This window comes from Erithacus rubecula, assembly GCF_903797595.1.
Source record: "Erithacus rubecula genome assembly, chromosome: 3".
Classification (NCBI taxonomy): domain Eukaryota; kingdom Metazoa; phylum Chordata; class Aves; order Passeriformes; family Muscicapidae; genus Erithacus; species Erithacus rubecula.
The window spans coordinates 144,470,963-144,615,141 of NC_136689.1; the positions used below are offsets into that span (position 1 = coordinate 144,470,963).

A 144,179-nucleotide genomic window follows, 5' to 3' on the forward strand; every position below is an offset into this window, starting at 1 on the left:
TAGATTTAATTGAACGACATTTTGACTCATAAAGATCACACAGATGGAGAAGCCTGATTGAAAGGAAAGCTAAAGGTCATGCACTACTTAGGCAGGAGTGGAATTTGTCCATCCTGCTAACTCTAAAAGTAAACTTTTACGAATGTAATAAAATTGGACTTAGGACTAGAGGCATTTTGTATATTTTGAAATGCTTATGTATGAGCTGGGAACTTGCATAGTGATTAAAAACATGGGCATGAACAGTGTAAGTCTGCAAGATGGAAACCACATTGCTGTCCAAGTTCACCTCTAAACTAAGACAATGATTTCACTGCCCCTGATTTGAGACCTTTCAGCAGCAATGTCTGTAACATTTGAGTAGTGGGTGCATATATGGTCCAATCACTGAGACTGGGAAGGGTTAGAGGATCTCATCCATTGACTACAGAGGGCCTAGGAAAACCCTTTTCAGCTTGAGTATAATATTTTTTCCTAATTAAATTCCATGATAAGTAAGTTTTGGGACAAGAAAAAAACTCAGTCATCCACCTCCAAAGGACAATATATGACCCCACATGTACATTAGTTTTAATTAGTGTTAGCAGGAAAGGCAAGCCCCTCTGAAAAACTGGCTCAGGAGTACTGATTTCTCTCTAATGGGTAATGACCATGACAGAACTCAGAGCTCACAACATAAAACCAGCTTTTTTTCTAAGAGAAATATTTACAAAATTTCTGCAGATTTTAAGCCATGGATTCATTGAGTGATAGCATGGATATCTATTTCTCATGCCTACTAATCTTGCTTGCCTCCTTCTGAGCCCCAAGATTATTACCAAAGGCACCAATGACACAAGATTTGGTGGGAGAGTTGCCTGAACCACCAGCGCAGGTGACACATAAGTGTCACCTACCTCCTTTTAGGTCCTATGGGTGATGAAAAAGAAACTTACAACAATTCTCACTGTCATGATAAAATACGAAGCAGTCATCACAAGCAGTACAATCCTTCCTTGAAGGTTATCAATCCAATGTGATATTTTGAGAAGACCAGCTGCTTCAGAGAAACATTAGATATATTATATCATCAGAACAGACTTCCACCCTAAGGGAGGCATATTGTCACCAGTTGTTTGAGGAAAGAATAGCTTAATGCAAAAATAAATACTCTAAGGCCTTTTAATATGCAAGCATGAAATGAGGCTTCATCCTACAACCCTCCAAGTAAACACCAAACCATTTTCATGCCCTGTGCCCTGCAGTGAGAGCTCAGGGCCTCAATTTCCTCGAGGAGCTTGGTGTGTATACAGAGGAAGGTTGCCAGCATGAGGATGGACGTGTTCGAAACTGAATGTTGTTTCTCAGAAGCAGAAGAACTTTTCCCACACAAGCAGGATTTACCCTGATCATGATTTGAAACCCAGAAAGCAAATGTCAGTGAGATAAACTGGGAAGTGCTGCCTTTCAGTGGCACTTGCACACATCACTGTAGGAAGAAGGGTGATATTTTGAGTGGCATAAAACTGCCTACAGACCTCAAATATACTTCTTTTTCATTGCATTATAATTTGTCTAGAACTGTTCAATTCACTTCACCATGCATGAGAACAGAGTGGTGTAAATCAGGCTGCTCTTGGAGCAGGTCTGATGTGGAGCTATGCTTGAGATCTGGGCAACAGAAAAGATGGCTTCTTAAAGCAAATGCAAATACTTAAAACTATCCAAAGAACAAAATTTACACTGGTGAGTGTGGGTTTGCTGAACAACAACCTTACTGCAGGTCTCTCTGTGCAGAGCCCAGGCATTCAGTGAAATGCAGATGTCCATAAAAACATCTGGCACCTGAGAAGAAACCTGCAATAATCCAAGGCTGGGGGCTCAGCTCAGGGGTATTCTCTATGCCCAAAGCTCCCTTTCACTGCATCTGATCTTTGCTGTGAACCTCACAAGGACATCAGTTTGGTGGTAAGCAAGAGATTGGAAAGCTTCCAGATTCAGAAATCATGGTTTAATCCTGGCAGGAGCCAAACACAGTAAAAGCAAGCCCAAAGAAATTATAGCTAACAGGAAATTCCAATCATCCGTCGGCTATATCTATCAGTTACTCAGGGTCATAACCCAGACCCTTGTGTGTATGCAACAACTCTAGTTAACATCTTCCAAATAATTAGCACAGACAGGATTTATGTGTTTTGCTGGTTTATGGGGACTTGCATTACATGATAAGCATTTTGTAAGCTCTTAGACTTGTAACTAGCAAATTCAGAATTTAAATTAATTCATGACTGAAGGTTTCTTACATGATCAAATTGTTTTAGGGTCTGTATCTGTCTGATTTTAATAGGAATGATTCTTATTGGATTTTGCTCTCAGTGAGACTTTTAGAGCCAGAATCACAAAAGAGTCTAAGGAATTCAGAGGGTGAACTCCTCAGTCTGTTGTTCTGTTAACAGTGCCCTTACAAACACACGAAAGGAATGTAGAATGGAAAAGTAAGATGCATTCCTGTCTTCACTGCTCATTATTGTGCTTTGGGGTGAGAATAGCACCTCACTTGGGCTATGCCAGAGCAAGGTGTGAAGTAATTACCAAAAGAAAGATGGTCTTGTAAAACAGGGCCATCCTATCTCCTTGTTAACAGCTCTCCAAAGATCTATTCCCCTGGTCTCATTGCTCCAGAGCATGCCCTGCATAAAAGCACACCAACTGGCAGCCTATTTACTTGGGGCTGGCCACTCAACCCCCTTTCCCCTCTATTTTCCTACTTTTGTTCCTCTCTAAACCAGTTATATCCTTCCCTTTCCCTCTGGTTTCTTCTCCAGCCTATCCCATACAAGGCTTGTGGAATCCACAGCTGCTCTTCCTGCACATCCTATCCTGTGGCCCATACCCAGGCAGGGATGCCTCTCCCAGCTCTCAGGTGAGCTGGGGAGCTGTTTCCCCTGGGAAGGATGTTGCTTCTCACCCATGAAACTGATGCTCTCCTGGAACAGCCCCAGCCCAGTTTAGAGTCTTGTGTCTCCAACTGGGACTTTCTGGTTCCATGGCTTGTCCTTCTGCCTCTGCATGTGTGCAGATGAGCCTTTAATCACACAACCTAATACATTCTTCCAAAATACATCACATCAGATGAAAGAAGATCCTGAGGACAGCCCTCTGGCTCTGCATCTGTGTCTTGTAGCTTTTCTATTTGGCTTTGAATAAAACACTTTCTCAGTCTGTTCCATGGGACATAACACACTGGGTGAAGTGGAGGAGGGTGATGATGTTGGGCACTTTTTTAATGGTTTTGAGATACTGCCAAAGACTTGGTTGGGAAAAGGTTTAAAAAAGGGAACACAGAGGGCTGTTCTTCATCTATGTTAGAAAGAAAAAGAGAAGAGAGGAACATGATTGTTCTGAGAGAAGGATCCTTTGTGGGCACTTGAGACATCTGTATTCATTTAAAGAGCACTGGAAAATCCTGGCTGTATGGAAGTGATCTGCACTCTGCATCATGGAATAAGCCTCCATGGGAACATGGGACAGGAGAAAACCAGAACTCTGGACCTGTGCTACCTTGTGCTGCCACACATCCCTTATCCCACACTGCACAATTCCAATACCAGCCTTGCTGCCCTAGAGGGTTACAGCCTGTCCATCTTCCTCATTTGGAGCATTAAATGCAGGTGTTGATGCTTGTTTCATCTTCTCCCTTGAGGCCAAGGTAAAGCACTACTAGACTTGCTGAATTTATCACTTTGTGCAAACTACATTTATATGACAGCAAATCTATAAAACTTTCCCATGTCCATTCACTCTGTTGTTCAGCTGTCAAGGAAAGGCAGCCCATCAGGTCCTTGCCTCTTTCTCCTGGCTCAGTAGGATCCTTGGCCCTACATGAAGCCAGACACCAGAGCACAAGTCTCCTTGGGATTTTTCCTCAAAGATGCAAAAAAAAAAAAACCAAAACCAAAAAACCCCACATCTCTATTCTAATAAATGACTGTGTTTTTTCCTCTCAGTAGTTCATCTTTAACTTTTGACAATCAGTCTGATTTCCCTATATATTTCCTGTTTTCCATAAGCCATAAACATGCATAAACCAGGAAAATCAAAGGAATGGAAGAGGAAGATTAAGTCCCAAGAGCAGGCACCAATGTGAGGGAGGAAAAATCTTGGTCTATCTGTGCCTTGTTATCAGTCGTGAGATGATGACAAAACATCACTGTGAAAACAGGTGTCGGTCTAATGTAGTCTTTATAGGGCAATTGAGATAAAAGTTGCCCCAGAATAGAAATCTAAGACTGCCTGATAGGTCTAGATTGAAAAGAAGTCTGGTAGATCTTATACTGGGCACTGAAGACACTTCTGTTCTTAGGGGATTCACAATACCCTAGAAGATTTTCTAATCTCTGTAGTTGTTGGTCACTTTGGTCTTTCCATACCATAACAGAGACTGCAGAAGGATATAGCTTAGTGTTTTAAATTAAGTACAATCAGAAGATAATAAAGATTATTCAGTTTGTAGAACTGAGTTTTGTTAGAAAATACTGATTTGAAATATCTGTGGGAATGTATTCATTGAGCAATCTTCCATTACACTCTAAACTTGCATGGTTCCTTTGAGTTTGGAAGCCATAGAAGGTCCCAAGGCTCTCCACTCTACTGTTAAGTACTAGGGTCTGTAACCAAAGTATCAGTTCCCAAGTAGTCCCAAATCCTTATAAACTTTATCTTGGATTTTGGTATCACTTCCAGTACTATCATGGGCACCCCAGGCTAACAGGGGATTTTCAGACCTTCTGTGTTATCTGAGGTGGAAGAGGAATCTGGAAACTAAGAGACAATATTCCAATGGGAAAGATCAGCAGCAAAATCCAATCAGGTTGAAGTTGATTAACCTGAGGATTACCCTAATATTTACATTTTTTATGAGGTATAACATCGCTGTACCCTGCATTGCTAAATCCATTCTATGCTCAGATTGGAGGCATTTGAAAGAGTTAATTTTAATTAGAATTCAGTAAGCACATCTTCACAGTTTTTCTTCCACTTTAGGGGAGAAGATGTTGGCAGGGCAGTAGATGTTTGGTTGTGGAGTGAAAACCAACAGATGTGACCCAGCAGGCTGCTGATCCCTTTTTCTGCTCCTTTTTATCTTGCCATGTCTCACAGCTCAGCAAAGAAATCCCACATGGATGGAATAAGGCAGAATTTTACTTGTGGCCAAATCTCTTCTTATGCAGTGAAGAAGACTCAGAGACAGCTCTTTAAAGCAAATTTTTCAGTGCAAGTTTAATATCTAAAAATCCTGAAAATTTGTCCTAAGCTAGTGTGAAAAATGAGCCTTAGTCAACCCAAGTGTTAACTTTGGCTTGCTGAAGCATACAAGGGAATGGTTGTAGGCTCCAGTTTTAAATGAAACAATACAGGAGTCCCCAAACCTCAGCTCTGCTCACAGTATCCTCTTTATTCCTGGATTTCCCATTCTGCCCATCTTCATGATTAATTTTCTCCACTCACCTGACAGCAGTAACAGGAAGCACATTTGCACAAAAGCTACACAGCACTGAAGGATGACAGTCCTTGTCACCTGAGACCAAACAGGAGTGTGGAGACTGAATGGGTTGGGATAGTCAGACCCTTCCCTAAAGCCCTTATGATTGATAAAATATTTAGAAGCATGGGTTTTGTTGTTGTTGCTGGTTTTGTTTGGTTGGTTTTTTCTGGTTTTGGTTCTTTGTACTTCATCTTGGATTTGCCATTGTGGTGACCCATGAATAGTACAGAGCCACCATGCTGGGACACTCCATTCTTGCCTTCTTCCATCCCTCCTTGTAACTGCTACACCACAAAAAGCTCGTCTCCACACCCACAGGAGGCACATGGGATGTGGGGGAGTCCTGGTACCCCTTCAAGAAATGTCCAAAAGGAGTTTTGGCTCCACAGAGTGGCACTCCTGGTGTGGGCAGCAGCTCTCTGGGTCTCCTGATTGAGGAGGGTCTCTGCATGGGAACACCTTTGTATTGTGCAAGGCTTGCTAAGAGGTGGTGAGGGGGATAACCAAGGCAGGGAAAGCAAAGCACTAGCAAGCATTAGGGAGGAACAAGCATTGGAAAATAGAGGGATAAGGGGATCAAGTATAAACAAGTTGCTGGACACTATGCTTGCCTGGCCATGCTCTGTGCCTCATGAATGCTATCTGTCCTGTCTTCTCAATAAACACCATTTCAAAGCTCACTCAAACCCCTTTTCCTGTGTGGTACTCTGCTTGTGTAGGGGGACAGCTGCAAGTGCAGCAACAGGAACAGGAGCAGGAGCTGTGGGATCCTGTGTTGGAGGTGCAGTGATCAGTCTGTGGTCACCACTGAGGCTGCAGCTGCACCAGCCAGGGCCAAGTGACACGGCCTGGGAGCAAGGGGGTCAGCAAGCCTCTGGAATAGAGACCAAGGAAGGCTGGAGAGACCAGGGGAGTGCCAGAGAGCTTTGTGTGTGAGTGAGCTGCTCTGTAATAACTGAGCTGGGGCTGTGGTCCCAGGGACTGGCCCCTCCAAGCTGCTGCTTACAGTGTTTGTGTGAGCTCTCTATGTGTCTGAGTACCCAGGATTTATTGCCACATATGTGGTGTGTAGGTGTGCCCTTGGTGTGTGTGTGTGCCTGCAGGGAGTGTGTGCTCAGCCTGGATGCTGCTGGAACCTGGGCATGGAGCTGTACCCGACTGCTGGATCCAGGCTCCCCAACACCACCCATTGCCACTGCCATGACACCTCTAGGTACAGATGGGAAATGTTTACCATCTCTGTCAGCCCAGCATCACTGCCTCAGTGGAAAGGGACAAGGAGAGAAGGGAAGGGAGAGCACAGCTATACACCCTAGGGTGTGGTAGCAGCTGTATCCATCAGTCCCAAGTCCATAGCCCCTCCTCCCTTCCTATCTCCTCCATTTGTATCCCACCAATCTCCTCTCTTCTAAAGGGAAAATGTGTAATTACTCCTCAAATTTAGCCAACATTTTTCTGCCTCCCTCCTTCCTGCCTTCTCAAACCTAATCTGTGATCAAATCCACCCACCAAAGTCAAATGTCTTTCCAGGGATGAACTTTCACACAATCTTGGGAGCAGTTTTCTAGTTTTGTGGTTGGTGAGAATTAAAAATTAATGTGTTTTTTTTTCCGTGTAGAAGCATCAGTCACGCGTTGTGTGTACACTAAATTCACAGGGTCATAGAAATTAGAGACTGGAGAGCCCAGGGGAGAGAACTGCTCCAGCTAAGGAGCTGTGCAAAATTGTTCTCTGCATTGCATTAAGGCAAGGAAGGTCTCTGAGCATTCCTGAACTGTCATGTTGTCCTTGTTTTCTTGTCACCTTCTTCCTGAAACACAGGTGTGGGCATTGTCTTTCCCAGAGAAAGTAGCTTATTAACTTTAATGAGCAAGGAAGATGTGTGCTGTTGAGGAACAAGCTCAAATTAAAATATTATTATTATGTAATCAAATATGGGCCTTTCACAGTGACATTTAAAGAGCCATATCCTTATTTTTAGTGAAAACCTGCACTGAGCTGGCTTATGATCCATTAACATCCCTGTCTGAGGATCTGACCCAGATTAGATTTATTTGATTCTATTCTCAGGCTATTATACACTTTCCCATTATGGATCAAGCCTTAATGCCAATTAAATGGCATTGGAAAACCTCCAAATGGTTTCAGCTGAGTGGGAATGGCCCTGTTCAGACCAAGTGCTTAAGGTCAGTGTCTGCTCCCAGGTATAAATCCAGCAGAATGTCACTGAAATCAATTGAGATGTAGAGGATTTATAGAGATGACGTTGGCAGTAGCAATTGAGTGCCTCCAAGAACCTGCCTGTGGCCTCACTGAGCCCTGAGCTCTCAGGATGTTCACACAGGTGTGAAGTCAGTGCACTGGAGAACCTGCTGTCCAGTTATCTTCTGACTCTCCTTTGAGCTCTTTTGGTTTAATTTTCTGAAAAAGCAGACATTGAGTGCACAGACATTGGGTGGAACATCATGATGGGATCTAAAAATGTCAAGTTTGCTGTAAATTCACTGTCACATGTTCACCTATCCCTGTGCAAATGGGAGAATGAGGAATAAAGTGTCATCCTTTCCTCTGCCACCTTAGCTGAGAGGCAGCTGGAACATCCCCGAATTTCTGTGTAGAAACCAGGATTGCCCTGTGCAGTTGTGCTCCCACCATCCCACATCCTCATTTAGCCCCTGCAGAGGTCCTGGAGATGCCCTCAGAAGTTCCCTCTCTTGCATGATGCCTCCTCCAGACTTCCCAGCCTGGGTGTGACTTTGCTGCTCACCTTGTTCACGCCCTGAATTCACTCCCTGCTTCGTGGATTTAAAAGTTCAGCAAAAGGGCAGCCCCATGCAAAGATTTAGAGGGTTCCTAAGATACTGCTGCAACAAATCTTTAACTCCCAAGCAGTGGAGGTCTGGACATGAGAAGAAATTCACAAGGAGGAAGAAAAAAAACCATTTTCATTAGCAGTGACTTGCTGACGATGTGGTTTCTCTGTCAAAACCTGTGACCTGAATTATCACTGCCTGTGCTGCTGGAGGGTTTATTGGAAAATGGATAGCATTGCAGGGAAAAGAAACCAGGCTGGTGGACATGGCATTTTTAAAATAAAAGGAAACAAACCCACTTCCTTATATTGCATATAAGCAAAGAGGGCATGATTAGAATATTCTTGATGATGAATCAGGCTGCAGAGTTCATCTGGTCCATGTGAATCACAGGTCAGGGATGTTCCAAACTGCCTTTGTGCTCCTGCAGCTAAAACCTCCCAAAATGCATTCTACAACCTGTAGTTATTTAGATGCTGCTTGAGTTTCCAGTAAGCTGAAAAAAACTCCCAACCAACACTCCAAGGAATGTCATGACTGAGGGTTGCCCTCTCCCCATCTCCCACTTTGTATGAACATCATCCCAGTGGAGTTCTGCAGCCAGCAGGGCTTCTGGCAGCCTGGAGCCCTCATTCAGATGATGTTTCCAAGTCACTGACAAAATATCAGGGGTGGAGGAACTTCCTGGGCAGCTGTGAGCATGAAAGGTGTATCCTGTCCCCCTTCTGGATGAATGCAGTGCCAGGAGGACAGCAAACAGGCTCAGGTACACAATCCCTGGGTGCTCTGAAGGACAGACTTATGTAAGCTCTTGGACAAACTCAAACACAAAAACAAGACAGCACAGGGTGGCCAACAGGGCCAAGTGCAAGGTCCTGCATGTGAGTCAAGGCAATCCCAACCACAAACACAGGCTGGGAGAATCGTGGATTGAGAGCAGCCCTGAGGAGAAGGGCTTGGCTGTGTTGATTGTTGGAAAGCTTGATGTGACCTGGCAATGTGCTCCAGCAGCCCAGGAACCCAGCTGTGCCCTGGGCTGCATCCCAAGCACTGTGGGCAGCAGGTCAAGGGAGGGGATTTTCTCCTTCTGCTCTGCTCTGGTGTGACCCCACCTGCAGTGCTGCATCCAGATCTGGGGTCCCCAACAGAAGAAGGGTTTGAACTTCTTGGAGTGAGTCCTGAGGGTGAAGATCAGGGGCTGGAGCACCTCTGCTATGGATAAAGGCTGATATAGTTGGGGTTTTCAGCCTGGATATGAGAAGGCTCTCTCACTTACCAATAACTAAAGGAGGCCTACAAGACAGCTGGAGAGGGACTTTTTCCATGGGTAGATGGAGACAGGACAAGTAGCAATGCCTTTAAACTAAAGAAGAGTAGGTTAAATTAGACATTATGAAGAAATTCCTCCCTGTGGGAGTGGTAAGGCACTGGAACCCAGAGGAGTTGTGTATGCCCCATCTCTGGAACTTCTTCTATCTTCACAATATTTATTATTGATGCCAGTACTTCTGTTCATCTTTATTCTTTTCAATGTTGTGGTGGGATGACCTTGGCTGAACACCAGGTGCCCATCAAGCCACTCAAACACTCACTCTTCTAGGCAGATGGAAAATAAGATGGAAAAGAACTTATAGGTTGAGATAAGGCAATTTAGTAAAGCAAAAAAAGAAGTTTACATTCACTGAAGCAAAGAGAAAAGAAATAATTGCATTCTCTACTTCCCACCAGCAAGTGATATTCAGCCACTTCCCAGGAAGCCGGACTTCAGCATGTGTGGCAGCTTTTCCAGACAGCAAATATTTTAAATAAAAGCACCCTGTTTTCCCTCCTTTTCTTAGTTTTTCTATCAGCACTGATACTGTACAGTATGGAATATCCCTTTGGTTAATTTGGGTGAGCTGGTCTGATTGTGTCCCCTCCCAGGATTTCCCACTCCTAGCCCTTTGATGGGGGAATTCTGGGGGGACAGTGCTGATGCTGTGCCAGCTCTGCTCTGCAGGAATCAAACACTGCTGTGATACCAGCACCTTTCCAGCTACGTGCCCAGCACTGTGAGAGCTGCCATGGGAAAACAAACTCCATCTCAGACAGATCCAATAAAAATGCTTTTCTTCCTTCTGACTCCAGAGTTCCTGGATTAGAAAGATTCTTCTTTTTCATAACACTTCCTCAAACGTGTGACTAAAGGGGAAGTCACCATCCTGCATACACAAACGAGTTTAGGCAGAGTGTTTGACCACTCACCTCCCAGCCAGGCTGTCTTTAAGTCATCTTGGATGAAGCAGAATTTTGTACCTGTGTTTGCCACTGGTGAGTATTTTTTGTTTCAATTTTTAAAGAATAGTGGGTGGGCTTTTGGCAACAAAATGAGGATCCCAGCCTGCCTTAGGTATGTTCTTGCTTTCCTCATAAAGAGCAATTCATCCCATCTTTATCAATATGTAAAAGCTCCTAAACAAACATCAGAAGGGGAATACTCAAACCTGCTACATTTTCCTATAGCAACCTCAGTTTTTGAAAATGTGCACATTACTGTAGAAGCTTTTTCATACTTCTGGTTGTCCCACATGGCTCAGTGTTGTGCTGTGCAGATACACCCAAGTCATGTCTGAAAACCTCATGTCAAACACAGAAAGCAGGCTAATCATAATAATAATCTTCCCACCAATCAGTCCTCCTGAAGAGCAGGATAAAGAAGCCAGGCTGCCTCACCCAGGACTGTTGCAGCCTCTTTGTGTGCTCTTGCACTGCTCTGCACAAATACCCCTTGACTTACAAGCTTTGTTTATTTGCTGAAATTAATGCAACAGCATGCAGTTACTATGGTGATGTGGGCTCCCTGACTGTGTTAAGCTAAATCCATACCCATGTGTGAGCTGGTTCTTGCAGTGCCTGAAGTTTGCTGGCTCTGGAGTACAACCAGACTGGAAGCCAATGTGTAGGAGCAGCTGGGTGATCAGGGAATGTGGGTACCACTTGCACTGAGACATTGGCTCTACAATAGCTAGGAACTCTCTTTGGGTGTCTCAATGTCCCTAAATACTCATGCATGGAGGGGACAAGCACAGATGACCTTTAATCTTTATGAAGAAATTACACAATTCGTGTCTCCCAGCCTTGTTGCTCGTGTACTTTGCATGATGTTTTCCTTTTGCCAGGCTCCTGCCTTCAGAGACTGGAGATAAGGATAGTTCTACCTTATTCTCTTTACTGCAAAAGGCCAGACTTCAAAAGTAGGTGGAATTCATGCAGTGACAAGGTCCTCAAAGTGTCTGAAACACCTTGGATGCTGTGACATTCTCTGTTTCCAGGGCTTCGGGGCATTTCACAGATGCACAGTTCTTTCACTGGTCTTCTGCATAAAGGGCTCCATCTGTAATTACTACAAGACAGTAGGGAACTTCCAAGAGCTTTAACAATTTCTCTGCAGCTGGGAAAAGGGTGCAGTTAATCAAAGCTGTGGTTTGCTGTGAATTACCCACTCAGATGTTGATGGTGACTGGCTTTACCCTGCAGCATGTTCCTATTCCCTGGAGCCTCAGTTACCTCTGTGCTGCCATGATGATTTTATCTTGTTCAGCCTTTTCTTCAGGGATAAATCTGTGTCCAGTGGTGTCTCAGCCAGCAGGTTTGTCTGCCTGGTGCAGCTCCCCATGGCACACAAAGCTGTTCTGTAGCATATTCTGGAAAAGAACAAAGTTGCTCAGATGTGCTGTAACAAAGATGGTTTCCTTGCTAGGGTGGCACAGAAATGTTTGCTCTGTTGAGAGATTAAAGAGCATCTGAGAGTTTTCTGCTGACAGGAGTGTGTCACTTCACAGTTGGTTGTTTGCAGAAATACCCTGTCATTACCCAAGCACCCAGTCTGCATCTGTGTGGCACCCAGGGAAGGAAAGAGGAGTGGGCTCATTGCAGCCTTCCTGGCAGATGATTTACCTGCTGCTTGGAGCACTAATCAGTGTCAAAACAATAGGGACTACCAGGCTGGAAATGTAATTCTGGGTAGATTTTACAGAGTGTCCATAGATACATTAATTTTGGCAAATTAAGGGGAAAAAAGAAAAAATAAAAAAGAAAAGAGGCTTAAAAAAGGAAAGCTCAATGATAAAGGGAATTTATTTACCTAAGAAATTTGGGATCTTAGAGCTCCCATTTTTTTAAGTAACTGTAAAAACCATAACTGAGATCCATAGATGTATGTGGATCCATGGATTGAACTCTTTATCTGTGGAGAATTATATCTTTGGATGCTCTTTCAGCTCCCACTGAGACTGAAGCTCTTCAGGTGGTCTCCAGCACCTGATGCACAGAGAGGAGTTGGCTGTGAGCTGCAGAGATAGTTCTTCATGGAGACCTGTGACACTGACAAAATGCTCATCCATGGGTATTGTGAAGAAGAAGAAGAATGTCTCAAGCGTTTTTGATGCCTTGAGAGGTTACCTAGAAGAGGGGCTAGATGGTGTTAAAGCAATAAAGTAGGTATTTATTAAAAAGGCCTTAAAGGATACACCTTGGGCAATACATGAGCTGACTACACCCAGGTGGATAACAGGTCAGGAATTTTCACACTTTTATAAATTTTGGTCCATTTGCATATTGGGGTTCATTGTCCAATTACAGCTCCAGGTTATGCAGTCCCATCCTCCCAGATTGCTCTCCTCAATTCACTGTTGTTCACAGTTTTTGGGCCTGAAGCTGCAACAGTGTCCTTGGTTCTCAGGCTGGAAAAGGATTGTTTTGTTTAACTAAACTGTGAAGAGAACTTGCTAACTCCCTTTACATGAAGTTCAGAGTTATATACTAATGCAGTACACAATCTGGAAAATATGAAAGCTAAAACTTAAGGTATCAGTTTCAAAGGTCTTTCCTGGAGATGGGAGAACCATGAGAAAGTGGAAAGACTGCAAAAAGATAGGTTTCAGCATATCAAGTTCTCTAGCAACATTGAGACAACAACTTCTGAATAAATTTGCAGATTGTTTTAACCAGTCTAAAGCAGCACAGCTATCATGCAACAACAATCCCACTGGGACAGGCACTGGTGCATCTGAGCTTTCAGCTCTGTCACACCTCTGTATTTCTGAGAGAACTGTCTCCCATGAAACTTCCCTTTGCAGAGGACAGCACAGACCCAGCTGGTTATCATGCCATGCTCCCTCACACAGACTTTCCTCTTATCCTTCCTCGTTTTGTTTCTCTTGCAAGGAAAGAATTTATTTTAATGCCATTTAAGCTGAAGGAATGTGGCTGCTGTTACTGTACACTGTAATTCTGCTGCCCTTCCAGCACAGCACAGCCCTTCCCTCTCCATGGCAGCTAAATGAAAAGGAGAGGGGAATGAGATCTGGGCTACACTGAGGTGATTATTTTAAAAGTTCATTGCGCAGATCATTTGGCAGTACAGATGTCACCTGTCATTAAAATGGGAAAGGAATTTGCTCTTTTCTCTAACACGCAGCAGTGGGTTTTGTCTCATTAAAATGTAATCCAGGTAACTGCCCTGTTCAGGATGTCCTGCAGTTTGGGAGTTACAGCTCTGTCTGACTCCTTAGGTAAACAAAGACAATAAACTGTTCCCCAAAATAAATAGGAAGCAGAAGACTAAACTTCAAAGCTGAAAAGCAAAACACATCCTGTGTAAGCACGCAAGGCCTCTCCCTTATCTCTGTGTGTCTACTGTTTCCGTGAGATCTCACAATCACCAGAGCACATCACCAGCACTGGGAGCTGTGGCTTTTTCTGTGCACTGGCCACTTCAGCCCACCCATGTCAGAGAGGAAAACAAAGAGAGGATTTGGTTATTCAAAACACTTCATAGCCATGGCAGTCTGAAATTAAATGGAAAGGCTCTCCTAAGGTACAGGAGCTAGACTACAGCTAGCTAGCAAAGTAGTTCAAACCCAGACCCAGGCAGCGGTATGGCTTTTCAGGGGTGGGGTGCTTGAGAAACTAAGAGGAACCCTGGGCCAGTGAAGGCTTAGATGCTAGCAGGCATTGTGTGGGCCAGAAGAGGGTAAATAGTGTCTGTAAGGCCAGCAGGAGCCTTTGTGCTCATCCCTGCTGAACTCCTGATAATGTACAGCAGTGTTTCCTCAGTGCTTCCCACATCAAGCACATGGCTCCTGGATGAGCATGAGTCCTCTAGAAGGGAGCCTAAACTCCCTTGGGTAAAGATATCAAGGGATGGAAAACACCCCACTGTCCTCAAGAAGATGTTAGAAGAGTGGCTTGAATTTGATTGGAAAGGTTGGAAAGGTTGGAAAACCTCTCACCCCACTGCTCTCATGTCCTAGCTAGGATTAACACCCTCTAGCCCAAAACCTGGCCTGGCTGCTGCTTCAGAGGGCCTTGGGCTTGTTCAGAAGTTAAGCTGATGCCTCTTGAAGGAGCAGTTCCAGAGGTGGTTCCCAGCCCTAGCAGAGACCCCCTCTCACAGCTGCAAGGAGCTGAGTGCTTGTGTGGGTCCCTGTCAGCATCAAAGAACCTCCTTGGTGTTTAATCTGACCTGCTTTGTTCTCCTTTTCCTGAAGAGCTTCCAGGTGTCACTGGGGTGAGACAGGGTGTTAAAACCAGCACTCAAAGATGTTTAAGCACGGAGTAAAATCTGCATCAGGAGCCACCCTCTGTCCCAAAGGCAGGTTTAGGTGGCAGCACAGCTCCCTTGCTCATGCTGCTTATTCACTGGCCTTACTGTGGTGAACTTTCACCTCATAAATATATTCAAATTTACTTTTCAGACACTGTGTCTCATTGGATACAGTGAACCTGGAGTTGTACATGGGAAGTATAAGGCAAGTTCTAACTCAAAAATACTCCATACCTGCATAAGGAGTAATGCAAAAAGCTTGGCTAAAGGTGAATTCAAGAGCTCCAAGGCAAATCTGTTTGGGCTGCAGATGTGTGAGCATCTGTGCTTTGTCTGGTTTCTGCTTCTTGACTTCTAACTGAGCACCTGAAGCCTTTCCTTAGACATTCAGTGTGCTGTGATCTGCAAGCAGAGCCCTGTCTGTTCCATGGGAGCTCCCTGCAGTGACTCCTATGTGCACTCACTGAATTTCACAACAGTGCAAAATTCAAAACTGGTGCCAAAATCTCCAAATCCATATCAAAATAGCATTCAATGTTGAAATAAATTTTGTAAAGTTTTGGGTTGCATTCAGATTTCTGAACCTACAGGGCACATTCAGTTGCCTAGCAAAATTAGAAATAGCATATATATATAAATTAAAATACAATTAATATGCATTTACATTATATATAAGTATTACTATATAAACATTTAAGTATATAAATGTTAATATAATTCATCAAAGCTAGAAATACTATATAGAAATGTTATTTTTCTAAATAATAAAATATTCCCATGTATATATTTTTTTCCTGTGATAATCTAAATTTTCTTTATAGCAGCTCATATGGTGCTGCTGTGTTTAGGATTTGTGCTGAAAGCCAGTGTTCTCATTCCTGCTGAGCAGAGCTTACAGAGTCAAGGGCTTTTCTGCTCCTCACCCCACCCAGCAGGGAGGAGGCTGGGGGGACAAGGGGCTGGGAGGGGGCACAGCAGGGACAGCTGACCCCAGCTGGCCCAGGGATATTCCAGACCCCGGGGGTCACACTCAGTGTATAAAGCTGGGGGAGAAGGAGGAGGAAGGTACATTCAGAGTGATGCTGGTTGCCTTCCCAGGTAGGGAAATGGATCCTGGTTTTCCAGGGGTGGCTGAACACTTGCCTGCCTATGGGAAGTGGGGAATGAATTCCTTTGCTTGAGCATGCAGTTTTTACCTGTTAAACTGTTTTTAACTCAACCCACTTTTACCCTTCTCCTTCTCTCCCCTATCCCACATGAGGGGATGAGCTGACTATCAGGGTTAAACCACAACACCCTCAAACAAGCTATTTCCAGCAATGGGGGATTTCAGTGAAACAGCAACACTTCTGTGCACTGTGTTTGCTCAAATAGTGGCAGTGATTTTTCTCCCCTTCAGATTCTGTTAGGGATGGAGCCTTAGCACAGAACAGTTCTAAAATTGCCACACAAATATTGCTTGTTACATCCATAATTTGAATGCTGGGTATTCAGAAATGACAATTCAGCTTTCTAAAACTGAGCACTAAAAAGTAAAAGCTATTTCCAAAAGTCCATGAATAACTGGCTTATGCAATAACATCCATAAATCCAGTGTCAGAGTTAAACTTTGAATTCCACAGACTTTAACTTGCAGAAACACACTCAGCCTCTGCATGTGCTACCTTGGGAGATGAATATCCATCTGAAAAAGTCTATAAATTTGAAAAATAACTCTCATAAAAACTAATGTGATTTATGTAAGCACATTAAGGGGAAAATACCCTGAACAGTTGGTTTAAGTGCTTAGACTTCTTTAACTTAATATTTCCATATGGTTACATTGTAATTTAAAATTTTTTTGTTGCTTCGTACTCTTCTTTGTTAAATTTGGAAAACAAATCAAGGTACTGGCACAAAGAAATTAAGCAACAAAGATGCCTGCAATGAGTGCTTTATTGTTCCCACATGAAGCAATGATTCTTTCTACAAATTCCCCTAATCCTCAAGGAAACATTATTCCAATTGTCATAGGGTTGTTAGCATGATTGTGAACAGACAATCATAAAAAAAAATCTGATATAAAAAGCAGAAAAATAAGTGAAGAAATAAACAAACTACATTTATTTTTTAAAAAAAGCAGGATTACATTAGCTACGTAAAGATCAGTTTCAAAATGCCAGACATGATTTGAATTCTTAGTGAATTGTTTCATGTTTTTAACACTTTTACATTTATCCCACAAGATTTTCACTTTTGCCTAGACTTTACTACCCCTGCAAAGATCCACCACTAAAAATACTCAGTTTATCTGGAGCTCTTAGACTGGCTTATGTGCTGTTTTTTACTACAGCTTCCAAAGATATTGAAAATAATTATTTTAACCTGCACATTGTGTGAACCTTCTCAAACCAAGGCAAGCCCACATTATGTTGATTTAACTGAAGTTGATTCCTACCAACTAAAACTAAATGGATACAAATCACTTTTAGAGCAATGTGGAGCTGCAGGGGAGTGGTGTGATCTCACCTGCACATCTCAGCTCACTGACTGCAGTTGTGTACAGCAAAATTCAACAAGAAAAATATATTTTTTTTTTTAGGAATTTCTTCTCCACTGTAATTCATTCTTCCTGTCCCAAAAGAACATGGTAAGAGCAAATGAGAAGACAAAGTAATAAATGCTGTAATGAATTTGCTTTCATTATCTGCATTTTATGCAGGACCAGTTTATGGGTGAGGAGGAGGTTGATGTTTAGAAGACAGAGTAAGTGTTGGTTTAAACTTGGTTCTCTAGCATGGCCTGAACATCTGTGGGGGCACAGACAGGGCCAAAAATGCTGTTCATTTCCCTGAAAGTATTTCCAATCAGAGCCAGTAAGCATGATGGGGGGAAGAGGATGGTGGAGAGAGAATGGAGAAAACAGAGACAGAGGGGATAGGACTCACCTGAGATGCTCCTGGAAATGGTGGTGGAAGACCTGCATAAGGAACAGCAGGATTCTCTTGGGAAAACTCATTACTCCTCCCAGCCAGAAAGACTGGAAGTTCCCCTTCAGCCCCATTTGTCACTCATCCAAGTAGGCAATATATAAATATATCAATCATATTTATCACATGAAAATGTTCCAACTAGCCATTCTTAAACAGGGGCAAGATGCTGGGCAGGAGAAAGGACTTTTATTGCACTTCTTTCCTTTAATCCTAATAAACCATGATGGATTGAAGGTCAACACCCCAACACTTAACACACTTTGTATCAATTAAAGGGAACCTGCTGAGCGGCACAACTTTTGGCATTTGTTGCAGAAAGTATGTAATTCTAACGTGTCTTCTTCAAGTGACAGAGGGAACAAAAGCCATCAAGAATGGATTCATTGTTCTCTTCTTTATAACTTGGCAGATGTAAGTATTTATTTAGCAATAAAACACCTGGCAGATGTCTGGCAGGGCTAGTGGCTGAGCCTGGTACAAGCAGATACAGCTAATGTAGAAATGGCTAATGTTGGAAACCAAACTGGATGGAAGGAGCTTAAAACTCTGATGCACCTTTTAGTATCACAAAAAAGGGAAACAGTTATGGAAGAAAAAAAATATCAAGATCAATAGTTACATAATCTGCTCTTTTTCCAGGGGACCACAATTATTAAGGCATTTTCTCATCTAAGCCACATGCAAGTCATTAGAAAGGTACAATCAATAGCAAGCGCAGACTGTGGACTGCATAAGTATTGAAATCCAGCTCTATCTCCCTAACCAGATTTTCAGTGAACTGCCCCTGTGTGCACCCCCAGCACTTGAGAGTGAATCCTCTCATGTGTAGGCAACAACACCATGCATCTGCTGGAGATCTGCAAAGCCTCATCAGTGTGATATGCAGAGGAGGATGCCAAGGAAATGATTCAAACCTGGGAAAATGCCTTAGTCCAAAAGTCAGATCCATCTTGCCTAAATACAGAAGTCTGTGATAAATACTCAGGCTGCAATATGAGAGGTAGCCAGCACAGAGTTCCTTGATTGTTGCTAGAGAGAAATAGGAATGCTGTGAGGGACATTTATCCAGTCTGGTTTAAAGATTCACTTTGGGATGAGGCAAGCTCCACTGAAAAGGGCTCATTGCTCTGAGGGGATGGTGACCAGTGCTGCACAGACACTGTTGGGTACAAGTGCACAGCTGGCCAGATATGTCCATGTGAGAGACTGAAAAACTTCCATCCACTTAATCCATCAGAAGCAGATCACTGTGCTAACATATCAAGGAGACCTTCATGAAAGACAGTTTTGTTTCCAATGGGCATTGTTAACAGCAGACAGAAATGAGAATTAACAGGTGTAGTCTGAAGCCAGATTCGTGCAAAGAAAATACAAAATGAATGGTTCTGTACAATGAATAAACAAGCCACTGCTCAGCAGTAGAAGAGGTGGCTTTTTGATCTCTGTGTGCCTCCAATGTCTTTATGAAATATCAGTGCTCCAGTTCCACCTAAAGTGGATTAAACAAATAAACCTATTAACCTGAATAGGACTGTGTTGCTCCATAAATCAGACCAGAACTGATTACTTCAGAATGTCTGGCTGGTCCCTGTCTTAAATTTGTTTTAAAACTTGCATATTTTTCTATACTTAACAGTCTTCTCATGTGTTCTGCAGGAGAAATAAATAAACACATAAATAAATAAATACAGTAAGTTCTTTTGTCTTTAAAACAGAGATAATATTTTTCAAAAATAACTGCATTCTACATAGTGAGCACAAAGATTTCGTCTGCACAGACAGGAACAATTTTGCAAGCCAAAGAGGCCAAGTCACCTGAGCTGCTGCTCCTGGAATCAATGGTTCTTCAGTCTTGTGTATGCTCCAAGTGACAAATGTAGGTTAGAAGGGTTGAGTTTGCTCAGTCTCCTCCAGGTAGTACTGGTGTCCATAACCACCTGGTTTCTGAGATAACGAGACATATTTGCCCTGAGCTCTGCATTGCTGGCTCAGTTTAGATCTTAGAGAATTCAGCAGAACATGTTCTATTGCCTCACATGAACTGCTGCCAGCTCCTCTGACTGCTTTGTGAAGCAGAGCATCTCAGGGGCAGCTGGGAGGTGATGCATGCACTGTGCTATGCCCTCATGTCTTTACATGCAATGTTCCTTGCTTTGCACATTTTCCCTGCTGTAAAACAAGAAATAGTTTTGTGGAAACATGAAGCTACCATTCTTTATATAAGGAAGTGTACATCTAATGCGTTAATGCAGGTTATTTTCTCAAACAGGAGAAAAATATGATAAATTTGTCAGGAATGCAAGCCCTATATGCAAACTTCAAAGAATTTGTTCTTCCTGGAGACTTTCCTGCATCTTTTTGACTTTTGATACGATGGTTACCAACATAATTTTAATTTGCATTCTGAATACATTCATCTGCACATGAAAGTCTCTTCTTCTTCATCTGCTATACATCCCCCTTCCTTGACATTTACTTCCCTATCAATTGACAGTAATGGGATCCCACTCCAGCTCTCCTTTACAAGGCTGAGCAAATCTCAATCACCCATTTCAGGGCTTCATCCTGCCAGAAGCTTAAAGCCATCATGTACATCACAATTCTTCCCTTCGTACACTGGTAGTGAGTAAGGAGCCCTTATCCCAAGCCAGACTGTTTTATAAACTTCTAAGGGTGAGGTTCTCTCAGTTACCTTGCCCTGAAGGACATTGACAGCTCTCTCAAATGTGTTGACTGCTTTCCAGCAGTTAGTCTCTCAGTCCAGGTAACTCCTCCTACATGAATCTTGGAGATAGTTTCCAATCTTAATGGTTCTATTTTCCATATTTTATTTGGATACCTTCTCCTCCTGAGTGGTGGACTTACCTATTATCTTGGGTGACATCACACCCTGCCTCATGGAGATGTGCTATGCAGCATTTGGAATTTCACTGGGCATGAACCTTGCTCCAGGTGAAGGTGAGCACCTCAACATCAGGAAAAACACAGTGCATCCAATGAGATTGTAGGAGATTTGGAAATGTTCCCATGTGTCCTTAGGAAGCTATTTTGAATCCACTTTCACTAAAAGAATCAAAGGCTCTGAACCTCCAGAGAGCCATAATTTGGTTTGGGCTAGGAGTGACGATAAAGATCATTTAATTCCAACCCACCTGCCAAGAGCAGGGACACCTCTCACTAGTTCAGGTTGCTCAGATCCCCATCCAACCTGGACTTGAACACTTCCAGCAATGTGGCATCCACAACTTCTCTGGACAACCTATTCCAGTGCCTCACCACCCTCACAGGGAACAATTAATTTATAATGCACAATCTAGATCTACACTGTCTCATTTCATAGGAAAGGTGCTCCAATCCTCTGATCACCTTCAAAGTCTCATTTGGAATTCCACATCCTTTTCATGTTGGAGACCCCAGAGTGGATGCAGCACCCCAGGTGGGATTCACCAGAGCAGAGCAGAGTGCCAAAATCCCCTCCCTCACCTGCTGCCCACAGGGCTTTGGATGCAGCCCAGGACCCCTTTGGTTTCTGGGCTTCCAGAGTGCATTGCTGGGTCATGTCCAGCTCCATGAGCAGCCTCAAGTCCTTCTCAGGGCTGCTTCCCATCTGTTCATCTCCCAGTCTGTGTTTGTTCTCAGCACTGCCTCAACCCAGGTGCAGGATAGACCATGCTTAGCACACATGGACTCTGCACTACCAGTCTGCTTCTACCCTTTGCCCTCAAGAAGACAGCCAATTATCTGGGTATCTTTTTTCTGCTTAACTAAAGGCCAGGTAAGCACAATTTATTATATTAATCTTTTCCTGAGAATCATTTATTGCCTCAACAAACTGACAAGGTAATCTTGTTTGCTGTCTCTCTGATGAACACAGATTTGCATTTTATCCCACTTAGTATTTAGTTCTGATTGGTAAATAGGTCTTTTCCTTCTGGATTTACTCTAAGAAATCACACTGTATTGAGCTTAGATCAATTGTTTTCTGATTTTATAAATATTTTTTTCCCAATTTCTTGGATGTAGGTTATGCTCTGAATGCAGTACCTGCCTGGTTTACTCTAAGACCATTTTCAAGTCTTTGAAATGTTTTGTCGAGATCTCATATCTGGTCAGCAATTCTTGTATCATTACAGCAATTTCTCAGCTTACATAACTTGGCTCTTCTGCCATCAGGGAAGTGTACCCCTAAGCAAGCTGCAGAGGCAAGATTTTCTCTAAATGTTAATTTGTTAATATCAGATCTAAAACAGCATGACTTATTACGGCCTTAGTGAAGAATTCTGCTAGCTTTTGCACAGTGAAGTAATGTGACACAAGTATTTTCTAGGCAACATCTAGGGAATTGATTTCTAAACTTTTTATTTTCTTTAGGAGCATCTCAACCCACTTGTCCTGTATAGAGGTCCAAGCTGTGGGTTAACAGCAGATCTTCAGAATTATCCCTGCACAAGCACTCACCATCCCTCCTTGGAGGGATTCTGCTCATACTATTTATCCCTTCTCAGCTTATCTCAATAGCTGGAATGAACTGAAAAGTTATTTAAACTATATATCTGTCAAGAAAGCAAAAACACATTAACTTTTTTATCCTACCTGGGTTACTATATTGCTTTTCTACCATTCAAAATAAATGCTTATCCATATTAAGTTAAGCTGTGTGAGAAACATCTGCCAGGTGTGATTCAGTGTTTTATTCCCAGTTTTCTCTGGGGATGAATTTAACCTGCAATTACAATGTTGTGTTATTTGTGTTAAAGTTCATGCAGAATGTACAGCCCCTGGTATGTGTGTGATGTCCTTTGAGGAAAAGAATTTTTTTGAGAACTGCATGGTGGCACAGCTCGTGTGCTTCTGTGACATTCAGGAGAGATGAAACTGTTAGCTGGTGCTGATCAGACAAGCACATAAGCCTGACTTTTAGAAGGTTCTTCTGCGTTACTATATTTATTTTGTTGGAGCCACTGAAAAATGCATTCTTGTCAAAATGTGTCTTTAACAGGCTTTGCTTGCCATTCTTCTTGTGGGCTGGAAACTCAAACAGAAGCCTAATAGACACTTCAACCTAATCAACAACATTTATTTTGTAGGTCTAATTTCACCTTCTGGTTTATTCCTGACTGTCCTGGGGGACAAGTGAAATAAAATAAAATTACATGATGGTAATAACTTCACAATCACTTAATGCACATATTTTCAAGTCTGTGCTTGGGAATAGATGGTACTCAAGGCACTGTGAGGTCCAGATGGCCAAAGGTAAATTAAGTTTATTTTATTTTTGTGATGTTCTGTAGGTGACATCTGAACTGAAAAGAAGGGTCATTTGTATTGGAGAGATTGCAAATGCTGCATGTTGAGTCTGTGAGACACGCCAAGTACACGCGGCTGTCTCTCCTTGCCACGTCGTTACTTACCTTTATCCTCACTTTAGGTGCTTATGCCGTTTCTTCCTTCTGCAGTAAAATATTTATGGCCAATAATTTTTATATTCTTTTAATCTTCCTGTATGCTGACAGAGATAGAATCATAGAATCATTAAAGGCTGGAAAAGAGCCCTGAGATCAAGTCCAACCTTTGACCCAGCCCACTAATCCATATGGCGAAGTTCTGCGTTCGCTGGTTTCTTGAACACTTTCTAGAATGAACATCTCTATGTTATGTTTTTTTCTTCTATTTTCATGTCCCATCATTGCCTTTTAATTTTTTTTTTAAGTGTTTATTATTCCTCTCAGGTTTTACACTGTCCTTATACCAAAACTTGCATTTATCTAAGATTGCAAAAGTGAAGAAGTATTTCATAGTACAGAGAGGTTTTTATGTGAGTTTGTGGAAGCTCCAGATTTGCTGAGTATTTCTGCAGATCCAGCTTTTGGTGTTTACTGTGTGTTTTTATGTGCTGCAATACTGAAAGGTTTCTCTGACTTTCACAGACATTTATTGAGAGCAGATTGTACCAAATCACAACCTTTACCTATAGCCAACGCTCCTGTATTCAGCACTAATGAGTCCTAGCTGGTGTAAACACGTCTCTGTGTAATACTTTGGTCTCACAAGAAATCTTTCTCTGATGTCACAGCTGTCTCTGATATGGGCCTGCACCCAGGTCCTGTGAAGCAGATGCTGAGACCACTGACTGTGTGTCAGACCACTGAGCCCTTGCAACTCCTCACCATTTGAATTCCACGACCAAGCAGGGAAGGATGTTGTTTATTGTTTCTCTTCTCTCTGCTCCTAATGCACCCTGGTGCCAGATTCTGGTGTGTGAAGTGTGGAGGCTGAGGATGTGATCTAAAAGCCTGCTTTAAGCCTGTACTCTTACTACTGGCTTTTAGAAGAATCTGGATCAGGGAAGCTGTTACAGTCCTGTGACATTTGTCAGAAGTATAGGGTGTTTTTGTGAAAAAAAAAAAAACATTAAGAAGACCAAGCCAGACATAATAAAACTGTGCATTAGTTATGGCAAAGTCTATGGCCACCATATAGCCTTATCATGTTTGTTAGCACAGTGTATAAAGTGCTGCTTTTCAAATTATACAAAAATATAATAAGATATGATAAGGGCAGTGACTCTTACATGTTTGAATACAGAGCACAATGTACCTCTTCAGTGGAAGTAAGGTAAATATGCAATCTGTCATGTGTAGGGATACACATATACCATCTGTCTCTTCTGCCAGTTAGAATAAATAAATCGTGTACAGTCCATCTGAGGTCAATCTTCTTAGTTTCCTATCTATAAAGTCTGGAATTATTTAATACCTTTCACATCTAGTCATACTGATCAATAGGTGTGTTTCTGTATGGTATAAAATAAACACACATAGTTACCTAATGTAAATATATAGATTACCAGTAAATCACTGTGAAGGAAACCACCTTGGTCCTGACCTGGGGCCAAAAGCAGCAAGGTCAGTAATCACTCCTGCTCTGTTCACTGAGACAGGAGCCACCCAAAGGCACTTGGGCCTGTGCAAGAACAGTCCCATTCCACAGAATGAGTGGAACAAGCTGGGGATGGGGCACTGTTTGGCCACACTCCTGGATCCTCTTCCCTCCCACTGGGAGCACAGTGCACTGGTAGCACTTAGCACATCTTTTAGAGCAAGCCAACCATTTTTGAACGACAATTTATTTACACAGGCGAGGAGAAATAGCTTCTTGGCAACTGTGTACATGCCAAATGCTGATTTTCTATTTTAACTTCTAGACACAATGGCAATTGGCTTGTTTGAAAGATGACAGATTATGAACTGAAGGCAAAGCTGATGAAGGGGGAGCAAACATGAGCCCAAATCTGCACTTTCCCAGGGCACTGCCTCAATTTACAGCTTGGTGAAACACTTGAAATTGGGTTTGGGCCCAAGGAGCTTTTGAAATACCCAATCAGTTTTTTCTTAGCTGCAAATTTGGAGTAACTTTAAAATAGAAAAGTTGGACAATGCAGAAAAACAAGGAAGAGTGTGGGAACCAGTTGATGGGGTTGAAGCCCAGGCTGCTTTTGAGCATCTGCAGGATCTGCAGGGTAGATGCCTCCTCCCTTTCTTGCAAGCAGTCAGGAAGGGACAAGAAATTAAATCCATGAAAGGTGAATCGTTGTTATTCACCAGCAATTAGCTTTGCCTATTAAAACTGTCCAGAATTACTCAAATGACATTCCAGCACGATATTTAGGGACTTAACAGGAGGTTGGCAAAAAAAAATACCCCATCTATCCTTCAAAAAATAACCCAAAGACAGCAGGTTTCATGGCTCCTCTAGCACCCCCTGGGTCCATCCCTTTTGCAGCCTTAGAGCAAACAAAATGCAGCTCCTCTTTCTCTACCTTGGGACAAAGTTCTTAAGATGGGAGAACCACAGTTCTGCCCACATCTGGTTTAGCAATATGTGTAAGAGGAAAAAAGTGCTGCAATTGCTTCATTTCTCCTCTTTTCTGATCAGTGCTGGTGATAATGGTTTCCTTGTTATGGCTTGTAGGCTCCAGCATGCTGCTGTGTTGAAGCATAGGAGGGCTCAAATCTAACTCTTAAATAAAAAAGGTTTTGGTTCCAGCACAGCATGTTTGTAAAATATCTACTGACAAGTCAAAAATTGTTCCACATGGCCTGTAAAACATATGTTAAAAATTATGCATCATAGACCAGCTTTAAATTATTCATTTTTAATTCTGTCAGCCTTGAAGGGCCTTTAAACATTGACTACTGAGAAATAATCCTGCCACCGAGGGAACAGCTATAAAATAAAAACCTGGCTACTTAAAAATATAGAGAAAAATGCTGTACCTAGGTGCAGTTTCTGAATTTTAAAATATGAATAAAGGTCTGGATCCCCACTTGGTAAAAGCTGCTACAGCTCCTTTGAAGTCTGCATAACTATCCCCACTCAGCAGTTGAAAGCCCTGGCCCAGACTTTAGAATAGATATAGTTTCTCTGCATAAGACAACAAGCAAGATTTGCATGGTTAGTTCAAACTATTCCATATTCACTGAGCTGTTGAGGAAATACTGTCTGTGAAAAAAATCCTGGATTCTTTCCCAAAACCATCTAAATGACACTTGCTAGTGAAATGCTGCAGCATGAGGGAGATCAGATCCAGCACACTGGGTTGGACCCTGCTGTAATTCCTGTGGTGTTATCAGAGAACACTTGTTACCCCCACCTCACTGGGATGCATCAGGGAAGTTGGAGCATCTGAAGGAATTAGATAACACTGATAGAAAAAGGATAAATAGGCTCCACACTTACTGTTTCAGGTGGATTTGGTTTTGTTCTCTGCTCTTGGCTCAGGCAGATGCTGGCAGAGACCTGTGGATCTTCTCCATGCTCTGCACTTCTCCATGCTCACTGTATCATGCTCCTCTGAGGCACCTCTGGGGCAAACACACTCCTCCTCTGCCTTGCCTTACAGAAAGGAGGCTTTCTGAGCAAGCCCAACCACTGCAGAGCTCACCTCCATATCTGCTCCTTGCAATGTGTGACCCAGGCTGGTGTGGCTCTGGGCTGCACCATATCTTATCTCTTGTGTGCTCCAGAGAAATGGTGCAGAGACAGGACTGAAAACAAAGATTAAAAAAAAAAAAAAAAAAATAATCTCACTGCCTTTTTTCAGATACAGGATCACAGAATAGTTTGGTTTGGAAGGAATCTTAAAGATCATCTCATCTCAACTTCTCTGCCAAGGTCAGGGACACCTTCAACTAGACCAGGCTGCTCAAAGCCCCATCCAGCCCAGCCTGGAACACTGACAAGGATGGGACATCCACAGCTTCCCTGGGCAACCTGTGCCAGTGTCAGCTTGATTTACTGTTAATAATTAGGACATTCTTGGCTGCTGGGTTAAGCTTTCCTTGATACAACCTAGTGAAGCTTTACATGTTGTATGACGATAAATCATCCATTTCACTAGATACATTTTTTTTCTGTTTAACTCATGAACAGACCAGGTGTTGTACAACAGGTAGTGAAATGCAGAGTGCTCAGACTCTTTCTCATCACTCTCTCACTCCCTCCCTCCCCCCAGAAATGCTTGGGAGAAATCTCCAAACCTGATGCACACCCCTATTACTGGTGAGCTGTTTCCCCAGAGATTCTTTTTTGTAAACAGTCCCACTCACCCACTATTATTGTGAAGCAAATGAAGCACCAAATTCAACCAATTTGCCTGAAAGTATGAGAGTGTCAAGGCAAAAAGGTAACAGAGACACTAACAGACAATCAAATTGGAGATCCTCATCCCACCTCCAGCAAAGTGTCAAGCAGCTCCTGGGAAAAAGTAGTGAACAGCTATTTAATAGACTGTTTCCACCACACAGTAATTCCTTGTATTGATAAACTCCTCGTAAAACAAGACTAATGTGCTTTTACTTTTTTTTTTCTTTAATGCTCATTACTGTAGATTAAATCCCTTCCAAACTCTGTTTTTGAAGCATATGATACTCTGCTGCTCTTCAGTATCCAGAGGCAGGATTTAGTGATGGGATGAGTCCCTCGAAGGGCTTGTGTGAGTTTCTGCTCCCTAAGCAGAAAGCTCAGGCTGTCACAGGTGCTCTCACCTGCATGCAAATGTCTGCACAGCACAGTACATGATGTGACACCAGGCTAAATCCACACTCAGGCTTCTACTAATATAACTCTATGGAAACAAGCTCGGTGGTGATTGATGAATTACAGCTCCTACACAGCACGTTACACTTTCCAGTGGAAGTACCTTGTGCTGGGTTTAATAAACCAGCAACGTGGGCAGTTTCAGTAACTAGATTAATCACCTGTAAACTCATCTGCTTCACAAAGGGAGTTGTGCACCGGCTCTCCAGTGTTATGGAACATGTTTTTCAGAGCTCAGGAATGTACTCTCCCCTCTGATATGTGCTGTGCATGTTCACTGTGCATATTTGTCTGCCTACAGAGGGTGGAGGAGAGAAGACCAGAGATCATTTGCTTCTTTGGAGGTGCTATAATCCCCCCACTTCTAGTCATGGTCCCAGTCTTTACACATCTCATGGCTCCAGTCTTTACACATTGACACTAAAAAAGACAGCATTATGTTGTTAAATAGTTTTAGCAGACACTTTATCACTTGAATGTATCTGTCTGGGGGATTCTTTAATGATACTGCTTTCTTTTTAATTCTACAGTTTTTTATAGTCACCTAAAAAAATGTCTGATGCTGGACAGAAAGAAGAGGGCTGAAGTACCTCTCCAGTGAAAACAGGCTAAGGGTGGGGATTGTTCAGCCCAGAGAAGAGAAGTCACTGGGGAGACCTTATAGCACCTTTCAGTACCTACAAGGGCTGCAAGAAAGCTGGAAATGTTTGGGATTTTTTGTTTTCATTTTTTTAACCCCAAGGAAATGTAGTGATAGGACAAGAGGGAATGGCTTTAACATGAAAGGTTAATTTAGGTATTTGGAAGACACTCTTTCCTGTGAGGGTGGTGACAACAAGACCAGGTTGCCCAGACAGGTTGCAGATGACCCCTCCATCAATGTGTTTGAGCCCAGGCTGGATGGAGCTCTGGGCAACCTGGTCTAATACAAGGTGTCCCTGTACACGGCAGGGGGTCAAAACTAGATTATCTTTAAGGTCCCTTCCAACCTAAACCATTCTGTTACTCTGTGAATATTGACTATGTGCTGGTTTTATTAGTGATGCCACATAGATTTTCTGCCCTGATGAGCGCCAAACCCCTTTCCACTTTCCCTGCTGTGATCACCTTTGGGATCCATGCAGCCCAGTGTCAGACACAGCAGTCTGGGGGTTGTGGGGAGCACAGCCATCCCTGGGAGGTGACCCTCTAGGGAGGACCAAGCAGAACTGGATTTTAACCAGTTTTAGCGGCATCACAGCTCTCCAGGGGAGTGTGATGGGAGGGGAATGGGGCTGAGATGGGGCAGTGCTGGGGGCAGTGCTGGGGGGCTGCTTAGAGAGTGGTATGGGGGTGATGAGGGGGGTGAGATGGGGTTGATGGGGAGTGATGATGGGAGGGATGATGATGGGGATTGAGATGGGGATGATGGGGAGTGTGATGGGATGATGATGGGTTGATTGGGGGGCTGATGACAGGGGAATGATGATAGGGGTGAGATGGGGGTGATGGGGGGGATGACAGGAAGATGATGATGGGGGGTGAGATGGGGTGATGGGGGGCGTGATGACGGGGGGCAAGCTAATGATGGGGATGAGATGGGGGTGATGACGATAGGGGGGATGAGGGGAAGTGATGAGGCAGATGATGATGGGGGTGATGATGATGGGGGTGATGAGGGGTGTCGGTGGAGAGGATGATGATGGGGGTGATGAGGGGTGTCGGTGGGGGATGATGATGGGGATGATGATGATGGGGGGGATGATGATGGGGATGGTGATGATGGGGATGGTGATGGTGGGGATGGTGATGGTGGGGATGATGATGGGGGTGATGATGAAGGGGGTGATGAGGGGTGTCGGTGGGGGGATGATGATGGGGGTGATGATGATGGGGGTGATGAGGGGTGTCGGTGGAGAGGATGATGATGGGGGTGATGATGATGGGGGTGATGAGGGGTGTCGGTGGGGGCCCGCCCCTCCCGGCCCGGCCCCGAGGAGGAGCCCCGCTCCGTCCACGTGGCCGAGGGCGCGCTATATGAGCGGCAGGAAGCGCCGGGGAGGGAGCGAGGGGAGGGACGGGGCGCCCGGAGCGGCTCGGCGGGCAGGGCCGGCAGGCACAGACACCGTCAGACACACACACACAGACGGACACACAGACACCGTCAGACACACAGACAGCGCGGCAGCCACAGCAGCGTCCGTCCGTCCCATCCCGGCCATGGGGCTCGGCCGGCCCCCCGCACCCCGCCGTGAGTACCGCGGGTCCCCCTCTCCATCTCCTCCCTCCTTCCCTCTCCTTCTCCCCGCTTACCTGCAAGCCCCGCTGCCGCGGAGGGCGCGGTGGGAGCCTCCCAGGCTCCTCGCTGGGCTCTCGAGTTGTTGGTTTTTTAAATCGTCGCTGTTACTCGGCAGCAGGGCGGCCCCGCGCTGGCGGAGCGCGCAGCATCCTGCGGTGCGGGGCCGCTCCGGCTCCGGGCGCTCCCGGCGGGCCGGGGCTCCCGGCTGGAGGAGCGCACGGAGGGGCGGCTGCCGGGGACGGGGGGCACCGCCGGGGATGCTCGGGAACCGGGAACCCCCTGCCGCTGCCCGGGGACCCGGTGCTGCGGAGCCGAGCCTGCTGCTGTGAGACATTTCTGCCTGGGTGGGCTGTGTGCCCGAAGAGTAGAGCCGGTGCTGCTCCGTTAGAGGGCAAAGAGCAGCCTTGCCTGGCTTAGGTATCCGCTCGCACACTCCTCCTTGCAGAATTCGTCATTTATGCTCCTCTAGAAATTAATCTTCGAGGTCAGCGCTTTGCTTTTATTGTGCTTGGTATATTTATCGCGGTAGAGAACATCCGTCCCAGGTCCTCAGTGTGACTGTGTGTAGTCTTGGCACAAATGAAAACAAGCCAGTTAAAAAAAAAAAAAAAAAAAAGGCGCCTTAATGTAGATTTACTCATTTGAGGCACACAAGGGTTTTCAACTCTTTGTAACGGTTGGGCTTGTATGTACCCAATATACTGAAATAGCTCATTCACGTAATTATGAGTCTGAATTATATATTTCTCTGCTGGGCACATATGTTGAAGGAAAAACCTCCCTAATTATGGATCTTTCAGGGAGATTGGAAGGGTGACAAAGCCCTTGTAATCTTTTGGGTCAATTTTCATAAGCTCCAAAAGCTGCCTTTGAAAAGGAAATTAAATTTCAGTGTACAAAAGGGACAGGAGATTCAAGGGTATAAAAAAAGAGTCTCTTATTCTACTTTGATCTTGTCCTCAGGAGTTCATTTACTTTGGTGCTCTTCAGTGACACAAGTTAAAATAAGAGTTGCCTTTAACTGGAGCCTTCCTGCCTCTTGGCATTTCAGGAGTAGCAGCACACCCCTCCTGTATATTATTTGCACAGCTTCACCTGGGTGGCTGGCTCTGTGTGCAGCAACTGCCTGGAAACTCTTGGCTTGTTACATCCACAGCATCCTGTGCCACCCGTGCCAGTCAGTACCTTCCACAAGATGCTGTGTTCACCCCTCCTCAGTTTTTCTGTGCCAGTCCAGAGCCAGAGGTGCTCTGCCTGCTGTGCACTGCTCGACAGAGCTGCTCTGCTGTTGGAGAAGTTGGGGGTGGCCCTGAGTTCCCTTTTCTGCTTCCAGCAGAGGCAGGGTGTTATCTGCAGGGCATGGCTGTGCTTAAGGTCCTTTTTGGGCTTATCTGGGACTCTGACCATTTTTAATCTGCTTGAGCACACGTCTGGTTGGTGGCTGGGGGTGAAGGAGGGAATGCTTGGATGTGGGTAAAAAGAGTGTATGTTTATTAGTTAATAGCATGTGTTTTCTTGGTTATCCTGGAAACAAAAAAGCCCCAGCATAGGCCTGTGGTACATTTGGTGGTCTGTTCCTCTGCCCATTTCTCACTTCATTTACTGTTTTGGTGCTGCTGTAGGGTAACATTTCCATGTCAGGAGGTTTAAATCCTGTGCCTCAACAAAGTCCCAGTCTATGGTTCTGCCAAACCAGCTTTAAAGTTACCACTAAGTTTCTAAACTACAGTTTTGCTAATACACTTTGTTTTTAACTTTTTGCTTAGTTATGTGTAAAAACATTGTCTCTGAAAGTGCAGAAGAAGAAAGAAATTGTATTACTTCTTATTTTGGCTCACTCACTCAGTGCACAATCTAATTCTGCAGGGGAGACAGCGAGTTGCCCTGTTTGTATGAATTTGTCACACATCCCAGCCAGAAATGAACTTGAAACCTTCTTTGCAGTTTTTCTTCCAACTTGATTATAGTGCTACTGGTAATGGCCTCTCAATTGAGGAAGGCTGCTTTTCAAACCAAACATAATTTTATATATAAAAGACTTTGTATGTGCTTATCAATTTTTTTTTTTTTAATGTTTATGTAAAACTGGGAGCAACTTGAGAGGAAATTAGGGTCATGCAGATGGCACTTCCATCTTCTAGGTTATAAAAACATATTTTATGTCAAGTGAGTTGCAAATGCTGCCATTAAATAACAGTAGAAATAAAGTTTTACTCAGAACATCTTTAGCATTTATTTTCAAAACTGGAGTGAAGCAGAAACATGCTTTTAAAAAGCAAAGAAGAGAGAGCAAACACAGCTCCACAGCATATTCCAAGTGCTGTTAATCCCACCACCTGGTGGAGCTTTTCATGGCTCTGGCTGCAGAAACTCTGAAAAGGATGTGTTTTTTTTTTCTTGTTTCAACACTGTCACATGCCACATGTGGAGTTTCTTCAACTTTTTTAGTTTTCATACCAGACAATTAATTTTCTATGTCTTCTGTATCTTTTATACTTTGCAGAAGGCAGCATAGGACTATTGATGTTTCATCTGAAGCAGCAGATAGATGAACTGGTGAAGCAGGGGAAAAAGTTTTCACCTACAAGTACTTAAGTGGAGGAATTATTTTTAATAACCGTCCCCTCTGCCAACAAAGTCTGGTGGAACATTTCAGTGCAAGCCCATTTAGCTTTGTACTAGTAATTTTTATATTTTATAGAAGTATTACTATAGTATATTTTTATTTATGATAAAATATTTGTTGAACAGCCTGTGTTCAATCAAGCTTGCAAGCAGCAGAGAGGCAGATATATTTTGAACGGATCTGAGATTCCTGATGTAGGTTATTAAAACATGGGAATGAATTCCAGGAATTAAGGTGAAGTATGGCAGATGTACTTCACCCCCCCTCTGCCACAGTCTTGCCTGACTGCACCTAAGCCTGTCTGTTATGTTTATGGTGTGCTTCCTAAGTGATAAATGAAAACCTAACTCACAGGTGATGCCTTAGGTATGCAGGCTGAAAGTGAACTCTGGGGTTATCTGTCAGCTCACAGTTCAGAGGAATTGCTTACAACAACAAGAAAGTTCCTTGACCCACACACACATTTCCTGTGCACAACACGCAGCCTTGTGGGCAAAATGCTGCTGTAAATGTTTATATTGCTCTTTTTGCCACAGTGCCTGTGGCAGCAGCCAGCAGACCAGTGGAGGCTGTGGCAGCTCCCATTGTCCCCCAGTCCTGGCAGGGATGGTGTTCCTGTGCCTGGGGGATGGACAGCTGCCTTTGATCCCAGCAGAGCATGTCTGCATCCCTGCCTGGGCTGGCTCAGTGTCTCAGTCACTGCCAGTGCCATCTGCTCTGCATCACCCAGCATGTGCCTCAGGGAGCTGGGAAGCTCCTACCAGGGGATCTGGGGCTTCTCACCTGTGGTCTCAGTGCTGTTTGAGCTGCCCTGCACTATCTGTGCATATCTTCTGGTGCCAGTACAGAAAGGTGTGGCTGTCTGACACCTGCTGCTGTATTTGAGACCAAGGTATCTTCAGTGGCACCTAAAATGTATCTGTCAATTGACCCTATGGGAGATATATGTGTTTTCTGGTCACAAACCTCTATCTTATGGAATAGATAACCTTATCAACATAAGTGGCCTCTATTCATTGGGTATGTCTGTTAGTTGTTCAAAGTTGTCACTTCTTGTCCTGATAAGGGCTCTGGGCTGACCTGGCACTAATTAACAGCAGCCACACAGGAACTGCTGCCACCCTTTCACCTTTCCCACTCTTACCCCAACCTCCTCTTCCCACTGGTGCCAAGTGTCCCATGCTCTGGTTTGTAAGTAGCAAGCTCAAGTCACTTTGTGTAAAATGTCCTATAAAACTTTGAAAAGCTCTTTTAAATCAAGGCTGCACAATCCCCCTCAAGCTTTGAAATAGCTGTGGAATGTGGAAAATGGGGGGATCTTGAGAGACAGGGAGCCCTTTTCAAAAGAAACTCCCCATAGTATTTGTAGAAGGTTGCTCTGAAGCATGAGTTAAGATTAGGAATGTCATCAATTGTAAAGACTGTAGTAATTGTTAAAATACAATTCTGGGGAAAGGAGGATGGAAAGCAATTCTTTCCTGGCTCTGCTTCACTTTGAACTGCCTGTGATTAAGTTGCTTCATCTGGACTGACGTGCACATCCCTCCTCAGGGAGAGAAGATTTGTGCCCTGCCTACGAGATGACCAAACCTTTGAGCAGACAGGAGTTGTACTATTTCAGGAAACCTGTTAACCTCATCAAGCCACATCTGTTTCTCTGGGCCAGTCCCACAGCTATTTCTGCCAAGCAATGGAAATTATCCTAGAATGCAAAAGAGACACAACATAGTGGTTGAAACTTGCACCTGGTGACACAAGTTTGAAGTGTAGCTGTCTTTCTCTAAGGACATCATCTCAAAACTTTTTTGGTCTGTTTTTTGTAGTAACTTTTCCATCTCTTTTGAAGTCCTTTGTCCCAGCAGGTTTTCAGCACTCTAGCTTTGCCTCCCAAAAGATTTGAGGGGAGGACAAGGAGCAATGGGTGACAGGTTAGAGCCACAGGGTCCAAGCACATTTCCCACCTTGCTGGTGCCTGACAGAGAACTGCTGCTGGCATGGAGGGGATCACACATACTCTTGGTATCCCCAAAACTCCTGCAGTGGACTCCTTATCCATCCCTCTGGAGGATTGTTCTGGAGAATTAAAACTGGTACAGTGACACTGAGGCATTAAATCTGGTGCAATTTGAAAATGTCTTTGGACTAAATGATTGCTACTGACATTTTTCCAGGCTCAGTGGAGTTTTGGATTTTTTATTTTTAGAGCTTTGGTACACAAAACAAAGGTGTTTCCTTTGAAAGGACACTACATTATTTCTAGAGGCTGTATCTTCAATCAATGACTTAATCTTACTTATCTGGAATACTTTGTGTGCTGACACATCACAGTGCTGTACCAGCTCTAAAAAGAAATCTAATTCTATCAAATCTGCCAGCTCAGTTAACATGACCCTGCCAGGGAAGCATATGGCATCACCTCCAGTCCTTTTAGGAAGGTATCAGATTCCCACTGCCAGCTGAAATTCAAAGCAGCATACACGTGGCCAGGTTTGGATTTTAATAACATTTTCTAAGGTCCTTCTTGAATCCTGCCATGCAAAACCGCAGATCAAACTGGAAGATGTTGTCTGAATATTTGGGTTGAAACATAGCAGTTTTGAGTCCTACAGCCAGTCCTTTGGGATTAGTCTTGAAGCAGAGACCTGTGTTACTCCACCCTGAGACTTCTCCAAGCTCATGTGTCAAGAACATGATGTGGGACTACTGCAAGTTTAATCAGAGCTGACCTGGCACTTTCTGTCTCTTTTTTGACACTCTAGAGTGCATCCAAAGCTACTGGGGTGTTATAGGAACACCCAAGCCTGTATCTGAAATTCCTTTAGCCTGGTGGGAGATGGTGATGCCTTCTATGAACCTGCAGCCTGCATTGCTGCAAGACATTCCCTGCAAGTGCTGTTGCTCCATGCATCTAAAGCTCTCTTCCTAGAGCTTTCCTTAAATCAGTTTGTGCAAATTATCCAACATAGATGTTTTTGATGACAACACTGAGAAAAATACTAATTTACATTGAATTAAAGCAATTTTTAGCTAAGCAAAGGCAGGTCAAAATAATTATGGTTTTGAGAAAGTGATGCATTGTTGCTTTTAGATTTACTTCATCTTAATTCCAGGTCCATTTCAAACCTCTCAGGTAGTCAAAATTACTCATTTTGAAGGAACCAAGTCTTCAGAGATGTCAGAATGAATCCTCTGAATTTGATGTCACCTGTATTGTCACAGTTTGTCAGCCAATGGCAATACTAATGTTATAGCTGAATTTGGGGTTTTGTTTCTTTGAAACTATTTTTGTAGTGAAATTATTATTCTTTGGAAGGTTTACCTTTTTTGTCTGTTCAGGGAATATTCTAAATATTTTGAGTAAGGAAAGGATCTCTCCTGTTCCTCAGTCTAGTGCTTATTAGGAGAATTAGAACTCTTTATTCTTGATCTCCCTTTTCTTTTCAAGTCCTGTATCCTCTGCTTTTCCCCTTCAGTTAAAATCTGCCTTTATTGAGAAGCATTGACTTTATGATCAGATCTCCTGTGGCTTCACTCTGCCTGTTAAAACAGATCTGCTGCTCTTCTCAAGCAGCTGGCTTGATTCTAGCCTAAAAATTCAACCTGAGAAGTGAGAATGAACTGCTTGCCCCCCATCCCATTAACAAATATTCAGCTTCAAACCTCAGACTCTCACACTGGGGGCTACCTATATCTCCAGGGGATCAAGCAGTAGCACTGCTGGGAACACAAAGCAGGTAGGTACTGAATTTGCAGGAATTTGATGCAGCTGAAAATGCCACAGCCCTTGGAACTGTGCAAGTTGTCATGGAATCATAGCACATCCTTAGCTGGAAGGGACCCTCAAGGATCATTGAGCTGGCCCTGTGCAGGACATCCCAGGAATCCCCCCTGTGCCTGAGACTGTTGTCCAAATTATTCTTGAGCTCTGCCAGGTGCTGTGATCACTGCCCTGGGGAGCTGTTCAGCTCTCCTGGGCTGCCTGAAATGCCTCTGGTGTGGCTTGCTGGTGTAAGTGGGGACTCTGAGTGGATTTGTGGAGAAAATCTGGGCAGGGGACACAGCTGTGGGTCAGGATATGGCTTTGCTTCAAGATCACAGCTATAGGCAAAAAGATGTCAGCTCCACCAAGGTTATGTGATGTGAAGTGCCTGTGGAAGCACAAAGTGTGTGTGTGAGCTTCTTCAGAGCTTAGAGAGAGTTTTTTCTGCTTTCACCTCCATTTCTCTGCTTTCTGAGTAGGTACTGAAATGTCCATTAGTCCTGCTCTTCAGGGTTTTTTCTCTGTCATGGTTTAACCCCCCAGACAGCAGCTACACCCCACACAGCCACTCTTTCACATTCCCTTTCACTCTTTCACATTCACATGGGAGAGAACTGGGAGGGTAAAAGTGAAAAAACTCATGGGTTGAGATAAATGTAATGTGTAAAGCATAAGCTGCACATGGCCAGCAAAGCAAATGAAGAAATTAATTCATCAATTTCCGTGGGCAGGGACTTGCTTAACCACCCCAGGAAAGCAGAGCTCCATCCCATAAAATGGTAAATGGCAGATCTCTGAACATGCCTCCTTTTCTTTTGCTCCCATCTTTGCATGCTGATCATGATGCTGTGTGACCTTGGCTCAGCTGGGGTCAGCTCTCCTGGCTGTGTCCTCTTTCAGTTCCTTGTGTCCCCCAGCCTCCTTGGGGTGGGGTGAGGAGCAGAAAAGGCCTTGGCTTTGTGTAAGCAATAATGAAAACATGCCAGTGTTATCAACACTGTACCCAACACAAATCTAAAACGCAGCCTCATACCAGCTACTGTGAAGAAAATTCACTATCCTGGCCAAAACCACCAGAGTCCTTCTTTTGCACATTCTTCCTCTCATCCATTCTTTTCCCACAAATTCTCCTCGCTCAAAGAGAGCTGGTTATTCCTGCAGCTTCCACCAGCCCCTTTGCTCTCTGCCTGCCAGGATCAGAGTGAACCAAGGCAGCAGGAGAGCCAGGGACACCCAAACTTTCTATCTGGGGACAAGTGTGGTGGTGTGGTTGAGAATTTGAAGTGCCTTTCTCAGCTCCCTGCTCCAGACTTTCTGGCTGCAAAGGACAGTATTTCAGTTTCCTGGAGGTTTAGTTCAGCCTGTAAAGTGTTTGGAGATTCCTGTAAAGATGCAAACATTGCCCTTTTGACCAACAGCTGGATTTTTGAACTGTGAAAGTAAAGGGAAATCTACCACATGGAGAAAAGAGCTTTAGAGAAGGGATTCACTCTCTGCCCCTCCACTGAATGGTGCAGTCATCAAAGATGTACAAAAGCACAGATGATGCAATATAAATCATCTATATTTTCTGTTTTTTCTGTATATTTTTGTTTTGTTTACTTCAAGGTTATCACTATAGTGCCACAAGGATTGTGCAGTTTGGTGCTTTGTCCATGTGGCAGTTCATGAACTGTTTTTGCTTGCCTGGATCTTGACACCTTACAGAGAATCATAGTGTCATTGACTCCCTGTGGCTGTCAAAGCAGATTTTCTTTTAAAAAGTATGCAAAAATAGATATCCAAAAGTAAAAGCTGCTTCAGACCAGGAGTTATAGAGAAAAAGCCTGTATTGTGGTGGCTGGATGTGTGAAATAGCAGAAGCTTTGTGATAAAACTATGAGGATGCTGGAGCACAGGTGTCCTGCATCCTGCTGTTAAATCCATCTCTCCAGTCCAAAGACAAGGATGTTGTGTGGGACAGTGTGTCAAATGCTGTGTACAAGTTCATGTAGATGATGCCAGTGGCTCTTCCCTCACCTTGTAGCATTGTAAGACCTTTTTATGCCCATTGTAGAAGGCCACCAGATTTGTCAGGAGCAATTTCACATAATGGTCACATTTCAGACAGTTAATTGCACTGATAAAAGTTGGGTATTAATGCCCAGGTAAGGCACTGATCTGTGTTTCTCCAAAAGCTCTGTAACTATGTTGTGTAAAATGCCCAATGCTTCAAACAGAAATTACCCCAAGGAACTGCATAACTGGTTGTGAGGCCAAAGGGCAGAGGAGCAGGAGATGGATACTGGGTGTTGAAAAATACAAGGTTATTGAAAACCAGAAGGTGATACAGTAATTGCAGAAGTGGCTAAAACACTTGGAAGTAGCAAAGGAACAAAGCAGTTTAGGATAAGCTGCTTTTCTCCAAGGCCAAAGTCTCCTGCCTGTACTGAGTATTGGCAGAGGATGTTGCTAAGCATTTGCCGTTCATTTTGGAATGTTTTTAAAATGATGGAGGTATGGAAAAGAATCAGTAGGTTAGAATTGCCAATCAAACTCCTTTGGAGGGGGATGTCTCTGTTTCACAGAGCATTAGAACAGGCTGCTCATTTCTTCCTCTGTTGCCATCTGACCTGATGCTGCTGTAGGAGAGGGGCTCATTTGCTGAGCTTTGTGCTCTCTTAGGAGGATACACACTTTTCCTTTGCCTGTATAAGGTCTGGATGAAGAATTCTATCATAGAATCAATTAAGCTTGAAAAGATGTTTAAGATCATCCAGTCCAACCATCAACCTATCACCAACACCATGCTCACCATTAAACCATTTCCTCAAGTGCCATCCACAAGTTTTTTGAACAATTGCAGGGATGGTGATTCCACCACTCCCTTGGGTAGCCAGTTCCAATACCTTACAACCCATTTAATGGATAAAAAAAAGTCCCAATGCTAAATTTAAACTTACCCTTATGCTACTTGAGGGCATTTCCTCTCATCTTGTCACTTCTTACTTGGGAGAAGAGACTGTCCTCCACCTGGATATAACCTCTCAGGTGGCTGTAGAGAGAGGGAATGTCTCCCCCAGCCTCATTTCCTCCAGGTTAAACACCCCCCTCTCCCTCAACTGGTCCTCATAAGACTTGTATTTCACCCCCTTCTCCAGCTATGTAAATTCTAAAATTCTGCCAGATTAAGGCAGAAGTGCTCAGTGTGGCCACTGTCTGCTGTTCCCACACTCCAGTGACAGTAGCTCTTTGTCCCTTTGGTTTAAAATACCCAAGTCCTGTCTGTGGTGATTGTCATCACACTAATTGACAAACAATCCTAAGAAATTTGCCCCATTTTCAAGTTATTATTCTGGAAAAAGGGCAGTTATCTTATGGGAACAAGCTGGACCAAGAGTTATATCTTGGTGCAGCAGAAAGCAGTCCTTACATCCTTCTCAGGCAAACTATCAGAAACTCACTCACCCAACTTTTCTTCTTTTGTGTGTGTGTGTGAATTGTTAAAGAAGCACTGCTCAAAATTTCTTTTTTTCTGACTTATCTTACCCATGTAAACTTTTAGGTTCTATGTATTTTACAAAATAAACCCACCAGGCACAGTTCCACTTTGGAAAACAGCTTTTCATTAAGGTGTAACTCTCCCCTGCCTTGCTCTCAGAGCCACTAACCATGCTTTTGTTATGTCTCTGAATTTGGAAAATAGTATTATGAGTCTGGCAGTTGTCTGCCAGTGCAATTTTTACACCTTTACTGCCTTGCTTGGAGATTTAGTGGCTCTGATATGCAGAAGATGCCACCGTGAATCTTCAGTGAAGATGAGCTTCTCTGGGAACAGACTGCAGCTGGAACAAGACCCCAGGGCAACTTGCTGTGGGAGTTTCAGGCTGGGCAGAGGGGCACACAATACAATTATTGGTGGGATTACCAGGGTGGGATTAACCCTTCCCACTCCTGGAAGAGACCAGCTGGCTTTCCCAGGCAGCTTCTCCTCAGGGAAGTGGTGCTTTTGGGCAGGAGGCGCCTGCTGTGCTGCTGGCACTCCCCTCCCTAAACCCTGACATGTGGCACACTGCCACCCCTGCCCAAGGGTTAATTTAAGGGCAAAACCGGGACAGATTTGCTTGTTTTGAAAAGTATCTCTTTCACAGTCCCTCATTTCTACCAAGGGAACCCATCCAAATCTGCCTTTGTTACTTTTGTATCTGATCAGGCTTCAGTTGACAACTCCACCTCTTGGAGCTGGAAATTCTGTTATTAGGGCACTGACACTTTTCTGAATATTAAAAACCTCTTGCTTTTATAGCTGTCAGAATCAATCTTTCAGATTTCACCCACCAGCTGCTGTGCTCTCTTGTGAGCTGATTGCTGCTCCTGGACAGGTAAGTGTCAGCATTGTTTTACCTGCACCAACAATATTGACTTCCAAGGAAAGGAGGGTGTTTCTGCATCTGGGATCAAGTCCTGGGGTTTTTTTTATGATACTCTCCTCTGTCAGAAAAAATGCTGCATAACATTTTCCCCTTTCTCCAAGAGAGAACAAGGTCGTGCTCAGTAACCTTGAGTACAGACCTGTCGTATCTGGTGAGCTCATTAGAGCTTGATCTGCTCATTACCTGGAGAATTTTGAAGGCAAGACCAAAATATTTCAAAAGTCAGTGAGGGCAGCAGGCTTCCCTCTGAGTGAGCATGGGAATGTGGTTCAGCACATGTATTTGAATTGACTGCTGAAGCTGACATCTGCTTACTGCAGTTTACAAGCTTGTGGCTTCTCATAATCTGTAAAACACATGGCATTTGTATGAACAGGCTTGTCAGTTGTAGTTCCCATACCCAAAGCCAACAGGACTCTTCCATCTGTATAGCAGAGCCCTTTCCTTAGAACCATCAGTCATTGTAGTCTAAGAATCTAGCTGAAAGTGAGTAATAGTAAAATTTTCTTCTCTTCCCTTCCCCAAGGAAATTCTTTCATGGGTGTGGCAGCCCTTATCAGTCCACTTTTAGCTCCTATTGAATTTCAACTTCCTGTCCAAAATTGTTGGGATGTGAGATGGTTAACAAGGTGTTCTTCCTCAAAGGCCACAGGACAAGGGATCCTTGTCAACAGTACATGGTGAAAGATTTCAAACCTGATGAGTGACTTTAGGGCATGCAGCAGAGAGTGTCTTGGCTGTTGAGAGAGTTAAAACTGGTTTGGATTTTTTTCAGGGGGTGCAGAACAAAGCCACAGCACTGGCATTAGCATTAAAGATGCCCTTCAGCCTGCCTAGTTGGTTATTTTGGGAGACACAAGTGATGTAAACATCATGGCAGAGAGACTAAAACACTTGTGGTTTGACCCCAACCAGGAACTAAGCACCAGTTTCACTCCCCCACCAGAGGGACTGGGGGGAGAATTGGAAGGGTAGAAGCTGAAAGAGTCATGGTTGTGATAAGGACAGTTTAATAGGGAAAGCAAAAGCCACGCACACAAACAAAAGAAGGAAATAATTTCCTGCTTCCCATGGGCAGGCAAGTGTTCTGCCATCTCCAGGCAGAATATCTCCAGCAGGGCCCCATCACAGGTGATGGTGACTTAAGAAGACAATTACTCCAAATGTCCCCCCTTCCTCCTTGTTCCCCCCACTTTATTTACTGAGCATGATGCCACTGAGCATGGTCTGGAATATTCCTTGGGTCACCTGTCACCTGTCCTGGCTGTGTCTCCTCCCAGCTTCCCATGACTCCCAGTCTGCTTACCACCATGGCAGATGAAAACCACCCAAAACACAGCCCTGCACTGGCCCAAATCAGACACCACTCCACACTAAGTAGAGTGGTGTTTATGCAGGCTCATGCTCTCCTTCTCAGGGGGTAACTTCAGAGCTCCCTTGTGGGACTTGTATCATTGCCTAAACAGGATGGAGATTTATCACTTGGATTCTTCCATCAGGATTCTCTAGGTGTACACTGAAAACCAGTATGTGGGTGCACCACAGCATCATCAATGGCCAAAGTTACATCCTTTTGGTTTAGCTGAACAGAGGTTAACCTTTCATCAAGGTGGGGACTTGGTTTCTGAGCTTACCTAAAAATAAACAAGGTGCTGACTGGCATGGTTATATTTTCATTGCTTGACCTATCAAAGGAGACAGTGGCAGGGAAAGGACACATCTGAAAATGTTTGGATGACATTGCATTAATTTGTAGCAATGCTGGAATTTCCATTGAGATGCTTCCTAAGGATGTTGCAGGCATCCAGCAAAGGCTCTGCTTGTTCTTTCCTTTGATACATACCCAGAACCAGAGACAGATGCTGCAAAATTGAGTAATTAAATGTGTTGATTTCTTATAAAAAATGGTTGCTGTAGTTAATTTCATAGTTTAAGGGTAAGGGGGATCTTTAAACATATCTTCACTTTGCTTGTGTAATTTGAAGGTGGCTTTTTTTCTCTTATTTTTTTGGTGTTGGTTTGTGGAGGGTTTTTTGGGTTGGGTGTTTTTGTTGTTTTTTTTCTTTTTCTTTTTTCTTTAAGCACAAGGCTTATTTAAGAACTATATAGGCAAAAATATTTTGCAATGCCAAACATCTTCTGTTGTGTGTTCAGAGAAGGACTTTCTTTGCTCTTCAGCTCAGAGTGCCTTAGACAGAATGGGAGAAGGACATGAAGGAGAATTGTGTTGTACTTAGTAGAATTAGAATAAGCCCACAAGCACATGGTTTGTACTTTTTAATTCCAAGAGCCTGAATCTGATCTCACTCCTGCTAATCTCTAAAGGGATTATTCCTGATTTACACCATCCTGAATGAAATCAGAATCTGGCCCTGAAAGCCTGTTTGTACTTCAGACATTATCTCAAGGCAGCTGACCTGCAAATATGAAAAGGAGACCTGAGTTCCTGTGGGTTAACTGTTTAAATCTGTCAAGCTAAGTCAACTACAGCTTGTTTAGCTGGGAAATGGTACTGCAAAACCTCAGGCTAGAACCCATTTACCTCTCTTGGACTAATGGGAGGTAATCAGAGGATCCTCTTTGGTACAACAGTGCTCTGCATTTGCATAGCACCTTTCATCTGAGGATATTAAATAACTACTTCATTGCACTTCTGGAAGCTGTTCAGCCAGACAAATCTCTTTAATGACCTGCTGAGACTCTGGTTGCTAGCAGTGAAGCAAAAATAAGTTAGTACATGGAGTCTTTGGTCATGAGTGGCATCTGTAAGAAGAGGTCTGCAACCTAGAACAGTGTGAAGCTGTGAGCTGAAAATATTGGGGTTTCTGGAAAAAAAGACTATGTCATACTTAGCTGCTGAGAAGAAAATTGATTTTTATTAGCACAGGTTCAGTTAGTGTTCACTGAGACAGGTACCAAAAGCAAATGTACAGTTTTAGGGTAGGAAAGCCTTTAGGTTGCCTTTAAGTCATCATCCAACTCCTTTATGGCCCTAAATTAATATTCTTTTTGTTCATGTTTTGGTTATCTACATGCTCATTTTTAAGCCTGTGTTTATATTGCTATTAAGGGAAAGTTGAAAACACTTTTTCAAGAGGTTCCTCTAAAGGAAAATGGTATATTATTTTATACCTGTGCATATTCTCAAACGAGCATGTCATGTTTCTCATTCTGCAGAGCACAATTTTGGTGTGGTGACAAATTTGCACAGTGTTTGAACATATTAAATGTAGCCATACAGTGGGAACCAGATGAGTAGCCTCATGCAATGGCACACCTATTTCCTTTCAGATTTTGTTCTTGAATTTGGTTATCAGCTCAGATTTCTTTGTAACTGTCTCTCTGCCATCTCAATTTGAGATGCTCCAAGATTTAGACTACAGTAGTTAGATGATTGTGGATCCTGTCTTTTGGACTGTAGGATTACTACACCCCATGATTCACCCAGCACAACAGAAAAGAAAAACCACTGAACTCAAGGACACATCAAAAGGCCCAGTATTGGAAGATTTTGCTCACACTGGTTCAGTTATCCCATGCAAACTTGTGCTCCTGCTGTGGAGCTGAGACACTTTTTCCTTTCCAACCTGACAGCATGGTTATGACATTAGATGCATTGAACCAAATTTGACATGCACAGTCATTTGTCTGGAAAATACCTTTATTTTTCCTTACAATAAGTAAGAAAGTGTGCTACTTCCTCAAAAGTGTATTTAGTTTTATTGCTAGTCACTCCAAGTTGTTAGCCATGGCTGATATCAACCCTGTCTATCAGCAGAGATTGGAGGAGTTAATAACTGTATTCCTGGAGGTGAGACTTCATTGATTGAAATGAAACAGCTGGTGAGCAATGCTCTGAGGAGCTGCCATTAAAATAAAAAAACAGGAGGCTTTGTGTCAATAGTTTACATGAGTAACCCAGAAAACTCTGTAGTGAGATCTCTGCATTTTTCTGTTTTCCACAAAAGAATCCTCACCCCAGCTCCATATCTCTCTACTTTTCTACATTTGCCCAGTATAAAGCAGAGTAAGTGCCATGTGAGCCAATATGGGATTAACTGAGGGAATGAGAACTCCTGGTTAATCCCATACTCTTCAGCAAATCTCTTCCTTCCTTTGATTTCACCTCTACAGCAAAGTGTGCATCAACCTGGGTCCTCTTCAGTGAAAAAGAGTGATACTGGACCTGCCTTTGAACCTTTTGCTGTTTTATTGAATCAAATTCTCTCTGTATATCCACTATAGGGTAAGAGACATTTTTCCCTGTTTGTCTCTGCTGGTCCCATGAAGTCTGTTGCCACAGCAGATGTAAAGGTGGAGAAATTTTTAAATGCACCACATACCAGATATAAAATCTACTGCCTTGCTGAACTGGATAATGTTGCTTAGCTGACATTTCTGCAGTGTAGGAAAAGCTGTATATTACTGGCCAAGCACTTCTTAATTTTCTGTTATTTCTAAAATGGATGCCAGCAATTGGAAATATTGAGTAATTTTTAATTGAAGTGATATGATCAGTGGGTGATTAGTTTTTGGAGTGCCTTGGATATATGCTGTGTTGTAGAGACAAGCCATCTGGAGCAGGGCTGTGGTTTAGCTGCTGTAATGAGTGCCCATGGACTGCAGTGCCAAAATGACCAGGTTTATTACATCCATGAAGATCTTGAGTAATTCAATTCATTTTCACAGATCTAAATGAACTAAAATGAGAACAAAATTTGGCCTGAAGTTTTAGTTTGATGCTCTTAATTATTAAACCAAGGATCATCGATGCATTTTCCACTATGCTTAAAATAACCAGCCATAGCAAATCAAACTGTTGAGTTCCTTCCTCTGCCTGCAGCTTTTACCAAATTTACCATGGCCATGATTTTGCCTGGATGGCCAGTGTCACTTAATGCAGTGCTTCTTGTATTTGCTGCTCCTCTGACCTGCAGGCATCACAGTCTGCCTCTGGCCTTGGGGACAGGCTGGCAGGGGAGAGGAATAACAGAACCACAAAGGATTTGTTGGAAAGGACCTTTAGAAGTCACCTAGTCCCACTCCCCTGCAATGAGCATGGATGTTTTCACTAGACCAGGCTGCTCAGAGCCCTCTCTGACCTTGGGTGTTTTCAGGTGTGGAGCACCCACCACTGCAGGGCAGCCTGTGGCAGTAATACTCTCACTGATGGGGTTACTGGGCAGATGAGACCCACCATAAATCTGTGTTAGCCACAAGGTTTGCATTCCTGAAATTTTCATTGCACAGTCCTTTTGCTCAAGTCTGATCAGTCATGGTGATGTACATCCCTGAAACTTGAATCTGAAGTGCTGCCCTGTATTCAGTGTATCCTGGGGTGTTTGGAGCAGTGAGGGTTACTGGAGGAAGTGGCTGGAAGGAAAAAAAACAAACCAGCAAACAACCTTTGAGAATGCTTTGATCTGAAATCAAATATCTGCACCAAGGAGGCAGTGTATTTTTAGGAAGAGGGCACAGGCTGCATGTAAGTAGATGCATTCTATTTGATGTGCTGAGATCAAGGTGTTGGAGTCTTTAACTGCTCATCTGACCATCTTATCTTGTGTTTTCCCTCTTAATTTTTCCCTTGTGTTTTACAATAATTTTTCCCATTTATTCTGTGAAACATTCTTATGCAAAGCCAAGTCTCCTGCAACTCAAGCAAGCTTGTTTGCAGCACAAGAGCAAAGAAGTGTCAGAGTTTTGGTTTTGCATAAAAACACATCACATTTTCCCTTTTTTTTTTCTCCCCAAGCTTGTTATTAAATGAGCAGTACTCTAATGAAGCATTTAATGGAGAAAACAAAACAAAATAACTTCTGTATCCTCTAGATTGTTCCCAATCCCTGAATGAAAAATTATTTAGAGATTAAAGCCCTTGCTGTTTCCTGTGTCATTGCAAAGCAATAATGAGCAGAACTTGAAAAGCTCTGCTCTCCCCTGGTTTGGAGTACCAGCCTCTATCACAGCATCAAACAGCTATGCCAGCAGTTTTTCATGGTACCAGATGATGAAGTTTCATAGCAGATTCTCCCCAATTTAATGCTGCTAGTGACTATGTGAATGAGACTTGCAAGTTTCAAATCTCAGCTTCAGCATTGAAGCTTAAACAATCTGTACAGGGAGAGGCTGTTGAGAATGTAAGCATCAGTTTAAAATTGTCAAGTTTTCCAGTTTTTATTACAATTTCCCCAAAGCCACGCAATCCACAGCAGACCCAGGAATAAATTGCAGGAATCAGGTTCTTGCTGTAAGCAGGGACAAGTGGCATGCCCTGTGCACTGGCACATGATGAGCAAGCCTGTGGTTTCTCTCAGCAAGAGGTGAGTCACTTGGGTAATTCCTATTTTAAACAGCAGAACTGCATTCATGCTTTAAGCAGCCAAAGAAGAATAAACTTCAGGTTAAAACCTTGTGTTTTGTGTCATTACTTTCTTCTCCTTCCTTCTACCCCTACAGTGTGTCAGAGGGTAACAATGGGAAGGGGAGCTTTGATGAGTGTGGGAATAATAAAATCCAGCAAGGTCTACACTTGTGCAGTCCTAATGTGCAACAAGAGAAATAGAGCCTTCTTGCCTTCTGATGTACAGGAAAGAGAAACGGGCAGGTTTAGATGGAATTTTAACTGAATGGTTTAAGTTTTGTGAGCTACAACCCTGCAGCCTTTACTGTTTGGGAAGAATGAGTGTCTGATTTCCTGTGAGGGTGGTGGGACACTGGAACAGGCTGCCCAGAGAAGCTGTAGATGTCACATTCCTGGAGGAGTTCAAGGCCAGCTTGGATGGTGCTGTGACTTGCTCTAATGGAAGGTGTCCCTGCCCATGGCAGGGGTTTGGAACAAGATTTGAAAGGTCCCTTCCACCCCAAGCCATGCTGTGATTAATAGCCCTTGATATATATCAGATGTGGTTACAGATACCAGTGTGTGTTTGACAGTGTGCTGAGAGTAGATGTCCCTCAGCAGGATTTGCTATCAGCATGCCAAAGGTGTGGGACATTGAGGTGTTATCCAGGTGGGATGCTGCCATGCCTGCCATGGAAGCAGAGCTGAGATCCAGCCATGCTGACCCTTTTTCAGAGAAGGGTGCATTGTGCAGGAGAGGATCAGCCCAGGTGCACAGCAGTGCCCTGGGGGATGGAGTTTGGAGAGCTGCCAAAGCAGCTGCAAAGGTGACATCCTCTCAAGCAGAAAGCCTTGGTGGCCAGAGGAGTTTCTGCTGCCCAGGCAGCTCCATAACCTGAGGTGCTGTGCAGTCTGCAGTGACTCTGCTGACCACTCAGAGATGAGATTTCCTACTGTGCTTGGCATGCAGAGATGGAGAGTGGAGGGAGCTGCCACCATGGACCTGCTCTGGCAGGATGAAGCCTCTCACTGCTTCATCTCTGTCTCCTCTTGGTCCCAGTGCTGCAAATGAGGTTGAAATGTGGCAATTGCACCTGTGCCAGGGAAGGTGGTTTTAGGTTTTCAGGGCTTCCTGAACATTGCAGCTCCAGTACATTTTGTCCCCAGGCATGCCTTTATTCTTCATTTCTGTGGCTTTTCAGGCAAGGCACTGTCCTCCTGGGTGTCCTGGGCTGGTGGTGAGGACAAAAAGGGAAAAGAGAAAGATCTCAACTGGAGCCAGTGGTCAGAGCAGCCAAGAAAACAAACAGCTAGCAAAAACACCTGGCTTCTGGGACTTATTTCCCTCAGAAGAAAAGTGGAGAGCAAAAACATGTGGGATGACTAAGATATGAAGGAAAACCATGCTCATGCTTGGCGACAAGCCCTGCCTTTCAGCACTGAGGGTAGGGCTTGGTTTCTCCTTGCTTCAGGGTTAGCACGTGTGGCTGTCATGGACAAGGCTCCCACTCCATCTGCCCCTTCTTGCTGCTGGTGACAGAGCCACTGGCAGAATCAATACTGGGAGAAATACCCTGCTGTGACCCCATCATGTAAAAACAATCTTGCAGAAATGAGTCTCGGAGGGAATTGGATCTTCATTTTCTTTAAAGAATACTCCAGTTTCTCTCAATCAGGAGAAAACTGCACTCTTTATGAAATGAAAGGCAGTGAGTGCATGCAGGACAGGCATGTACAAGGTGAAAGCAGTTCATGTTTTGGAGCTAGGAGGGTTTTCCTGTGCTAGAACTTCCTTAGAGTGCAGATCAGTGTTGGGTACATCTGACAGAGGACAAACATCTGCAAACATGTGCTGCTGTCAGACCTGGCAAGTTGTCCTCCTTTTATGGGTCACAGTGAGAAACAGGCACTTTAATGTATAATTTGTCTCATTTAGAAGAAGCATTGGAAAAATGGGCTCTGGAGGTGGGACTTGCTCTGTGCTGACAGTAAAGAGCATTGAGAGCTTGCTCAGGCATTGAGATGGGATGGGTGCTGCCCCAGCAGAGCTGGGAGTGAGATCCTGTTGACCTCTTAGCTGGGCTGCAGGTGCCAGAGGTCAGAGGCTGAGGTGTCTAAATAGGGGGCTAATGCTGGGTCTGTGGTTACCTTCTTCTGTGGACAACTGAAGCACCAAGGTAGTGCCCATCCAGTAACCTGATGGAGACTTGCAGAGCCCAAACAGCTCTGACTGTCTGCACCTTAATGAAAGTCAGTGAGGGCCATGCTGCCTTGCTGCTTTTATGTCATTAGAAAACCCCAATCCAACAACAACAACAAAAAAATACAAAAATGTGTATACGTGTATGTTATCTTTTGAAAAATATCCAGCACATAGGTGTTCCTTTTAGATGAATGTGGAGGAGATGGAGAAACTTCCTTATGGTCCGAAATGACCAGGATCTGCTCTTCTTTCTGTAGGAAGAAAAAAAAAAAATTACTGGCCTGGTTGACTTGAGATGTGTCATGCAGAACTGAGGACCCAAACTCTTTTCCATAAAACCTTAATACATGAAACAGAGTCAAAGTCCAATTGTGCTCAGATCTATGGCTTAGCTGAAAACTGGTTGGTGCCTTCCTGCTGCCTCCACCCCCTGTACACTGCCATAGATAGGTGGTCCAGGCTGACCCCATCCCAAGTGCTCACACATGCAGTGAGTGAACCTTTTTCAAAGTGGGATTTTCCACAGAGGAAACAGCTTTTTCAAGCATTTATTACTTTGCCTCGTCCCCTGATGGAAAGGATTCTGTGAGCCTTCTGCACAGGGCAAAAGTTAGTGTTTTTATTTTCTCAAATGAAAGGATAGCAACATTCAAGTTCCAGTGGAGCAGTGATGCTTCATCAAAGTCTAGTTGTCCCTGTGGCTACAGTTCTGAGTGCACAGGAGAGCAGGGATTCTGGTACACCAGGTGCTGTGTCTCCTGTCTGGGCTGTACTGCTGCCTCCATAGGGTTAAGGAAGAAATGGCTCTCCTACCTGAAAGAGCCTTTCATAACATTCTGGTGGTCTTTTGGAACACCAGCTGCTGGTGATAACCTGAGGATGGAATTTCTCCTGTACAACCATCTGAACAGTTGCAATTTCAGCAGCAATTTCCCTTTGTTCACACTGCTCAAATGCACTTTTCTGATGATAGGTAGCAGAGGATTCATTGGATCCTTTTTCAGCAGGACAGCTCTGCTGTGCATGCAAGTCAGTGTTGATATTATAACACATTCATCTTTAATTTGATAGCCCATTGCTCTTACACATGTTCACTGTCATTGCAAAAGTGTGCTTTTTGTTGGCTTTTCTCAGGAAGGGATGAGAGGATGCAGAAGTGAAATTTGTTTAGTGAAGTACCATTTTTGTTCTCTGTTAACAGCTGAGTATGTAAAAGAATGAAGCCAGAAATACTGGTCAATTGTAGAGAAGTAAAAGGAGCAATGATTTGCAAATGCAGCTGAGGGATGTGAAAACATGATTCATTTTCAGAAGATTTTATGTAGTAATTCTGCATCACACCTCTGGCTCTCAACACTCTGCTCTCTGTCTCTCTCTGTGTTCAGCTCATAATATTCTGATTATTTGTCATTAGCTGGGCAGCTATAGCCTTAGTTGTAATGTGATCTGAAATCTCCTGAGACACAAAAATACTTGAAGGCAAAGACAGATGTTGCTAAATAGCACATGATATAGCAGGAAAATCTGACCACAGAAAGCCCAGATTTCTTCTAGAGACACTATTTTCTTAATTGCCTAATTTTGAATACTTAAGGAAGTATGCTAAAAAGAAACAAAGCTAAGTTGTGGGCAGCTTTTTGAGGTCTAACTGTTATTGATGATCCTTAGACTTTCAGACACTTCCAGAAAAAACAAGCAAAGAAATCTCTACTGTACGCCATTTATAACATATTAATTATTTGTTTATTTATTTATTTTTAACTCTGGAGCTTTTAAATCAAAAGTTGCATTTCAGGTTGGGGAATACTAAGTCTGTTTCACAATGATGCTTTCCTCATTTGCAGGTTTTCTGCTGAACCTTTCATGAATATCTGACTTTGCAGAAACCCCCAGATTACCCCCACCCACGTGCAGCTTTGCTCTGAGGTGTCTCTGGTGCTTGGCTGTCCTTCCTCAGTGCCAGGCCTCAGGGAGTCACAACTTCCAGCACAAAGCACTTGCCCTGCAGTTCTGCTTTTGCTTTGTTATATTCCAATTTTTATAAACCTTTCCCCCCCACTCTGACCTGCTGCTGATGACCTTGCTGAACCTCTGTCCTGATCTGTATCTTATGCTGCACTGAAATATCATGCACAGGAAGCATCTGGCTGTTCCCTGCTGTATGGGGCATTCTTTCAGAGGATTATCTCTGTTTCATTCTGCTTGGTTCTGGCACGAAGCCTGCAGAAGTCATTTGACAAAGCTAAGCTCTCTGCAGATCCAGATCATCCATCTCTGGCTCTCCTGAGAGCAGTGCCCACCTGCTCCGAGTGCCTGCCCTGGGGACATGGGCATTGCTCAGGTTTGCTGCTTTCCCTTTCTCATTGCTTTGCCAGTCATAGCCCCTAGAAAAGGAACTGCAAGTTGCTAGGAGAAGGTGAATCAAGGTGTGCTGAACTTTGGGAAGTGAAGTGTGTGATGGAAATGGGATTTTTTAAACATCCATGGTGGCAAGGAGGGGGTGTGTTTCTGACATGCTTCTGACTTCTGCACTTGCAGATTTCCTGTTGAGAAGGAAGTTAGCTTTGGTTTTGCAGGTGCAAGAGAGAACAAGTGTCTGTGCTTCCTTCCGATTTGACACTGGCTTTTCCTTTTTTTAAAAATAAATTTGGCTCAACTGCTTTGCACAGCCCTGGCAGGTACCCAGCCCCTGTCATGTTTCTTTGTTGAGTCAACAATAAATCCAGCCAGAGGAGAACAGCTTAATGGTCTGTAGTAATCATCCATCCAAAATCCTGGCTAAAGTCTTCATCTCTCCAACCTGTGTAGCTCCTTTCCTCCCAAAGGGGAGCCATTTGTGTGTGTGGTGGCTTGACAGAGGGTCCTTGTGCCTTGGTGTGTGTTCAAGGCCAGGCTGGATGAGGCTTACAACAACCTGCTCTAGTGGGAAGTGTTCCTGCTCACAGCAGGGGGCTGGAACTGAATGATCTTTAGGTGTCCTTCCACCTCTAACCACTCTGATTGTTTGAAATGAGTAGTGCAGGTGATGTTGGTGCAGCAGAAAATGGCTGGGACCCCTGGGACCCCCACATTCCTGGTGAAGTATGTGCCTAACATGTCCCCTTTTGGAAAATCAGGGGAACCTTCAATTGGAATGTAATGCCTTTTTCCAGGCTAAATATAATCTGCTCAGTTCCAGATAAATGGCTTTCACTTTGATGCTGCAGGTTTTAGTCTTGTGTGTTATTGCTGTGTTGATAAGATTAATGATGTTGTCATGGTCATCTTAATGGTGTTTCACTAAAATGCCTCCTTTTCAGGTTGGGTAGCAATGTGGGAATCTGTCCCTTCATGCTTAATTTTTTTTTTCTAACTTTCCTATTAGCAGGATAAGCACTGAGGTGTGATTGCCAGTGCTGAGACCAGAAGGTCTATTTGAAGAATTCAAAACCTCATGGCTCCTGAGGGCCTACTGAAGGGTGCTTAATATTTGGGGCTGCTCCAAACCCCTCAGAATACAGCTGCAAGGAACAAAAGCCTCCAAGAGATGTACTTATTCATTACTGTGTACAGTCATAGATTATAAAGTTTAATGCTTGCTTGCAGACTGGGTGTCAGGGACTCCATTTGGGCCGTGTTTGCCTCTTAATCATTATGATCATTTCTTATACATCATCTCTAAAAGGGAGATTAAGTCCAAGCATGACAAAACCTCCCATGATATTGCTGCTGAGATCTGCATAAAAGCAATGCTGGGTTTATTTAATTTTTTTTTTTTTTTTGAGGCAAGGTACTTATTTACCTTTTATCAATCAATGCGTTACTTAAAGATATTATTCTCCTGCTCAGTGATGAAATAAGCCCCAAAGTGACACCAGTGAGGCCACCCAGGTACCAGCTGCTCATCCCAGCTGCTGCAGTGCCCTGGCAGCAGTGTTCTCTACAGATGCAGTTTGGCTGGGACAGGTCCCTGCCAGGGTGCCTGGCATTGTGCAAATCCTGCAGGGAGTGATAACTGCAGTCAGCACACGAGCAGGAGCAGGGCAGGCATCCTGTCAGAGACCAGGCAGTGCTGCTTGGTTCTCAGCACAGTCCTCCTGAACTGCAAGAATTCATTTTCCCTTTCGGGGCCCCTGAGCTTGAGTTTCACAAGCAGAACCATATTTTGAGCTCTTTGTTCCGGCAGGGAATCAGCTCCTCTTTCCTGCTGGAACTCTCTCAGTGCTGCAGAGGTGTGTAAACCAGCCAGGCTCTGCCCCATGCCTTACCTTTAGTGTTTTGTGTTTGCCAGACTGGCTCTTTTGGTGGGGCCCCTGTGCCCCACGCTGGCTGTGGCTGAGCAGGGGACGTCCCACAGCCTGTCACACTGTGCTGAGTGTGGCTGCTCTCCTGCCTACAGCTCCTTCAGCTCCCTTTGTGTGAGATGTCTCTTTTCCAAGTGAGTAAACCAGAGATGCAACTTTTTGCAAAATTACCAACTTTTACAGAACACTTATGGCTCCCTGCAAGGTCTCCTCCCCCGCTCCCACTGTGCTGCTGCTTTTCTGAAGGCAAATTAAACAGATCTATTCCAATCTGACTGAAGCCATTGAGTTACTTAAACAGATTGACCTGACTTGGGCTTATCAATTTCTTTAATGAGGTGTCCTCTGCAACTTCTGCTTGGCTTTTCGCCATCCTTCTCATTAAAAAATTTATTTTGGAATCTCTTTGTTCCAGGCGGAGCCATTGCCAAATAGTTGGCTGGGTATATGCCTGACCTTTACTCCCTAATAATGCTTTAATTTTAATTTTTAAACCTAGCAGAGGCACTGAGAAATTACCTTGCTTATAGATGTATGATCTGGAAAGTGTTTTAACTCTAAGTGAGGAGCAGCAGTGAAGAGGGTGCTTCCTCCCTCTGGCTCCATGGAAATAACTCTGCATTACAAAAAGAGCAAAATGCTGGTTTTTGCAGCCTGGGTGAGATATCATTTTATGGCCAGTGACAGATCCCACCTAGGCTAGAAGGATAACAGCTTCCCATTGAAACTTCTTTATGAAATTGAACCTTCAGGATCAAATAGTGGATATCTCAAAGGTTTACCCAAAGTGTATGGAAAAAAATCATTGTTGATGTGTAGAAAAACTGGTGTGCTGCTTTGGGATGAGTATGCATCAAAAACAGTTAGATTAATCCAGATTTACTCTGATAAATATGTGCTTGAGCATCTCTCCCTGGGCACATCTTTCTTGATGCTGATGGTCCTTCTCCTAAAGCTGTTGTATTGGCTGATGTTAGGAGATTCTTTTGGTCTTTTTTCTTGAGCCATTAAGGTCATTTATGTATTTACATCAGTCAAGGCCAGATCCTCTACATGTGCATGCAGTGACACCTGTTTGAGGGCCTTGCTCGGGCTACAAGGGGAATTCCTGTTTTGTACTCCAGATCCTTCAACTCAAACCTTCACCCAAAACTACCTCTCAAGTTCTTTCTCCTCTCCAAAACAATAACAAGCAGTGCTGGCTATCTTCTTTCAGGTCAGATTATTAATCCTTCAGGTGTAAGCCTGAGCAGAGCTTTCAGTGGTGGGGTGGATGTCCTTCAGCCTTCCTCTCAATAAAACTGACTTTCTGCAAAAGCCCCTCTCATCCATGTGGATGCACAGGCAGAGAGAGAAATGAGTGATTTTTGGGTGCCTGTTGTATGCAGCCCAGAGTTATAGGGCAAATGCTCACTCCATCCAGGTGCAGTGTGCTGGAATATCACACCAGTACCTCTGGGAACATCACCACTACTAGTACTTTGTTGTTTTTCTTTTAAGACAAAGTCTCTGTAGAGTTTAGGTGCCAGTGTGGGAAGAGGGCCACTGACCTGAAGGGGTTTGATGCACAGGTTTGCACTCAGGCATCTCCTTGTTGTCTCTCTGTTTCCCAGAGCAGAGTCCAGAGTTCCATCTGAGCTGGCCAGGTTTAGCAGGAGCTGGTTTTGCCTTCCTATTCTGCATGTTCTGTCTATACTTACTGGGAGCAGGTTCCCAACTCCACTCAAGTGTTTCATTCTTTCATCCTGGTAGGAATAAATCAAATTTCATGCAAAGCTGCTGCAGAAGAAAAGCCTTCTGCTCTGGCAAATAAACCATGTCTGCTCCTGTCCCTCCTGCTTCAGACACCCAGCCTTGCTGCTGACAGTATTTTCATCTCAAATGCACAGTTAGAAGAGCAGGGCTGGGAAACCCAAGATATATCTTGCAAAATAGATACCTTCTATGCAGAAATACATCTCCTTCCCAGACAGAGAGAGGAGTGTGTGTGGCTGTGGGCCCTGGAACTGACTGGGATGCAGGGGAGTGGAGCCATCCCTGTGGCATTAGTGGGGATGCTGTGTTTCAGATCCCTGCAGTGTGCTCCAGCCTCCTGGCTGCAGAGCACAGCACAGTATTTATTACTGACTGCTCTTGGATTTTATAAAACTGATTCAGCAGAGCATTTGCATCTGCACTGTTTAAGGGAGTGGGGAATGGCCATGTGGTTACAAAGTTAGATTTTGTTTAAGTGTCTTGCTGAGCTGGTATTAATTTAGAGAAAATAAATATGTGCTTCCTGGCTTGAGTCTGGGGCCAGCGTGTGCAACCTGATTAGATTGAGGATGTTTCAGTTCTGAGGGCTGAACTTAAAACTTCTCAACATACAAGTTAATTAAAAAAAAAAAAAAAAAATAGGAGCAGCCACCAGAAAAGCAGAGCCTTAATGGCCCTGAACCACATACAGCAACATTTACAGAGGGTTTTCCAAGGTGTGCTGTCCAAGCAGTTGGATAATGAATGTAAAGCTGTCCAGAGAACCATGTATATTGGATTTGCAGACAGTATTGTTGAGCTGTGGTCAGACTGACCACAGATAGACCCATTCTGACTCAAATAATCAGGTAGCAGTCTGCATGGAAGCCACAGGAGTTGGGAGAAGGTATTTTTTGTGTCCTGTGTGTGCCCAGTGGGCCTGATCCTGCATTCTGTGCTGGTTCTGAGAAGTTAACTATTAAAATCAAAGAGATTTCTGACTGACTAAGGAGTTCAGACTGTATTGCTGTGGATTTAGTTCCTTTCATTCATATTCCTTTGATTATCAGTATAATGCTTTATTTTTGCACAGTGTAATATTTTATTAAAGGCACATTTGTAGCTAATAACATTTATGAAGAGGCAGCTTTGACTGAAACTGCATCTGAATGTCACTTGAATAATGAATGGGAATGCCATATATCCATTAAAATTTGAACAATGATAGCTGTATGTCTGTTAGAGTCCCCTTTTTGATGGATATGGCCAGCAGCCATTAAAATACAGTGAGAATTCTTGTTCAGAGTCCCACACTGGCTGATAATAACACTCTTGATAAGAATTTCCAGCTCAAGACACCAATTTTACAAAAGGGATTTATTGCAGCTAACAGCAGCTCTGAAGATTAAAATGTAACCATCATTCAGTTTTACTTTAGTATTTTTTTTAAGTCTCAGGTATGTAAAGAAAGGATTTTACTTCCCCATCACTCTCTGGAGTTGGTTTCCTGCTGGCTCTTATTAAAAGTTACTCACTTTTTGAATATAAAATGTTAGCCAATATCCCCACTGGTTTAAAAGAAAAAAGAAAAAACAACCCAAAACTTTTCATCCTATTTTTAACACAGAGGGTTTGTGGAATTTAGAAATAGATGTGGCCTGGTGGGTCATCTAGTCAATATTCAATACCCCTCCATTATTTCTTGCAAGCCTTCATGTTTCTGGGGTTTTTAATGCTTACAGATGCATTGCTGCTGCAGCTGCTCTCCAGCTCAGTGATGTGTGGATGTCACCAGGCTCTGACAGGGAGACTCACGTGGCACTTTGAAGTCAGAGGAAAATAGGGAAAAATCTTCTTAATAGAATCTGTCCCAGAAAGTGACTTTGCTCAACTTACAGTAAATATGGGGTGCTCCAAAACATGTATTAACTATAGAGTGTTGTAACTGTTTTCTTGGACCTACAAAGCTGATGCAAGAGGCAGTGTAGTGCACTGGCTGAGATGACTGACAGATTTGTATTCTGATTTTTGACCTTCAAAAAGTCCCTTAATCGAGCTTTTCCTTTCCCCCCATCCCTTCTGCAGAGCAGGCTTTATCTGAGCAGAAAGTGCTTGCTAAGCACCAGCTGAGCACCTACTGTGCCAGGACCCTGAGCTTTATCTCTCAAGCCTGGTCAAACCCAAAATAATAGGTTGGTCTTCTGAAGAAATAGGTTGTTGAAGAATCGTGTAGGCTCGGGTTTTCGACTGGCACAAAAAAATGGATTTCTTAAGGATTTGGCAAGCTGAGTCTAGCTTTTCTTCTATAATTATGGATATAGTTTGTTGACTTTGCTGATTATTTACCTCCATTCCTGCTTTTTCCGATCTGGCAGCAGGAGCTCACGTCCTTGTGCATTAAACAGGATGCAGTGCCTAATTATTATCTTGATTAAATTTGGTGATTAAGTGATCTGTAATTGTGTGTAAGCTCAGACATCCCAAGATACTGCTCAAAGCCATGGTGACTGATCATCTGGTCAGGGCTGGGGTGGCACTGCGTTGATTAAATCTTATTTTAAGGAGAAGTTGGTTCACATCTCTCCAAGCACTTAAAGCTCTTTGCTGAGCAATCTGCAAAAGTACATCGAGTGCAAGTCTAGATAAGTCATAAATGTCATGAAAGTATCTATAGAAGGATGTATTTGTGAAATATATTAATGGCTCCTTGTTTAATTTAAGAAGACAGAAAAATACCACATTCCTGATAAATTTCTGAAGTACAAAAAAAACCATGAGAAAATAAATATATGCCAGCATCATAACTTCCTCTTGATGACTAAAGCTATGGCATTTTTAAAGCCAGGGATGAAGCAATTTTAGGCGTGATTCAATTGAAATCTCTGCCTTTCTCTGTCCCCCTGCAATAAACCACCCATGCATTTTAAATTTTGCTCCTTTCATATGCTATGGGATATTGATAAAAAATGATAATAATAAAAAAAGCAATGCCCCTTATAGCAAAGAAAAGGCAGTCTGGTAGTCAAATGTTTTTCCAGCTTGGTGCAATTTGGACTGAAAAACTGGAATATCACCCAGTAATGAGTTTGTGGAGATGAAATCCACTTGGATAAAAAGTACAGAGCTATGCAACTTGACAGGCTGAGTCCTTAAGGGCAGCAGTCTTGGATCCAATAGTCTCTCTCATTTTGAATAATTGCTGTGCAACACAGAATCAAGCATTTATTGCTGAGTATAGGTGCATTTGCTCTCCCTGGTGACCCTCTATAAGCAAATGTGCAAGACGATTTTATTACCAGGAATGCAATTCACACAAACTGTTTGCTTTAGAGAATTAAATAAACCCAGACAAAGGACAGTCAATACTGTTGTTTTACCTTCTTGCATTTAAATGCTGCCTCCTGGATGGTTCAATAGCAAACTGGAAGACAGAGGGGTTCTATGTAATGATTCATGTGAAGAAATTTACCTTTGAGGAAAAGCCACAGGAGCTCCAAAATCAAGGAGTTAGTTTGCTGTAGACAAATTCAGAGTATCACCTGCATCTGAGCAGGCTGCTGTGATTGATGACTAGTGGGAACTTGGCTGACTGGAGAAATCTTGGCTAAAATATTTATTTCCAAACTGGAATGGCCAAGCAGTGGCAAAGCTTTGATTTTGCTGCCAATGCAGCATTTGAAGAGTGAAACCATATTTGTGGCTGTGGTTGAAAGAGCTTCTAGCAGACATTTGAACCCATGCCATGAATTTTTGAACTAGGAGCATTTTTCAGTGCAAGGGAAAATGACATCTCTGAGAAGCACTTTCCTGGGGAGGGGCTGTGATCAGTCTTGCCTTTGGGCAGAGACTTCCCTGAGATCAGAATCTCTTCAATGCAATTAAAAATAAAGGCATCAGGTGCCTGGCTTGTAGTGATGACAGCACATTGCATGGCTGTGGAGGGACATTAGGAGCAGTGCCTTACTTGTTATTCTACTGTATTCATGCAGTGTTGACTATCTCTTGCTGGACAAAGGTCAATGCCTTTGGTCTTCTCCTTTCTATCAGCTTTATGAGCACAAGAGTGCCAAGGCATCCCAAGTGTTTGTTGACTTCATAAAGCCCTGAGATGTCCATTCAGAGATACAGATCCAACACAACACCCTGGACTCTCAAACCTGGCAATTGCTTGCATTCAGATACAGGCTGGTGTTCTCTCCCCCAGCACTGTGTTTTGTACAGTGATAAGGCAAAGGAAAAGAGAAGAACTATAAAATATATATTGGATGTGATTGATAGCACCTCATGGAATCAAGTTTAAATACTGAAATGCTGATTTATCTTTCCAAGACCAACAGCTGGGCTTTTTATGAGACTTGAACTAAGGAATATAAACACTGGGTGACAGCCACAGCATGACTGACTATTCAGACTGTACCTCCAGTCTGTCCAGTTATTAAGAGCCAGCACAGAGCAGTGCAGAGAAGCCATCAGAGCATTGCAGGAAATCCTCAGCTGCTGCAGATCTGTTTGTGGGGCCAGGATGAGATCTCCTGGAGCTCAATCCCAGCCAGGGTATTCTGGGGTGTTCATCCTCTGCAGGGTTCAGGATCAGTCCTTCAGCCCCATGGAGCACAAACATCTCAGGCATGGGATGAAAGCCATCATGGACCATTTTCTGTGTGTCTAGCCCTGGGCTTGGAGCAATAGGTTTTGTCCTGAGCAAAGATAGGTGGAAAGACATGTGTTTCTCAGCACTCTTGAGAGTGTGTGATCTGGCAGAGGAGCCTCTCTGCCAAATTTGTCTTTGTGAGATAAATAAACTGCAGGTGTCATACACAGCCAAATGAAATGGAAGCTATGGCAAAGCTGGTCAAGGGGACTTTCTCCTTCAAAAACTCATGTAATGGGTGACCCAGACTTTCAAGACAAAATATTTAATAAGTGAGTTCAAACTGAAGAAATTCTTGTATTCACTCAGAAGCTCATGCTGCTTGCCAACTCAGTAATGTGCTGTTGGGACAGGTAGAAAGGGCTGCTTTCCAAAAATAAGCAGATATTATGCAACAAGCTTAGTTATATTAATAAGTGAAAAAAACGGATGTACTATGCATCATCTGCTTTCAAATCCAAGTAGACAGTCATACTGATGATCACTGATTTTTTTTTTATTCTTACAAAGAGAATTGTTAGAGGAAAGGCAGAACCCAGTCTTTAGCATTCTTTTGATTCCACATTGCAGCTTGGTAATTGATGAATGATGTTCCATGTGTTGAACACGTTACTTGGAACTTTGCTGTTGGCTTTGTGATCTGAATTAGGTCTGACAAGTTACATCAAGAGTCCTTCTCAGGACACTCCCTCTAGCAGGAGTAATACCCATCTTGCAGGACCTGCTTAAGGAGTTCTCATTGAAGTGAATGGACTTAATGTGGACAGACAGCATTTGTCCCTATTCTCTTATTTTGGGGGGTTCTGTCCTGGTTCTGTTGAATATAGAAGCTGTCCTGCATGTAATGTCCAGTTATAAATAGGAACAGTGCTAAAATTCACCCTTAATTGTTTTTAAAAAGGGATTTTGGATAAAACAGCTGGTGGAAATCATTTGAAAGACTCAGCTGGCTTTGCGTGAAGTTGGAGCAGGCTCAAAATACACTGATGAGTCCAGCAGTGAACAAAATCTCTGTTGTCAGCTGAGGTATCTCTTTCCCCTGCACTCTGGGTTATTCTCACTGTCTCTCCTTAGGTACTGAGTTTCAGTGTCTAAATTGGGAGCCCATTCACCTGCTCCATCATCATGAGCATACTTACATTACCCTGTGCAGGAGCACTGCTCTCTGCATAAGCAACCTGTGTTAATACCACACTAAGCACCCAGATTAATGTCTTTGCAACCTCAGTGGCCTAAAAGAAGTTGTGGAAATGTGAATAGCTGCATGTGGATTCTCTGACCCAGAGAAAAGCAGTATGTGAAATTTGGGCTTAAATGGACATACACAGCTAGAAGAAAACAAATGATAAACAAGTTGATAACATGTACCTGTGTCACACTCAGAAATGCTCTTGAACAGGGTGGGTGACAACAGCATGGTGTCTTCTAGATGCAGGTGGAGGCAGCAGATAACTGTGCAGACTGGTGCCAGGCAAGCCAGCTCCTGCTGCAGAGCCCAGCATGGAGCCCCATGGCTGCTTTGCAGGCATCACCATAGGTCACAGAACCAGCTGGTTGCTCTCCCTCTGCAGCTTTCTTTATCCCATAAAGACTTTCAAATGCTGCCCCCCACTCCTTGCTTTTTAACAGATGGCACTGAAGGACTTTCACTTTTTCCCCCCAGTTTTTTTTAAGGCTTTCCCTACCTCATCATGTCATGGGTGATGCCTCTGGCAGCTGACCACCGACTTCTGCACCAGCAAGATTTTCATGGAATCACAGAGACATCGAGGTTGGAAATGACCTCCAAGATTATCAGGGCCAGATGTCTTTTTTCTTGTCCAGAAACCATTCTGTGGCAGGACTGGCTAAAAGCCCCTCCTGCCCGTGCAGTCACTGAGCCCCCAGCCCACCCCAAGCTGGCTGCTCCATTCTGCTGCCATGGCACTGGGGATGGGGCACAGCAGAGCCTGGGAACAGCCACCCTGCCTCCTGCTCAGCTGCAATCTGGGCTCAGTTCCTGAAGCAAAAGCAGCTGAAGCAGCTCAGTGTTACCCTCTCCAGGGACTGCCTGCTCTCACCTGGCGCCTCGCAGCTAATCATAGTGACAGGAGCCATTGTTTATTTTCCTCCATCCTTGTCTTCCTTGTTTTATGGAAAATTAGAGCAGGCAGGCAAGCCATCCATCAGCCTATAAATGCTGCAGAGTCTTTTGGCTTTGTGCTAAATAATTGTGCATTTTATTGCTATTTACACATTTATTTTCTGAGGCAATAAAATACAAACTGCAGTCCTCAAGACTTTATATTTTGCATCTGTATCGCAGCAGCCACACAGGCTTCAGCAGCAGCATGCAGCCTGCTGCCATAAATTCACTTTCTTATTTTAGTAGCTCTAACATTTATTTATAATTAATGTCAGAGACCTTACACAGGAATGCCAATTATTGATTTTTTTTCTTTTTTTAAGAAAAAGAAATTACTTTTTTTCTTATTACTGCCATAGCAGCACAATCAAATTGCAGAGGCTAATCTGCCTCTTAAAAACTGAGTTGGTGGTAAAGTTATAAAAAGCACCATGCAACCCTTTAACTCTGGAGTTTGTATATATGGAGATTATTGTGTGGGGGGTAGGGGAACAGTAATTCAAATTAGCAGCTCTGCTGGTGTCAGTGAAGGCGTGTAGGAATGGGGAAGATCTACAGCAGGAGCCACTGGAACCACTGCAAAACGAGAGCCTTTGGAGGTGGCAAGAGGGCTCAGTGTCCCAGTGCAGCTGGGAGTGGGGCACCCAGGATCTTGGATGGATCCCCAAATTCCATTGCTGTGATTGTGGAGTGACTGCTGTGCCTGCAGGTTTGCACTGCCAGCAGTGCCCATGGGGTGCAGCACTTCCCATACAATCATTGTACTTGTAACTCTGCTCCACTTGCCACAATCACACACACAAGGATGTGAATTGAACCAAAGAAGCCTTGAAAAATATTTTTATGGTTTGAATCTCCCATTACCTGCTTAGTGCTAAGCATGCTAGCCATGCATTTGTTAACTAAATGGCCCTTACCAGTAGCCCTTGCACAGTGTGTGCTTCTCCTTCAGTCCAGCTGTGCCAGGAAATCTGCTGAGGGAGGCATCAGACTTGGCAAAGAGGGATGGGAACAGCAGCCAACTCCATCTTAAACTAATTTTTACCCCTGGCAGGGATGGTTGCCTAACAAGTGTTCAGCCCTGAAAAAGCTGCAGGTTGGAGGCATGAAGGGGCTGCAGAGAGCAAAGTGTCTGCTGCTGCACCAGCTTCCCATTCCTGCTGATTACCACCAGAATGCTGAGCAGCTGTGGGAAAGGGAAAAAGTGGAGTTAGGAGCAGAGTTGGGAGCCAGGGATGGATTTTACATTTCTACCTCAAGCTCTGTAATGGCGAGAATAATGTCTGCAGGCTCACTCACCCCTTCCACATCTGCAAAGCAGAGCTGGCAACAGCTTGTCTTGTGTATGGTGGTGTTTGGAGGAATTGCCAAAAAGACAGGGCTTGTTGTGATCAGTTGTTGTGGGGGTTGGATAACCCTCTTGTTTTGTGCCACCTTCCCTTCCAAGGGGCTCTCCTCCCACAGCAAGTGAGCCTCAGTGGGTCAGGAAATAAAAACAGATGTGATCAGTTCATCTCTGTGACATCTTCCCAAAGAGCTTCAGAAACAGTAAGGGAGCCAGCCCTGGGTCAGCTGGGAGGGGTGTGATGTCTGTGCAGGAATGGGGAAGAGATGCTGTCACAGCAAAGCTGGATGGTGCTGAAAACAGGGGAGAGCTGTGTAATTCAGTCTGGGGAACAGCAAACCAATCCTGAAGGATTCTCCTCTGCCTTCCTGGGGGCACTTAGTGGCAAAAGTTGTGGAAAACAGTGAGGGGTGGATTCTCAGCATCTCTGGAAAGTCATACCCCAAAAATGTCATGTGGAGTACCATAAATGGAAGCAGTGAGTGCTTTGGCTGTTACTTTTTTGTCAATGCCACCTGAATTTTGTCACTTATAGTCTGGCTATTTTTTTTTTTTTGCTTTTTTTTTTGCTTTTTTTTTGTCTAGCACTATTAGGGTTTTTCTTTCTTTGCTTACTCGTCAGGAAGACGGCTCCATTTTCATTTCTTAATTAGCTGGAAATTTCTACACTCATTCAAAGATGTCTGGCCAGCTTGAAATAAGGTGCAATACCTGCCAAGCCAAAGGCTTTGCACACCAGGACTGGATAGCCTGGGGGCAGGAGAAGATGTGCTCTCACAGAGCTGTGCTGTCTGGGCTTGGGGCTGGTACCACCCACAGGAACCTGACCTGCACGAGGTGGGATGTTGCTGACAGGCATCTGGACATGAAGGAGCTTTATCCTTGAAGTGGGGCTGCAAAAACTTCTTCATTTTCTCTGTCTGCTATGACAGTGCTGGGGAGCTGGGCCACCAAATGTGCAGCTCACCTCCATGGACTTTGTAAAGTTGTTTCTGAAAGCAAATCCTGGTTTTATTCTGCTTGTGTTGAGCAAGTTGTGCTGTAAATCATGTTTAATCTCATGGATGTTATTGCAAACCCAGCCCTACTTTTTTGAGTTGGAGAAGGCACCAAAAACATCCAAGGGCCTGTAGGAATGGGACAAGAGGTAATGGTTTTAAACTAAAAGTGTTTAGATTCAGACTAGACATAAGGAAGAAATTTTTATGAGGAGGGTGATGAAACCCTGTCACAGGTTGTTGAGAGAACTTGTAGATGCCCCATCCCTAGATGCATTCAAGGTTAGGTTGGATGGGGCTCTAGGGAAGCTGATCTTGTTGAAGATGTCCCTGCTCATTGCAGTGCAGCTGGACCAGGTGATCTTTAAAGGTCCTTTCAAACCCAAACCATCCCATGATTCTAATGAAAGCTGTGGGGAGAAAGAAGGGCGAGGTCTCTCTCATTTTTTATCCTTTGCTCCAGAAGAGAGGTTTTGTCTCAGAGGGAGGTTGGTTTGGCTCAGACCAGCAGAAGTTTGGACATCCCTGTGTGCCTCCCACACAGAGCAGCATGACCCATATAGGGGTTAATTCCAACAGTAAGCCCTGCCAGCAGGTCAGTGAACCTGCACCCAGACCCTTCCTGCTCCTGCTAATCCAGGCAAATCCTCTTTCCCTGTACCTTCTCCTGTGTCTTCCATTACCTTGGAGTAAAAAGGTGAGGGTGAAGGTAAGTTCTGGAAGCACTCTTTAGCCATTTTGGAAGGTGCATGAGAGCAGGATCAGTGTCCCTGGAGTGCAGCCCTGCTCTCTCTGTGGGCTCTGTGCAGATTTCTGTGTGCAGTGGCCCACCCTGCCTGCTCCTCCCCCCAGGACTGCCTGGACAATGGCATCCCAGAACTTTCCCTGTCTTTCCCAGCACAGTCATGTCCTGTAAATAGGGCTGAGCTTATTTCCCAGGCTGCCTGTATCTAAAATCAGGGAGGCATTTCCTTCTGGGTTCATTTAGTCAGGAGAAAAGGAGGCTGAGGGGAGACTTTATCTACAAATCCATGAAAGGAGATGATATCCTGGTGGGGTTTAGTCTCTTTGCCCAAGTTATAGGGGATAGAATGAGAAGGAACAGCCTCACATTGTGCCAGGGCATGTTTATAGGCTTGTTTAGATTGGCTATTAAGAAAAATTTCTTCACCACAAAGGCTGTTGAGCATTGGGATAGGCTGCCCAGAGAATTAAGGAAATCACTATCCCTGAAAATGTTCAAACAACATATGGATGTGGCACCTGAGAACATGGTTTAATGATGACTTGACAGTGTTGGGTTAACTGCTGGACTCTGTGATCTCAGAGGTCTTTTGCAGCCTGAGTGAGTCTATGATTCTTTCCCCCTGTACTGCTGTGCAAGCCAGGGTGCAGCTTCAGCTCACAGACTCTGCAGGGGGATGCTCTGAGGGGATCCCAAAGAGTTTAATTTTTATCCAGGACTGAGAGGATTGCAGCAGTGAAGGCTGGTCTTCTTTCAGTTTCTTCTTTCAGTCCTTTAAGACTGTTAAATAAGAGTTTGGGGAAGCACATTTTTTGCTGCTGTCTTATGATTTGGTACTGATAACTAATCACTTAAGAGAGGCAAGAGAACTTCCTGTACTGGCTGTTTGTGGGGGAGGAGTTAAAAGGTCATCTATTAGTATGTGTGACTAGTTAGTACTGCCTTTGCATGGGAGGAGACCTCTCAGCACCTCACCCAGCTGAGCCTCCCACGAGTCTATGAACAAACGTCCAGGACGAAAGCCAAACCATCTCAGTTTGGGGTGCCAGCCAGGAGCTGCACCTCTCTGAGTGCCTCGGAGGGGTGAGCAGTCTTGTCCTTGGCTGCTGTTCTGGCTGGTAGCTCCATGAACAGAAATGAGTGCAGATATTTGTAAAACTCAGAAAAGATCACTTTGTGCTGTCACTGTGAGCCTCCCTGCCGAGCATCTCGCACTTCCCTCACTGAGGAAATGAGGGATGCACCAAATCTGCCATGCACATAAACCAGGGCAGGGGCAATGAAATTCAGAAGCAAGAAATACACCAGGCTGAAAATGAGAATAATTTCCATCAGCTGCAAGTTTGCAAACAACTCAGCAGCAGTGCTGCTGGGAACTGGGAACTTGGAAACTTCATCTTTCAAACAAAGATCCAGCAATCACTGAGGGACAGGAACCCCTGGTATCCATTCTCTTTTCCTAAGGATGGAAACTCCCCAGCAACAGCAATTACCAAGTCCTGGAACATCCCTCTGTAGCTGAGTGTGACAACACTTTGGGGCTGGGAAATCACATCTCATTTTGGAGGAAATGAAAAACAATGGTGCCCTTCAGCTGATGCATCTCCTCCATACGAAGTCATAGGTCAGTTCTCCTCTGGGAACGTTTAAGTTTCTGTTTGTAATGACTTCCCTTTGGATGCAGTCATTATTTTTTACCACTTTTTATTTTTGAACAAGAGAGGCGTGGTGTAAAAAGATTAAAAACTCATATTACCCTGTTTAAAACCAAGCCAAGCAGAACAGTGCATTTCTCAGAGTTTCTTGGTATACACTTCCTTCATATCTTAGAGAGATTTTAATTAAAAGTTTCTTTTCCCTTTCCTTAATAAAGGCAAAACACAAATAAAAATCTTGTAGCTGCCACTTTTCAAGCAAACTTTTGGACACAAATTGGTGTCTCATTTAAGAGAAAACCCAAAACCCCAGGGCTCTGCTGCCTGTGGTAACTGGGGACTGTTAGTTTTTAACAGTGTGCCCATTAAAACTTGCCAGAAGCTTTATTTCTAGAGTGAGTGGTGACATTTTCATAAACTCCATTTTAAAAGTTATCATGAGATTTTTCATTGGAGTGAGAGCAGGATCCCACACTCATTGCAATAGCCACATGCACAAAGCCTTGCAATCCCAAAGAAAAGCTTCCCTATCCCACTGAAAATGGAGGGATGATTTAGGTGGGGAAAGGATATTGCAGTGAGTGTGGGATCCTGTTCTCAGTGTGTGAATGGGAGGTGGGATCTTGAACCCAAGGACAGAATTCAGCTTTAGATGTTGCCCTGCTGTGAGTTTTGTATTGACAAAGGGCTCTTACAGTTATGATCACTTGAGGACAGTGACACTGAGGCTGAAGCTGAGGTTTCTGACAAGCACCAAACCAGCCCATGTAGGACTGGTGTTTGTTGATGCACAAGAAGAAGTTCTTGGTTTTCTAATGTGTCACTAACTGGGAAGATGTTGGAAAGTATTACTGGGAAAAAGTCAGCAGCCAGGGCTTCCCCATCCTGATTCAATAACCAGGAGCCCAAAGGACAGAGATCTCCCCTCTGCCCCTCTTGGTCACAGGCAAAAGGGTCAATTTAGCATCTGCCCTGCTACAGCTTGATTTCTGTCTAGAATGCTGGCAGCACTGCAGAGGGCAAGACCAGAACAGTATTGAATTGGTCACCACTTTCCTGTGTGAAAATTTCTCCTTTTATAAAATCAATGATACCATTTTAGAATTGAAAATTTAAGTACTAAAGTAATTGAATCTTCCTCTGCTAATTATTTCTGTATGGCTAAGTGATACTTTGAATTTCTCTTTGAACAAGGAAGCCCTTAAATATTCAAGGATTTCTGGCTACCTTAGCAGACTCCCTGTTTATGTTTTAGCCATCTAAGTAAGACAGGTGGAAAAGATGCCATAGTTGTGTGCTTGTCTGTGTGTGCTTCTCCAACATTCAATTATCAGCATCCAAAACCTCAGTATTACCATTTTTAATGCAGTTCAGGATGCCCAGCTGAGTGCTGTATGTTCAGCTCTGATGTATGCAAATCCATTTTGCATGCAGCTCTTGACAGATTTTCATATTCAGGATTATGGGGAGCTTTTTGTGTGCCACTTTGATGTATGCTAATCTTTGTTTTCTAAAAACACTTTTAAAAGTCCACACAAGTAGACAATATTTCTTCTGTACTGAAACCTTGGGGTTTTTTTCTGTACCCAGGCCCACATAGTTCAGAGCAAAGCTTCCACCAGTGGTGTGCTGAGAGCCATATTCATGTGCCCTGCTCTGGGCAGCTGCCTGTATCCATCAGCTATCAGAGACAACCTGAGATCTAGCAGTCCTCTGGACAAAAGGCAGCCTGAGTAATTAATTTCTTTCTTGACTGTCACCTCTGTAGATGCAGGGCAAAAACTGGAATAGGAATCTCACACAAGGATGATGCCTGGGCTGGCAGCAAAAGCACCCAGTGCAGTTGGATCCACTCAGGTCAAGTACACCTATAAGTGATCAATCAATTAAAGTGGTTGCCTAATGGCTTTGCAATTCTGGATTTTAACACAGTATATTAATTATCAAATGTGTTACTTATATCTTTAATATAATTTATTGTATTATTTATAGACTTCTTGTAAACTTTCTGTGGCTGCCAAACTTATCATAGTGTGCACAGCAGATGAAAAACTTGAAGTATTATTCTGTTCTTACAAGGTTTGTAGTGGGTGCCAGGTCCAGACTATGCACAGATACTAAAACACCTCTGAATTTAATTGTGGGTAGTTTGACACCTTTGTAGCACCATAAAGGCTAAATGTAAATCCCAGGTTAATGAATGAGAAAATCCCTGTGGTGTCATTAAATCTTACCCAGAGTGAACTCAGTGTGCCCAATGAATAAATGTTTAATGCAGTGCTGTGTCAGATGGAGCCATCGATTGTGAGAGAAACACTCTTGGTTTAACAAGGATCCATCATCTGAGCTCCAGTTAACAGCCCACAGTGCCAGCAGCTGCCTGGTATTGCTTCAGGGCAGGAATCCCAGCAAAGAGACTCAGAGCTGCTCACATGGGCACAGAAACATTTTTCCTAGGTTTGATTAGGGTTTTAGGATTATTGACAATATCATCAATATCATCATTGCCATCTAATCTGCCTTGGCATTCAGAACTGTAATGCCATGAGATCCCCTGCAGTGCATTAATCACTTTCTTAGTATCAGAAATTAATGTTCCTCTCAACACATTCTCTGAAGCCATAAACAACTGTATTTATAGCCACATACATTTCCCTACAGCTTTAACCAAGGAATAGCTTGGTGAATATTTTTGAGCTGGATATTCACAGATGGTGTAGCAAAGCACCTGTGGTTGGGTTCCACTTTGTGTTGGGATTGTGTGGCCAGGTTTTGGTGGTGAGATTGGGGGTTGGCTTCTGTGAGAAGCTGCCAGAAGCTGCCCTCATGTCCAGCCTGGGCACCTGGCATCCAGACAGGGCCAACCCACTGCACACCTTTAGTTCTGAGTATTCTACAGGCTGAAATAATCCTATATCCTCACCTGTAATGCTATAAAATTAAAACAAATGCAGCTACAGGATTCAGTACTGAAAACTATTTTTCAGTAATTTTATTTTGCATCTGTTTCTACTAATGCTACTATCATTAATTAGTCACTCTGTTCTTGAATTGCATGAAAGTAGTTTTCTTACTGTCTTTGGTGAATTAGCAGGACTTAAATAAAAAATAATCCATAGTCATCCCAACATGAAGCTAAAATCAAAAGGAATGGGTGGGTTTTTTAATTTCTCTTACAATGAATAAAAGGAGTGTTTTTTATTTGGAAGGTGGTGATGGTGGCAGTGGTGTTTTTGTTCTATTTTGAATTTCTAAATGTTTTGCTTTCCTTTAATTACCAAAAGTTACACATTTTCCAGAAAAAGCTTTTGCAAAATGAAAGTAGATGTCTTCATTTAAAATGTGAAAGATTTTTTTTTTGAAAATTTCTTTAATAGAGCAAATCAAGATAAAAAATAGATTTAATTTTGACAAACTGATTTGAAACGAGACAGAAATAAAAATAAATTGTGCTTGAGAAACTCCTTACCAGCTCCAATTCTAGACTTGTCCTATCATGAACCACTTAAAAATTCTTCTAGGTGCAAACACATATAGGTGTCCTGGAAATCTCTTTGATAACTCTTCTTTCCCAAGCAAAGGGTACCAGAGCTTTGATCACAGCCTACAAATCTTGCAATGGCCTGGGAAGGATGGGGAAGTACAAGGGCAGTCTGTCCACCATGGACTTTGCTATCAAAGTTTGTCAACAGAATCAAACAGCAATTTTTATGTGTCCAGTTGTCTGCTTGGATGTTTTTAAGGAACTCTTGGAAGTACAGCAATTCACAGAGATAGAGTGAATGAATTCTAGTGAGCAAGTGAATTTTAGTTTAGGATTTTCACCACAAAATTTTTCTTCTCATTGTCCCAGCTTTGTACTCTTGGCAGCCCAAAAAAATCCCATCCTAACCCATGGCAAATATTGGCCCACCACAGAAAAGCTCTCACCCAGCAGACTAAACCTATGTGTCTGCCCAGCATTGCAAACTAAAGGATAAGAAAGGAAAAGAGTATTTTTTAAGAACTTGTGACAATGTATTTGCTATTTAAAACATCAGTGTGTCTGTGGGAAAGGGGATTTGGAATCTATAAAAGAAAATGAAGTTTCACCAGGGAAGCAGAGGTGCTGTTTGCTGATTAATGGAGTGTGTGCAAAGAGGTAGAGCTCCTCCAAAATCACTTTCTAGCAAGACAGGGGCTGTGGAAGACATTCTGACCAGCAGCTTATTTTTCCACTGTTGTTTTTCAACACATCCCTGGGTAAGCTGGCAGACTCCAGCCTCTTGGCCGTAAATGCTGCTGTTCACAACTTGGCTGGGCAGTTCTGTCATTCCAGTGCTCCTATTTTGTCCTGAAAATATTTGAACTGAGGATTGAGCCAGAGGAATGGACCATAAACAGGTCAGCAGTAGAGCTGCATGTTAAATTTGAATTCATCAACAAGTTCAGGCCTTTTGGCCGCTCCCAGTTTATCTCATGGTTGTTTCCTGGTATGAAGATGAAGCTGAGTGCTCCCTTGGCACTGTAATGACCTGGAAAACTTAAAACAAAACTCCCACTGGCAAGCTGTGGTGCATTACCAGTGCTCTTTTCTTCACTGAACCTGGCTTGGTACCAAGCCTGGCTGCAGTAACAAAAGGCCATTCTATGAACGGTGACTTACTCACATTATAGTTCCCAGTGGAAGTAAATTGATCATGAGTTTATCTCCTCAGCCCCAGACATTCATGTGTTTCTAAATGATAAGTGGTACCCAGGTGAATGGCATCCTTGCAGAGCTGGTGCCTCAGTGGAGGGAGCTGGGCTCTCCCCAGCCTTTCCCTGCACCCCAAACCCAATTTCACTCCTCTCTCAAGGCTGTGTGAAGAGATGGTGGTAGGGGAGATGACATTTATCAAATAGGAGGAAGTTTTCTTGGGATAGTAGAATGGATCATAAGCATTTTTAATTCTTAGAATCACAGAATCATAGAATTGGGGTTTGGGTTAGAAAAGACTCTTAAAGATCATCTAGTCCAATGGGGCACCTCTGCCATGGGATCAGCTGGATCATTTTGTTCAGAGTCCCATCCAACCTGGTCTCCAAGACTTTCAGGGATCACCCTTCTGGGAAACCTCTTCCAGTGTTCCACCACTTGCTGTAAAAAAACAAACAAAAAAAAATCTACCTTTTATCTAGTATAAATCTTCCATCTTTTAGTTTAAAATAATTCTGCCTTATCTTGTCACTACAGCCTCTACTGAAGAGTCTCTCCCTACCTTTCTTAAGCCCTTTTTAGGCACTGAGGAACTGCTCTGAGGTTTCCCCAGAGGCTTCTCTTTTCCAGGCTGAACAAACCCAGCTTTCTCAGTCTGTTCTTCACAGGAGAGGTCCTTCTCCTCAGATCTGATCTCAATCTTTTTATCCCCTTGCCTGTATTGATACCTGGGGTTGCCCTTGTTGAACCTCATGAAGATTTTGGAGCCAGATAATCTTTCATGGCATTTGCAGCCCCATTCAAAGCAAAGTTTCCCACTTGGCCTGAAGTCATGAGTACAGAGTGTAGCCCATAGAGGACAGCACAATTAATCCTGGGTATTAACACTGTGTTTTTTCCAGCCTTTGCAGGAGTGAACTCTTGGAATGAAGGGAGGAGGATGTGGTGGAGGAAGAAATGTCTTCACCATGATGGAAGGTGGCAGGGATGACAGTTCTCTGTTTATCTCTGTTATCTTGGGATAAGGGCAGACTTGTGACCTTTTCCAAGCCAGATCCTCCAGCCCTTTCTTCAAACACTGCAAGGGAGTTCTCATTTCCAGACCACTCAGCAATGAGCCTGATAAAGTCTGCTAAGATAAATACTTATTTTGAGGCAACAGGATGAAAATTCCCCACCCAGGTTTCTGTTGATCCCATGCACATCTTGCATGCTTACCCTGACCACGCAGAGCATGTAGGCAGGGCAGGCTGTGTCAGAGTACCAGGGAGATTCCCTACTGACCTGGCCAGCCCCAGCCTGCTGCCAAGCTGCTCACTGATAAGGCACAAGAGTGTAATGATTTTTTTTTTTTTTAATCACTGGCACCTAAAATGCTGTGCAGGTTATGCTCTATAAACCATCTCCAGTTTTTCTTCTATTCACTGTGATGGATGAAACACTGCCCAATAGCTGGCTTCACATTCAGGAAGCACGGAGGAGCTGCTGCATTCAAATTTTCCTGAAACCACTTTCTCTCATAGCTTATATGTTCCTGAATGCTTTTGTTTTCCAGGCAATGCTGATATGATTAGTTTGAGTTGCTTGGAGTGAACATTTTATTAAATGTAAGAGCAATATACCAACACTTTGCCTGATTTCAATGCTGTGATTCCATTTGACAGTGACTATCAACCAGATTTATGCCTCTCAGCATGGTCAGTGATGGGGCAGAAGAGTTACAGATCATTTTCTCCCTGATTAAATGGCAGGTGAAACTTGGGTGTGCCTTTCTGTCTGTGAGCACACAGGACAGCAGCACACATGCCATCTCTGTGAGGGTGTAATGATGGACAGGAGAAAGGAGCCAGTGAGCTCTGAGAGACAAAACACAAGCAGGAGAAAGGAGCCAGTGAGCTCTGAGAGACGAAACACAAGCTGATTTGAATTAATCAAAGAATGGTTTGTGTTGGGGGGGACTTTAGAGATCATCTAGTTCCAAGCCTCCTCTGCTGTGGGCAGGGACACCTTCCACAGACCAGGCTGCTCAGGACCCCAGACAGACTGGCCTTGAGCACTTCCAGGGAGGAGGAATTACATGGAATCCATAATGTAATTAAGAGATGGGTGGGTGGATGGATGGATGGATGGATGGATGGATGGATGGATGGATGGATGATGGATAGATGAATAGATGGATGAATAGATGGATGAATGGATGGAAGATGGGAAAGGGATATGGCAGCTTGTGCTTTTCCAAAATTGTGTCGTGTGGTGTCTTTTGGTGCCCTAAAAGGGCAGGGCTCACCTTTTCCTGCTAGAGCATCGAAGAGGCTGGAGTGGCAGGGGCTGTGCTGGGCAGGGGCAGCACCCTGCAGTGTCCCCATGAGACTTCCAGGGATCCACACTCACTCCTTGTGCTCAACTCTGCTTGATTCTCCTGTAATTCACATGCTGTCTCACCCAACAAAAGCTCAGAGGTCCCTGGTGAGGTGTCAGGCCAATGAAGTGTTTCTTTCTAAATGTCAGCCAGCTCTGGTCAGGGGGAGGCAGGGGGTGATGAGCCAGCCTAGGGCAGACAAGCCTGTGGTTTGGAGTGAAACAGTTCCCTCCATTGTTTCTCTCCAGGCCTAGCACAGACCTGAGGGATGAATTTATGTGTGTTTTTCCAGGGACCAGCTTTTTGTTGCCCTAGAACAGAGTCTTTCATGGCTGCTCTGGGCCCTTGTGGGTACAGTAAGGCAAGATTTAACCTCCCATCCTCTCCCAGGCCAGGACTTTGAGACCAAGGGCTGCTCAAGCAGTTACTCACAAGAAGTGTGGACAGGAAAAAAGTCCTCAAATGACAGAAAAGATGCTTAGGGACATACTGTCTGTGCTGCCAAATTTATAACAATGTAGCTGTCAGTGGTTTAGCTGAGAAACTGCTTAATCTCTGTAGGTTTTACAGGGTAGGAATCTGAGCTGTGCTTCTGAAAATGGGCACTTGCAGTTCTGCTGCTGAGGCCTTTCTACCACAGCACATTCTCTTGAAGTCAAAATTGCAGCAAATCTTGAACTTACTCTTCAAGTGTAGAGTTTCCAGCTGTAAAATACTGTGGGATGTCCAAGGGGTGTGTGATGGCCACCATCAGTCATGAGAGCTGCAGCAGGTCCCACTGTCCTTTCCCAGGTTCTGACAGGGCAGGTGGATATGTGAGTTTTAAAAAATTTTGGGACCTTTGAGCTGCTCAAGCCCTGCATGGAGCACTGGCAATGTCTCTGTGCCAGGATGCTGCTGTTCCCTGTTGCCTTTGTGCTCTTTTGGCTGACATGCTGGGTCTGGAAAATGCTGGCAACTTCAGCTAGAGAGTGTGTTTCACACCAGGGTTTCAATGTGAGTTACAGACCAGAAGAGCTGCATCTGAACCATCAGCATCTGACACGAGCTAACAAAGATCTCCTCAACATGATACAAAGCACTTCTTTGCTAGGAAAGTAGGCATTAAAAAAGGGCCAAACAGCAATGTACTGGGACATTTACAGTGTGAGGGGATGAGTAGTAGAAGTATGGTGATTTTTTTCTCAATTCTTTTTCATTGCTGTTTTCTTCATGCATTTTGTCTAAGGCCCATCCATTAGAAGAAATTGTAAAGAAATAACCATTGTGCTAATATTGTGTGGCTGACCAGCAGAACTTGTGTAATGCCCAAATGCCCTTCCCTGCAGCCCATATCCAAGGCAGCAACAGATCTCAGTCCCAGAGGCAGAGTCGACTCAGCTGGGTGAGGTTGATGCCTGAGGCTGAGGCTGTGCAGGGCCAGCCCTGGGAGGGATGCAGGCAGGGTGCCCCTCTTGGAGTTCCTGTTCCAGCTGCCCTCGTGCCCTTTGGGCTGCTCCTGGCTCCTGGGATGGGCCTGGGGGCAGCTGCAGCAGGGCATTATTTAGGTTCCCCTTTGCTTTCTGTGCTCCTTTGTGGGAGATGTGTGCAGATTTGCTTTGTATGCAGATGAGTTTTTGTCAGAGAGCCTGACAAGTGCAGTGAGAATACATTGCATTTGTACATGGATTTGTAAAAAAAAAATAGTTCCTTAAGGTGTTAATAATTGCTTTGTATTAGTCCATTGAACCGATGTGTTTTTATCTTTGTTAATTACCAGATTGGCAAGGGACCAGGGACATTCTTTACATTGTGAGTTTACAATGCAAATAAAATCTACCTCGGAGGAGGAAAAATAAAAAAGGGGGGGGGAAATGCTCTTTCTGTTCCTTTTTTCTAAAACATGAGAAAATAATAGCGACAATCACAATTGACTGGTATCTTTTACAGCATCAAATGTAGGCAGAAGATTAAACTCAACTCTCACTTTTGATCATTTAACCACCCTGGACCCACTTTACACTCAGAACAGAGTTTGGAGGAATTTGTCTCTTCTTCTGACCCTGCCTCTCTGGTCTTCCTGGGACATGACCCTCTGCATTTTCCCTGTACTGCACATCTCTGGGTATTACCAGCATAAATGAACTGTCCCAGGGTGCTCAAGGTGCCTTACAGGGGGACAATGACATTGGCTAAAAGAGGGGGAGTGGGAAGGGAGCAGGCAAAATCCAGACCAGAAATAAGACCTTAAGCACCCAATCTCTTAAGGTAGCTTAACCTGCTGCTGGCATGGGCTGAGCTGGGATCTCTGGGCACAGACACAGCTGCAGGCATGCAGAATTAAGCTCTGCTTATCTCTCAGGGGGCTGTGTGTGGGAGAGGGCTGGGCACTAAATCTCCCTACCTTAAGTCCCCAGAAATTGTTTCTAGGTCTGAGGGCAAAACAGTCTGTTCACAGATGAGCTAATGCTGAGATCATGGCAGGGATGGTGATAAGGACTGGCTGGCATCATGATATTTACTTGTAATGGCTTAATTTAACTATCACAGGTAGTATCCAGAAGTGAAACATTCCTGACAGCTGGGGCTGCCATCCCTGCATGGTTTCCCACACCAGCCTTCCACTTCCCAGCACCTTGCACAGATTTATGCATCATCTTGTGTGAGCAGAGGATGGGAGGCAGACACAGGGATAGTCTGAGATGTGGTACAAGATGCTGTGAAGAATAAAAGTAGTGATGCCTGGGTTGGATATTCCAGATGTTTTAAGAAAGGAAAAAAAAAAAAAAGCTCCAAATGACACTGAACTTGAAAAAAATGTTTTACATTGATTTCAGTCATCCTCTTTCTCAGGCCCTAAATGAAATATATAGCCCTTGGACCCTTTCTGTCAGCATATACATATATATAATATGTGTGTGTGTGTGTGTATATTTATCTAACATAAGTATCTATAGGAAGCATGAGCATTCAGAGGAAACCATAAGTAATAAGAATTAAAATAGAATATCCAGTGTTCCTATCCACAGGGGAAAAGGGCCTTAGGAACTCTGGTTTATCATCTGTGTAAACACTGGTTTGGGTTTGGATTTTTTCCTCCCCAAGTTATAAATATCAATTTAACCTTAGCTGAGTTACAGTAAATAAATAAATAAGTAAATCTGTTGAAATGAGTGCTTGTTTTGGAGGCCAGAACTGTTTTATCAACAATTCTCCATTTTATAGGCTTTCCCAAGAAAGGCTGGATAATCTCCCTCCCTTCTCTTAAAAAAATAGCAGAAGAGCAGGAGCTGTGTTTACAAATACTGACTTGCCCAGCACTGACAGCAGTGGGGGTTTGACCTGCCAGCATTACAGCTCTTGAATTATCCACTCCATAAATGGAAAATCAATTTGCTTCTGGGATTCAGCTGTTTTCAGGGTTGTTAGAGGCTGTGTTTTTGTTTAGACTCACAGCTACATCCAGGCAAGGAAAGCAAATGTGTTGGGGCTCTTCTGCAGCAAAGAGCAGCTGGTGTGGATGGGGCTGTGCACTGGGCTGTTCTGAGCTCCCCTTCTGACTCTCCAAGGCACAGTGGCAGCATCCCCATCGCATCTCTGAGGTTGGGATTCCTGAATTTTACCTGGGAATACTTCAGTAGATTTCTGATTAGTGTAAAAACTTCCCTCTGCAACATTAAAGCGAATGCAGGCTGTTTGCCTGATTTGCTGGTGCAAGGAGCCCAAGCAGATGGGGTTAATAAAGCCCTTTGTTATCTAGCCTGACCCACTTGTCAGCCCTTGAGCTGCTATAAATGCTTGTGGAGGGGCCAGACTTAAAATAAATCTCGAGGCATTTGGCAAACATCAGCGAATTGAAAGGCACATGCTGCCCATCACGTGCTGAGGAGGAGAAACCTGGGGCAAAGTCTTAAAACTGAGGCCTGAGGCTGTTGTTTTCAGAAATGGCTGTATGGGACTCTCTAAATATTTACACAGCACCTCTGAAATCCAAGCTGTTTCCAAGGTGCTGTGTCAAACCCCTTGGAAAAGCTGTTTGGCCTGGGGCAACTCCTCGCAGCGCCCCAGGAGAGGAGCCAGCAGCAAAGCTGGGGATGCTGCAGCTGCACTTCCCTCCTGTCTGGATAAACAGCACATTTGGGGGATGCAGTGAGGGGGTCCTGCAGAATGCCATGCACAGAATGGGTTAAAATGATGAGGTTTCATGCTAACAATTGCAGTTTTGCTGGCAGTGAATGAGACTTCTCTTGCTGGGCTTTCACTTGTTAATCAATTGCACATATTTTGACATGGTTGCTTCTCTGATTTTTTTACCTACCTTAAAAAAAAAAAAAAAAACAACAAACAAAACAAAGACTATTATTTAAGAATGGCACTTTTGGGACCTTTTGTAAACATCTGAAGTTTTATAAACAACGTGTTTTTCTTCCCACTAAACAATGTCTGTCCCACAATGGCATTCCCACAAAACCCTGTGGGATGAACAGATTCATTTATGACTTTTAAAAACTTGTTTAAGTCACTGCTGCCAGTCAGGGAACGCCAGGAGGGGAAAGGAGAACAGGTCTAGGTCCCTCTGTACCTCCAAAACAGCTCTGTGCATCTCTGCCTAGGTTGGGGTCAAGCTGCTATCACCTGCCTTTCCTTGACAGAAAAAAGGACAATTTTCCATGTGAAACAAAGGCCATTTATACTTTGACTTCCCCTGTTTGTCCCAGGACATATGAGCTGGTTTTGCTTGGCTTTCTCTAATCACAAATCCAACCCCAATTAAGAAATTAAGCTGGGTGGGGAAAGAAAGAGAAAAGAACTGATTCATCTTCCTCCCTATTTGCTCCTCCCTCCTTGCTTGCTGTTCAGCTGCTCTGAGTTATGAATACTTTGCTGGTATCTTTTGGCTGTCAAGGTCAGCCTGAAGGAGGGAGGTGAGTCATTGACATTCAAATAGCTACAAACTGTAATTCAAATAAGGTCAGAACAGAGCCAGGAGGCTGATTCAATACAAGGGGACTCAATGTCCACAGGTCCATGCTCTGCCTTTTCCAAAATTTCACCCTCACACTCCTCAGTGTGCAAATACCTGAGCAGAGCTTGAAGACAGGGCTGCTGTTTTGAGGGCTCTGACCTGATCAGAAGTTCTGGGATGGGGAGGGAAAAGCAGAGCAATTAGGTTGAGAGGAATGGAAAAAAAAAAAATCAACTGACTATTTTTCTTTCTTTTTTTGTCTGTGTGTCTCTAGGTTGCAAACTTCTCTCCATGGCTTGAATGGATATTAGTGCACATCTCTGTGATGGAAAGTACAACCCCAAATGATCTGATCGTTCAAGAACTGAATTCCAAGAGAAAGAACACAGTTCTTCCTACAATTTGCTTGTTTTAATGTATGGCTTGCTCTCGAGCACAAAACCTGAGTTTTAATTTCTGTATGCAGAAAGGCAAGGGTCTGTCTTCAGTAAACCCTCATCAGGAGAGATCAGCAACAGGACACAGGTGGAAGGAACTTGGAAGCACCACGAGGAGGTGAAAGGAAATATCCAGCTTGTCCTTTCTTAAGCCCTTTTGGGGAAGATAAGCTTCTCCCTTATGGCTGGAAGTAGTGGAGTCAATCTGTTCAGCCTGAGCCTGGGGTGGTGACTGGCAGGCACCTGCAGCCTTTCCTTTCTGCCTTACATTGGACCTGCATTGTGGGGGCAGAACCCACGGGGCAAAGATGGTTGTGGTGAGGAGGAGGAATGTGAAAATGTTCACCTTCGCCTTTCTGCTCATCACAGTGACGTCATTTCTGCTGAACTACACACACCAGGTGACCACAACCACCTGGTACCCCAGACATCTGGTGGTGCAGTTTTCAGAGCATGTCCAAAAACTCTTCAAGTACCCCAGGAGGCCCTGCAGCTGCCGCACGTGCATTTCGGAGCTGGGACATTCCCTCTGGTTTGATCAGAGGTTTAACTCAACTATGCAACCTTTCCTGACCTCACAGAATGCCTTGATCCCAGAAGACAGCTACAGGTGGTGGCTGGTAAGTGGGGGGGTGTGAATACAGCCTGGATTTTGGGGTGTCAGGCTTCCAGGGATGCCAGGCACATAGAAGGATGTTTTCTGCCCAAAGCATTTGCTGTCTCAGCTGACAATAGCTGGAAGGAAGTTGTTTGTGCTGCTGTTTAGCTCAGAGGGGCTTGGAGTGCACATTGACTTCTTCCAAGCTAGAGAAGTCCCTGACAGAGTTAGGTGGTAGATCCAGAATTTGCAAATGTCAATAGTGTCATTTTCTCCCTTCTATTCCAAAGACCAGGCTTCATAACTCCTCTGTTTCTGCTTCAGGTGGGCTTTTTGCCATTCATCAGGGTGGATAATCAAACTAATTGTGAAGTGTGCAATTCCCCCAGGGCTCTCCCCACCATAAAATATGTCAATTATCAGGATTAAATAGGAAATTATTAATTTCATGCATATGAGAACATTCTCTGTTGTGGCTGATGGTGTAAAACAGATCCAGAAAACTCATGGGTGGCTGTGGATCACTTGGAAAGAACAGCCCCAAGTGCACCCTTGAGCAGAGTAGTCCAGCTACCCCTTGAAATCTGATTTAAGCATCATGAAAGCGAGTGGATGTCTTGTTTATAAAGCACAGAAGGGAAAAAGATGCATCCTGTTTTGCCTAACAAAAGCCCCTTTGATTTTCTCTTGAAACAAGACATCAGTTGTTTGATTTACTCATGGCTGTGCTGCCCAGGTGTTAAAGTGCAGGTTCTGCTGCAACTCCAGTGAAATCAGTTTCATTGCACTTGCTTTCCCCCTCTTCCAGAATAGTCCCCTGTGCCTTTCTCTGAACACACTACAGCCTGCAACTTGGTGTCCTTCAGCAAGCACAACCCTTGTTGTTGAATTTTGGGCTTTCAGGCCATCTCTGGCACCCACCATTGCAGTGGGAACATTTGGTTTTTGGAGGGGATGTCAATGCTGTGGGAATGAGGCTGTATCAGATTTATCACTTCTCACTCCACTGGCTGTTGCATTTAGTGCTGAAAAATAAATGCCACTGAACTCTGCCATCTTTAATTGCTGTGTAAATGCTGTGTAAATTGTTTTATGATGAGTCCCTCCTTTTTTGCAATGAGTCTCAAGTACTCCAGGTGCTGTATCTTTTCACCTGCCCTTTGGACATGACTTTGATTTCCCATTGCTTGTGGTTTTCCTTGCAACTTTCAGACACATTTCCTTCTGTTCCTTCTGTTTGTTGTCTGGACTTTGCTGGAGCCTTGAGAAGGGAAGATGGTAAATTCAGGTCCTTGCCCTGGCTTGAGGTTTCGCCAGGGAGCTGAGCTGATCTAACAACTGGCAGTTTTCAAAGGAGTGGGCATACCCCAGATGGAGCTCAGTAATGAGAGGATGAGGTTACTCATGATGAGCAAAGACACTCCACATTCTGCACTCAGAACTGACTGATTTAAGCAAGAGATTTCAATGCATTCTCTAGTAATTAAAAAAAAAAACAAAAAAAACATAAAAAGAAGAAAAAGATTGGGACTCAGTACAGAAGTCTGAATATGTAATGCTCCTTTTTGTAGTGAAACAGGAAAAAAAAAATAAAACCAAAACCAGTGCTTCCTCAATTTACAGAATCAGTTAGGTTGGAAAAGACCTCTGAGATCACTGAGTCCAACCTGTGTCTGACCCCCACCTTGTCAACCAGACCAGGGTACCAATGCCACATCCAGTCCTTCCTTTCCTTAAACACTTCCAGGGATGGTCTCCCCTCCCCATCCCAAACAAAAGCTGTTCATTAATTTTCAGGGCTGTCTAACCATGTTTTAGTGTTTTCTTTTTTTTCTTTTTTTTTTTAATTCAGATCAAGTTCAAAGGGAATACACCACTTCAGAATACAAAATCAAAGCTATTTTTTTCCAGATGGTAAAAATAAATCTTCTAAGATTCCTTTTTCAATCTGCAGACAGGATATGTGCAATATTTTGATATCCCCCATAACTGCATTATGTATTTTAAGTTTTTAGTACTGGAAGTCTTTGCCCTAATGTGTAGTAGATGGAGTCAGATGCCCTGACTCCTCTGAAAGATGGTTTTGGGTAAACCCCAGGCATGATGTGGCCTCACCTCATCATTGCAATTAATTCCTTGTGTACGTGATGCTTTGGGTAAGCTTTTCCAAGACAGTGTCATTTCTTCAGCAAGTAATTCCCAGGTGCATCCTGAGGGCAACTCCCTTTTTGCTGTTCATTTTTAGGCTCATCTTCAAAGCAATTCTGAGATTTTGGCCGGTCTAAGAAAACATTGCTCATGGCCATGCTTCACTCTTGTGTGCTTTGCCAACTCAGTAATTTGTGACTTTTTTGCTATATTTGTACATAGAAAGGAGGTATGAGGAAACCTGAGATTGCTCAAACTTCTTTTTGGCAGGGGGAATGGCTGTGTGTTCAGTCTCAGGAGGTGATTTCAGACAGTGTGGAGGTTTTGTTGAGCTGTAGCTGAGGCTCTGAGATGCACTGAGCTCTTTATTACACAGCTGTGGCTGCCCTGCCATGGGGAGACCTGTGTGATGTGCTGCCCTACAGGCAGGCAGAGTGCTTCCCTGTCCACAAACTCAGCCTGCCCTCCCTCCCCCTTCACCCTGTTGCTGTGAATAAGTGCTATTCATCCAGATAGTCCTGCAGCATTAGTATCCCTCCTGTACTAGGACAGTGAGGACTGATTTCAGAGATTAATGACCAGAATTGGAGACAAAGGGACATTTGGGACCAAAGAATGGGGTGGTTTCCTTTGCTTACAGCTCTTCCCATGGCTGCCAGGCTGCTTCATGGGTTATTTGGAGAATATATAGTTTGAACACTTTCAGCCTGGTAGGATGTGCCTTTAGAAGGACAGATTCCTGCTTGCTCTGAATAAAGTGGTTTGTGTATACTGGGTTTAGTGCTCCCACCTGTGCAGGTGGGAAGGAGCAGGGGAGAATTGGTGCCACCATCCCTGCAGAGGCTCATCCTCCTGCATGGGGCAGGGCTGCTCCAGAGAAGACCCCCTGAAAATATACCTGCCTGTTTCTTTGTTCATGGAAACAAGGGGGATGTTGTCAGCACTGCTCCCTGCTTCTCATTTGCTTAAATATACACAGCTGATAAACTGTCCCTTCATTATTTTAGTCAGGTAGCAAATAGTGGCCCAAATTCTCCTCCCATGTACACCCCTGCAGCTGCTCTGTGCTTCTTGTGACTTAAAGTTGAATTGGACTCCTCTGCACTCAGGGAGGATCTGGGCATTAATAACACTTCAGGCTGTGAACATTTTGTTAGAAACTCCTTCCTCCCTCCCTTTTTTCTCTCTCACCCTTCCTGTCTCTTGCCTCCCCTCTCCCTTTCTCCTCTGCCTTCCCTCATTTTATCCTTAGGGGCTGTGAGAGTGTTTTTGCAATGTGGCACCTGGTGTTACGTGATACATTCCTTTCTGTTTATGTTTTCTTCCTCACCTCCCTGAGCTGGTTCACCTGCAAGTTTTCCATTGTTTTACCATGACACAAATGCTGTGGATGTTCTCAGTAAGTTTAGTAACCCATATATAAGGAAACATGGCAGGAATTACACGCTGTAACAAAGGACAGCATTTATTTATCGTCTCTTGTTTTGTTCCAAAGGGATGCATTGTTCTTGGTGGTCAGAAAGTATAAAAAATAGATCAGAACCTGCTGTTCTAAACCCAGATGTTGAGGTTGATGGATTGAAATTGTGATAAGTAAATTTAGGCTCCATTTCTTGGCAATCTTCTCTGTAGCATATTGTTCATAAACTATCATGTTATAAGAACTTTTATCTCGAGTCTTACAATGTTTGAGGGTTTTGCTTTTCTTTGAAGAAAGCTCAGATCTTGGGGTCATGTTATTACCGTACCTAAAATAAAATATTAGTTCAAACTCATTATGTTTGTAGCAAAAACGTAATATATGACTTAAAAATTGGCTTTCAGCTGTGGAACAAAGGGGCATCCCCACCCAACACGTGCTGGGGAAGCTGGGGCAGCTGCACTGATTTTTAAAGCAGCAGCAGCAGAGCTGCTTGGCACCTGAGTCATGCATTTTGCATGCTCCCTGAGGAAAATGTGTCCAGGTGCTTTGATCACCAGAAGCTTCCTTTGAAACTGGGTTGCTGTCTGGGACTCTTTGAAAGCAATACAGAAGGCTCAGCACTTTGAAGGCAGTGTGTAGCTACCAGATCACTGCAGAAGGTGCTACCAAATCCCAAATCCAGGCCCAGGTGCTGGTCCCAGTGCCTGCCACGTGCCCAGTCTCACCCAGTCCCACCAGCAGTTCAGCTGCTTAGTTTTAATTGTGACATTTAGACCAGATTTGGACATATGGGGAGAACCTGGTCCTGGGCCACCTCTTACCCTCACTGGCAGCCCCCACAAAAGTCCAGCTGGGCTGGAGCTGCTACTCCTATGGTGAGGACAGGTGGATGTGAAGGTGGTCCAAGCTCACAGGTCTCTCTCAGCACAAGGGTCAGAGTAGTGTAGAGGTGACCCATACCAACCATGGAAGTCAGAAATTGTACAACTCAGAATATTATTGTGTGTTATTTACAAAATATATGCCTGTATCTATTTATATTTGAGAATGTAATTTTTTTTACTACACAGATCATTAAACAAAGCCCAAACTCTTGACAGCTCCTCAATTCTTCCCCTTCAAGTCTTAGATGCATAGTAATTGAAGGACACTAAGTATAACAATAATAAAGCCTTATTTTCAAGACCAAAGAGGCATTTTTAAAATTGATGATTTTCTTTTAAGCTCTCCTTGAGTCTGTAGAGCAGAGATTACCTGGGTTTGCCCCACCAGACTGTTGCTAAGATTAATCTTGTAGCTGGAAGTGTTGCATGAGTGTTAATGCCTCCAAACTGCAGCAATGAGACAATTAGTAGCTGTGGAAAAGGGATTCTCATGGGGCTTTATCCATTCTTTATCTTTTAAAAGCAGTTTAAAAAATTGAGAAAAGCCACAAAGCCCAGTGTTGCTGCCCCAGCTTTGCCCAGGCTGCCTGGCTGTGTGTTGGCAGGGCTGCCTCACCTGTGCCAGCTGCTGCCAGACCCACAGCTGGATTTGTCTGTCCACCACAAGGGCTCTGCCTTGCTCCATGTTCTGTCTGCATCAATCACACCAGTGACTGCAAGCTCATCTATCTGCTGATAATTTGGAATTTTCAAGTTGTGTTTCATATGCTGCCAAATTGGCCATGGGTGCAGGATGCACACCAGGAGAGCTTTCCTTTGAGGTGCTCCTGCCTCCTTTGAGGCCCCAGGATAAGAAGCATGTGGATGTCTTGGAGTAAGTCCAGAGAAGACCTGGAAGATAGCTGGAACACCTTTCTTGTAAAGAGAATTGGGGTTGTTGAACCTGGAGAAGGCTCTGGGGAAACTTTATTGCTGGCTTTCAATATCTAAAGGGGCTACAAGAGAGCTGGACAGGGACTTTTCACAAGAGCATGCACTGATAGGACAAGGGGGAATGGCTTTAACCTGGAAGAGGGCAGGTTTAAGATTAGTTGTTAGTAAGAAATTCTTTCCTTTGAGGGTGGTGAGGCACTGGCACAGGTTTCCCAGAGAAGTGGATGCCCCATCCCTGGTAGTTTTCAAGGCCAGGTTGGACGGGGCTTGGAGCAACCTGGTGTGATGGGACCTGTCCCTGCCTGTGGCAGAGGTATCAGAATGAGATGATCTTTAAGGCCTCTTCCAACCCAAACCATTCTGTGATTCCATGACCATAGCTGTGTCCTCACCACTCCAAGCCATTAGCTCTGAGCAGCCTTGGCTGAATTCACACCCCCCTTTGCAACCCCTTAGCCAAGTTTTGGGTGCTGCTGCTTGGTAGTGCTGTCAGTGTGATGGTATTGGGGAGCCCAGTGAAGCCTTCTCAGAAGTTTAAAAAGCAGCAAATCCCTTCTCATCCTTAGTGGGGGTGTGCACAGTGATGGGGAGGGAACAACAGGCCCTACCTTGGAGAGCCATTCATGGGTAAAGAAAGGGAGTGCATGAACTCTGAGGGTTCTTTTTTCTTACCATTTTTTTTTTCTTGCTTGTTTTTTTTTAAATAAGAAGATGCAAAACTGGCTAGTTCACTTCTGTATGTTAAATGGGGGATTTCTAAGGATGGGAGATGATTTAGGAAACTTCTCAATCTGAACTTCCAAATATAGTTTTTAGCAACCTAAAAAAAAAAGACAACAATACTAAAAAAAAAAAAAAAGGACAGAAATTTGGTGTGGGAAAGTGAACTATAAACTATAATCAGCTTGTAATTGTAATGCTATTAAAATAGTCTTTTTTCAATAAGCCAAGCAAACATTGTGCAATAAGGAACTGGCTGTATGTTAAGTCTGAACATTTACAAACTGAATATGCCTTGAAGTTAACCTGCTGTGTTGCTTCCTCTTCTCTGTTTTGCTGAAATGTCAAAGACTAACCAGTGTTGATAGAAGGTTAGACCTGAAATGTACAGTTCAATCAGATAATCTCTGGGAAATCAAAACAGAGCACTTGAAATGAGTCAAGGACAGATGTCTCATAATGGTCTTTCCCATGGAAGTTGTGTACAGCAGAGGGATTGCAGGACAATGGTGTCCTGCTTTCAGGTTGATGTTGGTTGCCATGTTTCAGCTTGGCTGCAGTGGAGTTAATCTTGACAGAATCATAAAAGAATGGTAGATGCCTGAGCTCTGTAAATGGAGATGCCTATCCAGGATGTTTCTTACTATTTTAATGCAGCAAAAATGCATCAATACTCCAGGTCTTTCCCTTTTTTGATGCTGTCAATCTGGATGAAAAGAAAATTTAACTTAAGGGCACCCAGGTACTTGGAATTTTCTGAAAATTGCCTTCCTGTTCTGAATTTTTCAAGAATAAGATTTTGGTGGGTTTCCTTTAGTTTCTTAAAGACAATTGAGAGCTCATCTTTACAGAGAGAGAGAGTATACATGGGTATATGCAAATGTACATTCAAATAACTCAAAATAAGTTCCCTTTTCAAAAAAGATTGTATTTTACTGCATTTTACACCTGTACTACACTCTGTGACATCTATGAAGTCTCGAATTATTTTGAAGGCTGCAGGTTTTTTAACATTGTTTTTCTCATATTTGAAGTAAATGAGGTCAGATTTGATTCATAAAGAACACACAAGAGTTTAGGTATGTGACCATGTGTTTGTTTAATCACACACAGATTTAGAAGATTACCTTTTTTATTTATATAATTGAGCCTTGCATTGAATAGTGACATACATGGTCATAATTACAGTGCTTGTCTGGTCATCCTAATTACCTTGCATCCTAATCACCTTGTGCAGTCCATATAGAGGTATATAGATTAGGAAGATTTAGTGGAAAGATTAAGTCTGTGTATGGATTTCTTTGTCTTCTTTATCTCAAGTTCTCAGTGTCATTTTCTAGCTCTGAGCTCCAAAGACCTGCTGTTCATTTCAGTGCAAATAAGGTCCTGCAAAAAGCACAGAATTTAAACAAAAATTGCAGTGCTGCACCTGTTTGTGTGAGACAGGCAGATCCAGGACAAATTAACAGTTCCTGGTGCAGTCAAGGGGAACACATTGGAAACTAAAGCCAAATTAGCCCAGGCCATTCCTGGGAGTCGTGGGAAAAGGTGTTTCTTTGGTCTCCCTCCCTGTCTTTCCATGCCCTGGGCATGCAGAGCAGGACAGAGCCTTTTTGGCTCTGATGATTACACATCTCCAGCCCTCAGGGCTAGCTCTAGTGGAATTTCTTATTGCATGAGCAGCAGGTCCCTCCACAGTTCACTTCCCATTTCCCTCTCCACTCCTGGCATATGCCAAAAGCTGTGGCAGGGATATTAGGCACTTCTGTCTTCCATCAGTTCCCCAGAGACTTTTCTGTCATTTGCAGGAGAGTTAAAAGAAATCTTACACGTATCCTAACAGAAGATACCTGACCCAGAGTGGGTTTAGGCTTATAAAACACCAGAGGAGCATTTATTCTGCTAAGGTCAGCCTTGGAGAAAATGCTTGACGTGTTCTATTGTGGCTAGATAGAGACTGAGGAAGTGTGGGAATCCGATGAGAAGGAGGAGAAAAAGGAAGGCAAGTAAAAAAGCTAAGGTGTTTCCCAGGTGACTATTTTCACTCTGTAACCCAAAGCAGTCTCTGGGCAGCCCCTCAGGCCATCTCCGGCCGCCAGAGAAGCCGTGTGGCTAACCCGGGGCGCTTTTCTCCCCGACAGAAGCTGCAAGGGGAGAAGGCTCCGAGGAGCCTGAACGCGACGCTGGCAGAGCTGTTCGGGCTGATCCCCGGCGACGGGGACCCGCTGCAGGCCCGCGGCGCCTCCGGCTGCCGGCGCTGCGCCGTCGTGGGCAACTCGGGCAACCTGCGGCAGGCGCGCTACGGCCGCGACATCGACAGCCACGACTTCGTGCTCAGGTGAGGCAGCAAAGGCCTGGAGGAGGCGAAGGGGCAGCAGCAGGCCCTGCTTTTGGCTTTGTGTCCTATTTGGCGCTGGCTTTGGTGACTTTTCGTGGGAGGATCATAAGGAATGTTTGCTGCTTCCCTGTCACACATAGTGTAGTTTATTACCTTGACGTAGATGCTCAATGGGCCTCCAGGGCTCGGTTAGGAAGAGTTGGCTCAACAGGGCTACCCTGCCTTATGCTGGATGTATCTCAGATCCACAGAATCAGAGGATATTCTGAGTTACAAGGGATCCACAAGGACCATCGAGTCCATCTCTCAAGTGAATGGCCCATGCAGGGAATAGAGAGGCATTTCTGCACCCAAGACTGCAGAAATGCCTCCATGTCTGTGTTCATTTTTAAAAGCCAATCTGGGAATACATCAGCAATTCCCTCCCTGATGCTTTAGCTCCTCAGTGGCAGGGATTTAACATTTCTGTGGTGCAGCACAGTGCACATTACTCCTCAGCTGTCTAAAATCCACTGCTTTTTGGGGGGGATAAGTGAGTAAGCAAGGTTTCTCAATCTATCTAGTGAAACCTGGTACTTAAGTAGAGTCTAAGTTTCAGGGGTGTGAACTATGTGTGTTGGAGATAGGACCTCATGTTTTAGGTTGGACAAAAAAAAAATCAAAAGGTATTGATACTGTAACTTGTTCTGCACAATTCATAATTGCCTGTGTTAAAAAGTATCAGAGAAAAAAGATTTGCACTTATGAGTGAAAGTTATTTCTGCAAAAATGATCTTTCAGACATTTAACTGATTGTTGTAGATTTTGCTTTCTTGCACTAGTTCATTCTTAAGTAGTGCTATAGTGGGGAAGCCAAAGACACTTTTCAGTGGACAGGAGTGACCTATTTGGTAGGTAATTTGTAAAGGATGGCACTGCCTCTCCATTTCAAGGCAATGAGGTTGGGTACTTTGTTCCACTGAAAGGCAAGCAGGAGCTAGGTAAGCAGAGCTCATCACCAGAGGGCAGCCAAAATATCTGGACTAAGTTCATCTCCAATATGTCATCTGCCTTTTTCACCACAGCTGCCAGCACAGTACAATTTGGAGAGCAATAAAGGGCAGGAAGGGAGGGATTGCTCCTGAAATGCCACATGTGGGATTACTCTCTCAGCAGCAATGAAAGCCTTAGTAGAAATCTGTGCACTGAAGTCAGGAATAAATCAACAGAAGATCAACACTGTTTGAACTGTTAAGCCACCTTGGCTTCTGATGTGGCTTGAACATGGCACAGAGTCTTCAGATGACATCTAAATCTTCACAGATCATACCAGGAGTTGCTTCCTGCATTTCCATGTCTTGCTCCCTGCCAAAAGAACCTCCCCAAAGGCAGAGGCACCAACCTGGCCTATAGATCCATGAAGGGAAAGGGACAGCCCTCAACATTATTCCTACCAGTTGTAAATGTGAGAAGCTGTGGTGCATTTATGCCTAACTCTGTGTCCTTCCATATGGAGACAGCCCCATTCCTGTGTGGACTCTCTTATATTGCCTGTCCTACATTTCCAGACTCGTGCAGAAAAGACTTTGCTAGACTGAAAAGCTGCTAGTAATAAATACAGAGCAACTCACCCAGGTGCATGCTTCTGCCCTGAGGCCCTGCCATGCCATAGCCAGCCATCCCTGGCAAGGGCAAAACTCTTGGTGACTTAGTGAACCTTCAGTCTCAAATTTATATTTCAGCATAATATATTCATATTATTTATATATTTATATTTATATTTGTATTTCTTAAGCCCTATCTGAAAGGACTGCACAAGGTTTTAGGATTCACTGTGGGAATTTGTGCAGAGAAGGTGACCCCTCTGTGCGTCAAACACAAAATCTCTGGTGACCTGAAATTCACTTCCACGTGCTCTGGCAATACAGCCAAGTGCAGGGGAGAGGCAGGGAGTCTGAGGGGGCACCTTTCCTTCCAAACAGTGTGTTCCAGCCCACCTTTATTTGTGTGACTATCTATTTCCATGACAGAAGGAAGTTCCTGCTTGGTCCTTCCTGCTGAGACTGGGTGTGAGCGCTGCCTTCTGCCCTGTGGCACCAACAGCCCCACCATGGGTGGTAGGAAAGGTACACAGACCTAAGGGCAGATTGTAAGATGGCCAACATGCCACCCTTGTCTTTATCATGGTGGAAAGAAACACCCATATTTTATTTGACTGTTTAATCTGAAGGTAAAACACAGAAAGTTCCGTGCTTTTCCAGTATCTCTGCACAGAATGGTGTGGGTCACTGGTCATTGGCAGGGAAGCCAATAACAGGGAACTCCATAAATCCATGAGGCTGGCAGGATGTTATAACTACACCAATAACTGCCTTGAAGGGAATTAGAAGAAACTTAAGTAATTCACCTGGGGAGAAATGCAATAACACAGACTGGCATAGACTTGATAAACAGATTTTGCCTCTCCTGTTATCATTAACCAGGGCAGCATGTTGTCTGGCAATGTATGATACTCCTTATTACCTCATCAGCTACATCCTTCCTTGTCCTCCCTGTGCTTCTGCCAGGAGCTGAGCTAATGTTATTGCAGAAAAAAACCCAACATTTTGCTCAGAAACAACTGGAGGATTTTTCCATGGTTTTGCACAGCACCTTGGATTCATGCAAGTTGCTTCAGGGATCTGTAATGTGCACTGTGCTGCACCACAGAAATATGCAAATCTCTGCCTCTGAGGAGCTAAAGCATCAGGGAGGGAATTGCTGATGTGTTCCCAGATTGCCTTTCAGAAGTGAACACAGGCATGGAGGCATTTCTGCAGTCCTGAGTGCAGAAATCCCCTCTCTGTTCCCTGCATGGGCCATTCACTTGAGAGATTGACTCGATGATCCTTGTGGATCCCTTGCAACTCAGAATATCCTCTGATTCTGTGGATCTGAGATACATCCAACATAAGGTAGGGTAGCCCTGTTGAGCCAGCTCTTCCCAACTGAGCCCTGGAGGCTCTGGGCAGATCTCCATCCACTGACCCCAAGGTTACCTAAAGCACTCCCTGTGTGTGCAGTGACCCTGAGTATCTGTGGACATTGGAGTACATACTACAGAGTAAAAGTAAGGTTTGAGTAAATGAAGGGTCAGCAGCAGGTCCTGTATTTGTCACTGTCTTTGTGCCTTATTTGGCACTGACTGACTTTGGTGCCTTTTTGTGGGAAAATCATAAGGAATATTTGTTGCTTCTTGTCACACATAGCATAGTATATTACCTTGATCCTAGATATTCAAATACACCTGTAGGGATAAGGGGGAAATGGAACTGCAAGAAGTCAGGCTGATGTACTTGAGGGTAATCTTTTTCTCACCAACTGGAAGATGCAGCTTTAGGAAGAAGTGAGATATGTCCTCATGGACTCAGCACTCTTTTGATGACTGTAAAGGGAATGCAGGGATGTGCTCAGAGATACACCTGCTTGGTAGGCACTCCTGTTCAGTCCAAGGAATTCCACACTAAAGCTGAGCTTTTATTTACTGTTCATGGGTTATGATCATTCCAGCTTGCCTGAGGACACCTACACCCTGTCAGGGCTGTCTGAAGACCCTGCATGTAGCACTCCCCTTAGCCATGGGAGCATGTTCCTGCATCTCAAGCTAATAACTTGGTAAAAATTCACATGTACATGTACTTACCTAATTCCCCTTCTGTCTCACTTCTTATTTTTGGGCTGCAGAATGAACCGTGCCCCCACTGCTGGCTACGAATCAGATGTTGGGAGCAAGACCACTCACCACTTTGTTTATCCTGAGAGCTACAAAGAGCTGGCAGCAAATGTCAGCATGATCCTGATCCCCTTCAAAACCCTGGACCTGCGCTGGGTTGTCACTGCTCTCACCACAGGCACCATCAACTTGTGAGTAAGGGCAGGCACGAGGGGTGGCAGCTCCACACTGTTGCTGTAGGAGATGAGAGCCCTTGTGGGGCAAATCCCTGCTTCTGATAAGGCCTAGGGGTGCTTTACAGACCCTCTCTAGCCAGAGTTCAGCCCTAAACACTTGATTTCTAGGAAAAGTTTAATTTTAAGATGCAGTTATTGAGGTAAAGATTGACATCCATTCCCTTACATCCTCAGTGGTCTCAGAGAAATGAAAAGGGGAGTTTTTGCTGGTGGAGGTGACCAGTTTGATGAAAAGGCTTGTGAGTTGTGGGATTCAGTGCCTCACTTTGGGCTTTTGCTCATCCTTCCTCCTCTCTGGTTCCTTGGGAATCAGTACTCTTGCAGAAGAGGATGAGGAGGCAGAAGGGCTTGCAGGCTGCCCACCTGAGGCAGGGAGAGCAGATGCAGACCACAGCATTCTGTGCCCCATCACAGGATGAGCTCCCCTGGACAGGCTGATCAGGAGTTTGGTCTGTCTTTCCTGGTGGAACATGATTGAGAACTGTGCAGGGGAAACAATGTTTTATGTGTCACCTGCATATTTTAGCCTTAAATTCAAGAGTTCTGCTTGGCAATAATGTGACACACTGGGAGTTATTCTGGGAATAACTGGGAGTTCCTTTTTGAGTGCTGTCAGAAGTAAAGGTTGTCTCCTGCTAGATGTTTTTATGGCAGCACCAGAATTAGAAATGTGATCAAAATGCATGTTTTTTCTGGAAGCCTGCTAGCAGATTCTCTTCCTTCCTGTAAACTGGCTTTTCCTAATCCAGAGTATGAAATACATGACATTTGTACTTGTGTGTGAGGTTATCTGCTGGATGTGAAACCACAGCCTAGTGGGATTGCTTGGTGACACTGCTACACATAGACAGCAAGAGCAGATCAGACTGCTCTACTCCAGGGAGACATGTTTCAAGACATTTCTACTTTTTTCCCTATTTCAAAGTCTCAGAAGATTTGAAGTTGGAAAAGTGTGTCTTGGGCATGTTGACTGGGCATATGACCCACTTTGCAATTTTAAGTAAAACTCATTGATGGAAAAACAAATGAAGTTTTATTTCTTCTCTTCATTTTCTTTTCTCTCTTTGTAGATATATTTTAGATTATTTTCAATTCCTATTAAGATTCCCTTAACTTGTAACAAATCTGTGTTAACTTCCTTTTACCTTGTCACCAAGATTTCATACAGTTAGAAACTGGCTTGGAAAAAGTCCACCTTCAAGACACATTCATAACTTGGAAAAATCAGTACACTTAGAAAAGTGTACCACTCACTACAAGGAAGACATTGAGGTGCTGAAGCCTGTCCAGAGAAGGTCATGGAACTGGGGAAGGGTCTGCAGCACAAATCTGAGGAGGAGCAGCTGAGGGAGCTGGGGGTGTTCAGCCTGGAGAAAAGGAGGCTCAGACCTTCTCACTCTGTACAACTCCTGAAAGGAGGCTGTACTCAGGTGGGGGTCAGGCTCTTCTCCCAGGTAGCAAGAGACAGGACAAGAGGAAATGCCTCAAGTGTCACCAGGGAAGGTTTAGATTGAATACCAATAATTTTATTCACCAGAAGAGTTGTCCAGCCCTGGAACAGGCTGTCCATGGGAGTGGTGGTGTCACCATCCCTGAACGGATTTAAAAAATGTGTAGGTGTGGCACTTAGGGACATGGTTTAGTGATGACTTGGCAGTGGTGGATTAACTGTTGGACTCAATGATCTTAGAGGTCTTTCCAACCTAAATGATTCTGTTGTTCTGTAATTTCCATGGACACACATTTTGCAGGCAGGTCTACTGTCCCCACCACAGCAGAAAGCTTTTGGTTTTTCCTGAACTCTGAGCCTTGCACTGATTTCAAGTGAACCCTTAGCCTATTAGGAAGATGTAACTGGTTGACCACAATGCAGTCACAGCACATGAAAGAAAAAACACCTTTGCTTAATAAATTACAGGGTATATTATATATTTATAATTAGATTGTATGCATAGGCTTGGTAAGCATCTGGTATAAATTAGTGTGTGATTATTTAACCACATGAAAGAAATACCACTATTTTAAGATATTTGCCATACTCAGAACAGGGAAATTACATAATTAATAACTTGAAATAATAAAAGCAGAAAATCATAAGCATACAAATCACAGCAATGTACATAGCATAATTTTAGCTTTGTAGAATTAACTTCTGAGCATGCATTAAATACACAGTGTCAGATAACGGGTATAAGGAAATTGTTGAGTGAACATTTTTAAAGGGGAGAAAGCATGAAATAAAAATAAAACACATTTGAAAGTCAGTATTTTATGAAGGAAGAAGTACTTATCTCCTTAGCCTGGTGTGCTTGGGCATTGTTCCATGTGCACAGGCTGTATAGTGTCAGCTGAGTTTAGGATAACAGAAACCCAAAAGTGTACTCATAGCTAAAAAAGATAAGCATCCTGTATTGATTAGACTTTTACACAATGTTCAATTTTCTGTATTTCAGCCAAATGAAAGAATTTGCTAAAACTCAAAACCTGTGAGTTAAACATATTCTTGTCTTAGTATTATCATAATTCTTGCAATTTTTGTGATTTAAAACAAAAGCCAAACTTCAGATTTCCTTAATATTAGCTTCAATTGATAGCTGAGTGATTCTCTCAGACACTCTCAGTCCCATTTGACTGATGTATTTCCATCTAAAAACGTCTCTCTAAGACTAAGCATTGTTCCACAAAAGACTAATAAATGCCTTTTCTGGAATAGGAAGCTTCAGGCTCTCATCAGCCATATGTTTACCCTGGTTGCCTTCACTTTCAACTCTTTTAGGAATCTGTATGGTGGAAGAACTCCACTTAGTTTGACAAAGAAGTTACTGTATTCCTTAAAATGTTACACATCTTGTGTCAAGGGTTCAGTAAATGTCTTTTTACACCTTGTGTACAATGTGGGCAGGGACAATGACAGTTCCCTGTAGCCCTGCAAAGTGGCTCATGGAAGGTGTTTCCCAGGCGATACACAGCACTGCCTGTAGCCACCTTCATCACAGGTGTCACTCTGTCCCAGTCCTTGGTACCTCCTGGGTCACTCATGCCCTGGCTGCCCTGCAGCCCAGGTTTTACATGATCATTAGAGCAGAGGTCTTAATCAGTGTGCCAATGTTTTCTGTCATTTGATGAAATTCTGCAGCCACGTGACAGCAGGACTTGGGTATTTCTTCTGAAACAATGAAGCAGCCCTTGGTTAAAATGACTAATATGTCATCTGACAAGGGCTACAGCAGTCTCTTGGTTGGATCAGAGATGTCCACAAGCACTGTCCTGAACACTGCTTGCTCAACTCTTTGATTCTTCTGTATCTTTCCATGAAATACAGCCCTCTTGTTTTTTCCACATCACCTTTTTAGAAAAGATTAACTGTTCATTTATGTGATATTAAAGAGATTCTACCAGCAAAAAGCCCTTTTTGTCTTCATGAGCACAAAAATGTCATGGGATCTGTCTTTACTGATTTGCTGGTCCAGGTCAGGCAGGGGCTGCAGCTGCCAGGGCTGATTTGCAGAGACCAGACTGAGAAGTCTGCATGAGTGTCCCTTTCCCCAGCAGCATCACCTCTTAGGAGCACTGGAGCCACCCATCTCCTCTCACTGCCTCCAGCCCAGAGCACAGGTTGCAGCTCAGGAGAACAGTGCCAGGTCACCACTGGTTTGGGAAGATTTAGAGTAAGTTTTAAAAGTGATGATGTTTCGTGGTTCAAAGCAAATAAAACCTTAATGATGGGAACCTTGTCACCAAAACCCAAGTGAAAACATTTATACTGAACTAATGGAAGGCTTTGGTGATTTACCACAACCCATCTAAAAAGTGTGGAGGATGTATTTTGGGATATACTCCAATTACAAGGCCAACTCACCCGAATTTTTTCACTTGAAACAAACTCAGGGTGATTTTTTTCTTAGAGCAGTCATGATGACCTGTGCAATGCCAGCACACGCTGTGCATGAGATACAGGGAATAAAAGTTTATTTCATTGTCAAGACATGACTCATGATTTCACCCCAGTCATAAGGTGCAACTTGGAAATGTTATGCTGGAAACTGCAGGAAGCCTTCAGCATCACCCTGGGGAGGAGGGAAATAGCTTTTTGTGAGGGGCTGTGTCCTGGGAATGCTTCAATAGACAACAGAACTGGTGAACTCTGCTTCCCTCGACTCTGAAAATCATGTGCTAGCTCCAAGTATTAGGAGAGGAAAAGTCTCCCCCTGGTGGGAAAAGGTATTTCTGCCATGGAATTAAAAGGAAAATCCTTCCCATCATCAACAAGCAAAGACTGCAACAAAAATGATCCAAGAATTAGAAATCTCAAGCTCTACACAGTATTGACTCTACAGTGTATTCTCAACTAAATCTTTGGTGTCCTACTGTCAATAATTAACTTGAATATTTAAGAATGTAATAGTTTTCTATAAAATTGCTTCAGTGACAGCTCAGTTTTTTTCCTGCTGTGTTACTTAATTGCAGCCTCATTTTACAACAACTTTTGAATTTACTACTCTCGAATCATTTGAATTTATTACAGTACATGAAAATATAAAAAGTTGGAATTTGGAATTACATGAAAATATAAAAAGTTGGGCTTTTATTTCTCATGGTGCTGTCTTTCTTTTTTCTTTAACAGCACATATGTTCCAGTTCCAAGGAAAATCAAAGTCAAAAAAGAAAAGGTGAGCAATGCTGTTTTGTCGATTTGTTCTGCTAATTTACTTGTAGGTCTTTTGCCTCTTTGGGAGACTGCAAGAATCCAAACAAGCCCTTGACATTCATGAAAAGTTGCAGCCAAAATACAAACACTTTATAAAGCTCAGCTAAGCTGAAGATTTGGCTCCTGTGTGCCATTTAGGCCGTAGATCAACCACTAAATAACTGTGGTTGGAGAAAAATTGCTTTTGTGGCTATGCTGTTGCATGAACACTGCTCTGAAGGTTGCATCACATCCTCTGGTGCTGCTCAGGGACATTAAAAATGCAGCATTGTCCTCCACAGTAACTGCTCTGTTCCTACCCACTGCAGTCATTTGGATGTAATGATACTGAGGAGAGACTTTGGAGATTTTCTTAAATAATTGTAATGTTTGAACACCAAGGATGTTTCTCACTCCCAGGTCAGTTCCTTAAGGAGCTAAGTGAACTCTGAACAAATAAAGCTGTGTGTTTCCAAGCCAGTGGAGAATTCCTGGTGGTGGGCTCTTAGCCCACAGCTGCAGTAATTACCTGTACCAAATTAAACAAGCTTGGAGGCTGAGCTCAGCCCACATCCAGGAAGGTTTTGCTCCAGGTGTATTACAGGTCTCACAGGCAATGTTCCAGCACAGTTTGCAAGAGAGCACAGACAGGGACAGGCTGGAGGCAGGATTTGCCATGGGGCAGGATGTTAATTCCCATGTAGGAACTTTAGCCACTGTGCAAACATTTTGCTGTTGTGGCTGATGGTTTGAGGATATAACCAAGGCAGGCTGTGTGAGAAAGGAAGAACCTCTCCCATGGAGCTTACAGAAAAAGAAAAGTCTCATTCTATCAGCCTTTGGAGAGACTGATTTTTTAAAGAAATACAGATGTCCAGTCCATCAAGGGCTGTTAAAGTATGACATTAGCTACAGAACACTAAATTTTCAAATTAAAGCACACACCTTTCATTCAAGAGGCCAGGTTTTGCCAGTGCCTTCAGGTGAGACCCTGAACTAGGATCACTTTATTTTCCTTTGCTTCAAACCATGGACCTCTAGGGTGCATTAAATAATCCCTTAGCTCATCCTTACCTGTTGTGAGGTACATGATAACCTCTGCAAAACCCCTGTGAGAAGCACCAGGGCAGGGTGTTAAACTCACATGACAGCTGAGTGGCAGCAGCCCAGGGTGTGGTGATATGCAGCAGCTCCCTGAGCATGAGAGGAGAAGCCTGTGTTTCTTCCCACAGTGAGCAATGCAAAACACCCTGTGAGAAGAGATTACTCACAGATGCAATATCACCAATTAACCTCTGACTCTCTAAAGGGAAAAGCCTTGCAGCTAACCAGATACCACTGAAATGCTGTCACTCTGCATTACAATTACAAATGCAGCATGGAGGGAAAAGTCTCTGTCTCACCCAGGGGAGGGGATTGAAAGCAAGGGCTCCTTCCAGTCCGTGGGTTTACTGTACTCTCAGCTCTTATCTTAAGTGCTCTGTCTCTCTGAGATGACCTCTGTGAGATAAAAAAATGCATTTTATGTCTTGTAAGAAAAAAAACATACAGCACAGAGAAATGGCATGTTTGAAAAACAGGATAAAAGAAGCATACACAACCTGATAGGGTTCCTGGTAGTTTACATTTGGCCCTTGCTTTCCCTAGGTCTGTACCTATAGGGACACCAAGACATGGCTGGCACGTTGTGCAGAAGGGGAAGTTGCTCTGATGCTCCCACTCAAATTACAGTTGGACTGATGATCTTAGGGGTCTTTTCCAGCCTAAATTAATCTATGGTTCTGTGAAACCTAATTGTGACATCTCATGCTTATCTTCAGGACTGCAGCTCCCCAGAGCTCACCTGCAGGGTGCTGCAGGGAGAGTTGAATGGCTAATGCCTGATTTCCATCTCACTTGTGTTGCTTATCCCCATTGGTTTCAGTAGGAATCTCCAGGATTTACATTGCTGTAAGCAGAGGGATATCAAGACCAAGGAGGGGTTACTGATATGCAATTGTACATGGGAAATATTCCTGAATGTACTTAATATGGGGTGTATTTTTGCCTTTTACCTGCCTTCAAGGAATAACAATTATTCCTTTCTTACCTGGTCCCCTATCCTGGTGTCCTTTAGGAATAATGTGCTAGCATTGGTTTTTTCCCAGGGTATTTTACTAATGACCCTTTCTCTTCAATTTTGCCTAGATCCTGGTTTATAATCCAGCTTTTATGAAATACATCTATGAAAACTGGCTCGAGCACCATGGGAGATACCCTTCCACAGGCCTTCTGTCTTTGATGTTTGCTCTCCATGTATGTGATGAGGTAAAGTCTATCTGTGTTTGGATATATGGATAAAAAATTCAGGACATTTTATGCTGAAGAGCCAGGAGCAATCACTGGGCACACACTCAGCCTTGGTTTTCCCTTCTCCACCTTCTCTGCACCTCTTCAAACATGTGCAGACTCCTCAGAAACATGCAGACACACTCAAGTGACAAGGATGGATTTTTTTAATGTCAGCAAATTGTAGGGTTTATGATGCACTCCAGGAGAATATAATTTAAAAAACCCAAGGATTTCAGATGGTGTGTAAAGACATTTAAACATGAATGACATCTATGCCCATTTTGCTAGTGAAAGTTTTAATTATGTTTTATCTTATATTTTCAAACTCAGGCTTGTGGGGTTATATGTAGGTTATAGTAAATGTCTTTGCTCCAGCAGTTGCTTGGGGAAATTCCCTGATTTGAGTGATATGAGGTGCTCCAAGGTGACTGGAGTCTCAGCTAGTTAGAGTAAGGCCAGGTCAGCTCTACAAAATCCTGCAACCATGGACTTGTCAGCATGGGGGATAAAAATCTCTTTGCTGGCAAAATCCCTGTCTTGGACACACATCTGCTGATGAGAGTTTTGGTCACCCAGGCCTGTTTTGTTTGGAGAGGTGATGAAAATACTCCTAAAGATACTGGAAGAAACTTTATCATAGTCACAGCAGATTGGGTGGAGCCTGTTTTCTGGTAAGCAGGCAATGAACAGGGCTCTGACATTACCAAAACCAAAAATAGCTCATATTTGAATGGGCCTGTGTGTGTTTGGTTTAGGGAGCTGGTTTGGGGCTATGACCCATTCAAATCCAATCAGACATATACCACTCTCAGATGGAATAAATCAGTGGTGATGTTTGGTGTTACCATCAGAGGAGACAGGCACAGCCATCAACAAACAGCCTTTGGGAGAGGAGAGGCTGTAGGTGGGTACACCTGCAAAGAACATAAAATCCATCTCTGAAGTAATGCAAATATCATATAATCAAGCATATAAGTGTGGTCACCATGGCTCATTATTTGGAAAATCAGGACCAAACCAAATCTTTTTTCACTCTTTGTGGCTTAAATCAGCTGTAGAGATTCCCATCCCAAGCCAAGGATCTCCTGAGGTCAGTCATGCTTAAAGGACAGGAATGCATTTTCATAATGCTAAACAAGAATTAATGGATTGAAATCTCCTTTTCCCTCTGAGTTCAGGTCTGGTGGTGTCCCAGCATAGCTTAGGGTGTCACATGCCTTGGGTAGCCCTTGGGCTGTTTCTCTGTGGTCAATTCATGTAGCAGAAGAGCTCAGGATGCACTGAGGAGCTGAGGTGCTGCTGCCTGTAAACACAGTGAGAATAAAGAGTTTCTTCAGCATTTCAGACGAAGAGCAATTGCTTTCCAGTCTGTGACACTAGTTGTCCCTTCCATCCTAGGTGAATGTGTATGGCTTTGGAGCAGACAGCAAGGGACACTGGCACCATTACTGGGAAAACAACACTTCAGGTGGCGCTTTCCGGAAGACAGGCGTCCATGACGGGGATTTTGAGTTCAATATAACTTTGACTCTTGCCTCCATTGAAAAAATAAAATTTTTCAAGGGCAGATGACCCTGGCCATGGGGACAAGTGAGGGCTGCAATTTCCAGCATGCAGCAGAGCAAAGCCCAGTGAGGGGCCAGCCAGGTTTGAGTGCGTGGGTCTGCGGTGGATTTGGAGCATCTCACTCTGCAGGGAGCGAGGCCAGGCTCCCAAGCTGCACATGATTTCCTGTCCAGGGAGAGCCAGGAGCTACCAATCAGTTGTGGGAAGAAATTAATTTCTGCTTAGGCTCTACAGCTCGATTCTTGAATTCCTGATGAAAGATCTGCCTGTTGCAATTAGAGGAAGCCTGAGCACAGGAACTGCTGTCAGTGTGTCTGCTCTCTCCTCAAGCAAGGCAGGAGATCCTTGAAGAGGAGTGAAAATGACTTCTGGGGCTTGGGATCTGCTAAGGCAGCTGTGAACATCATAGTAAGGATTACCTCAAAGAAATGAATTCACTTCTGCTGTTGATCTTCTTTTTGAACCACCTCTTCTCTGTTCTCTTATTACTTTTGTTTTCATGCTGTATTAAGGAAAAACATGATGAAGTTGCCTGGAGGAGTAAATATTTCAACCATTGCCTCATTTTGCATTGATAGTGTCTGGAAATATGAATCAGATCATCTCATGTATTATTTAATATTGCTTCCTACACAGCCATAATGATGGAGAAAATAATACTGAAAACTCCAGGAAAAAAAATGGCCTTTCTAGCTACTTATCTGTCTTGTTTGATTATATGTAATTTTTTTGTTTTTTGGTGTGTTTCAGGGTTTTCTTGGGATTTTTTTGGTGGAAAGTACTCTGGAATGTTTGTTTGTTTCTTTATTTAAACAGTTTCAGACTGGGAAATGGACTTTCTTCAAGTCATTTATATGTGCCTTTTATAATTGTGCAACAAATGTGATTTTTTTTTAAGATTACAAACCCTAAATTAAGCATTTTTGTAAAAGGGGGAAAACTTAACCAAAGTTCAGCTTCTGTCTGGTATGCTTTTGTAGTCAAAACCAATAATAACAAACCCTATATTGCATTTGAACAAACAAGACAATTTTTAAAGCTAGCTTTTACCTTTTTCTCATGGGAAAATATTCAAAACTCCCAAGGAAAATCCTCTTAATTTTTTACAAGTTTAAAAAAGCAGTATCTCTTTACAAGGTCTCTATCTGAAATGGAACAAAAAAATCATGGTTTGAGATATTAACTAGTTACACACTAAGAATCTTTTGCTCTGTAGCAGCACCTGCAAAGACACAATTTGCACAAGCTGATCTTAGAGCATGAGACAGATTTAAAAATCATGTACATCTCTGAAGAAATGAATATATTGATACCTCCAGGCAGTGAGAGGAAGGAATTTACAGTGGAGGTTTTATGTACAGAGATTTTTGCTGGAATCAATGCATTAAAGCTTCAAGGACAGATGAAGTATAAATCCAAGTTCAGGCAGTGAAGAATGGAAAACAGTGGTCTTTGCTTCTCCATATCATGAAAACAGGACTTGTGGATTATGGATCCACTTTCAGCCTTGGTGAAACCAGAGAACTTCTTGCCACTGACTTCAAGGGACCTTGATCAGGCTTGGAAAAAATGGCATATTTTATTTTGAATGTATCACATTGGTTGGAGTTTATGGCAAAAGAAATCATCATCTAAATGTCCTCTCTTCTATGCACCAGTTTTGGCAGAATGTCCAAGCAGGTGAGTATTTGAGGTTGGTGAAAGCCCTTCAAGGGTGATGTGCTTCATCCAGGATTTATCCCCTTGTCATTCTGCAGCAGTTGGTACCAGCCCTAAGGCAGCAATACATGTCACAGTGTCATGGCCAGCTGGAATTTTGGGGCACAGTGCTGCTCAGCAACATGAATTACTTTATCTATGTGTTACTGGACTCATGGTATATAAAGAGACAAGGACCCCAAATGTCTGTGTGGGAATCCCTCAGCTCGTGTGCCCCTTCAGTTCAGCAATGTGGAAAGGGCAGGATTTTCAAATCCTCATGATGAGACCTGTTCACACTTCTCATGTCAAGAAGCCATTTCCCAGCATGGCAAACAGAACTCACCTGCAGGTCACAGGCACAGCAGATTTGATGGGCTTGCTGTCTTCTACATGTCCTTTGTAAAAGAATGAAGCATTTCTGCCTGAACCAAGCATTCCTGCTTGTTTAAAAGCCTCTTGTGAGATGCTGCAGTAATACAAACATAACAAGTTTAAGAGGTAAAAGACTATGGGTAAAAATGCCAGTGATAACTTCAAAGTGGGGCTGGATTTTGGAGCTTCAAGTATTTTTCTTTCTTCTTCATGGACAAATATTAGTAATTCAGAAACATTGACTGCTCTTTCAGTCATTTTTAGAAAGACTTGGAAGAAAGCTCATGGTGGTTTATCCCCTTGATGTTTTGGTTTTTGTTTTGTTTTTCTTAATCACAGGGGTCAATTTGGAATCAAAAACAGTGGAAAAAGAAGTCAGCTGTATTCTAGCCTGTGTTCTGAAAGTTTCCTTTTGCTGTTCTAATAAAATTTCCATTTTGCCCTGAACATTCTGCCTGTAACAGCACATACAAACCTCATGGGTCATACATGCAGATAGATTTAATGTCTTCATCATGGAACAAGCTGCAATTCCCATTTCATTTTGTTGCCAACAGCAAGCAGTAACTGTGTACCACTGATATCCATTTTTTCAGAGAGGATCTCTCCAGGTGTAGGATGAGGAATAGTCTGACCCATCCTGTTTCTATTCCAGGGGAACTTTTTCTAGAGTCCTTTAGGCAGCTGACTGTTGTGTTAGATTCTTGTCTCAGTTTCTCCACAATTTTGCTGCTCTTTCAATTGCCTTCAGAATCAGGAGATACCAACAGAAGATGCTGAGGTAAGAATTGATTCCCACTGACATTGTTGAAGATTGTTTTCCTGCTAGAAACTTTTTGGATTTATTTGGTTTTAAAAGAACCAAGGAAAACATTTAACGACATGTCAAGGCTTCAAACTCTTGGACTGTATTTGCCACCACTGCAAAATCTCTGAAGCACTCCTTGAGTGTGTGTTATGTTTTTTACCAAAGCCAAATCTCTTGAGCACTTTTTCCTCCCATGACCAGGTTTTCTTTGTACTTTTCTCTGACTACACAATCGATTATGATTTTTTTTTCTCTAATGGTGGGGAGTTTCACACAATCATTCGTTGACATTATTTATTTAATTTTTCAGTATGATATGAATCAAAATAAATTTTTTATAATAATTAAATCAAAGTGTTTCTGTGCATGCTTCTTTTTCCAGAGTATTTTCATTAGCTCTGTCACATAACAGTGTAATGAAGCTTCTTTCATTTCCTCACACCCATCCAGTCAGAGTCAATGATCTAAGAGGTCTTTTCCAAACTTCATGATTCTGTGATCCCTTGGGTGACACTGGCATGTTTCAGGCTGCTTGTGGTCATGGTATCACACTGCTCACATGGCAGCTGTAAGCCTCTCTGGAGAAAAGAAATTGAACTTAATATGCATGTGGTCTCCTGATGGATCTATTCTCTATTTAAGAGATAAATAGGGAAATTATTATGATGTGGACTCGGAAATGAGTGACTTGAGAGGAGATCCAACTTGTCTGATCTGGCTGAGGTCTGAGGATCCACCCCAGGTCCCTGTTTCCAGGGCCTGCTGTGGTCCCACAAGCATTGCAGTCATGGCTGGCTTAGCTGTCCATCAGAAGAACCCCATCCAGGAGGTGAATCCCTTTGGTCAGGGATCACTTCAGCAGGTCACACCTCATCTGCAGGACCATGGCTCTAGTGTGGAAACACCACCTTGGCTGTTCCTCATGCACCTCATCAACTGCTCCCTTTCCTGATCTGTCCTTTCCTTTTCATTGTTTAAGGTTCTGACTAGGGTAGATGGTCTGGCAGTGATGCAAGTTGCCCTTTGAAATGGAACCATCCTGATGCAGGAGCTCAGGAAGCTTCTGTTCAGGCACAGGCAGTGGTAAGTTGGTCACAGTAAGAACTGCTGTCCTTCAGAGGATCAGGTTCTCAGAAACTGCTTGACACTTTGCTTTCCAATCCAGGTTCTAGACATACTGCATCAGTGAGATATTAACCTCCATTAATGGATACAGCCCAGCCAAAATCCCACTTGTTGAAAATGAGTGGGAAGTAGAGACACACAGGTCTGAAGACCTGTTCCAGTCACTTCAGGTGCAGAGGAGATGCAAAGTATTTGCTCCTCTGTTATCCCCAGCAAAGAAACATAGCACCAAGGAACAGTTTTCTTGGAAATCATTTTGTATTTTGCTTCATGTCCATTTACAAGAGGTGCAATGCAATGCGGCTTCCAGGTCTGAAATGATTTTGTCAGGAAAGTAATTTGCATAAAATTACAGTCTGGAAACCACTTGAGACAAGTAAGACAAGCAGCAACAACCACAGCAGCATGCAGACAGGTAGACTGACCACAGGACTTGGACAGAGGACTTTGCTTATAGCATGAAATAAAGAACAAAAGTACCCACGGGGGAACTGTATGGCTTCAGTCCATGGCATGGGTTCTTTTGATGGCTCACAGTCAGAATAGCAATTAAACCCAATGAATGGAAAGGCAAAGGAGTCCCTTGCCACCCTCAAAAATCTGTTTTCCCATGTCTTTTCTATAGAATTTGAGGGAGTTGATCTCATTACATTTATTGTCTTCAGGCAATATGAAATAAAATAGGGTTCACATAGTAAAAGTAATGAGGTACATGTATGCAGAGGTAAATCTCTGTGTTTTTAGTTAAATTTTCTCCTGTTGGAAATTTACCATGTTGGTCTACCCCTTAGTTTGCAGTTTCTAAGGTAATCTCTGGCTGGCAGAATATAAATATATCCATGTGGGAGTTTGTCTGTCCCCATGACACTAACACTGGTACTAAGAGCATTTCCTACAATAGTCACTGCTTCCAAATGATCAGAGACTCCAGAGCTACACAGCAGCTACCAGCTGGCCTCCCTGTCCCCCCAGACACCAGATCAGTAAGGAAAATCTGTGCCACAAGTGCTGCATCCTGCAGCACCATGGGGTCCCCCAAGGATGTCCCAAATCAACTGTGACATCAAGGAGCCCCTTATGGCCATTGCTCCCCATGTGCATTTTTGTGTTCCTCTCCTTGCTTTATTTGGGCTGGCCCCAAAGACCTGCCACAATCCAGGGAACTGCACATTGCTCCCCCAGCCCCATCCCCATATTTGAGCTGTGCTTTGAAGTGTGTCCAGTTGTGGCCACATCCTGTGTTCAGCCTGTGCAAATTCCAGTATGGTTTCATATGGTAGAAAATAGCAGTGATTCCATAGCATCAATCATAGAATCAATCATACAATCAGTCATAGGATCATTGTGATCTGGGGTGACTTTATGATGATGATTTGTATCCCCATTTGTCTGTTTATCCCAGAAATAAGTTTTGTGCCTTTAAAACCAGATCTGAGAACAAAGTGGGGGAGAAAGAAAAGCAGTAGAATGTTTTCATGGCTGTATTCAAAAACATAGAGATGGTTGGAGAGAATGGTTGGGTTGGAAGGGACCTTCAAGATCATCCAGTTCCAACCCTGCTGCCATGGGCAGGGACACCTTCCACTAGACCAGGGTGCTCTAGATCCATCCAACTTTGGACACTTCCAGAGATGGGGCAGCCACAGCTTCTCTGGGCAACCTGCCAGTGCCTCACCACCCTCACTGTAAATAATTACTTAATAACATCTACCTAAATCTCTGGTGTTTTAACTTTAAACTGCTCCCCCTTGTCCCACCACTATTTCAAAATGTTGAAGGATTCAGGTATCAGAGGGTGGGTAAGTGTGAGCAAGTTCCCCAAGATGCTGATGAGGCACAGAGCTTCTGCTTGCAGTGATAGAGTCAGAAAAGAGACATGGGAGAAAATTATGATCAGTGGTTCTTCACTGGGGGCATCAGAGAGTTGGCTGCAGGGAGAAATTCTGCAATCTGACAGGCTCTATCATATTAGGGCTTGATTTGAATAGAAGCAGGGATATAGAAATAAATAGATTTAAAGATGAAGACAGGATAGATAAAGTGAATGGATCTTTTGGAGAACCTTTCAAAGAAAAGTAGAGTTTTACCCATTTGTTTGGTTCATCAAAGTAGGTGGGCCAGAAGTGATTTAGGCTGATGATGCTTTGGGGCACACATGTTGTGATTTGACCCAGGCAGTAGCCAAGCACCCACACAGCCTCTCACTTCCCACAGCCACTAATCCAAAGCACAGCACTATATGGGTGCTAGGAATAAAATTCACTCCATTTCAGTGAAAATAACCTAGATACTTGAGGAATCCTGTGGATTCCAGGGAATCTCTGGAAGTCTTCGAACATATATTGCCAGCAACACCTGAAATAAATTTAGGACAAATTCACACCTAACTGCCTCAATTGCTGGATGCTTCTAAATACTCATCCATCCCAGAGATATCCCAGGTGAGATTAAAACTCACCATTAGCAGTAAAGACAGAAAACTAGCTGAAAAAACTACAGGCTGCTTCAGGAGGAATGCACCTGGGGCATTGATGGCTCTTCACTTCTTGTTACTTGTAGGGGCTGAAATAACATTTTAGACCAACAGCCAGGGGCAATGAGAAGTCACTGTTATGTGGCTGTGGGCATGGTGTTTGTTTCCTTCCTTGAAGCTGGGTGCCATTCCAGCTCTCTGTGGTGGCTTCCTGTGGCCCAAGGGAACATCACTGCTTGTCACCAGTTGCAGGTTTTGAAATGTGGCTTTACAGCTTAGCAGAGAGATCCAGCAGATGCACTCAAATGAAGCCAGAATAATGTTTTTTATTTGCTGTAATAAGCAAAGGAATGGGAAACATCAGCATGCACACAGATTAATGGGCCTTTGAGCAGTGAGATGTGATTAACTCATTTTAGTCATCACTGGGGATCTCAGCACCTCATTAGGTTTTCCATTAATGGTTATAACTAATATCTGATTAACGTCTGTTTTGCCAGTAATGAGTTCTTCTTCATAATGGAGAGTTTTCCATTGTGTGACAGTGAAAGGAAGAGGGAAGGAGTTTGCTAATTACTGTGCTGATGGGCATCAAGGTCTGACCCAGCTGTCCTCCATGCCCCTCTCACTGGCCCTGCCTGTGCCAGTGCACTCAGCCAGGCTCAGGGCAAAGACCCAATTCTGGCTCCCTAAATCAGCCCAAGCTGTGTGTCACTAGGTGGGACAGCCTTGGAAGGACTGTCCCCCTCCCAGGCTAGGGGTACCAGGGACAGGGAGTGACAGGAGATGCACAGTGATGGGAGAAGAAACACTGGGTAGGGATAGGGAGCAACAGCTGCTCTCACATGCAGTATTCAGTGCAGGGATTTGTTTTCTGATAGACTTTTCTAACAGACTTTAATGATTTCCCCACTAGAGCGTGCTGTTTTCCTGTTCCCATGGAGCACTCACGGCAGTGTGAGTCACATCCCAGGCTCAGAGCGTGTTCCCTCCTGACACTTCTCTCTCCACAGCTGTAAGGCTTGGGATTCATGTGCTGAATCTATTTCAGCCCCTGGGTAATAACTGAATGCAAGAGCCCACAGACCATGAGGGAGAACAAGATGGGAGAAGTTCTGCAAAGCTTCACACTCTAAGGGTTTCCATCAGAGCTGCTTTTTGTGCAGTTTTCCTTTCTGTTTGAAAGGGGACAGCACTCCCAGATATGTTGTGGTTTTTTTTTTTCTCTGACCCTTTAGAAATGCCCATCATAAAAAAAAAAAATATCTTCCCTTGTAACCAAATTTCCTGATAGGGAACAAATATTTGGGACTCTTGGCTATGTTGTAGTGGTAAAAATCTTTCATTTGGGGATGTAAAATGTTTTAGTTATAGGAGATCAAAATGTCCTCTGTGGAGCATAGAGGCAACTCAGTTATTTCTAAAATGATTTTGATGTTATGCTACCAATAGCATCAGCTTGTGTAGTTCTGGATTTATTTGTTCTCAGCTGTAGTACCCAAATGTTAAATGAAGCACAGATACATTGTAAAAAACAATCAATGCTGCAAATTAATTATCTGGGTTTAATGAAAACAGAAGATCTATCTGGCTGCTGGCTGCCAGCAGTGTGTGAGCCCAGTGCTTTCTTCATGATAATGGAAAGCACAGTAATGCTCCTCTACCAGCTCCAGACATCCTTCCAGGAACAGCCAGCTATTCATTGCTGTGGCTGCATCAGCACAGCTCAGACATCATTTTCTGGAGCTGGCCTCACCCAGAGTGCTGAGGATGAGTTCTCTCCATCTGATTGACCTTTTTGGCTCTGATTAGTACCTAACCCTGTATTTTTTATAGCCACAAGTATTGTCTCTGTTACCTAAAATAATGTTATTCCTTAAACTCATATGTATTTTAAGTAAAAGTGTATGAAATCATGTAAGAGCACTGCAGCAGTACCATCAGAGTGGGATTCCTATGACATGAAGCTGAATGTTTGCATTGTCCCGCCAGAGGGGGCAGGAAGGGAATGCTGGATATTGCAAAGGATGAACTGGCAGCTGGCACTTAAGAAGGGTGTTCTGAGACATGTTTATATATGTAGATATATAAACATTAAAGTAGGATATAATAAGACAGGTCATATCCCTTTCTTGTGACTGAGGGCATGGAGTATGGCTTATAGCTAAACCTCAGTGACTTAAAAATACTGGATGGCTTTGTCTCTACTGTTTTTGGGAACAGCTCTTGGCTGATGCTGTGTCCCAGGCTAAGACTGTGGGGGGTGAATAGCCATGATATAAAACAGTGCCAGGAAACACACTGTGGACTAAATAACATTGATGATATCAGGTCCTAGTTAGTCCCCAGCCTGAATGTGTACCCTGAGCCCTCCTTTCTACCATATGAGCAAACCATGTATAAAAAGGCAAGAAATACTCTCTGGCTTTGATGTCCTTGCCCTCCTGTTAAGGGAGGGTGAAGAAGGCTGAGATATGTTCATTTCTGTAGTATCAAGTGGCAGGAGAAGCAACAATGGCCACATATTCAGCTTGGGAGGTTCAGGCTGGACATTGGGCAAGATGCCTTTGTCATTAGGAGGGTGAGAAGCAAACAGGTCAGCCAGGAGAAGAAATGGGACATGGCTAGATAAAGCCACAGATGCTCTATACAGTACTGTGGATTCCCTTTAGGGCCAGACACCTCCAGAGAGCCCTTTCAGCTGAGGTTTCTAGGAAGCTCTGGTGAACAGTGTTTTTCTGTTGTTTGCAAGGCTGGGGTGATGGGGTTATGGCAGTGGGCTGCTGCAGGAGGGAATGGCTCTGGTGAGCCAGCTGACATTGCAGGGTTTGGAACAAAAGACAGCAAAATTCCTTTAAACTCATCAGTGAAGAGTCTCTGTCATCCAGGATTTTTTGGGAGAGGCTCTGTTTTGCAGGAAGGACAGAGAGATTACTGTGCTTGCAGCAACAAATGTTGGCCCCACTGGTACAGAATAGCTTTAGTTCTTTGTGTTTCAAATATTCACTTCCTTTGATAACAGTGCCCTTCAGACCCTCCTCTCCTGTGCAGTCATACAGCACAGCAATACTTGGACATTTCTCATGGATGCAGATCATCTCCTCCCAGAGGTGAAAGCTGCATCAATTTTACACCAGGCAGCATGATTTCCCATTGGTCCCAGAAGAAATAAGAAAAGGATTTTTAAAAATTTCATTTTGCAATCACCTGTAGCCTCTCCTTGGATTTAACTTTCTGGATTTATGGAAAAGCCACATGGCATTTATAGATATGCCATACTTGATATCCATTCCATTAAATACTTTCAGCTTGTCTTTTTTAAACCTCTGCCTGGAGCTTAGCACAGGAAGATCTGGGCCTTGACCAGGCAGTTTTGACCTGCTCAAAAGGCATGAAAAAAAAGCCTGGCAAACTTGTCTGTCAGTCAAATGTTTTCCTATACCTCAACAGGTTCCTAAAAATCCTATCACTTAATGGCAGACAGCAGGGCCACAGGTTGTCACTAAAATGACAGTGACATGGGGAGTCCTTCTTGCTGCAGCAAAAGTGTCTTCATAATGGTGTCTGTCCTCACTACCAGATGTATAAATGCAGAACAAAAATTATTTCTATCCCCAAGATACACAAGCCATGTAAATATTTAATATAACTACTGTGCTACCAAGATTAATCTAGAATTGTAATTAATGACTTTATAATTTTCAAAATTATCTTCAACTTTATCTTATTTTTATAAAGTGGGTTGTATAGAAATATGCATATATTTACACAATAAAAATCTAGCTATCCTTGGAACCTATGTTTTAATTTTTTTAACATGTTGTCCAAATATTTTTTTCCTGCCTCCAATTTTTAGGAGTTGTGGAGTAATTTTGAAGATCAGAGAAAAGAGGAAAAACACCTGTGTTTATAATGTAGCAATAAGTTCTGGAATAAAGTGAAAATGTTCCTTGGAAAAAATTAATAACTTTTGAAGTCACATTCTGTTTTGAAAGAACTCTCACCTGTGGAGGGAGAGTACAGCATGGCTGCTTTAAGCATGAGGTTAACAGATTTCACCTACAATAATTTATTCTGTAGGTCAGCCATTAACTATTATCCAGGCCATTGTTCTCAAATGTACCCTGACTGGACTTGTCATGCTCACAGTTATAAACTCCTGGCCCTGACTAGCATCCATGCTGGCTTTGAGGAAGCCCTCAGCCCTCCACACCAGCCCTGCTGCTGAGAATTCACACCAAGCACTGCCCTGACATCAGCCAAAGCTGCTTAGGCTCTGAGGCTGGTCTGATCCCGTGCTGGCCTGAATTCAGCTGAGGACATGACACAGAGGACATGACCAGGAGATCTCTCCTGTCTGCAGTGGGTTTGGGTGAGGACTGCAGGTAATGTCTGTGTCAGAAGTCACAAACCTTTAGCACAGCTCCCATCCACCCAGCCAGCTGCATTTACAGACATGTTCCAGGTGCTGCCTCGTGGGAATGGCCCCCAAAACCAGGCCAGCAAGAGTGCAAAGTGTGTGGGACAGGGTATGATTCTGTGTTTCATTTCCCACTGTGGATCCAGCCTGGGTCAGCTCAAAGCCAGGTCCCACCAGTGCACTGGAGCAGGAGGAAATGCCACTGTGCCAGGGCAGCCAAGCAGGTGTTGGCCACCCACTGTTGGCTTTGACTCAGTCACTGGGTTTGGCACTTCTCCTTTACTAGCAAGAGAGATGGCAATCAAAACCCTTATGTGTTTTCTTTTCCACTCAGCAGTTGGGCTGGAACAATGGAAAGTGATTTATGCTGAAAAAGAGTTGGACAAAGGAAACGATGCCACGAATGCAGTCCCTACCAAAATGGGAATGGGCAAGGGAGGGGAGTTCACAGCACACAGATCTGGAAAGTAACTTGTCCTGGTTGAAAGGTCAATTGAGCTGTGGGTTCTGATACTGTGTAAAGGACAGAAATGTTGTTTTACGGCTCATTCACTCTTTCCTGTTGAAGGAACTACTTCTCTTGGAAAATTTTAAGTTCAATTCATAGCACAGTTGTCTGTGGAAAAACATCCCTGAATTGGCCTAGTGAATGGAGAGAGAGGTCAAGTGCCCTTATTCTACCCAACCCCAGTTAAGTCCCTGGCAGATACCAACCTGCTGTCAGGAGGTGACAGGTCCATCATCCCTTCCCATATATTTTCTTCCCCATCATCATCAGTGCAATCAGCTCAGAGAATAACAGGCAGCAAGCCCATCAGGGGGTCCTCCTGAGCCAGCCCTCTGTTCTGCCTGATTTTGGGTTATTACTGACCTTGCTGAGGCAGGAGGTAGTGAACTGAAAGCTGGAAATTCCTGCTCCATTCTTCACCCCCTGCTCCATGCAGTAGCCTCAGGAAAGGCTCTGGCCAATCAGTTTGTTATTGATCCATGTCACAGCAGTTGTAATTGCAGGCATGGGAATAACAATTAAAGCAGAGGAAACAGAGTAAGCTGTGGGGGTTTCCAGAGGAGGAACATCTCCCATGCAGGAGTGGGCAGAGGTGGTCCAGACACTGCTTGGTCAGGAGCAGCACACTTGGTCTCTGATTCCCACTTTGCAAACCTGGATGGTAGCCATTCCATTTTCCTCAACCCACACCTGATCACACATGCATCCACATCATTTCTCCTGGCCCCAGGACAAACAGACCACTTGAACTCTTGAGGGTTGATCAAAATCCTGGAAGGCAGAACTGAACATCTGTGGTGACACATAACATTTGGACAGGGGGACACCACTCATGCAAGAAGACATACAGCCCATTCCACCAGCCTTGAGATCATCTGCATAGTCCAGGTGTCCTGCTGCTCTGTGCTGGATAAGAGAGCTCAGCATCCTAAGATCCTCCCTTTTAAGGAATAAATAAGATTTTAAGCTAGAACAGTTTCACAGAACAAGAACAGACTAGGATTTCCACAGTTTAGAGCTGACAAAGCAGGATTTAACACAGTAGTCCTACTGAAAAAAAAAAAAAAGAAAAAAAAAAAAAAAAAAGTTTTACAGAACCTGGTAAAGCTCCAGCTCCACTGATCCTTATTTTTTCCCTTTCTCACCCAAGCTACATCTTGTGCAAGAGAGTAGGTCTGCACTGGCACAACTGTGGGGAGGAAAGGAGAGAGGTAATAAAAAGGAGTGGGACCTGTCCCTTCCAGCAGCCAGGAGATGCCAGACTGGCTCTCCCATTTTGTGCCACTAGGAAGAGGCTGTGCAGATACACAACCACATCACTGGGCACAAGGGCAAACAGCAGCAGCCACTGCTCATGGGGAGGAGCCCATATCTCCTTTTATTTTCTCCCATGGTGAATCCATCCTGATGTATGTATGAGCTGCTCTAGAGTGGCTGTCCCACACAGCTATAGAAACCAGCAAAAACCAATAAACACAATTAACAGATTACATCATCCTGCTTCTGGCAGAGAAACCACCCCAGTTCTTTATGATCTTTAAGGGTAAACAAGGACAAGTGACATATGTACAGCTTCATTTATTGTGCCCCTGGTCTGCATTTTAGTCCTGATTCTAGTCTCTTCTCTGCTGACAGCTAATGAAATCCCAAAGTGGGCTTGTTCTGATATTTCCCACCCCTCCCATCGCTCCCATTTTTGATTTCTGAGATGTTCTGAAAATAATTCTGTTAGCAGGAAAACAAACAGGACATTACTCTTGATGGCATTCAATTGTATTTTCTCTTTCCCTGATGTTAGGCCCTGGCAGAGGGGGGTAAAGAGGAACTCAGGGCCATCAGAAAAGCTTTTCTGGCACAGACAAGAAACCTGCATGCTGCCAAACCCTTTGCTATTGTTCAGTGTGCACCCTGCTGTTTGTTTGGAACCTGGAAAGTAGGGCCTTACTGTGAAATTTGAAGTGAAAAATGTTAAAGCTGAGCATTGCAAAGGCAGGTCAAGTGGCAGAATTAGCTGGTCCAGCAAATAGGCATTTTTGCCTTCTGTGAGAGCTAATGGTGAGAAACAAGAGTTTGGATTTTTTAATGGCTATTGTTTTTTGACTTAAAGATTAGAGGTTTTAAAAGAGACTGAACAGAAGTAAGAGAGAGCACAAACCAGACATGGACCTTTGCAGACTCCATCCACAGGGCATCCTTTATCCCCAGAGACACAGCTAGGCCCTCCTTGGCTCAGCTCACCATGCTCTAGCATTCCCTTTCAGCATGATGAGCCCCTGACATCCTGCCCATTCAGCAAGCCTGTGTCCATCTGCTGGTGGTGCTGAGTGCTTCTGCTTCTTTCTTCACATTTACCACCTCAGGGTGAGGCAGAAATTGGGTGTTACAGGAGCAGTTCCCTGCCAGAGCAACTTTGCTTAAGCACAAGCTGTGTTAGTTAAAAATGCAGTTATTAAACTTTGGAAGGATTTCCTCTGCACATGGCAAAGCTGCTCCTCTTCAGGGACTCACACCTTCAGGAGCTTCCTCACATCCCTGCAGGACCTCAGGATGCTCCAGTCAGGCAGCATAAGGAAGAGGCAGCAGCTGAGGAGGCTCAGCTGAGCCTTGATGGCAGTGAGTGCTGCCACCTCCCTCCTCAGACTCGGCTCCAGATGGCAAACAGCATGTGCTCGGTGAAACCCGAGTGACAGCCTGCAGGAAGGAGTGTCAACATGGGGAGCGACAGCGAGGGAGGGGCACTGCCTGAGGCAACGCTGCGGGCTGAATGCAGCTGGCTGGGGCAGGAGGGAAACAAGATGCTTCAAGTGGAAAAAGGCATCTGAAATCATCCTGCCAAGCGTGCTGCACTGCTTTCACTGTGATTGCTCCTAAAAGTCTCCACTTTCCTTTCCAGCCCAGACTTTTCCCTGAGAGCATAAGCCTGGCCTCAGAGTGCCAGACCAAAGGCTCAGCTGCCCCAGCACCCCCAGCAATGGACATCCTGAAGCAGATGCCCAAGGATGTGCACACACAGCAAGTCAATTATTCCTTCTCCTCTCTCCCAGTTTCTGGCGGATGACACCCCAAATAAGAGGTTATACTTCCATCCACCCTGTCCTGTATGGATTTCTCTGTTTTGACTCACATTGAAAGGCACTGCAGATGTTGAAAGGGATCTGAACTCTTCCCATCAAGAGAGGGCAGTGCTGTCCTCACTGTCACAGCCCAGGGACACCTGTGCCAAGGAGGGATAAAGTGCATCATAAGTTATTGAAGTGGCACAACTCTGAGTTTTGCTCTCCCAATAAGCCAACTGAAGAACTCTGGGGGTTACAAAAGCCAGGAGTTAATCAGTAACTCAGATATTTATCACCTGCATGTTTAACTATTTTCTTTCCTGCCTTGCAATACCTGCTGGTTTGGGTTATTTTGCCTTCTTTTAATGAGTAACTGCTGGGAAGGGGATTAAATGCACCTATAACATAATATGTTCTCTCAACATATTATGACACTTGATGGTGGCCATTTTGACTGTAAGCAGCTGTATCCCACAGCCATTGACACATAGAAAGGAAAATTCTGGTGCTTCTAGCAAAAAGAGAATTCAGCCCCTTCAGTACACACCGTGTGTGTGTGGCATGTTCCCAGTCCAGTGCTGTTCTGGAGGCATCTGCATGCACAGCTCAGGATGACTTTATCCCTTACAGCATGCTCCCTCAGCATCTCCTCTTGTCCTTTCCATCTGTTCACTCAGAACCACAGAAGCATTTGGAGAAATGAAATCTCTGAAAGTTTTGTGTCCCACATATCTTCCCTCTGCTCTCTGCCAGAGCCTGCTGGGAGAGGAGCAAGCTGGTGAACAATTTTTTGTTGTACAGTGAATTTTGGATTGCATACTTTCTATAGCTTTGCCATTGCTACCTGTGTAAATGAAGCCAACAGCTCTGTAACCTGAGACAAGGCTGTCCATGAGCACTGCAATGCCAAAACAGCTGAGCATAAAGGTTTTTCACACCTGTGAAAATATGTGAAGGCAGCATTAAGTATTAATAAACACTTTTAAGGCAGTTTTTCCTCTATAAAGGATGGGCTGATCTCCCTTCACCCCTTCCCACTCTAATGCTCTGATTCCTTGCATTTCATTTCGCCCCAGGTCTTCACTGTGTTTGTTTTTCTCTTTCTCCAAAATCCAGCTTTAAAAGCAATTGTTAAAAAAGTTTATGGTGTCAAATCTTTGTTCATGTTCATAATCAACTCTTCTCACTACAGATAACAACATGCAATAATCCAAGTTTAACTCCTCTTTGCCCACCAGAAGTGCCACAGCTGCTCTCCTTCACTCACCTCCAGCTTGCTGTGGGGTTCTCTGTCCCAGAGCCTCTGCTCACCCACAAAACCTCCAGCAGAGAAACAGACTGTGAACATGGGCCTGAGCTCACTCAAATAAAAGCCAGGGCATGTCATTAAATGAAGGCACAATGCTTCTGCAGGGCACACTCCTGGCTGGCAGAGCCTGAAAGCACACAGCAGCCCAGGCAGCATTTAAAGGAGAGGTACTGAGAAAGGAAGGATGGATTGATGGACATATTCTTCCTGTGAACTGGAAAAGTCTACCCACAGAAAGTCAGAAACAACAAATCCAGGACTGTGAAGGGCAAATTTCATGGTTGCTTTTGAAAGGAGAGACTCTCTTGACCTGGCAATGATGTTACTTGCTTCCTAGCATTGATTCTGAAATCCCCTTTTCTCTTTCCAGCCTACATTAAACACTAATTAAAGCCACCTATTGCAAAAACAGCCCTAGGTTCATAGTACTATTTATTAAGCTGCCTGAAAAGCCTCAGCTCCCTAGTGAGGTAAGAGAGAACAATATTTTTGTGTTACCAAATCTTTATTAACTGTTTCAGTTATATGCAGTGAGATGAAAGAGGCAAAAGAACGGAGTAAGCAAGAGGTAGAGATCTCACCAAAAAAAAAAAAAAAAAAAAAAAAAAGAGTCAGTAATTTTCCATGCTCCTTTTGCTGGAAAAAGAATAGTAGTTTGGTCACAAATAATAGAACAATACAGAGCAAGCAGAGATCCATGGTCTGCAGTATGAACAGAAATCAGCCTCCACAGAACATGCCAAGGAAACCTGTGACCACAATGAGAGGCTAATAGTGTTGTATAGATTGGTTTTCCATAGCAGGTCTCTTGTTGAGCTAGAAAATGCCAAACAAAGTCATTGGTCAAGCTGAAGAGCTTTACTATTACAAAACAAAAGCTTCCCATGAAAACCAGATTCATCCCTAGATAAAAAGGGCTTTTTTTGCCATTTTCCATAAGGCTCCAGGCCTTTGCAAGCAGTGCAAAGGGCTTGACTGTAAATTATTGTATTTCCTGCCAAGTCATTGTCCAGGTTTCAAATGAAGAATGGGTTTTAAAATGTTAAATCTTAAAATCTTTGCTGCCCCCATTTCACTTAGTTACCTACAAATCTGAATTCATGGTGGTGAGAGACAACAGTAGTGCATCCACATTTACCTTAAGTGCAATATTTCACAGGCCACTGAGAGCCCCCCAGAGCTCCTGACACAGCTCAAATGTGTTTGCTAATTACAAACCCAGGGAGAGCCTCCCTGGGCTGAGACATCCAGGCTTGAACTGGTCAGGGGCTGAGCAGCACCATATTATCTTATTCAGTGATTGCTAACAAGGAACTAGTAAGTTCTTACATTTCTACCTGCATTCAGCTTCTCCTTGTGCAACCAATTTGTCTTTTCTGCTCAGTGGCTGATGCACCATCATTTCTGGTGGGTACCTTCAGTCAGGTGGCTGCAGGGGAAAGAGGCACACATGGGCTGCATGCTGGCAGTGGAGGGAGATGGGTTGGATGGCTGTGAAAGATAAGGGCCAAGACAGCAAATTCCCGTAGTTACCCATCAATTTCCTATTAAGTTTTCCAGAGTTGATGTCCTTACAGTGCAACCTCTCCTGAAATCTGATAAACAGTGTTCAGGGCAGAGCCAAGCATTGTAGGCATGTAGGGCCTGGGAATCAGGAAAGGTAATTTTCTCTGTTGGAAAGCTTTTCTGCAGTTTGCCTTGCCTGAGGACAGATACTCTTTATCTGCATTGCAAGGAAAGCCTTATCTTTGATAAACATATCAATATCTTCACATGGAAACAAATCACACCCAGACCTGCAGTCAATGGATATGAGCAGGAGCACTTTTCATGACCACAAACCTTAATCCTCAAAAAAATATAAGGGAAGAGGGAGGATGAAAGAGAATAGCTCATCAGAGGCAATGACATGCTCAGAGTGCATGCAGGTCAAAACATGCCAGGCAGCTCCTGTTCCTCTTTTAGCACTGAACTCAGGAGCAGCACATGGAAGGTGTGTGTCCCAGGAAAGGGATCACTCACTCCTCTGAGACGTGAGGGACGTGCCTGCAGGGATGTGATGCTGGACAATTGGTTGCTGATTCACCACTGGGATTTTTGTCTGAGTTAAAATTTTACTTTACTTTCCCAATACTACATGGCCCAGCCTGGAGCTCAAACCTAGCAAGGTTTATAATCTGCTGAACTTCAGCTTGGCCTGCAGTTTTCTCCTTGCTTCCTCTCCTGTGGTATTAATCATTGCTTTATTTCTGGAAAGTGGAAGCCAGACAAGGGGAAAAGTGACCAATCAAGCAATAATATTCCAGTTCTGGCCAGTGCCAGACACAAAACTTCCTAACTGTGTGTTTACATGTACAAGGACTTGGAGCCCAAGAGCAGGAGACTGGAGATGACTGCTCCTTACAACCACCTTGAAGGTATTTCTTGGTCCAGTTTTCTTCCTCTCCCCCAGATCAGACACTCAAAGAATCCAAGGCATCTCCAGGGCTTAGTTTCATTTAAGCCAAAATGAATTCTCAGCAGAAATTTAGCATCAGTCTTGCCTTGGACTCTGGGCACACCTGGGAAGACTGAACACACTCTTGGCATCTGTACCATTTTTACCATTTGGCTGTGCCTGGGAAGAGCTCTCAGGCTGCCCTGCACACTCAGTGTAGCTCTCACCACCACTGCCATTCTGGGAGGTGCACAAAGGGGGTTGGTAACACACAAACACACCCAGGCACACACAACAGCCCACAGCAGGTTCACAGGAGGCTTCTGAGCCCAAAGTTTATCTTCAGGTATCAGTAACACCACAAACTAAGGCCCAAAGGAAATGAAAATTGGGGTCTTCAGGTCATGTCCTCCATATTCTCAGGTGCCTTTCACCTTCTCTGATATCAGTTCTTTCTCTTGATAAAACCCTGTCTATCTCTTCACCCTATGCTAAGTGGTTTCCTTGGATCTTGGCAGTCTTTTTTTTTTTAAAACAGGAGCTTGTGTGGGAAATATTTCAGCCTCCAAAATACTTTCCAGCATGCAAGGAAAGGAAGGAAAAGAGGTGAACTTCACCCTGCCTTGTGTCTGTGAGAAGAATGAAGTCATGAGATTTGATGACTCACCCTGCTCCTCTACACAAGGTGAGACACTGTTTTGTCATCAAGGGTGGCTGCAAAGAAAAATCTTGATTTACACATCAGCTTCCTCATACCAGAGCCATGCCTGTGTTCTGTGTGGTGCACATGTTCTGATATTTAAACAGCACAGCAAGCCCCATCACAGAGCTAAAGATTAAGAGAGTCAGGATTATTCAAGACATAAACTCTTTTAAAGTCACTTCTGAAAATCCTTGAAGTCTGCAAGCCTGGGGTCAGAAGAGAAAAAAAAATCAGTCCAAGCATGTGACAAAGAGGAACAGAGGTGATGACCTTAAGGAAATGAGTGTGGACCAGGATATAAGTATCTTAGTCATACAGATTGTGCAGATGCCAAGAGCATCACCCTTCACACACAGACATAGCAGCACCCTCTGCTTTTTGCTGCCATTTATAGTATAAAAAAAACCCCAACCAAATAAACAAAAAAAACCAAACAAAAACCAAACCAACAAAACAAACAAAACTAAACCCCACTTTGTATTTAATGGTCTGAACACTCCTGCTAACAGAAAGTAAGACTGGACCTGCCAGGATTTGAATGGGAAATCCCAGCTGTGGGTTCACAACAAAGAATCAGAGTTGATCACTTGGTAGAAAAACAGGAGAGCGAAACTGAACTGTTCTGTTTGGTACTATCTTCACAGAACGACAAAAAGAAGTTGATGGTGATGTGAAATCCCCTGCCTCCTGACAGGTCATCACTAACAAGAGGGAATTGCATTGGCAGCAGAGAGACTGAGTATGGCATAGGAATAAAGGATTTATGAAGGGCCTGAGGAATTATCAACATACTGTAGATTTCAGCTTAGAATTTTAGGGTCTCTCTGAGGTTGGGATGGATCATCTGTGATGTCCTGTATGAAGAAAATACTGTTTTACCTTCTCCAAGGTTTGAATATGCTCCATCCCCAAACAAATCTTAATGAAATTATTGATGTTCCAGACATGGACTATGGAGATGTGTCTGCTCTCACATGCCTAGTTCTATGTTTTTGTGTGCTGAAAGGAAAACAGACATTCCCCAGATGAAACTCATGTTGTTACTTGTCCTGCACTAAAAATCCTTTTTTACTGCAAAGCAGAGATCTTGTATGAGTTGGGATGGGACCAGATTAGCTGAGTGACTGGATGCTAATGCAGTGGAAAAATGTCAATATAAAGCTGAATAGCAGGCAGTGGAGTTCTGGCTGAAACTTAAGTTTTCCCTTTGCTCTAAAAGTGCTCAAACACATAATGAGAACACCAACTCAAAGAACTGCTAAACTCAATAAAGCCCAGGATAAATCATATCAATTCAGCTATTGGCATAACACTTTTTATTTCAGCAACTGATTTCTGAGGATCTCATCAGTTGTTAAGTGGTTTTTCTTTCCTTTTGTTTCTCCACTTAAGGACTGGAGGGTGAGCTCAGACCATCCCCCCCACCAGACAAACCCTGCCAAAGCTGTAAACCAGCAGGTGTGCTGGAAACTGGTGTCAGGAGCATCACTGTTACACAGCACTGTGATTTCTTTAAAATAGGCAACTAGTTCCAGGATAAATTATGCCTGAAAAAGCTTTGCTAGGGAGGAAAGCTCTTAGCCAGGTTCTGGAGAGCATTGCTCTGTGTCAGCACTGCCAACACTTTCTGGATGCTGATTTTCTTTTCCCAAGACAGCTGCAGTCTCAATGCACCTAGCTCCTCACAGAGGACTTTACTCCCACCTGTCCTCCAAAAAGTCCTTCCAAGAGGAGAGAGCTATGGAGATCTTTCAGAGGATATCTCTAGCTGAGGTGTATTCAATATATCCCGTTTCACTGCCATGCATTTGAGAAATATGCCCTTATCTATGGCAGAAATCAGGCAATATTAGGATGCAAAGTTCTGCACATGGAGTCTGTGGTCCTTCAAAGGACCTGTGAATATGGAGGAACAGATGCTTCAGGGAATTACCATGTGAATTCACAGCATGCACAATCCCATACAAAAGTGCTGTTTATTGTGATTATGTCATTTTTGTGAAAACAAAACATGCAGCAAACTAGCTAGGACAGCACTAGTCAAATATTTCAGAAATGCAAATCTTCCCCAGTGGTAGTTGCTAGAAGCCTGATCTTTCTGCAATGTAAATACTCTCTGGGAGGATAGAAGATATAAAGATATATCTCTGGATAGAAGATATAAAATATGGCCCCAAATCTCTCAGTTTGTACTGAGAGTCCAATCTAGGATTAATTGGTGCACCTGTAAATTGAATTTCAGTGACAGACAGAAAAATGTTTAACCCTCAGTGTAAGGCAGGCAGCAAGTTACCTGTACTAGATGTTATCTAGTAAATAAATCTAGCCTACAGCAGGCTTTCTCACAAGTTTTCTGGCAGCCATTCTATTTTCATCCCTCCTAAGAGCTCCACCCAAAGAAATCAAAAAATCATATGAGGAGAAGCAGAAATCCTCTTTCCTCCCCCTCTTTGCAGGTTTGCCTTCCACCCAGGCACTTGGAAGTTCCTCAGCCCTCATTCCTGCCCTGCACCTGCAGGAACCACTGCTTCTAGCATGGAGCATCCTGCTGTGCCCAGCTGGGACAGAGCAAGTCACTTCTGTGGACACCATGGAAGTGATTCTGTGACACAAAATCCTGGGTCTTTTGCCATCTCTGTCAAAACTCCAAGAAACTTCAGGAGTGTTTAGCTCCCTGCAGTGAGGCAAGAATGCAATACCTTACCCAGATTTTTGTAAAATATGTGGCACAAAGGTAAATTCCTAGAAGACATTTCAAATCTTCCTTTCAGGTGTTTAATTTTCTATCAGGCCTTACAGGATTTATTTGCCAAGAGCAAGTTTTTTCAATTCAGTATAATGTTCTCTCCAGGCTCCTTTTCCTTGGCCTCCTACCCAGGGAACTCTGTCTCACAATTTTTCCCATTAAATGTAGGTTGGGCCTCACCTGCTGAGGGCTGGGCTGTTCCCTGCAGGATCCCAAGTGCATTCCTGAAATAATTGTTGGGTGGAAACTTATCCTGGGGTCCATCCTGCTTGAATATGTAAAGGATTCCAGCTTTATCTGGCAGGTTTTCTGCAGGGTATTGCCCTGTGCTCTCCTCTCTTGCCTTCCCTGGAGTTTCCTACCCTCTGAGAGCAGCCAGGAAGGTGCTGGAGGTGCTGTTACCTACAGCACTGCCTTTCTCCAGAGGCTTCTCCCCATGAATCCCACTGCAGTGAGATGTGTCCCCTTGCACACACTTCTATTCCAGCCACAAGCAGTTCTCATGGGGGTTTTTAATCTAGTCCCATCGTGAAGACATGACATTAAGTACTAATTATTGATAATAAATAATATATTAGTATTTAATTATGTGATTTTTATTATTAATTATTCATTTCTTTGTGGTGTATAGATGAAATACCCTTTCTGAGTGCTGGTGGGACAGGTGTGAGTGTCTGTGTGTGGGAATTCTGCACATACTCTGCACCTGCAGCACATCTCAGGTACTGTGTGGTTGGGATTACAGACTGCTGGTAATCTGAGAAATCTTCATCTTTCATGGGAAAATGCAGATGCAAATAAACTCAAAATGTATCCTAGGAAAGGCTGATTAAAGAATTTGTCGTTTCAGACAGAAGCATCAAGGAAAAAGCAACTCACCTAATTACCACCTCATGTGGGAAATCTGTTCACATTTCCAATGAAAAAACCAGGATTCCAAGTTAGAAATTGCCATTTCTTTCATAATTTAGAGTTGCTTGTTGAAGCTGGGGTTGCTTTGTGCAACACCTGGGCAGGAAGAAGTCTGCAGCTGGTTTATTTGCTTCCCACATTCTGTTTCTTATTTATTTTTCTTTTTAAACTCTAAATTGCTCCCAAAAAATCAAGTGGCAGAGGTATAGTTTAAAACACAAAGCGTCCTGTGGCTTTGTGGGAAACAAGTGGCAAACAAGGCAAAAAAGAGCAGCTCTGTGACTCAGCAGCAAGTCATCCATCTGCCATCAGTGCAAGTGATAAATCCTCATTTGGAGGAACACAAAACTTGAAAGATGGTTGTGGCTGCAGCTTTGCAGTTCCAGATTTAGGGATGTTTTTAAGAGGCAATCAAACAATGCATCTAGTTAGTAAAACTTGTGACTTGCTTTCTCCCACTCACACACCCCAGAGCCAGCACAGTGTATAATAATGTCCATTGTTTTGGTTACAAGTGATGTGGGGGAAGTAAAACTTCCCTTTAACTGAGGCAGTCTGAGGCAGCATTTTAAAGAATGCTGAATCGTGTTACAGACATTTCAGCTTCTGAGAAATGCAGTGCAAAGTCCCAGTAAATGCATTTCTGCTCCCAGCAGGCCTCTCAGTAAAGGTCAGTGGGCAGACTGAGTATCTGTCTGAGGTTTCAAAACACTGGTGTCCTTCAGGAAAGGTTATCTTTGGCCAGAGCCAGACAGGTTGGACAGCCCAGTGCAGCCTTTGGAGGCAGCACTGCCCCAGTTCAGGTGCAGCTGATTGGGTTGGGTGAGCAGTGCAGATTTTGGCTGCAGGCTGGGATTTGTTTGTGTGGAATGGGGACAGTGGCCAATGTGAACCTGGCTTCTGCTCACACTGGAGTCCAGCTGACCTTGTTCCCTCTCTCATCCCTTCCCAGCTTGGGTGCCAGGTCGAAGCTGCTGCAGCAGCAGCTGAGCTGTGGCCGTTCTATTGAGAAAGGTTTGTTTTCCTGCCACCTTGTTCATCCATGTCAGGGTTGCAGTTGCACAGCCCTGAGTGTTTCACTGCAGGACATGCTCTCTGCAGTGAGCTGGGTGGTTACAATTATGGCCACTATTAAAACATAAAAGAGAGATAAAGACGTGTTTCAAAGTGACAAAGGGACAGAGAGTCAGATGCACACAACGGCTGAGTAGTTAACACGTATTTCTGGATAAGTCTTATCTGAAGCCAGAATTTCATGTTTACATTTTGAACTCTCATAAATGTCTCCTGAGCAGAAAGTAAAGTACAATAAAGCAGTATTTAATTTCAGGATGGTATTGACCAATCTTTACCATAGTCCCTGGCAAATCCCATCGAGCGTGCTGAGAGCTGCCTTAGTACAGTAATGTATCACAAATGATAAAGATTTTATCAATAACTGATATTCAGGGGGCTTTCAGCAGACATCACAAATCACCACTGAGCTTTGCTCAAGCACATGACTCCTGTGAATAAACACATGCAAGAAAGTGAGTCCAAGTGTGCCAGTTAATAGTGCCTGCAGAACAGCAGCAGTAGGTTATCTCCTGGTTGGTATCAAGGTGGCAGCTCTCATTTTGGAGGTGTGCAAGGTGAAATCAGCAGACACTGGTCCCAAAAGCAGGAGGCTCAAGTCTGTAATTAGCATTGTGTCCTTCACAGATTCTTCAGTGATCTCAGCTCCTATTCCTTTGGCACAGGCCCTTTCAGTTGTGGCTACAAATACACATCTTGTGAAAGAGAAGGTTTCCTCCTTTAGGGACATGGAGGGTACATTTAGGGTCCATCAGACCTGTTGATTTCCATCACTGATGAACTCCTGTTTTCCTTGTGTGGTGTAGTTTCTATGGCTTATGGCTCTTCCCATGGTGCTATTCCAAGCTGTGATCACTGTAAACAGGTAACATTCAATCTGTCTCAATTTTCATCTTCAAACAGTGGAAAGGACCAGGCTGGGGTCAGAGAGGCACAGGGAGCTGCTGGAAGAAGCTTGGGGCTGTAACCATAAGCAGAAGCCCCAGCTCTTGTCACTGCTTGTGAAGAGGGGCTGTGGATTTGTAGTGAGTGGGGCAACAAAAAAGGAGTGGAGAGATGCTGGAGAACCCTCTCTGCAGAGTGTGAGTTTTTAGCAGACTGAAAATAACTGACACCAAGTTAAAAAGTGCTAGTTTTACAAAAACCTAAAACTAAAAGGAACCTTAAATATAAGTGACATTTTCTCCCCCCAAAAATATATGTATTTCCATAATGCTGATGGGATTTCTTCATTTCTCTATCTTGCATTTAAAACACAGGCAAGGTATTATATAGGGCACTTGTTGCATATACTCCAGTGATTCACCATCTTGGTGAACATCACATTCCCAAGTACCAGCCTCCAACACCAGAAAGCCTGGTAAATTGGGTATGATAATTTACAGCAGTACCTTGCTACACCATTCAAAACATCTCTTGCATAACTGACTCTTTTGATGGCATCCTCACCTTGGAAAAGAAAATAGATGTGTACATACACTCTGTTGAGAAGGCATAACATGTTGCTACTGGCTTTACCAGACAAGGTTGGAGAAATGGAGGATGTGTTCTGTGACATCTGTGGGGGAACAAGATACTGCTCAGGGGTGCTCCTATTCCTACCAGAGGTGATCAAAATAAGAGCAGTCAGCAAAGAAGGGGTGCAGATCTGTGCTTGCTTTTTTCAAATAGCAGAACCAGGAGAACACATGAGCACTTTTCTCATGTGCTGCACACTTTCCAGTTATGCAGATGGTTCACCTCAGTCATGCCAGGCATGGCTCTCTTGGGACTGCCCTATCCTGAGCCACACACCCATAAGGAAGAGGAGCAGCTCTCAGGCTGCTGGGAGAAAATCACCTGCATGATCAAGGCTGGTTTCCAAACCTTTATCTTACAGCTAATACTTTTGGCCTTGAAAGGTCACTGGGAATGGATCTGATATGTCCTGGAGGGCTGGGGAAGGAACTTCCCACCCTCTCTGCTGTAGGAGAGCAACCACTTTTCAGGTTATCTTGAATGAGCATTGCCCAGCCCTTAGCACTGCACATTATCTGACAGTATTGGGCAAATCTTGCTCAATTCAAACACTCAGCATAACTCCTGGTGTGAGTGGGAGCCCCCCATCAGCACCAAGGTCATTACTGGAGCTATTTAAACACTCCCCACTCCCCTCCCTCCTCCTCCTCCCTCTGCCCACTTCTCCACGCTCCAAACCAAACAATTTCCCCTTTCTGTGCTATATTAAGATAATATGCAGAAAATCCAACACATTATCCTCAGGATTAAGTAGCATCAGCAGAGTGTATTCACACATTGCTGCTGTGCTTATATCAGGGGCACATTTGTTCTCAGCAGGCACTAAATGTTCCCAGCTATTCCCTGTGCAGGGAAGGTGGGCAGCAGACCAAGCCATGCATTTAGAGCCTGTGGAACAGTTTAACTACAGATATATTAAGGAATTTGCCTCAGGAATGTAAACAGATCCAGAAGGTTTTGTGTGCCAAGGCAATTAATTTTAAGAGTTCCCTTGCATGCACACACATGAGTATGCACACGTACCTGCTACACCCTTCTGCCTGAACCATACATAAATATGCAACAAAAGCAGCATTTCTGAGGAACTAATAATAGTAAATGCTCTTGCCACAGAGCTAAAAATTTCATATTTATTTGGGGTAAAGTTGGAGGTCATTCATTGGTCACACAAGGAGTTGCCCATTCATGACACAATATTAAAGGATGCCTTGGGCTTAGTTGCAGTGCATGGAGAGTGTACATAAAACAAGTCTTTGAGGAGGTGAATATGGTTAAATAATTTTACTGGAGCAAGGAACAACTTGACCTCAGGAAAGAAAAATCAAATTTAATCTTGTCAGGCATTTATTAGAGCTTTGGGTCATCTTAATCCTACAATGCAAATTGTTTACTCCATGTGTTTTTGTGCAGCTCACAGACACCCAAATGAAATGTCTTCACATGCCCTGGTCAGTCAATTCTAGCTTTAATCACTGTCATGCTCTCCTTTTAGGCCTGGACTGCTCCAAGGATACACTCAAAACACTGCACTTAAAATTTTTCATGACCCTTTGGCATGAAGGTATCAAGCCATTAAACAGGACTTCAGCATGGATGTTCCATAATGCTCAACCACCACCCAGTGAATCAGTGTGCTGCTCAACTTCTGCACATGCTGCCCTGCCCAAGCAATCAGGGACCTGCTCCTCACTCTGGCTCAGTTCTGGAATTATGCTGCTAGCTCAGGCCCTAAGGGTCTGTTCCATTTTTTGGGCTGGGAAGAACCATCATCCTGGAAAGACCAGGCCTCTCTCAAAATCAAAGTGTGGGTACTTCTTTTTAAAAGGGAGTTTATCACTCTTCAGGACTCTCTGAGAGGAGCTTGTAGTGAGATGGGATCAGTTTCTTCTCACAGGTAACAAGTGGCATTTCCTGACATAAATGATTCTATCATTTCATGACCCTAAACACAATTTTTTTTTTCAGTCTAAGTGTTTGGGACATGAGTTCTTCAAGCATATTTAGGTCAAGGAATTAAAATTTCAGTATATTTTCTCTGAGGCTTCTCTGTTGAAATAGAGGATCAAAATATTTACATTCATGTCCACCTTCTAATATGGCCATTTGGATTCTTACCATGCTCGAATTTTCCTGGGTTTTTTTTTTCTTTGCTTGTTTATTTGCTTGGGGTTTTTTGGCCCATGGCCTTGAGAATTCAGAGTTTCATGTACTTTAAATGAAATCAAAATGTACTTAATCAACTAATTCTATTGTCAAAAAATTCTTCAAAAAATTGCTTGGAGATTGTTCCAAAACATCACACATCACAAATTACCAAACTGCCATTCTTTCTTGTTTGAATTTGTTCACCTTATTAGAAGTGTTAAGAAAATTCTTCTTTACAACTTCAGTTGTAAGTCTAATACAGACTATAGGTGTTAGTCTGATTTTATTCAAGTAAAAGCTTCCTTTTTTTCTCTTTTCTGACTTTCATTGTGTTTATAGATACTGTTGGGTGATTTTTTAATACAGGCAGCATCTAATAAAACCCTCATCTGAAACATCCATTCAAATACCACAGAATGGGAGTGGGAGGAGAAGGGAATTCTGTGCTCCCTGCAAAAGGGAGGGACATAAAAACACTCCTGAAGGACTCTGAGCAGCCTAATTTACTCAATATGACCATGGTAGGAGGTTTCCCTAAGAGCTCCTTCCAGGAGGAGCTGCACCCAGCCCCTGGCAGCCCTTCACACACAGGTGCAGTGTGGCACTGTCCCCACACAGGGGGACACCTGAGGTGGCACTTGCAGGAAGGTGCTGGGGTGAGCTGGTGCTGCAGCACCTCCAGAGATCCAGATGGACACTCCTCCCCTGGTCAGGACACAGAACTCTCCTGCTGCTTCCTGACTGCACCCACAAGGGAATGAAACAGGCTGGGGCTCTCTGAGAGGGAGAGGACACAAAAAATCCACACACCTCCCTGATGCACGACAAAAACCACTCCAACTGCTGGCAGCCTCATCCAAAACCCTCAGATTGTTTTTTCTTGGCAGCAGCAATAGAGGCACAAACAAATATTAGTGTAATCACTGGGGTTTTTCTTTGTTCTTCATATTACAGTAAAGAGATGCTTCATTGCTTTACAAAGTACTTGGAACTCACAACTAATTGAATCCTGATTTTTAATTAGTTTTGAGGTCATGCCTAACTGTCCCAGCCACAGCCCTGTGATCTGGCTTTCCCAGCAGTGACAAAAATGCTGGAGGGTGGCACCCTTTGGCTGTGGACATGCAGAGTGGGATGTGGTGAGCTCCACTCACTTCTCACCATGTGGGATGCTTGGATTTTTTAAGTAAGAGCAGGGAAAGGCTTTCCACAAACCTATAATAAGCTCTTACAAGCCAGGTGTGAGGTCTCACTGTGATATCTGCTCTCATAAAAGGAGCTCAGGTCATCTCTTCCTGTTGTTCTTAGAAGCAGCTTCAAGGATGGGATTCTCTAATTCTGTCCACCTAAACTTGTGATAGGTAATGCAAACTGATCTTGTGCTGTCCCTCTGTAACCAGAGGAGAAAATAAACACCTGGGAGGACAATCTACCTCCTCTTAGACCCTTCCTTTGAGGATGGGATGGATGATCTTGCATAGGTGCTTCTGCATTGCCTAAAAATGGTTGTTGTGCCTTTTAGCAGAGAAGAATTCCACTTTAAAAATCACACTGGGGGAAAAAATAAGAGAATGTCCAGCTACTCTGGCTTTTCCCAACTCTGCATTAAAACTCAGCTGTCTCAGCAGTAAATGGGAAAAACATCTGACTCTCTGTCAATTGTCAACATCACAACCCACCCACTGCCCAAGCCTTTATGTGAAATTTTGCTATGTCTATTTATGGCTGTTTTTCATTGAACAGACTCACCTGACCAGAAGGCTGTCACATCACTCTTGACACTGTTTCAAAGGGAGGGTTTATAGTAAACTACAGTAAAAGACTGTCTTCAGCATTGTGCAGCCACAATTTACAGTGGATATTGGTATTTTTTAAAGATTAAAGGTCCTTTCCATGTGTTGGTGATAAGCAAGAGGGGAAGAACAGTCCAAGAGCCAAGAAAAGCAGCAAAGTAATTTTGTTGCATCTGAAGTCACAAAGAAGTTCTGACAATTTGAGCTTTTAATGGATATAACATTTAAATGCTGTCCCTTTCAAACTTCTCAGAAGCAGCTCAGTGTCATTTGAAATCCAAACTTCATCTAGACATGCCTGACCAGTGTCCTTGGTGCCTCCATGGCTCATCCTCTTTCTTCACTGTTTTCCTAGAAAATACCCAAAATGAGAAAACAAACCACCATTAAAAAAAAAAAAAAAAAAAGAAAAGAAAAGAAAAGGCAGCATGAATCATCATCTTGAAGTTTCTTTCTCCTTTGGCTTGCTTTGACTGGGTGCCAGCCTGAAATTAATCATTTCCAAGCAGCCTTTGCTCTTTAATCAGAAGCCCACTGATTACTGTGATCCAGTCTTTGTCTGTTTTCTACAGAGAGGATTTTAATTAGTAGTCTACAGTATATTCCCTTGTACAAGTGTTCCAATTATGCTTAATCACTACCACTGTACATACAATAATTAATTAATGTTAAACCAGAGAGAGCCTGGCACTGAGATTCATTGCTTTGGTAATCTTTGGTCCATTATTTCACTGCTTCATCTTCTGTAGTCTGTGGAGCAAATCCCTTGGGAATCTGGTTCAGTGTGTCAGGGCTCCCAGATTCTGTTCCATTGTTACCAACATGTAGTTTAATATCCAAATCCCCATTTACCAGCACCCCAAGTCTGTTGTGAAGATCTTCAGTGGTTGCTGAAACCAAATGAACTCATCTGGGGTAGAAGGTGACATGGTGAGATGGGGTTGAGCTGCTGAGCAGATGGAGGAGAGGTGAGTTTTGCCAATGTCATCAGCCCACCAAGGAGAAAATCAGAGCATCACAGGCTGTGCAAGCACCCATCCTGCTGAGAAGAAAAGCTTTCCTTGCCAGGGCACAGCAAAGCACAGCAAACACTCCCAAATGCAGGCTGTGACACCACCCCATCTCAGCCCTGATAAAAGCCAATTCCTTCACTGCAAGTGCTGCTCCTGCACTACAAATGAACCTGACACTTGACAAGGGGCACAGCAATGGATTTGGATCATCCATGCCTGCTTGAGAAGCCTCCACATCCAAAGACACAGTTTTTGCACAAAAGGGGAATTCCTTTCTGTCAGAAAACTAATCAGTGCACAGAAACTCACGGTCTGAAAGATGAAGTTTTTCAACAGCATGTCCAAACTTTTTGTTATCCTCTTTTGAGAAATGTTGAATGAGAGAACAATTTTGTAGTTTGAAAGTGGAACAAGTTTTCAAAGCCCTCAAAGTTCACTTTCTCCCTGAAATCTGATATGGTACAACACTACCTCACTGTGAACACTCAGCATGTAGCAGGAAGGTAGAACAAAATAATGGGCTTTAAACACTTCCCAAAGAAAAATATCATGTGCAATAGGTTTTTATTTCTTTCATTAAACAGAAAAATTAATCCACATTTTGCCAGCAAAAATAATTTCAAACTTGAAGGGAGGACTGAGATAAAAATAAGCATCTCAGATTCCCTGTGGCCTGGCTAAAACAATATTCTGTCCTTAATCTTCATTATAGACAGTATGAGGAGCCAAATCCAAAAGAAATAAGATTACCTATCGATGGAACAAATAGAGTTGAGCAAGCACTTCCAAGCCTTTTCTTCTGCAAAGGTTTTGGTCTTCTGGCCAGTGCTGGGCTGCTGTGGTCCTTCCCCCAGGTATGTTCTCATGACTAAGTTCAAATATTTCTATCTTTAAAAAATGTAAAAATAAAGAGATCATCATGTCCTGATCACACATCATTTAGTGGCTGCTTGAGCCTTGCAATTTCTGCTTCTGGAACAGAAAGAAATTGCCTGGAGTTGTTTACTGCTTGGGGCTACTCTTGTTTATTTTAATGGAGACACAAATACATGATCCTCCAAACAGAAGCAAAAACCAGCCCAATGCCTGGCTGAGGCACCCCCTCAGCCAGCAGGAGTGTGCAGGAGGAAGCTCACACCTGAGACCCCTGAGCATCACCTCAGCCTGGGGGTGATCCTGGACCCACAGCAAACACCCCTGCAACCTCTCAGCACCAAGGGACAGACAGTTCAGTGTGTTAGCTGAGAGCTACACCCACCTCCAAACCCTGATATCTGGCAAGTGAAGGGCTGAAGTCCAGGATCAAACATCTAAGCTGGGACCAGACCAGCCAAGGCATCCAAGCACATCAGGAAGCATCACCACACTCCCCACACTTCCAGCTCAGGACAGATCTGAGATACAAAGATTTACTGGCATCACTGCATTGATCCAGGGTGGGAAAGAATCATGGTGTGAGCTAAAGAAGCAGTGTCATAAAACTCCATGAAGAGGCAAGATATGCACAGCAAAGCAGCCTATTTATACATATTTCTACAACTGATGCAATCTGATGGGAAATTTGATCTAATGTTTTTGTCAACATGAACTGAGTCATCACTGGCTAAATGAACTGAGTCCATGTGCATTGCCCAGTCCTCCTGCCTTTCTCTTGGAATTACCAAGGACCTCAAAAGCATGAGTCTTACATGCAGCTGTATGTCTTCATAGTCACATGTGGCTTTTTAGGTTATTATTTGGTGCAATTGTGCTTAAGAAAATATTATTATTGTAGTCCCCTAGCTCAGTGACTGAAATTAAATCCATCAGACAATAAATATACCATTGATACTTATATTTTTCCCCATAGTCTGAAACGTCTTTGCCTTGTCTGAAACCTTAGGTCAGCATTAGTGTTCTTTGTATTATTATTAGTTCTGCATAGACAACATATTTTTACTCACTTATGCCCTCTTAAAGCACTGGAGGTTGTAGGAAGGTGGGTAATTGTCTGAGAACCAGACTCAACCTGCCAGCAGCAGCCAGCCCTGTCCACCCACCTCTGGTTTAGAGATTGATGGGATCCACCACCTTCATTGCTTCCAGCATGTAAGTCAGGTAGCTGGACAACCTCTGTTAATTGTGCCACATTGTTCTTTATGCATTTCTTCACTCAAATGAGTTTTGTTAGCTCAGGCCTTGATGTCCTGCTTTCAGCAGCACTGCTGTAATCATCTGTGAAAGAGCTTAAGTGGACTGCCAGGTCCAATCTTCAGCTATCCTCAGGCTGATCATAAATGCACTCTTGTAGGACAGATACACCATAATCCTGACAAGCAGCTCTGGGCCCCAAATTTATCTGTATTTTCTATTCTATTTGGTTTCATAATGCCATGAAAATTGCTCTTTGGAATCCCTGAATTGAAAATGAAGCATTTTACTATTTAAGAAGAAAGAAACACTTAAAACTTTTAATCAAAGACATGTGAAGAAGGAGGGGAAAAAATGAAGGTTTTATGGAACTTTTCAACTGGAAAAAATGCAGTTAGCTTTACTAATAATAATAACTGGACACACATGTGATCCCTTTTCAGGAACTACTGCTGAGAAAAGAATGGAATAAGACAGCAGGAGCACAAGCAGAGCTCCCCTCCCTCAGTGGGCAGATTTGTGTGTGGTGGCAGGTTTGAAATGCCCCAGCAGGGCTTGCATCACTCAGAGCACCAGCTGGCTGCTAAGCACACAGTCAAAGCATTGCCACCCTTAGTGACAATTTGGAAAGAAGAGCCTGGTGGAGAATGAGAGAGGCTGAATTGTCCTGTTTGCTCACAACCTACTGAGCAGCCTCCTGCCAGCCCTGCTTCTGCTCATGGAGGGAGGGGATTTTGCCCCTCTGCTCTGCTCTGCTGCTTCAGCTCTGGGGTCCCAGCACAGGAAGAATGCTGATCTGTTGGAGCAAATCCAGAGGGGGGAATCAGGATGATTACAGGGATGGAGCACCTCTCCTATATAGAAAAGCTGGGAGAATTTGGATTATTCAGCCTGGAAAAAGAGAAGGCTTTAGGGTGATCTGATTGTGGCCTTGCTGTACCTGAAGGTGGAAAGGGACTTTTTTTCAGTGGCCTGGGGGACAGAAAAAAGGGAAATGACTTTGAACTGGAAAGGAGTTACATTTAGATTGGATATTAGGAAGAAATTAATTACTGTGAGGGTGGTGAGGCACTGGAACAGGTTACCCAGAAAAGCTGTGGATGCTTCATCCCTGAAAGTGTTCAAGGCCAGACTAGCTGAGACTCTGAGCAACCTGGTCTAGTGGAAGGTATCCCTACCCATGTCAGGGAGTTGGAACTGGATGATTTTTAGGTCCCACTCAACCCAAACCACTCTGTGTTGGAGTATGGAGCATCACAAGGGAGAATAATAGCTCATATAGCCCAGGATGTGAGGTATGATAATTTTGATAGAGAATATGAAAGATTCGAGGACCACCAACATACAAATGCTTTCATGGCACAAAGTATCTGCTGGCTGAACTCCAGGTGAGCAATCCTACTTTTACCATGTGTATTTTGCAGGGACACAGTCATTTTCTAGCAGAACACCACTGCCTTCTGGACTGGGTGTTACTGTGGTTCTTGAGGAACCTTTGGCAGGATCTTTTTCTCCTCTTGTGGAGAAATTGTGGTAAAAACATGCATTAGTAAGGGAGGCCTAGAGGCATGTTGCCTGCAAATGGAAACATAATTTTTCCAGACTCAGCAAGACCTGCTTTTCTGTTGTGTACATGCATTTATATACTTAGGAAATGTGATCACAATATACGTTCAAGATAAGAAACAAAGTCAGTGATATCCAAACGATTAGCTCTGACTGGTTAATAAGTGCCTACAATGGCAAACATCAAAGTCCAATGGGAAGGACTGTTATATTTGAAAAACACTGAAGTTATCGTTAAGTACAGGTTGAGAACAGCAAGGTGCTGAAAATAACTGTAACATTTTCTGCTTCAGCTTCCCAAGTAAAATTAGGCAGCTCACGTGCTGGGTGATCAGACCCAGGAAATAGCTAGGTATTTCCATCCAACTCCTTGGGAAACAGTGATGGTCAAGATGGGACCACTTCTGTTTTTTCACATTGACACTTTGGCTCTAAAGCCTTCTTTTCAATAATTGGGAATGCTGCTAAATTTCAGAGCATGGGGGTTGCAGTTTTCCATGTTGTTTCCATGTTTTAAATGTGTCTGAACCTCGGGGTTTAAATCTTAAGAGTTTTGGTTTGCTTTTCTTGTGAGTTTAGGTTTGCTCTGAGTTTCTTATAGAGGTATTCAGCCAAAATTTTGCTCATAGATCTCAAGGAAGGAAGGAAGGAAGAAATCAGCAATAGAACAGAGAAGGATAAAACTTCCACCCACAGAAAGGGAAGAAATTATGAAAAAACCCAAAATAAGAAAAGTGTAACAAAAGACTTGATGCAAGAAGAGGCTGGGAATTAACCTAGAGTTACTAGGTTATTAACCTAGAGTTACTAGGGAATTAATCTAGAGTTTCTGTGAGGCAGAGTAAGAATAGGTTCTCCATCCTCCAGCTCTGCCAAGGCAACAGGGAAGATGAAGTTCATGAAGAATTGAAATGACCTGTCCTATTTCTTAAAAAAAAAAAAAAAAAATAAAAAGAAATCAATATCCACTTGCAACATTCCCTTAAGCAAAGATTGCATTAACGTTAGGAAATAAAGCTAACTAACCTACTTAAATTGGGATGAAAAGAATGTGTGTCCAGGGCCTACACTGAAAAGAAAAACATAGGAATAATAAAACCTCTGTTGTCTGCTCCAGCATGAATGTGTAAGATGATCTTGAGAAAATCATCTGCAAAAAAAACCCATAACCAAAAAAATTCAGTATCTCTCAGGAAGACTATGAGGCCATATCAATGCCAGTTTTCAGTTACTACCATGTTAAATTCCATAGGATAGGTTGTATAGCAATAATTCTTTTTGCTCTATACATTTTTTTCCAAGGGTACTTTGAATGCTGCCTGACCCTGTGGCCTTCACATCAGACCTGCCCTATGATGCTGATTTCTATCAGAGGATTGCTTTGGTAAAGGCTGTGGTATTTCTGGAGATCTAAAAAGGTGAGGTGGATTCACAGAAACCCTCACATGATACCTTTATTAAAGCCCTGATCACCCAACCCTGACCCAAAAAACCGTTCCAGCCTGTACCAAATGCTGTTTATTCTGCAGGAATGAAAGCTGCTGCAGCACAGAGAACAGAGAATCACTGCAGCAGCTCTGGAGCCTCTTCTTGGGACCTGTGGGGCTTCTGACAGTGACCATGGGCACTTCCCCAGCCCCTTTCCTGGCAGTAAGGGTCCAGCAAGCAGCCCAACCACCCAGGCCAGGACACACAGAGGCAAAGTGACCTAAGTGGGTTTTCTACAGGTGTCTTTATCTTTCCATCTGCCCAGCAAACCCTGATCCCCCAGACACCACTGCAGCTTGGCCAGGCTGCAGGTGCTTCTTGCTGGGAATGCAATCCCTCCTTTGTGGGGTGTGCTGGGTCACACATGGGGCATCCCAACCCAGATGCCTGCACCCAGACATGGCACTGAGACACCAGTGCTGCAAAGGAACCTCTCAGATGCCCTCTGCACAGGATTTTGCTTTTCCTTCCTCAAAAGCCTGCTTGAGTTAAATCCTCCCTGGGGTAGCTGCCCATCCCTTCCCTCTCCCATCAGAGCAGGGCCCAACCCTTCCCTGGAAAGGCATCACTAGTGATGAGATTTCCAGCTGAAAGTGGGACTCAGCCCCTTTGCTTAGGAACAGAAATGAAGCACATTTCACTGCACCTCATGAGTTCTTCCAACACAAGCCTCTCCAGTGACATGTTTCTGTAGCTGCACATGTGTGCCTGTCACCACGGCAAGGGAGAGAGGAATTTCCACCAAAGTGAAAGTGTGCTGCTCCCTTTTATCCTGTTCTCACTGTTAAACTAATGAGCTGCCTTGGTGCCTCTAAAAGAGGCAGTTTTCACCCCGTCCCAGTTTGCACTTTAAGTAGCATTATTCTTTTTACAGGCTCTGTTAATTAAGGGAAATGGTCTTAATTTCAGTTATTAAAATTTTTTGTGTGCATGTGGGTGTGTGAAAATAATACAGTATCTTATTTCAAACCTCATGGGGTTTCAGCAATTATCCCTTTGACAGAAAATCTCAAAAGTCAACAGCCTTATAATGGCTAACTCCTGGGAACCAGGAGAAGGGGAAATTAAACATCCATCTTCGAGTTTAATGGTGTAAAAACATGTGTAGATAACTGCCATTATGTGCAGAATTCCCTCCTGCTGCAATGCAGGTTGCAAAAGGCTCAGCCAGGCAAGGTAAATCCAGATCCCAGCACCCCTCCTTGCCTGTACCTGCTGCAGGGGAACATTGGGAACATCACAGGTGGGGAGGAGAGGGGGCTGTGCCCTGGCATTTCCAGGTGCAAAGCAGCACGTCCCAGGTGAGGAGAGCCTCACCCACTCGGGAATGTGCTTTTCCTCTTGGATGTTCCCTAATCATCCCACACTATTTCAGCTCCTGGTCTTTTTTTTTTTTTTTTTTTTTTTTTTTTTGTCATTATTTTCCCCCGATCAAGGATATGCAAACGCTGCTCTGAGTCACTGCAGTGGAGTTTCATCTCCTCTCAGGGTGAGTGTGTGCAATTCTGCTCTACGTGATTGTCTGCACACCCCTTGGCAGGCACCAAGCATGTCTCCCAAACCACAGCTCAGTCTAATCACTTCCAATCCAGACTCCTCAGCTGACTTAGGGACAATATAATAACCAGTTTCTTGCAGGCAACTGGGCAGTGGTCCAGACAAAAAAGTTTAGTGAAGCTGCTGGCTGACATCTATCTGATCTGCAGCTCAGATCCACAGGTCCACAAATGATGTTCTACAGTCTCTTGGAAGAGGTGAGATTCAGAGACCTGATCTTCTTGGGATTTCCTGCACTTGGCTCTGTAGGAGATCCTGACCCAAAATTTGGAGGGAGTTAGGGTTTGTTAGGTGTTAGGAAAGGGAAACTGCACACTTCTAGAGATCAAGGTCTTGTGTTTGTAAACCAGAACAACATTATTTGAAATTCATGATTTATTGGCAACAGAGAGCTTTGCATTTGGGTTGGTAGAGGTTTACAATTCTTCTAGTCCTGAAATACTCTAAGATGTTCACACACAGTGCAGTTTAATGGGATCTGGTGCCAATTAAGGCCAGCTTAAGTGCACATAGTAAATAGCCTGGGGAAAAAGCCAAGAGGACCTTTGCATGAGAGCCACTAAAGTGAAACAGCAGCATGTAGACAAGAGAGACATTGTGACAAAGACTGCTCCTACAGCCCTGTCCTTACACAGAACCCACCCTTCCTTCCTTCCTTCCTTCCTTCCTTCCTTCCTTCCTTCCTTCCTTCCTTCCTTCCTTCCTTCCTTCCTTCCTTCCTTCCTTCCTTCCTTCCTTCCTTCCTTCCTTCCTTCCTTCCTTCCTTCCTTCCTTCCTTCCTTCCTTCCTTCCTTCTCCTTCCTTCCTTCCTCTCCTTCCTTCCTTCCTTCCTTCCTTCTTCCTTCCTTCCTTCCTTCCTTCCTCCTTCCTTCCTTCCTTCTTCCTTCCTTCCTTCCTTCCTTCCTTCCTTCCTTCCTTCCTTCCTTCCTTCCTTCCTTCCTCCCTTCCTCCCTTCCTCCCTTCCTCCCTTCCCTCCTCCTTCCTCCCTTCCTCCCTTCCTCCCTTCCTCCCTTCCTCCCTTCCTCCCTTCCTCCCTTCCTCCCTTCCTCCCTTCCTCCCTTCCTCCCTTCCTCCCTTCCTCCCTTCCTCCCTTCCTCCCTTCCTCCCTTCCCCATTCTCAATATTCTTGTTTCAGAAGGTTTCAGGTCCAGCAGAAGGCAAAAGCTGACCTTTGTCCAAATCTGGCACATTGCCTGCAGGAAGATTTTATTTGAGAAGATGATGCAGGGTGGGACCAGGGATGCACCTTCCCAAATCCAGTCTCTTGCTCACAGCAGTGCACCTGAAGCAGGAGGGGGTGGGTCAGGTATGACAGGCTGTGTGTCATGACATGATTTGTGACTTTCAGTCACAAACATCCATCATTGAGTGTTTCTAAGAAAAGGGTGTGAGGCATGAAGACTCTTCAGACACTTCAGCAATTTTTTACAGTGAATCTTCCTCATGTGGTCACTATGTCAAGTGTTATTCTGTTGTACACTACAGTGTGCTCTAAATGCACTACTCTACTAACCTTGAAAAAGTAACTCAGTAATTCTTTGTGAGTCCTTAGAATAATGTCTTATCTCATAAACAACAAGCTTAGTAATTTTATAATCTTTCTATTAAAATATGGCTCAGTGTTAAAGGATTTTCTCTTTGGTTTTTAGCTTATCTATTTTCTTGGTCTCGACATTTAAAAATTATCACTCACTTAGGAAGAGACTTTGTGACTTTTGTCTGAACCAGGAGGTACAGTCAGACCCTAATTTGTGAAGGGGTGGAGGAGGAAAGATGCAGAGGAGAGTATTTTTCATTTCACTTTTGGCCACATACTGCAACAGTTTGCAATACCTGTTTACAGGCAGAGCTGCCCAGTTTGCTGGCACATGAGTCACATGAGCCAGAGCAGACTCCATCCACAGCTGCTAACTGGTTCTTTACTCTGACAGAGGCAGCAGGTACAGGAATTGGAAAGTGCTGTTGGGATAAACCTGAGGACAAGCAAAAATATGACAGAACACAGTGAGAATTGTCTATAACTCACCAACACACAATGCAAAAGCTTGGGCTGCAGGTTGGAAGGGGAATTTACTCCAACTTCTCTTAAAGGGAGGCAAATAGACCTCATGTAACTATGGGCTTGCTGCTGGTACCCAAACAGGGCTGGTGCAGGTGCAGTCTGACAGTGTAGGAGGGCAGTGGGCTAGCAGAGAAATCAATTAATTCACTAGTCAGCCCTGTCAAAAGGAGATTAAACAAGTCCAAAGGCCCAAAAAAAGATACTTGGAAACTAGTTTACTTGGTCTGGTTTTGGTTCTTTGCACTGGGTAGGGGATGGCTATTTATGGAAGTCATTTTTTTTAAAGAATTAGTGGACAGAACAGTCAGGGAGGTTCCATTTCTAAGATTTTTTAAAGCATTCCTTAATGACAGAAATTGGAATGAAAAGAGTGAAAGAGAACTTGGTCTGGGTTACAAAGGAAGACTTTAATGGAAGAAGAACCAATTTTGGTCCATGTCAGCACACAGAGATGTGGGTTTGTGCAAGCATCTTTCTCAAACACCCCACCATGGACAGCCCTGTTTTGCTGTTCTGGCACAGATGTCTGTTGTTGAACAGATGTTGTCTTGTAAGCTCCCCTAAGCAGCTCCATTTTCCAATCAGAATTGTAACTGGAATTATGTACAGAAGATAATTGCAGCATTTATAAAAGGGGAGCCCAAAAAACTGGCCCTGCAGCTCAGCGAATTGAGGTCACCCATCAAGCTGCTGCCCTCCCCTCCTGCTTGTTTCAAAAAGCCAGATGATTTTATTAGAATAGAGACTGTTGGCATTACAGCCCAGGAAAGACAGCTAGGATACTCTTGTCACTAACTTATTTCTTGGCCAGAGAACAAACCAATGCTTGCTGTATCGTCAAACAGGTAATGGTCTCTTGTGTAATTAGATCAAATTATTATAACAATGATTATAATAATTTGTAGCTATTTGTCCATTAAACCAGCTCCTTCATCATGTTTTTCACTGTCTGCTCTGTGACTGTCTTGTTGAAATCATGAGCATTTTGGGCAGGGACTGGTTGTGTCATAGGCAGGGCTGGCTGCCCTCATGCCAAAGGAGCAAGGATTAATTAAATTATATCACTGAAATCAGCTGATAGTAACAGGAGGCAACAGTGTAGCATCTGGATCAGAATATAATAACTGCAAGGAATCACAATATTATTTTCCCTGTCCTTGCTTTCAAGCCCTGTGCAAACATGTAAATCCAGCAGGACTGGGCTGTCTGTGCAGTTGGTTGATGAAACATTCCCAATTAGTTTAGGCCTCAGCTTGTTGCAGTGACCCTGCTATTCAGCAGGTGTAAATCAGTACAAAATAGCTGCTGAAAATCTGACCCATAGATTAGAGAGCTATATGTGAAGCCAAAGAACAATCTTTTGTTGTAGCATTGCCTGAATTAAAAAAAAAAAAGGTTTGGATTAAATCTTCAGTCTGCAACACTAACACAATTATAATGTCAGAAAAAAGAAAGCACCAACTATGTTAAATAAACATCTTTGTGGCAGAAAGAACAGAACATTTTAAATAGATTACATATATCTGCAAGCCAAACAAAGAGCTCTTAAGAGGCTCTCCAGAGTACTTTTCTTCAAGCAACTTAAAAGTTTCTCCATAGCTCCCTTTTTCTTCCATGTTCTGATTACAATGAGAAGATTTTTTAGTACCAATCTCAGAGCATGGCAGACAGATCAAATATTTCACTGCAGACAAACTTGTGGTTTGACTAAGTTTCATTATTTCTCTAAGAGCTTCACCTTGGTACATAGACTGGATTGCAAAATTCCTGTAGATGCAGAAGTGGACACATAAAATCTGATGTTAAGATCTAAATAGGGCACTGTAGACCCCTGGATAATGGGCCATGAAACTAAAGTGTGCAAGCTGAGACTTTGCTTCAGTCTCAGCTATTCAGAGACTGCAGTGACAGAAGTTATGTCCACTGGAAGTTCACTGCCATGACCAGCTCAGGCTCCACCAATGCAGAGTGACAGCATTGCTTCTCATTCAAGAAACAGATTTTGTTGTGGCACCCTGAGCAGTGCAAAGCACACATGGATATATTTATGTCTAATAAATTATTTGCCTGTATAATATACTCACAAGCACACCTTGAATAGACATGTATATACCTACAACTGAAAGGAACAAGTATGAATATTTTGAAAAATTAGGTCTTTTTTGTCTGAATAAATTTTCAATTTCTCTCATAATTTTAACATAAATAATTTTTCACAATTTTTACCTCATAAGCAGACAGACTAATGGGGTTAAACCAGGTTAATTTTCTTGCCCACTTAATACAGACTCTTAAAGGACAATGCTGGTTAAAGGATAAGTGGTATTTCAAAACACTGGGAGCATTGGGATGGTGGATGAGTTGTGAAAATCAACATTCCCAGCAGAAGCAGGTGGGCTGGCAGGTGAACAAAGGCCTGCTCTCCCATACAGGTCTCTGCAGTTCTTTGTGTGCAGGTTTTGGAATGTTTGGATTGATGCTATGGAACTCCCATTGTGTGACAGTTATAAGGGAAGAACATTCTTAAACATTCTGTGAAATCCTCTAAGATCTACCAGTCACATGGGGGGTATTTTTCTCTTAGATTCAGAGTGAGCTGGGAGCTGGAATGCCACCCTTGCCTGTTGCTGTCATTATGGACAGCAAGTGCTTAAAGCAGTCAGAGTCAAAAATATGAATAAAGAGAAATCACAACAAAACCAGTGATAGCAGAAGGCTGTGTTTGTGATGTGCTGAATTTTAGAACCACTGGGTATTTCAGTTTTATGTGGATCCCAGCACTTCTGGAGCTGTAAGGTTTCCCCTTGGTCTGCACAGCTGTTGTCTCCCAGCTTGACAGAGGAGCCAGAGCAAGAACCAGCTGCTCTTCCACAGAACCCCCTGTGCCCCTGCCAGAGCTGCTGCTGGGGCAGCCTTGGCTGGTTTCCTTCCCCTGCAGCGTCCTGGGAAACAAATTGACTTTAGGGAATGGAAAAGGGAGGTCAGATGTGCTTGAAACAGGAAAGAAACCATCCCTGGTTGTGCACGTGCTTTAACCAAGCCATTTTCCAGAGCTGAGAGCCAGCTTCCATCCCCAGGCTGCTAGGGTGAACCTACCCTGTGCTTCACTGCAATTCCCTCCCCAGGAGGATGCTTCAGGGATAAAGGCCTTGTGTGCAAACCCCTCGAGGTACTCATGGCTCAACAGCAGGGGACAAGCAAGAAATCCAAGAGGAATCAGTCCCCAGCTGGCCATCCATGGTCAAGGGGAAAACTTTGAGCTGTGTGCCTCATGACAGCTTAAAAATATGTCAAAGCTTCCTTTTCTGGCCTGAAGAGGCCAGAGAATTATAGCCTGATGCCAGGAGATTTGTTGCCCTCCCCAAGAAGTCACAATGAAAACAGCCAAGGAGCTTAAGAAGGGCAGAGGAAGCACTTATATATTTGCTTGCTGGATTTTGACTGCCAGATCTCTCAGGAGAGGTTGGATTCTTCACAAAAATGCTTGGTGGAAAGAAACTCCCTAGGAATGGATTGTTCTGTTTTGTTTTGAACTTAAAGGCCTCCAGTTGACTTGGGACACTGCCACCAGCCACGCAAGGAGAATTGAAGCCTTCAGACTCAGGGTGGGGTAAAATCCTGCTGTGGCTGTACAAAAAGCCTTCAGAGGCATGACTTTCCCTGGGACACAACCTTCTCACCACAATATAGTTTGTGGTTGAATATAAACTGGGTGGTTTGGTGTTTCAATGATAAAATTCTACTGAGGTTTCTCTTTTCCTTCCTATCCTCTGTGACTTTTACTTCAGGTTTTCTCTGGAAATAATTTTTATGGGTCTTGCATGCCTGCTATCACTTTTTCCCCCAATGACTTTTTTGACAAAAAATGCATAAACAATCCAAGAAGCAAATGCAAAAGGTAGTGTCATGGAAATTCTGGGCTTCTAATTATCGTAGTGGTTATTTTGTGGGTATCTCCTTGGGTTTAACACCCAATTTCTGTCTGAGTTCTCTCTTGGGGAGCTAACTGTTCCTGCCTCAGTTTCTTCAAGTATATAATGGAGCTTACAATGTTTTATGGCCTTGCAAGTTTATTGTGATTATATGTTTAAGACACGCAGTTTAAAATGAGGTGAAATTAATTTTCTACATGTCTTCA

The 144,179-nt window shown here is 43.6% G+C and overlaps 1 protein-coding gene across 3 annotated transcripts; it reads left to right on the forward strand.

The window, feature by feature from the left end:
- The first annotated feature begins 29,991 nt into the window (after positions 1–29,991).
- ST3GAL1 (ST3 beta-galactoside alpha-2,3-sialyltransferase 1) lies at positions 29,992–102,263 on the forward strand. Of its 3 annotated transcripts, none has more exons than XM_079302193.1 (7): positions 29,992–30,223; positions 79,408–80,190; positions 88,418–88,614; positions 92,317–92,496; positions 97,166–97,211; positions 99,416–99,535; positions 100,958–102,263. In XM_079302193.1, the coding sequence occupies exons 2-7, from the start codon at positions 79,879–79,881 to the stop codon at positions 101,129–101,131; spliced, it is 1,029 nt and encodes a 342-aa protein (XP_079158319.1). In that variant the 5' UTR covers positions 29,992–30,223; positions 79,408–79,878; the 3' UTR covers positions 101,132–102,263. The 3 variants fall into 3 exon arrangements, with proteins under 3 accessions (XP_079158319.1, XP_079158320.1, XP_079158318.1); XM_079302194.1 differs by lacking the exon at positions 29,992–30,223 and adding an exon at positions 79,174–79,191; XM_079302192.1 differs by lacking the exon at positions 29,992–30,223 and having other exon boundaries at positions 79,207–80,190.
- The last annotated feature ends 41,916 nt before the right edge of the window (positions 102,264–144,179 follow it).

Coding starts and splice junctions, on each gene's coding strand:
- ST3GAL1 (XM_079302193.1), top strand. CDS start 79,879: ATGGTTGTGGTGAGGAGGAGGAATGTGAAAATGTTCACCTTCGCCTTT. Junction 88,615..92,316: donor AGCCACGACTTCGTGCTCAG/GTGAGGCAGCAA, acceptor TTTGGGCTGCAG/AATGAACCGTGCCCCCACTG. Junction 92,497..97,165: donor ACCACAGGCACCATCAACTT/GTGAGTAAGGGC, acceptor TTTCTTTAACAG/CACATATGTTCCAGTTCCAA.